This window comes from Diabrotica virgifera, chromosome 2 (assembly GCF_917563875.1).
Source record: "Diabrotica virgifera virgifera chromosome 2, PGI_DIABVI_V3a".
Taxonomy (NCBI): Eukaryota; Metazoa; Arthropoda; class Insecta; order Coleoptera; family Chrysomelidae; genus Diabrotica; species Diabrotica virgifera.
The window spans coordinates 238,420,185-238,524,718 of NC_065444.1; the positions used below are offsets into that span (position 1 = coordinate 238,420,185).

Genomic DNA, 104,534 nt, shown 5'->3' on the forward strand with positions numbered 1-104,534 from the left:
GGAACATGCATCATCATGAATAATGTTTGCAAGGCTATATCATGTATACTAGATATATAAATAATCATCAACATTTCAATACTTATTTCAGTACTCTTTATTTTGCCGCATACTGTATTAGTTAATTTATAAAATAAGAAAATCTACGGTTTCGTTCTCTTTCATTCAGTTAATTTATAGTCATCTACCCAAAAAAAAGTTACAGTAAGGAGACATCAATTAAATGAAAAGCACAAGGCTCACTCTGGTGACACAGAGACTGAAAATAAACACATCACAACTAATTATCTCTAAGACCACAGAGACTAGTAATCCAAAGATGTCATACATTTCTAGTAATATTATGATATACACAAGAGTATCTTATCGGTATTACAGAGTAATGGAGAAATAGATGGAGATGCATGCAGTAGAATTAGGGCTGGATGGATGAAGTGGAAAGAAGCGAGTGGTGTGTTGTGTGACAGAAAAATTACAATGAAGCTGAAGGGAAAATTCTATAAAACAGCCATAAGACCGGCTATGATGTACGGAACTGAATGTTGGGCAGTGAAAAAGAAAGAAGAACAACGAATGCATGTGGCAGAAATGAGAATGCTTAGATGGATGAGTGGAGTGACAAAGAAGGATAAAATTAGACATGAGTATATTGGGGGAAGTCTAGGTGTGGCACCAAATGATGTCACAATGAGAGAGCATAGGTTAAGATAGTTTGGTCATGTTCAACGTCGAGACATTAATTACCCAATACGAAGAATAGCTGAAGTGCAGATTACTGGAAGGAGTAGGAGAGGAAGACCTGGAGGGGAAACGATAAGGCAGGACATGTTGGTAAAGGGGATTAACATTGATATGACCCAAGATAGAATTGTGTGGAGAAATGCAATTAGGGAAGCCCACCTGCATAGGGATGAGGCAAAGAGAATGATGATGATTATGATATACACAACAGAGGAAATAAGATGTTGATTAGTTGGCTACCAATGTGAATTCATAATCCATAAATATTTGTAAATAATCTAATGTTTTTATAAATTGGTATCTAAGTACATAGTTCAGCTTAGGGTGTTTGATGTATTTTTCATAAATATTTTTTTACTGCAGGACTTACATATTTGAAAGAGTATTAATGCAAAACATATGTTAGGGCTATTTCATATCTATTTACCATATGGCAATGGCAACAATCAAACTATACTTAGAATGCCATTATTGTGTATGGCTTTTGATTAAAATTTTATATCCTAAATAATATTTGATTAAGCAAATGTTTTGCTCACCCGATTAGCACCCATTGTCTACCACCTATAATTTATAACTACATAAGTAAAAGGTAAATAAAACGTTGCCACTTTCAAATTTTAACCTTGACGTTCACTTTAAAAATTATTGCAAATTTCCATTTTTAAAAGTATGTTTTTGACAAAACTCTCAAAACTCTGGAAACTCTCAAAATTTGACATAAGGAATGCTGCTGGCTGCTGCTCGCTTGGTCATTGGCCTTGTGTTATTCAATTTGGCCAGGAGAAAATGGTTAAGAGAAAGAAGAATTAGTGTCAACCGTAATAGGTTGGCACCAATGACACAACTAGTATGATCTATGGTTGGCACAAATTATGCAACCAAAATTGCTTTTTTGGCTACTTTTTCATAATACAATTTTATTTTATATTTTTTACACTTTTTAAATAAGTTTGTAGTAGAAATTGAAATAGTAATACGCGCAGAAAGGAAATTTCGGTAATTTCTCATTCGTTTGGCGGTACTCAAATTTTTCAAACTTCCGAGAAATTAGTACTTTTCTGTATTTGTTGCACAATATATGGAAAAATTTCATCAAATTATATATCTTTAACGGAAGCAGATTGTACGATATATTATTTATAATAATTTTATGGGAAAATAGAAATTTAGCTTCCAAGTAAAAACGCATTTTTAAACTGCTGGGCATATGAATATTCGTAATAAAACGTGGAGTAGGCGGAGTAGGGCGTGTAAATTCGTTTGTTGACATTTCGTTGACACATTCTATGTTTTCATCGTATCCACCAATCGCGAGACGCCGACTGGAAAAATAAGTAACCTCTTGACTCTTGTGCCGAGGTTTTGGAGACTGTGTGCGTGTCATGACTTTGCTTGGTAGTTGATGGTTGTCAAAAATGGTTCAAGCCGGTCTGAAAAAGTCATCAGGATCAAAAATAAATAGCAAAGCTGGAATAAGTAGTTTAATAATTTTCGTAGTCCTACTTCTAGCATGGATCGCAGGGTTTTCTTCACGTCTATTTGCAGTAATCAGATTCGAAAGTATCATTCATGAATTTGATCCCTGGTATGAGATTTTAATCTGGAATTTTCTATTGTATAATGTGTACTTTATTTCAGGTTCAATTACAGAGCCACGGCGTATATGGTAAAACATGGATTTTATAATTTTTTAAATTGGTTTGATGAAAGAGCATGGTACCCTCTGGGAAGAATTGTTGGGGGTACTGTTTATCCAGGTTTGATGTTAACATCGGGGAGTATTCATTACATTCTTCATTTACTCCACATAAATGTACATATTCGTGATATATGTGTGTTTTTGGCTCCTGTTTTCAGGTAAATTATACAATTCAATTACATATGAAAATACATTTGCAGAATGTAATTAAATTTATCTATTAGTAATTAGCACTGTGGTATTGTTTTACTGTTAGTAATTAAAAATATACTTTACTTACTTAAGCCGTCCTCTTGTACCTTCGGTGTCGAGGTGTAATTAAAAATATATTTTTATTAAAACTAGGTTAGGTTAATAATGTTTGGATCTTACTTTCAAAATTCTTGTTCAGTTTACACTCTAAATTACTAACTCACTTATTTACACTTTGCAATAATTTGGTGATTTATCTGATCGCAAGACCTCAGTAATTTTGAAGTTTACTGCTGATCAGATTTAAATCAACCTCACTGTCTCTTTACCAGGACCGGACCTCAGTTGACTAGATATAAATGATTTAATAATGTAAATAATATTCTTAAGGCTATCGGTATATAATTCGCAAATATTTTACAAGTATCCCTACTTTTTCTGTCTTTACATGGCAAATTACGTGTAGTAAAATTCACACTGGTATGGCTATGTAAACATTACTAGAATGTCATTATACTTGAAAATGTCATCATTAATTTAAAGAGATGGCTTTTGAATGTTCTTGGATAACTGTTATTTTTATAATTGCAATGCAAATTATTAATTCACTTAATAAATGTGATCATTTTTTCACTAACTATGTATTCAGTGATTGTAATAATTTATATGTACAACAAAAACTAATACTCAATCGAGAAAAGAGGAAAAGTGTTATATTGATTTTTTAATAATATATTGTTATTATGGAACACTTACAATTTTGAACATCTTTAACAACAAAATACTTGGATCACAGAATATATTATCCTGATGTATTCTCTGCTTGGATCTTCCACAAATAATACACAATAAATAACTTTTTATTAAGTTCACGTCTTAAATCAATTATTTATCAAATACACTATATATCAATATTATTTAATCAACAACTCAAAATATTCCCGATGCCATGTCAAATATTTAAAATTGTCACTGTCCGACTGATAGTATGCTGACAATATTCTATTCGACTGAGTGTGTTGTATGACAAAGATAGATTTGGAAATATTACCACGGACATTGTGTTCATTTTTTCGAATCCTGAAAAAACCAATAAATATTTTTGAAAAATTTAAACGCAGAATGAAAGACTATATTATTACCGAGGCCCGAGAGTCCCTTAGAATAAATAAAAAGTTTATTTTAAATGAGATATTTTAAATTAAATATCACACTAAAATTTTCTCTTAGTTTTTCACCCCTGTAACTTATTAAAATAAACATTATAGAAGTTCTCAGGGAGTTTCGGCCCTCGCCAATAACGTAATCTTTCATTCTGCGTTTAAATTTTTCAAAAATACTTCATAGTTTTCTCAGGATTCGAAAAAAAATGAATCCCCATTTGAATAGCATTGCAGCCGAAAATACGTACCCATCCTCTTAAGCATTTTTAATTACATAAAATATACAAAGAATAGATTTAGAATAAAATATCAACAAATTTTCTGCTAGGCTAGGTTCATTCTTCTATTTTCTAAGATCTATTTTATCAACTAGCAAGGGTGGATCCAGGACACATTTTCGGGAGGGGTCATGAATTTTTTTTTTAGAGGGATACTGGGGACACAGATAATTGTGAAAGTATCCGAAGTAAGAAATTCATATTTTATCAATAGAACGTCAAAATGATTAGCAAAATCTTAAAAAAATCGATTACAATTTAATTACTCTTTTGCATTGTAAATATTAAGCGATAACAATTAAATAATAAATTTAAAAATTACCGGTGAAAGTTGAATTAGTAATCTGCTAGGAGCGCCACCAGCGAAGCTCAGAGTGTATAGACCAGCATTTCTGAATGTGATTGACTTAGGAAAGCATTTGACAGAGTAATCTTCTGTATAATAGAGAAGATCCTGTAAATATCATAAAAACTATTAAAAACATGTACCAAACCAACAAAATGGTAGGGATTGATGGAAAAGTCAGGATTGATGGACAACCTACACAACCTATAGACATAGGCTGTGGAATAAGACTCATTAAGCCCTATGCTCTTCAATTCAATCAAGGAGAAAATCATCAAAAGTTTTTGTTTTGTTTTTTTTTTATTTCCACGGGACAAGCCCAATACAGTTGCAATTTTTTACAAATTTTGGAACAATTTAGTATACTAAATATAAGTGGATTCAGATTAAGTCATATATAACACATAAAATATAATAGTTAAAATAGTTAAAAGAAATAAATTACATACAGGACAAATTAGAAACAGACTGGTAAAGGTGGTCATAACAAAACAATTAAGAGGCAATATTAATTTGTTGCAAGTCGCGTATAAATTGGAGAGGTGTGGAACTAAAATTAAGCCTCTCAGTATTTTGATTTGCTAGACGTAATATTCTAGTTATAGGTTCATTGAGGCCATAATTACATCAATGAAATGGTACATGAAAAGTGGTTTCAACTGCATTTCGAGTACTGTATGAAGGAACTTTAAAACCAACCTTAGACAATAAATAATTACTATTTGCTGTACCATTTAACAAAATATACAGAATTTTCAAATCATGGTGATAACGACGTTCTTCCAGAGTATTGATATTTATAAATGCTCTAATTTCGTCATAACTGTAAAACCTGTTACTCCCATTAATAGCTCTAATTTTAAATCCCAAAAACCTAAGGAATTTATTTTGAACTTTTTCAATTTTTTCTGCGTAAACATTATAGTAAGGTGACCAAATACTACAACAGTATTCCAAGTGAGGTCTAACAAGAGAACAATATAACAATTTTAGGGTATTGGGACTTTTAAAATCATAGCAGTTTCGTTTCATGAAGCCAAGCATCTGTAATGCCTTTGAAATAATAGAATCGATATATCTGCGAATTTTAGCGATTTGTCAAACATTATTCCAAGATCTCTTATTGTATTAACACAATCTAGTGGTGTGTTATCAAGTTTATATCCAAACGGAATATACGTTCTACCTTGATAAAAACTAATTTTACGACACTTTTTGACATTTAGCTCCATTTCATTTTCTTTACACCAATCCTGTATTTTATTTAATTGAAATTGCAGATTTTCGGAATCGTCAGGACTAGATATTTTTGAAAAGATTTTTAAATCATCCGCAAACAAAAGTTTATCAAAGTTTATATCTGCAATATCATTTATAAATATAATAAATAATAGCGGACCCAGATGTGAGCCCTGAGGGACGCCAGAACTGACAACTACATCCTGAGATAGACAATCCTGGATCCTTACTGCTTGGCGCCTTCCTATTAGGTAGCTTTCCAGCCATTCAAGCAGTTTCCCATTTACTCCAGCAGCTTCTAATTTAGACAATAGGATGTTATGATTTACCCTGTCAAATGCCTTGGAGAAGTCTGTATAAACAGAATCAATTTGATACCCACCCTCCAAAGCACTCGACAGCGCATCCAAATAGCAAAGAAGATTTAATTCCGATGATTTGTGTTTCTGAAAACTATATTGCTCATCTACTGGAAACAATTTGAAACATACTGAGAGGTAGTCAGACACTAAGCTTTCAAATAACTTAGGAATAATACTTAATATAGAAATTGGTCTGTAATTTGTAATGTCAGATCTACTACCAGCTTTATGTATTGGCGTTAAAAAACTTAATTTCCAAGGATCAGGAAAGTAACCAGTATACAAAGAAGAATTAAAAATTTTCCACAATGGTCTTGACAAAATAAAACTGCATTTCTTTAAAACTATAGGAGGTATTTTGTCAGGACCAGGACCTTTGTTCACATCTAACGTCATCATTCTTTCATATACTTGAGATATTGTAATATTACATGAATTAATCGTTATATTGGTGGTGGGAGGTAAAACACGTTTACTGATTGCTTTATCAGAATAAACTGATGAGAAATATAATGCAAAAGCATTTGCAATATCACTTGTAGTTGTATAAGTGATATTGTTCAAAGACATTTCATTTGGTAAACCTGTCCTGGTTCGTTTTGAATTTATGAATGACCAAAACGATTTAATGTTACAATGAATGGAATTCTCAGTTTTTTTTTATAAAGTTATTATAACAAGTTTTTGTTAGAGCTTTACATTTACTTCTAAGGATCGAGAATGCATTATAATAATTTAGAGAGGAACTAACTTTAAATTTTAAATGTGATAACTTTTTTTTCAATGACTAGTTTCTTTAGTTCTGGCGAGAACCATTTTGGAAACTTTTTAGTTGACATTATTTTTTTTTTGGCACAAAAATTTCAAAAGCACAGTACATGACTTCGTAGAATGTATTTAACATTTTATCTAGACTTTGATTTTCAAGAATTTGATCCCAGTTAATACAAGAAAGGTAATCATTCAAAGTATTAAAATCAGTGTTATTAAAGTCAAAATAGTAAGAGATGTTCTGGTTTGTTGAGCAGTTATTACTACAATGAAAATCTTTTATGGCAATGTTCAGGGCAGTATGATGCCTATCTAATGGAACTATTTCCTCATCAGAAGCTACAACTTGAATAGAACTGTCGTTAGCAAATATCAAGTCCAATAAAACCCCACGAGAATTGGATATTGTGTTGATTTGAAATAAATTGTGAAAATTACATAGATTTGACAATATCCAAGCAGATTGAGTTTCATTAGGAGTACAATATTGACTAAAAGTAACATTGGAAGACAGTTCATCATTAGACCACATAATGTTTGGCAGATTAAAGTCTCCGAACAAAAATAGTTTGGAAGCTGGATACTTCTCACTAACTTCATCAACACTTTCACTGAATTCGGTATATAGTGTCAACAAATGTATGAAGATAGTCTGCAAAGACTAGTCCATAGATTTAACATAAGAACAAAAGAATATAACTTGACAATCTCAACTCGGAAACCTAAAACAATAGTAATCAGTGAAGAACCAATCAGATGTAAAATAGAAATTGATGGCATTAGTATTGAACAAATAATGGAAATAAAATACCTTTGAATTACACTGTCCAGCTATGGATACCTGGACAAAGAAGTGAGAGATGAAGTACAAAAAGCAAATAGACTGGCAGGATGCCTTAATAACACTATGTGGAGAAACCAACCTATTGACAGTGAGATGTCAAGAATTTATAAAGCCAGTGCAAGACCAATAATGAGATATGCATCAGAAACAAGACCTGACTCAGCCCCATCACAAGGACTACTAGAAACGGCCAGGATGAGAGTCTGAGAAGAATTACAGGAAATACACTGAGAGATCAAAAGAGAAGTGAATACATTAGAGGAAAATGTAACATACAGTGTATTGGCCATGAGCCGATGGGTAGAGGGGATTTGACAGTTTTCGCCAGCGCTGTTAGTGGCAGTTTTGTGCATTTATCTGATAAATTTAAATGGCGCGCCATGGGTAGAGAAGAGGGGATTTGACAGCTTTCACCAGTGCTGTTAGTGGTAGTTTTGTGTTTTGTGCATTTATCTGATAAACTTAAATGGCGGATAATAAGGATTTTTTAAAAAGGAAAACAATATATTGCAGCTGTTGTATTGATTTATGTAAAAATACTGGATATAACAGTGATTGCAAAGTGTCCTGCATCAACTAAATCTTTTCCTTTTTTTGGTGTTGCTGGTTGAAATTGGATATCATGGGAAATACACTTGAATCCAGTATAATGTTTCATATCCATTTTGATGGAATTCAAACAAATTACAAAAAAAAAACAATTCAAACAAATTACAATTCTTACAAATTGTAAAAAGCGGTAAGCAGACAAAAATAATATACAAACAGAGGTACAGAGGTAACTTTTAATTTAAATACATAATTTAATAATTCATATAAACTTCTTCTTTTTCTCAATGGTCTCTTGCGTAAGCAGTCATCCAGTCGCACGAACTTATATATTAAATATTAAAATTATAATGAATAAAATAAAAAAACATAATTAATTTTACTATTAATTCTGTGTATTCTTTCAGTAATCAGGTTACAATAATAGGTCTGGATCTCGCGTATGAAAAAAAAGTTGATTAATAGCAAGCTGAAAATTTGTTAATAGCTTAAGGGTGTCTAGTCGGATAAACTTTGATATATGGGAACACTCTAACAGGGGCAGTTTTAATTGTGGAACAGGTTAAAAATTTGGAACGGTCAGAACACGAAAATGGCACATTTACTTTGTCCGACAGAACAGACATAAACTCTCCGAACAGAGATTAAACTCTCATGCAAAAATCAGACTGCTATTTATCACCTGTCATAATTCCTGTCATTTGACATATTCTACATGTTCCACTCATTAAAACGCCAATTTGGTGATAAATAGCAGTCTGATTTTTGCATGAGAGTTTAATCTCTGTTCGGAGAGTTTAAGTCTGTTCTGTCGGACAAAATACATGTGCCGTTTTCGTGGTCTGACCGTTCCAAATTTTTAACCTGTTCCACAGTTAAAACTTCCCCTATTCCAGTGTTCCCATATATTAATGTTTGTCCGACTAGACACCCTTAAGCTAATAACAAATTTTCAGCTTGCTATTAATCAACTTTTTTTCATACGCGGGATCCAGACCTATAAGATTTCAGTTCATAATTTGTGTCTTTCTAGATAAATATCTATTTTTCTCGTTTTGTATATTTCACATACACAAATTTTATCAGAAAAGTATAAGTTTCAATCCGCGAGATAGCGCTACCGTCGAAACTCACAGCCAATAACTAAGGACGCTAAATAGGAAAAAAGAATACCCACATAAACAGAATCGGAGTGACCCATGTGGTCAAAATATCAAGAAGTAAATCACCAATCAGTAGAAGTATCAGACCACCGCGAAAAAGATGGACTGATGACCTTCCATAGAAGTATCAATCCACCAATGAAAAAGCAGATATATCAGATATATAGAAACAGATAGATAAAGAGGAAGAAGAAGAACATACTAAACAATAGTGTACAAAACTACTTCAAAAATCTACTATAACTTATTTAATTACTTAACCTATCAACATGCTTATAACCCTGTGTGGTTGATGCGTTAGTGTAAAAAAGTGATGACCATTTTATATCTGTAATCTGTATCAGGTAAAAACAAAATCAGGCCACATCCGTGTTATCAATTTTAGATATGGTAAAAAAATGTATGTAAACAGATAAGCAAACTTAATGGCAACCAATGAGGCTCAATAAAATGTATATGTTTAAAATGTTATTTTCACTATTATAAAAAATAGTATTTAATATACACTCACTGGCAGAAAATTCCGCCACCCAAAATTTTAGATTCTTGCACCAGTTTGTAGGTATATGTATTGATATAATTTGGTATTATTCCGGTAACAAAAAAAATTTGCTTGCATGGCATTATACAGGGGTGAATGGAAACGTTGTACATATTTTCTCCTAACTTTAAAAAATTCTGTAGAAAAATGGAATAGCTGATTTTGTTTCATAGTCCTGTCATATCCTGGAGGCATCACCAAAATTTTGTTTTTTCAATTATCCGAATATTTTTCTTGTAAGAGCTGTGCCATTTTTGTCAATAAAAACACTGGTTGACTCATAAAATAGAGGTTGGATTGATAAGATTAGAATGGCCCGCATGCAGCCCAGATCTCAATTATATTGAGCATTCATGGGATGGATAAAAAAAGCTATTCGCCGTCATCCTAGGCCTCCCGAAAATTTGGTACAGTTATGGCCCTGGTAGAGGAATATCAGGCTATTCCCAGGCAAGGATAACACATCTTTCTTCGATACCAAACAGATTGTGAGCAGTCCTTCCTGCGAGAGGTGGACATACCCACTATTGAATATTTTTGTTTTGTTAATTTTAATGCGTTTGATATTTTTAATTAAATAAACCTTCAAAGCGGTGTTTTTATCTACAGCTCTTACAGGAAAAGAGATATTCGGATAATTCAAAAAACAAAACCTTAGTGATACCTTCAGGATAATATGACAGGACTATGAAACAAAATCAGTCCTCCAATTTTTCACAGAATTTTTTAAAGTTAGGAGAAAAAACAATACTTCCATTCACCCCCGTATAACGCCATCCAAGCAAAAAATTATGTTACCGAAATAATAACAAACGACATCAATACATGTGCCTACAAACTGATGCAATAATCTTGAAAACCGAAGTAGAAATAATAAAGTTACAGATTGTCAAACTTAATCAAAAATTTTGGGTGGCGGAATTTTGTGCCGGTGAGTGTATTTATTTTTCTGGTATTTCTTTGGATGAATCGATATTAGATGATTGTCATGATTTCTGCTTAAAGACAGTAAAAACTTTTCATGTAAAAACATGTCAATATTTCACGGAAGTCTTTAAAAGTCGAAATTAATATGCATGAATTTAAATATTCAGTATACTGCAATATTACATCATAGCTGTAATTATCATACACATGTATAAAGTTTGTGATAACGGGAATTATTGATAATAATTACATTAAAAAATAATACTTTAAAAATAAAGTGGGCATTAATAAATGTCTTGCTTTTGTTAATATATAAGTATTTTAGGGCATATGTGTAATCTTTATTTTATTATGAAAATTTTTGTATATAAACAATTATAAATTTACATAACATCTATATTTATGAGTTAATGCAGGTATATTTTTGGTGAAATAAACTTCTCCAATAAATTAACGCACCACATTAAAAATTGGTCATTTTTAATGTCTCTTAATGTCTTTCAATGTCTAATTGAGTCCACTTATTACAAAAAAATAAAGAAAAGTTTACATGTTTCAGATACCCTGTTTATCAGAGATCGTCCTGTCAAAAAATCAAATATTCCGTCTACTCACTCATTAAAAGAAATTAAAATATTTTCCCAATCACACCCACTTGGGCAACCATTAAAGTATTAATTTGACCAATCGAAAAAAAAAATAATCAGAAAGCTACTACTCTGATTCCCACAAGCATGCTAGGTAACATCCATAAACTACGTCGTTGAAAAGGGGGAGGGGGTCTTTGCTTATTACGACGGTATACGACAGGGGGAAGGTTTGATGTTCACGAATATAAAAAATTACCCTATTTTAGAATTAAAAAGGATTAGTAGGTATATTACTTTTATCGCATACTTTTCATTTCGTTTTTATCACTCACAGCCTTAATAATTATATTTAAATGATATAAATTTGTTTGTGGACTGTGAATTTATTAACCTTTTCGCTGATGATACCCTTTTGGCTTGTAGCGATAGTTCTATTGAAGGGGCGGTTGACAAAATGAATCACGTTTTATGTTCAGTGTCTAAATACTTAAAACTTAATAAACTTAAATTAAACGTAAGTAAGACAAAGGCCATGATAGTTACATCTAAATTTAAGTACAGGAGTCTTAATACTAACAATATAATGTTAAACATTGATGGGGAACCAATTGAACTAGTGACACAAATTAAATATCTTGGTTTTCAATTAGATAATACTCTATCATTCGACAAGCATCTCGAGTATACATGTAAAAAACTCGCAAAAAAATTGTATTTCTTTACAAGAATTTCTAAGAATTTGTCACTTCAGTCAAGGATCACTGTATATAAATCGATAATCCAACCTCATTTTGATTTTTGTGCATCCATCTTATATCTTTTAAATCTTAACCAACTAGCCAAATTACAAAAATTACAGAATCGTGGAATGAGGATCATTTTAGGTACAAGTAGATTAACACCTGTCACATTGATGTTGAATACTTTGCAGTGGTTTTCTGTATCGCAACGTCTTTTTTATTTGACCATGATATTGATTTTTAGAATTGTACATGGATTGGCACCTAAATATTTTCTCGATCTTGTTAGTTACAATTCAGATATTCACCCTTATTTTACGAGAAATTCTAATAATATTTACATCAGCAGAACCAATACTACAGGTGCTATGAACTCACTTCTCTATAAAGGTTTTGATAATTTCAATAAGTTGCCAACGGAACTCAAGTTGAAAACCTCAATTGACATGTATAGGAAAAATTTAAAGAATTATGTTGCAAATCGTATTTAATGTCTCATGTGGCTTCTAAATGGGTTTTTAACTGCGTGTAGTTTAATGTAATATTTTGAGTAATGTAGTATTGTTAATGCTTGTATTGTAATGGAATATTTTAAGTGTTTTTTTGTTTGTTGTTTTATTTTTATTATTATGATTTGGATATTGTATCTTAATAACAGTTTTCTATTGTCAAATAATTTAAATTGTATATACATATTATAAAATATCTCAATTGTAACTGTATATTAGGGTTACCTAATTTTTGAATAAATTCTTCTTCTTCTATAATATTGCTATCAGTTTTGTACAGAATAACAAACAATAAAACATTGTTCTATATATTTAAACAAACGCTTCTATACAGAACAACGTCTAAAAGCAATAAATATTAACTGTTCATTTATTTACTGAATACTCTGTGTGAAACAATTCTACAAAAATTAGTAGAAATAAAATATTCTATTTTATTTAGTTAGTACATTGTCTTTATACTTAATAAAAGAAATGGTATTCAAATCAAAACAAAATAAGTATCAAGATTTATATGATGCAGTTAAGAAAGCATATCGGAATTCCGATAAAAGTATTGTCTTTTGTCCCAATAAAGCTAATTAGTTGTACAGTAAATTGAGAGAAAAAAGTACGCGGATATTAATGAGCTACATAGTAAGTAAATAAACTTTGATAGCTAACTTTAAAAAATCCAAAAAATATCATGGAATTTGAAAATAAAATATCACTAAAAAGGGGATCATGAGTTGCAATTGCGACGTCGGTATGAGGGGGGGGGGGGGTCAACTGTAAACGACGCTTTACGACGGAAGGGGGGAGGCTATTAAAAAGTCCGAAATTTTTACGACGTAGTTTATGGATGTTCCCCAAGTCCACGAAATTGCACCTATGGTTTGTTGACTGCTAACTAAAAAGCATTCAAGGCTTATATAAATAATTCCAATTTTAAAATAACCACTTGTACATCTTTCTGACGCCTGTCTGTAATTAAGTTCTTTTGTGGCTCAATCTTATGTAAACACATGATGGAATTTTAACATTTCAACGACAAACACTTAACTAATAAATTACAACTGCTCATGACAAAAATAATCGCGCAATATCCCACAAGAAAAACAAGGCATGATATTTTTGCTTCTAAAATATCCTACACATCGAAATAAATTACATACTTCATTTCCAAAGCCACAAACTATGAGAGAAATTAACGGTTTTCGAACTAGGAACTTCAAAGGTAGAATATTTATACCGGGGGCGTTCAATAAATACGGTCTTATAATTAAAAAAAAAATGGGTAAAACGAATGATTTTGGCACCGTTTCAGGATTTCATTTGTAACTTGGAATAAGTAGTAGAGCTGTCAAGTTCTCGCGCGGACTCTGTCAAGGATGAGTGATGAAGGGAGAAGTTTGGAGCCCACTAGATTTTGAGATTAGAACTTCAAATTGGAGCGCGCTGACAAATTTGCAACATCTCCGGTTCTAAAAACGTAGAACTTTCATTCTTCTTTTAAATCGGATTCACTCGATGAAATATTAACAACTACTGGATAGTTTTTATTTCCCTGAAAAATAAATTGGATGAAGAAAATTAACATTTTTTTTTAATCTCTGAGTCTGGTATATTTTTTAAAAGCTTCTTGTATAGTAAATGTTTAAATTTATAATTATTATTTAAAATTTTTAGTGGCCTTACATCAATTTCCACATATTACCTGACGAAGGAATTGTGGTCAGCTGGAGCTGGATTGTTTGCAGCATGTTTTATTGCCATAGTGCCTGGTTATATAAGTCGTTCAGTGGCAGGTAGTTATGACAATGAAGGTATAGCCATTTTTGCCTTACAGTTTACATATTATCTCTGGATTAAATCTGTGAAAACTGGATCAGTGTTTTGGTCTGTTGCAGCTTCATTGTCATATTTCTACATGGTAAGTAGTAAATAAATAATATAATCTGCGTATATAAACAAAATAGTAATAGATTAAGATCATATATTATGAAAAGGGCGCCAGTGCGAGTCCATTATACTATTGGATATAACGCCGCCGCCTACGAAAGGTATAACTCCGAAAAATGCCGGTAAGAGTAAAACTTTCAATGAACGCCGCGAAAAATATTATTTTCGATTATATGGCTGTGAAAATTATGACCCCTAATAAAGTGTTAGCGAAAAAAATTATTTTTTGAGCAGTATCAGCAAAAAACATCATGTCTGTTTTTGGGTCCACGAAAATTATAATTACTAAAAAGTTCTCAGAAATAATTGTTTCGTCGGTAGAAACAGAAAGGGAAATAATTGTTTTTGTCGGCATCTATTATGAACTATATCTTTATGTTATAAATATTTTGGGAGTTATAATCTTCGCGGACACGCATATAAAAAAGAATTGTATCGCCAACACTTATCAAAGAGTTATTATTTTCACTGGAAATGTATTAGGAATCACATTAATCATACGTACCAGCGATAAATGAGATCAATACTCACAATATTTGAGTTTGTATTTTATTGGCGTTAAAATATGTGGGGCAACCGGTTTCGGGGCTTACATTATTTGCCTCATCATCAGGTCCCGTACATAGTCTTCCTGAATTACAAACTACAAACTAAAATTACAAAAATATATAATATAGAAACCAACTATGTCCGAATTTAAAATTTAACAGTAAAAATTAATCAGCAAGCAACTTTAAATTATTGAAGTGAATAATTAATTGACTAATCATTAAAGTATATTGAGACCTATGTCATTACCTGGTCAAATACCAGTCTGATAAGAATTGTGTAACATATAATACAATAAAATATACAGGGTGAGGCAGATAACTGGCCTATTAGAAATATCTCGAGAACTGAAAGCAACAGAATCATGAAAATTTGAATTAAGGGGTTTTGAAGAGTTATCTATTTAATGAAAATATTCTCATCTATTTGCTACTTCCGGTTATACCGGAAGTTGCTTATAATTTCGTTTTTTTTTTAATGGGACACCCTGTATATTTTTACATTTTTGGATTCTCTTCGATGTCTTCTTTTAAAAATATGAGGTTTTGTAATGTTATACAGGGTATTTTAAAAGATAATTACGTTTTTGTATTAATTTCGTAGCAACATTCACACCCTGTAGAATTGTAGTAGTTTGACGTATAAAACTCTACTTACGATCAAATGATTTTTAATATAGTCTACTATTGTTAAGAATCATTAGTATAGCTAAATTTTTAATTTTAGTATACAGGGTTGGTCGAAACTCGGAATGAGTATTTTCTGAGTTTTCTTAAATGTAACACCCTGTATTTTAGTATTGCAATGAAATGATATTTTTTGGTACTTCTTTATTTCTTAAGCATTTCCTATACCTTACTGCTTTAATTTGTGCTTAATTGTTAATCGCACCAACATACGTAGGTATTTTGATAGCTAAACCATTATTGGTAATTTTAAGGATCAGTCTGAATTAATATGTATTTATTTCTGAAAAATTATTTGTGATTGAATTTTTTCACGACCAACGTAATAAAATTTTACGTATTTTTTGTTGCAATTAATGTTTAGTTTGAATCACCAATAACTCACAAATTAAAGCAATTAGGTATAGGGAATACTTATAAAATAAAAAAGTACCATGAAATATTACAAAACCTCATATTTTAAGAAGATATTGAGGAGAATCCAAAAATGTAAAAATATACAGGGTGTCCCATTAAAAAAAACGAAGTTATAAGCAACTTCCGGTATAACCGGAAGTTGCAAAGAGATGAAAATATTTTCATTTAATAGATCATCCTTCAAAACCCCTACATTCCAATTTTCATGATTATGTTGCCTTTAGTTCTCGAGATTTTCTAATAGGCCAGTTATCTGCCTCTCCCTATATACTACCATCAATCCTTAGATGGTTAATAGTTGATGGAGTTTAAATTTAAGATTTTATTGGTCAAAGAACAATTAAATTTGGGTTTTTGGCCTTTTAAGGCCGGGACACACACATATCCGCACGGACGGATATGTGTGTCCCGACCTTTAAAAGGAAAAAGGCAATTTATAAACCACTGATGAAAATGGCTGTAAGGGGTATTAAAAAAATAAATTGCAAATCTACTTTTTTTGGCCTGGCTCGCTATCATTAACTATAGTAGGGGAGCGAAGAATGCTAACTGTGCAATCACTCGAGCGTTATGGGGAAATATTGGGTTGTGATTATTAGGTCCTAAAACCAAAAAAAGTTAAGTAAAATTTTCCATTTTAGTGGGGACTTTCCATTTTTAATTTAATTTTCCATTTCCAACAATCGTTTTTTTTTCGATTATAGCGCCATCTGTCCATAATTCGAAAAAATGTTTTGAATAAAAGTTACTTATTTTTACGTAAGGAATCCAAATTTGCAATAAAAAATGGGGGCTCCTATTTAAGATTTTAAAGTAACCCTCCACCTCACCTCCGTGGGGGGGGGGGGGTCGTTCTTTGGAGTCATTCGATAGATTTTTTAAAAATATTGAATAAGTGTATTTTACAGTTTTTCGATCTGATGTTCATTTCGCGAAATATCGCGGGATTCGTATTTAAAAATATTAAATTTACCCCCCACCCCTCTCTGTGGGAAGTCGTGTTTGGTATCATTCGATAGATTTTTAAAAAATATTGAGCACATATTTTTTAGTTTTTCGATCTGTCATTCATTTCGCGAAATATTCGCTTTTTTGAAGTTATACTTCTTTAGGCACGAGGGTGAATTTTTACATTCCCTGGCGCATGCGCCCACCGTCAGTATGCTGTTAGTTGCTAAATCATCCAAGTTATGTATGTATCAGCGCAACTAAGGTTTTGAAAATAATATATTAGTGTTTTTAGTAAATATATTTATTATAATTTTTGTGTCTTTGGATTTGTCTTCCTTGGGAGTAAGATAATAATTATTTTAAATATTTTTATATGTAATACTTCACTTGATTTATTTCTCACCGTCGTTTGAAATTACGTCCCAGAAGCCGTAAAAACAAAACCCTGATGGGTTATTGGTAGAGCAGTCGACTACATAACGCGAAGGTCCCGGGTTCAAATCCTGACACAGACGATTGTTATCCTTTTTTTTTAATTTTTGGTGTTGTTTTAATAAAAAAATTTGAAAGAGGTAATATCAAAATTAGTTTATTAATTAAATAAAATACAAATAAACTTTTAAGTATCTTTATTTCGTTGAAATCATATAATAGAAGTATAAGTTCTAACGTGCGTACAAAGTACACACACACACACACATTCTTTTCTTGTGAAAGTTTGGGACTCACCCATTTCCTTACGCCCGGTTCAAATCGTAAGATTTTTGAAATATACACTCTTTTACATGTACTTAACTTACCTTATCTTAATCTGACAATTTCTAGTTTTTTATGGATAGATTTTTTTTTCGGGCCCCCCTTAACGAACTCCCCTGTGTTAAGAGCCAATATATGGTAGAGGTACATCTGCAGGTTACCAGGTTTCTCCCCATATGCTAATCTGACGCGCTCCAGTAACTGCAAAAATCCCCGCTTGGGCTCCCCTACCACTATGTATATCAATAAATTTGTTTTCGTAGTAAATGGTCGTTATAAATAATAATTTATTTCAGACGAAAACTCCTACTTATACCAATAATTTTCAAACTCAAGGTTATGCTAGGTGTTAAATTCTAGTGGTAAATGTTTTAGTGTCATTTTATCAGTATTAAAATAAAATATTGTTTTCCAAAGTGTAGCCTAATCAAGTACTGAGTTCAATTTATTATAATTTATTTAACTTTGATAGTTATTTTTAGGAAAATAAATATCTACTTTTCTAGAGGCTATTCAAGATAGCGTACAATAAATTATTTGAACTATATAAAGTATTTCCGTTTGTTTAAGGTACTAGTACACTTTCGAAGACCAAAAATAATTTTTTTTTTCAAGAATTTTTTCTCAGAACCTTTATTAAAAATGAACATAACACTTTTTACATATTAATATCTAACTCTTCGAGAATACAAAAAATATATATCTTTTTTCATTTATGCACGTACACTAATTTTGTAAAAAGCGCAAAAGTCGAGGCCTCAAAAAATGATGGCGGACAGTTAATCTCAGGATTGGGATATCTGAAACAAAAAATCGTACTGCATTTGAAAAATGTAGGTTTCTTACGTGAGAATTTACCATAATTTGACCAAAAAATAAAAAATAAATATTTTTTAACCATGAAAAGTTGAAGAAAAATGGGCGATTTTTTCACAAAATTTTTTCATTTTCACTAACGGTGGTAAATAGTCCAGGAACCGAAGCATTTTACCTCGCAATTTTTACAAAATGGATCGATTTGCTTGAAAATTTGAGAATAAGTAGTGGATAGTTCAAGGATCAAAATCTATATGATGCCGAAAGGCGCTTTTACCATGGGGTCGGTTGCCACCCCATCTTAGGGGTGGAAATTTTTTATTATATTTTGACTGCAAAAGTTGATAAAAACATTCATTCTAAGCAAAAAATGTTCTATACATTTTTTTGATAAAATTAATACTTTTCGATTTATTCGCTATCGAAAGTGTTAGTTTTATATAGAAAAAATCAATGTTTTTCGATATATACTCATTTACCATTCACACAATTTTTGCCGTAGAAAAAATGTTTTCAAACCAAGTTCTTGGGAATTAAATAACCTACAATTTCATATAAAAACATTTTTTCGTATATCTGATGCTAATCTTTCTATTTTGAACAAAATGGCATTTTTTACCAAACTACAAAAAGTCGTTATTCGCTTTTAGCTGTAGTTTTTTAAAAACTAATCATTCTAAGCCAGTCAAACTTTTAAAATCTATTAATAATGCATAAATAAAGAAGAATTAATAAGGCCAATGACTAAAAGCAAAGCTAACTTACATTATTATGCTTCCAATTGGATTTCTTTTTTTTTTTTTTTGAAAAAAATATATTGATTTTTTAACCGTAACCTTTTTAATTTTTATCTTAGAAAGGTTGTTAAAAAATAATTTTGTAGGTTTTTACAAGATCTATAAGACTATTAATACCAAATCCTTTTAAAACCCTCAGTCGCAAAAAGTGGTGACTTTGAAAGGGTTGGTAAAGGTGATTTTTGCATGTCATTACAAGTTTTAATTGTCAATAGCTCACTCAATTTTTACCGTAGAGAAAATTTTTGCAAACCAAGTTCTTGGGAATTAAATAAGCTACAATTTTATATTTAATTATTTTTTTTGTATCTCTGATGATAATCTATCTATTCTGAAGAAGAGGGAATTTTTTACCAAACTTAAAAAATTCGATATTTGCTTTTGACTCCATTTTTTTTTTAAACTAATCATTCGAAACCAGTTAAACTTCTAGAACCGATTAATAATACATAAGTAAAGAAGACGAAATAAGGTCAATGACTAATTTTAATCAGGGTGGTGATTAGGGGTTTGCTTTCGATCACTTTTTCGCTAAAAAATATAGGGTCTGACATTCTTTTTATTATAAGCCACCTAATTTTTGAGCTAAAGACTTTTTTTTATTTCTGAAGATAGATATTTTTAAATACTTCAAATTAGTTTAAACAAGTGATCCTCGAAAAATGCATAGTTTTCCCGTCTTTTGACTTTGAAACTACAATATTTAGCATTTGCCGAAGAAGACCTAACATATAATATATAGCTCGATTACTATTGGTCTTAAAGAAAATTTAAAAAAACGGTTTTGTTGATTTTTTCAAAAGGTACATTTTTGTTAAGCAAAGTTGTTTTGAGAAAACAACAACTTTTTGAGTTATTTGCAGAAAACTGATTAAAAACATTAATTTTTTTAATATAAAATCAACACTTTCGATAGCGAATAAATAGAAAACTATTAATTTTATCAAAAAAATGTATAGAACATTTTTTGCTTAGAAGGAATGTTTTTACCAACTTCTGCGGTCAAAATATAATAAAAAATTTTCACCCCCGACATGGGGTGGCAACCACCCCCATGGTAAAAGCGCCTTTTGGCATCATATAGATTTTGATCCTTGGACTATCCACTACTTATTCTCAAATTTTCAAGCAAATCGATCCATTCTGTAAAAATTGCGAGGTTTTGTCCTATTTTAAGCTTAAGCTTCATTACTTGGACTAAAATTGTCACGTAAGAAACCTTCCTTTTTCAAATGCCGTACGATTTTTTTATTTCAGAAATCCCAATCCTGAGCTGTCCGCCATTGGAACTACTTTTTTTGAGGCCTCGACATTATCGCCCTCTACATTAATAGTGTACGTTCATAAATGAAAAAAGATATATTTTTTGTATTCTCTAAGAGTTAGATATTAATATGTAAAAAGTATTATGTTCATTTTTAATAAAGGTTCTGAGAAAAAAAACTTGAAAAATGCTTATTTTTGGTCTTCTAACGTGTACTAGTCCTTAAGTGTACAACAATAAATTGGTGATCTTTATTATAAACAACAATAAAACAATATGACCTCCATAGAACTATTCAGGGCGGCTGCAAATATGATTAAATGAGCAAATGTAATGGCCAACGTTCTTAAGGATAAGGCACCTTAAGAAGAAGAATATTCAAAACATGAATTTATCAACAAAATAATTAATTTAAATCATATAACTATTTAATTTGTTTGTGTTGTAAAATAAATAAATTTGAATATATTTTTTGTTGTGAATGATCATGGAAAAAATCATGTATGCAACTTGCATTTAATTGTCATTTGATACTCGTATTCTACACGACACTCGCCGCTTCGTGCCGTATCCGTCATACTCATATGACCATCATTAAATGCTGGTTGCATAATATACTATTTGTTTTAGGTGTCAGCATGGGGTGGTTACGTTTTTATCATCAACTTGATCCCCCTACATGTATTTGTTCTACTTTTAATGGGTAGATATTCTAACCGATTATTTACGAGTTACACCACATTTTATATACTAGGGTTAATTTTCTCGATGCAAATTCCTTTTGTTGGTTTCCAACCTATCAGAACCAGTGAACACATGGCAGCCGGAGGTAAGTGATTCGTAATTATCATAATTTTAATTATTTAACACTTTTAAAATCAGAACACCATGTAGCATTTTTAATTTATTTTTTATACAGGGTGTTTCTATATTCAACCTATAACGCTCTACCATAAATAGTTCTAGCTATTTCATGAATTTTGATATAGAAACATAAACCTCTAAAGAACTAATAATATTTTGGCGTCATATTTCTTCTTACGGTTGTAGACGTATTAAACTACTTTCTCATGTTTTGAAGCCAAGATATTATTTTCTTCCCTGGTCCTCTCTTTCCAAATACCTTGCCCTGAACAATTAGTTGATCTACCCATGAAACTCTTAAAATGCGTCTGTGCTCATCTACCGTTGAGAAACTTAACCAGGAGCACTCTTTCTGGATTAGTGTTTATATTTTCCCCTATTAGTTTTGCCACTAGAGAAAAAAAATTATATTTTTTATATTTCCTGTATATTGGTTAAAAAAGTAATATCTTTCTTTGCAAAGTTTTTTTTGTCTGATTACGAAACCAACAATTTGTGTTTTTAAAAAATTTTATTTTTCCTACTACAGTAGACTTTCTCTATAACGAGAACTGAAATGGCGGACTAATTACCTCGTTATAAGCGGATCTCGTTATATCAGACAACAATAATCAATAATGTGCATACATATGAATATATAGTTTTCTAAAACATTAACTTCATAGTGAAGCCATTCTTAGCAATATAAGATGCTAAACATTGTTTTCCACCTACCTCTACCGAAAGTATACTTTTCCGGACGTCATGGTATTTCATTCATGAAATATAACTTATTGACGCCCTGTACAATATCTATTTGTTATTACGTAAGTATCTATACATTTTAACGTTTATTTAAAAACACCCTGTATTTTGCAGAATGGTAAAAAACAGTAAATTGTTATTCTGATTTAAAAATGTTTACATTAATAATATAATTTGACTTATATTTGACAGTTGACAGTTATATTGTACCTCCTTGTTAGTTTTAGTTCTAATAAATTTTGTTGGTTAGTTACATAAATAAATTAAGTGAAAATGAAAAAATGACTTGTTATTTGAGGAAGGTGGAAAAACCATATTTATAACATGGGAGTAAAGTGCCTTTTCCTCCCTTGAATGATTACTGCCCTCCGCTACGCGTCGGGCAGTAACCTTCATTCTCGGTAAGAAAAGTAGCACTTTCCTCCCTTGTTATTCAAATAGCTATTCCTCAACAATAAGGCTTCGCCATCATAAATTGTAATTTTTCTAACAATATTCAATATTGGACGATAGATGAACAGAACAGGAAGAAGTTTATTATAGGCGGTGGATTTTATTACAGCATTATCCTCGATAACCACACATATGTTGGGGATTTCTGTATACACGCAGTTGGGGTATTTATTTATAGCCATTACAGCGCTAAAAACAGGTAAAGATACATATTTACGATTTCATTTTTCCTCGTTATAACTAAATATGCCTCGTTATAGAGGTGTTACAGTTCAATAGGAATTTCATGGGAGATCTAGTGTACCTCGTTATAACCGAAAACTCGTAATAACCGTGTTCGTTATAGAGAGAGTCTACTGTATACTATAACACACTACTTGTAACACAACCATGTTTACAAAAAATTAGATCCTAGCATAAGTAACACACAGTTTAGATTTCGCAAAGGGTGGGAACGAGACAGGCCGTATTCTGTTTAATGTAAAAGCAACTCTGTTTGGACGTAAATAAAGATGTGTCTGCCTACTTTATAAATTAGTAAAAGACGTTTGACAGACGACCAACTCTTGATCATTTAAAAATTCAACTACCATCTAATTGCATCTAATTGGATTTTTCGCAACGGTAATACATTTTGTTTTCTGCGAGGATATGTTCATGTTGAGTCGTCGACATGCTTTTGGTAGAATCGATAAAGTTGTCTTTGTAAATCATACTCATCCTCTGCAATCATCCGCATAGCACACTATACTGATTCTACTGTGACCAAGTCTGTATCCTAGTTGTAGCGATTGTAGTCGTAACGATATGATACCTCGGCAAGCGATGAGCTGCAATACCATAGACGACCGAAGGAGTGTCAGTGTTTGTGCATTCCTTCTTCATAGCACCGCTGGGGGAAATCGAAGGAGTAGTGGCAGCGAGAGCATATTTAAGGCGAACCAGGAGAATGAGAAGATGAGTCGTGGGTAGCGTATTGAACTAACCATGACTCAACAGTTGCTGCTCGCGTATTGAACGAGCTTTAGCTGGCTTGGCAAAGATGCACCGTTTGTGAGGTGGAACTATGCCTAGGTAGACACCACCGTAGTGACGTGGGGTCTTGCCACGATCGTTATCGCAGTAGGCGGTAGTAGCGAGTAATGATCTCCGGATCAGAATATAGGGCTATGTTGATTTGACGTAGAGAACTTGTTATTGTATATAAATAAACTGTTTATCCTATTATTTTAATGTTGCTATTATGATCGGATAACTGTAAGAAAGTTTAATATTGTTTTCCCTTTGCAGAAGATGGAATTATATTTTATTTTATTTGTTTTAAACTGTATATAGTTATCTTTAATATATTTACTTTATTTTTAACTTGTGTTTTACTGAGTCTGTCGTCCTAGAAGAACTACCCGTTACAACATCTTCTATTATTTCATCCATTAGCATGATTAATTATTTATATGGGAAATAAGCCACAATTAAAATGAAAAAAATAATTTTATTAACGTTTCGACGCCCAAATCGGGTGCCGTTGTCAAAATACAAAATATTACTAATAAACAAAAGTGTTGTTGCTAAGCAAAAAAATTCTTCTAATAATTTATTTAATCTCACTCATTTATATTGGCAATTCAGACATATATTATACATTTTAAAGTAGAAGACTTTAAAATGATATTGCCAATATTTATGAGTTGCGTTCCTGGGACGACTTACTGAAAGATAGTTCATTCGATTACATGAAATTAACCCCAACTCAAGAATATCCGTCATAAAAAATTATAGCATGATATATATATGACGGATATTTTTGAGTTGGGGTTAATTTCATGTAATCGAATGAACTATCTTGCAGTAAGTCGTCCCAGGAACGCAACTCATAAATATTGGCAATATCATTTTAAAGTCTTCTACTTTAAAATGTATAATATATGTCTGAATTGCCAATATAAATGAGTGAGATTAAATAAATTATTAGAAGAATTTTTTTGCTTAGCAACAACACTTTTGTTTATTAGTAATATTTTGTATTTTGACAACGGCACCCGATTTGGGCGTCGAAACGTTAATAAAATTATTTTTTTCATTTTAATTGTGGCTTATTTCCCATATAAATAATTAATCATAAAAAATGCCACAAGGAAATAGCTTCAGAACAACATCCATTAGCATATTGAATAAAATCGGTCTGAGGCTGTCTCCCTGTCTGATTCCGGCTGGTGTTGGTATGCCGGCCGTAGTGGTGTCGTTTGTTTGAATTTTGTCGTTTTGTTATTGTTCATCTGTTTTATGACTTCCACAATGTTTACCAGTATCCTTTTTTTGCTTCATTTTCTGTAATGTATCGCTAAGTCTGACTCTGTCAAATGCTTTCGTTAGGTCTACGAAGCAAATATATGTGGGTTTGTTACATTCTATCAATTTCTCTCTTTTTCACTTGTTTCATGACAAATATTGCGTCAGTCGTCGACCTGTCAGAGTACCTCTGTACTCTGTTGTACAATGCAGCCCCGTTCAATTATTTTAATCTGTTAATTATTTGTCCAGTGTGTCTTATTTGTATAATTATTTTTAAGGAAATGTCTACGACATTCTGAAATATCTTCCTTTTTTTTTGACGAAATGCCCCTGATGATGCTCTGAGAGGTAATTTGTTAGTTTTCCATATACTCCAGGCTGTGGGTGAAAAATAGGTCGATTTCAGGATATAATTCAGGAATTTTTAAAACCTATCAGGTGTTGTAAAGGACGATGCCAGGAATAACTTCTACTAAAATGTGACCAAAAATATTGTGAGCTTTTTTTTTAATTGCGATTTTCATTTGTTAAATTTGCAATTTTTAAAGATTTTGAATTTTGCAGCTTAGGATATTGATTCTAGGGAAAAACTTTTTAATAGAAAGTTGTAGTAAATTAAAAAACCTACAATTTGAGCTATGGTAAGTTTAATTTCGTTTATTGGTTATTGCAACACAGCCTGCGAAAGGTCCAAAATGGCCGTTTTTTACAATTGCGTTATTTATTGTACAAATAATTTTTTTCATTTTTTAAAGCTTTAAAATGAAGATCTTTCAATTTCAAACATAAAAAAATTATAAGGCCGGATTAACGAATTTGTTGCTTAGATATTATAAATTGTTTATCCCAAGAGGTCAAATGTCGAAGGCTATAACTTTTAAAAAAAATCGTAGAGTGTTGGTTAAACATCCAATCTCCTTCTAAAGAGTTATAATATTTTCATATTCTGATGTAAATAAATGCGTAAAACATTTTTAAACTTCTAATTTTTGGGTTTGAAAATAAGAGGGCAAATTTCGTTATAAACATTTAGAGCTGAAGCGGCCCTGTACATCCTATGAGTTTTTAACTTACAGATTATTGTTGCTAAAAAGGAAACGAAGATTTATAAAAAAATAAAAAATTTCTACGACCAACTGAAGCCGAGATAATTGTTTCTTTTTTCTTAAATCGTAGTGCCTTTATTTACAACAATTAAGAAATTATTTTACAGTCATTGACTAAAGAAAGACTTATATTATCTTAAATTAAAAATAATTATAAAATATAGTTACATTTAATTATTAAAAATTATTTTTAAAATCGGTGATTTTGCGAGCGTCCGAATTTTGCAAATCGCCCGGCTCGCTTCAAATCCGCGCGCTCGGAAAATGTTTACGTAACTTGTATTAAATTTTGACCGAAAACAATTTAATAATATTACCATTACAATATACAGTCTATTTACCACTGTATTTGTTTTTCTTGATAAACTTTTATATGTGAAATCTCATTTCTGAAGAAATAATATTACAAAAATGATACATATATATGAAATATATAACTATATTTTTAATTTTTTCATTGTTATATAAATATAATAATAATAATGTTACTTCTTATTATACAATATAAAACTTTTTCTTCTTGTAGTGACTATCCGTTTTGGATGTTGGCGACCATCATGGCAATCTGTACTTGCACACTAAATCGGTACTGCTGCTCTAAAAAGATTTGTAGTTGTTGTGTTGAACGACGTACGTAAATTTTCTAACAAGGTAATTCTTCGCCTTCCTGGTTCTCAGTTTCCAAATGGGGTTTGCCAAATTGCCATGATGGTCGCCAACATCCAAAACGGATAGTCACTACAAGAAGACAAAGTTTTATATTGTATAGTAAGAAGTAACATTATTATTATTATATTTATATAACAATGCAAAAATTAAAAATATAGTTATATGTATCATTTTTGTTAATATTATTTCTTCAGAAATGAGATTTCACATATAAAAGTTTATCAAGAAAAACAAATACAGTGGTAAATACACTGAATATTATAATGGTAATATTATTAAATTGTTTTCGGTCAAAATTTAATACAAGTTACGTAAAAATTTTCCGAGCGCGCGGATTTGAAGCGAGCCGGGCGATTTGCAAAATTCGGCCGCTCGCAAAAGCACCGATTTTAAAAATAATTTTTAATAATTAAATGTAATTATAGTTTATAATAATTTTTATTTTAGATAATATAAGTCTTTCTTTAGTCAATGACTGTAAAATAATTTCTTAATTGTTATAAATAAAGGCACTACAATTTAAGAAAAAATAAACAATTATCTCGGCTTCAGTTGGTTGTAAATTTTTTTAATTTTTTTATAAATCTTCGTTTAGTCTTTAGCAACAATAATCTGTATCGCAGTAGGTTGCATTAATTATCTCGGCTTCAGTTGGTTGTAAATTTTTTTAATTTTTTTATAAATCTTCATTTAGTCTTTAGCAACAATAATCTGTAATTTAGAAACTCATAGGATGTACAGGGCCGCTTCAGCTCTAAATGTTTATAACTAAATTTGCCCCCTTATTTTCAAACCCAAAAATTAGAGGTTTAAAAATGTTTTACGCATTTATTTACATCAGAATATGAAAATATAACTCTTTAGAAGGAGATTGGATGTTAGAACAACTCTCTACGATTTTTCTTCAAAAAGTTATAGCCTTCGACATTTGACCTCTTGGGATAAACAATTTATAATATCTAAGCAACAAATTCTTTAATCCGGCCTTGCAATTTTTTTTATGTTTGGAATTGAAAGATCTTCATTTCAAAGCTTTAAAAAATAAAAAAAATTATTTGTACAATAAATAACGCAATTGTAAAAAACGGCCATTTTGGACCTTTCGCATGCTGTTTTGCAATAACCAATAAACGAAATTAAACTTACCATAGCTCAAATTGTAGGTTTTTAAATTTACTACAACTTTCTATCAAAAAGTTTTTCTCTAAAATCAATATCCTAAGCTGCAAAATTAAAAAACCTTAAAAATTGCAAATTTAACAAATGAAAATCGCAATTAAAAAAAAAGCTCACAATATTTTTGGTCACATTTTAGTAGAAGTTATTACTGGCATCGTCATTTACAACACCTGATAGGTTTCAAAAATTCCTGAATTATATCACGTTTTTTCACCCACAGCCTGGGGTAATATACCTATTCTAATAATTTAACCCTCATTTGTATATTTACTAATATGATTTTACTGAGAAAATACAACTGCTGGAAAAGATTTGTATTGTTTTAGGTGTGTTTGCACTGATGTTTGCTGTTGGGGCTTTGAAGTACTTACAATCAATGATGTCAAAATCAGAATTTAAATCCTTCGTAATATTTGGTGGACTTATATCGGCAGCGGTAGTGTTCTTAGGTGTCGTTTTACTTACTTATGCAGGATATGTAGCTCCATGGAGTGGAAGGTAAGTTCAGTTAATATAGTTTTCATTTTAATTTTTTTCGTGCTGACATTAATAGAAGTGCTACTAACGTATGACGATAGTTAACAATATTTTTTTAAATGTCATTTAAAACTGCGAAAGTGTCACGAGGGCAAAACAAATCGATAATTTGTATAAAACTGTTTTTTAGATCATTTTGACTAATATTTTATTGATATCTTCACCTGAATATTTGCTAAACCTGTTCCTGGTGTTCTCTTTGACGAAGTTGTAAAACATGAATTGTCATTAATGTCACTGAATGTTCATTTTTTTCGTAGCAACGAAGGGCATCTGACGTAATACTTGACGACGGGAAATTATCAAAAATTATCGGGTATAATATCACAAGAGAGTGAGAATAAATTGAAAATAATGCGACAGTTTTTCGAAAATTTGTTGTCTGGCAATAGACACGAGAGCCCGCAGGGCTCGAGTGGCTATTGCCCAATGACAACAAATTTGAGAAAAAATGGAGCATTATTTTCTTATTTATTCTTACTGTCGTGTGATATTCGTAAGATTATTTTTTAATACATATATTATGGATATTTTCTTAAATGTGACAGTTGTCAAAACTAGGAAACTGGTTGCCATTAAACAGAAACAATCTACTTAAACAAATTATATCGGTAATTTTCTACAGTAGATAATTCTCAGTATAATTTTAATCTGATTGGACAGAATTAAACACGTGATCAAATATCTTACTATACGATTGGAAGTTAAAATCATCAAAAAATAATCGCTGTAATTTTTATTTCTGTAGCTTTCTATTGGTCAGAATCTCTATGAATGAAATAATCAGTAGTAATTGCACGAGAGCTCTAAAATTATCGATTTGTTTCTCGAGTGACACTTTGACAGTTTTAATTTCACGACCCCAAGGGGAGTGAAATTATGTCAAAGTGGCACGAGGGAACAAGTCGATAATAATTTTAGAGATCGAGTGTAATTCGCAGAGATTATTTCATGAATAAAACTGTCTTTTTAAATCATTTTAACTAATATTTTATTAAAAAACTCTAAACATGAAGTAAAACCACTTCTATGTAAAAGGTATATTTACTAAAATTTTAAAAATCCCAATGGATTAAATAAAATAGGTTCATTCAGAACGTTTTTGGACCTATCAGTCCATCATCAGTGAATTCATATATACTTGCTAACTAGCCCCAGAACCAAACAATGGTTGTACTTATAAATCAATCTACATTATAGTGTTATGTATTTGTAAAGGCTAAATTTGGTTTTGGGCCAAGGATGTCTGCCAAGTTGGTTGAGAGGGTTCTCGTTTAGAGTATCACCATGTTCCTGAAGGTATTCTTGTAACATCGGCGTTTAGCCTTTACAAATACATAACACTATAATGTAGATTGATTTATAAGTACAACCATTGTTTGGTTCTGAGGCTAATTAGCAAGTATATATATGAATTCACTGATGATGGACTGATAGGTCCGAAAACGTTCTGAATGAACCTATCTTATTTAATCCATTGGGATTTTTAAAATTTTAGTAAATATACCTTTTACATAGAAGTGGTTTTACTTCATGTTTAGAGTTTTTTAACTACATGGTATACAGCCAACCCAGGGTGCTACCCTCTTTTAGTTAATATTTTATTGATATCTTCACCTGAATATTTGCTAAACCTGTTTCTTGCTGTTCTCTGTGACAAGTTATAAAACATTAATTGTCATTAATGTCACTGAATGTTCATTTTTGTGTAGTAACGAAGGGCATCTGACGTAATGCTTGACGACGGGATTTTATCAAAAATTATCGCTGTAATTTTTATTTCTGTAGCTTTCTATTGGTCAGAATCTCTATGAATGAAATAATCATTAAAATTTACTTTCAAAGAGGCATTTGCCTTTTTGAAAGGAAAATATTTTTATATAAAATATAATATTAACTCGTATAATAAAAAACCAGATGGTTTATGATCCAAGAAAAAAATCATATGATCAATAATTTATAAATCAGTTGTTTTAGTTAATAAATTTGGAAATAAACTTTCTATTTTGGATTTTTTTTTAGATTCTATTCATTATGGGACACCGGCTATGCCAAAATACACATACCAATTATAGCTTCTGTATCAGAACATCAACCGACAACATGGTTTTCCTTCTTCTTTGACTTACATATTTTAGTTGTCACGTTTCCAGCTGGCCTCTGGTATACCATTAAAAATATCAATGACGAAAGAGTATTTGGTAAGTAATATAATCATAATGTTACACGAATTGGCTTTATTTTTAAATAAGAACGCTTGATTCATATTCTTTATTAGACAAACCTTTTAATTTATTGACAAAACTAACAAAACAATTAATATCTACTTTATTAAGAGGAAACAGTAGCGATCAACAGGTATCAAAAACGCGTTCCAAGATTGCGGCTGTAATTTTGAATATTTTTTCGAGATATTTGGCACACGTATTCGTAATATAATAAAGAATGGCAATACAGAGCCCAATTTGAAAAATATATTAATATGTGGAAATTACTCTGTAATTAAATACAATATTAAAAAAATGAGCCTGTACCGCCATTAAGAAGAACAAAAAAATACACTTTCTTCAAATAAACTTTTTTATCCGATGCCTAGATTTTGTGTCATTTTGGAACTACTAAAATTTTTTATTTCATTAGTAGTTCCAAAATGACACAAAATCTAGGCATCGGATAAAAAGTTTATTTGAAGAAAGTGTATTTTTTGTTCTTCTTAATGGCAGTACATGCTCGTTTTTGTAATATTGTATTTAATTACAGAGTAATTTCCACATATTAATATATTTTTCAAATTGGGCTCTGTACCGCCATTCTTTATTATATTACGAATACGTGTGCCAAATATCTCGAAAAAATATTCAAAATTACAGCCGCAATCTTGGAACGCGTTTTCGCTACCTGTTGATCGCTACTGTTTCCTCTTAAAATAGATACAAAAGACCACAACGCCTAATTGGTACAATATACGTATACAATTATCTATTCACAAATCATTTATAAGTCAACGATCCCGTGAAATGTACATTCAAAACTAACCCGACCACGGTTTTATTAATGACCAAAGAACTATTTCAAAATCGTTTCTATTTATAATTTATACCATATACAGATAGTCGAGGGTTCTCTAGAAAAATCGAAAGGTTTTATAATGTTTACAGAATAAATTAAATACAGGTAAACAAGTTTTTTGCCTTGCCTATGCAAAGCGTCGACTCGCTGTTGGCTAATTCGAAGTATTCAGAATGATAGGACCGGCTTGGGAGCGCCACAATATTTTACATTTTGGTTAAAATTCACAATCTACTCCTTATGCCAAAACAATATTAATAGGCATCTTTGTATGCTTACTACTGAGTGGAAAAAGTTAGGAGATGTAAATTAAATAAACATATTCAGTGCAATTCAAAGAATATTCAAAAAAAGATTAAAGGCAAAATATTGAAAAATAAGCCAAGAGTGGCAAATTTTTACAGACACCTCAAAAAAAATGGATTTTGCTGTAGACATCAGAACTCGCCATTAGATCATGTGAAACAAAAAAATCAAAAAGATTTTATGAGTTTCTCGAGGTAGGTAACGCTATGGGGTTTTTAGTTTAAACGATTTTTGAGTTTTTAATATCACTCACAAGTCAGAATAACGAAAATCAACATATTTATCATTGTTAAACAAAAATTAAGCATAAAACAAAAATATATCTCAACAACGTTACCTCACGAAATGTTTAAAAAAATCTATGCAAAATTTCAGGTGAATCAGTCAGTAGTTTTTGAGTTACAATGTCCACCGCCTTTGAAAAAAACAATTTAGAGAACTTTTACATATTTTCATTTCATTTTTGTCTGTCAAATCGTAAAGTGATGCACACCGAAATAAATTTTTGAATCTCGGAGTAATTTACAAAAGTGAAGGGGAACAGCTGTTGAACGTTTCTCACTACGCTCAAGCGAGTCGAAAGTAGGGATATTAAACATGCTGTATTTCCGGTAATTTTGCTCCGATCAATCTGAAATTTTCAGATAGTATTCTTGAAGTTACGTACTTTTTAAAATAATAAAACAAATTCGAATATTTCAAAATTTTCACCCCCCCCCCCTTTAAAAACATCAAAACTATCCGCTGTGTAGATTCAGACAGACCAAGTCATAGATTCTATTGAATTTTATACTACCGACGTTGGCCTTTTATTAATTTCAAATGACCTGGCTGGGGCTCGAACCGTCGATCGCAAATCCACTAAACTTGTCGATCGACTGCGCCTCTTCCAACTGAGCCGTCGTGACCGACGGCTAAAAAAAATATTAGTTGGCCAAAGTTGTGGTATATATTTTTACCTTAAAGGCACCCAAAGTCCCATTTAACGACAATGTTAACATTATGTCACATAGCTCTGTAACCAAAGTACTTATGCATGGTTGCACCAACAGATCTTAAGCTCCAGCTTAGCTAAGCTCTCCTTATAGATAGGGCCTCCTTGAGTATCACTTACGTTGCACCATAATTTTAGATTCTTACCTTATTACCAATTATATCTATTATTATATTATGGTATTCTTATTGTAATATATTATAATTATATTAATTCTTATGATATTCTCGACTTAAGCTTAAGATCTGTTGGTGCAACCGGGCATTAGAGACCTAATTTTTGTTTTATTTTGAAACTAGATGTATTGTTTAGTCCCGCGTAGATTTTTGTAAAGTTACAGTGAAGGTAACATTTATTTTAAAATTTTTGAAAATACTCTTACAAAAAAAAACCCAAAAATGTTTAGATTTTATTTTTTATTTTACTTGTTTTTATACATTTTTCAATAATACTTTACGCGGGACTTGATATTATCTATCTACAACTACTGTAAAAATTTGGACCTTCTATCATCTAAAGATCCAGAGGTATTTGACATCAATATTTAAAAAACCTAGTATTCGGGAAATTGCAAAAATATAAAACACTCTAATAGGCTATAAAGAAAGCTACCGGTACCACTGGCGTAACCAAGAAAGGTTTTGGGGGTTATAACCCCCATTGGGATGTACTTTGAGCTTAATCCATACCCCCAGAGACCCTCCAGGAGTTTTAACCCCCCTCCCCCACCCCTTTGGATCATCCTGGTTTTGCCGTTGACCGGTACACGCTAAGTTGAGTGCAGATGTTCAAAAACAAATAATTTTGTAGCCATTGATATTTTCTACTATAATGTGTTATATATCGTTGAAAAGAGAAGATTTCAGAGAATAACTTTCAATAATAACCCAAAAAAACTTAAAAAATTCAATTTTCGGACTTTGGCTGCCCTTAAATATACTTACGTTTTAAATACTGAAATTTGTTTTTTTTTATATTTCGTAATATGTAACTATAAATTGATCTATTAATCCAATCGCCATCTACACGATAATTGTGATATCCGAAGTAAGAAACTAATATTTCGTCAATAGAACGTCAAAATGATTAGCAAAATCTTTTATCGATTACAATTTAATTACTTTTTTGCATTGTAAATATTACGCGATAAGAATTAAATAATAAATTTAAAAATTTCCGGCGAAAGTTTCATTAGTAATCCGCTAGTTGGCGATACCAGCGAAGCTCGAGCGTATAGCAAACTATTACTTGGTAAATCTCAGTATTTTATTTGGAAATACTTTCGGAAATAATCATTTTTCAATAGTATTTGTTCATAACTTAATTTAAGAACAATTATACTGTTTTAACATTGTTTTGTATATTATAAACTATTTTGCAATAGTTTTTGTTCATAACTGCATTTAAAGTATGTATTTCTTTTTTAGTTGTTTTATATGCTCTAAGTGCAGTCTATTTCGCTGGCGTTATGGTTCGTCTCATGCTCACATTAACTCCAGTTGTCTGCATATTGAGTGGAATAGCTTTCTCCGGTCTATTAGAACTATTTTTGAGAGATGAAGATACCACTAGAAGTGAAGACAGTGAAGAAGAACTGCCATGCACGCCATGTAAAAGGTTGTATGATAAGGTAAATATTAATTTTCGCTAGGACCGAGTACTAATAAATGTTATGTTGTCTTGTTTTCATTTTCTTACATAGCCTTTCTATTTTACAGGCTGGAAAGGTGCCAAAGATGAAACATGAACAATCGAAAGAGCCTGACAGCATTGGACCAAATTTGAGAAGTATTGTAACTGTGGTAATCCTATTATTGTTAATGTTGTTTGCCGTCCATTGTACTTGGGTTACAAGTAATGCTTATTCGAGTCCAAGCATCGTGTTGGCTTCTTACGGAAGTGATGGATCTAGACAAATTCTTGATGACTTCAGAGAGGCCTACTTTTGGCTTTCTCAAAATACCGCCGACGATGCCAGAGTTATGAGTTGGTTAGTATGCTTTTCAATTTTATTTACCAATTCCAGATTAGTCACTGAAAGAACAAAACTTTAGTCACATACATTTTGTTTGTATGACCAATCCAACAATCGTCTATATGCAATTGAATCGGTCGTTTGAAAAACCCGACATGTCCAAAAAAATCGATTTTGATTTTTTTGCATTTTTACTAACCTTAGATATAGTCACAAGTTTCAAGAGAAACCCGACCCTGTTTAACATTCTAAAGGAACCAAGAGAGGTGTGAAATTTGTATGAATCAAAAGAAACTCGGCAACCCCGAAATGTTTTTTGTACTTTTCCACAACTTTGCTTTTGTGGACATGTGGGGTTTCTCAAAAGATTTTAAAGAAAAGTTCTATATATCAATATTTTTATTCTTTTTGCGTCTATGTTTGATGTTAAACGTTTGGACAGGTTGTATATTAGTGCACCCTATGTAACCTACATCTGAATCTTATTTTTGTGCTTCACAGTGTTGCCATACTTTTTTTTATTTCTTTCATAATTTCAATCAATGTTAAATGTACCTACAAGAATAATAGAATAATTTTATAAGAACGTTTAAATTGAACCCAATTTTGAAAAATTGTGAAAACTTTGAATTATCCACGTCCGTATGTCTGTCTGTCCGTAAACACAATTCCTCCGTCATTATACCAGGTAGAATGACAAATGAGGTGTCGAATGAAAGCTTTATTATCCAAATATTTGTTATTCTACCTGGCATAGTGACTTAATAGTTATACTCGCGGTAGGACGGACAGAAAGCCGAGGTCAAATTTCTCACCTTTAGTACCATCCTCGGATGATAAGCGTTCATTTGACACCTCATTTGTCATTCTACCTCGTATAATGGTAAATTGGTGAAAACAACAACATAAAAAACTTTACTTAATTGGTGTTTCAAAAAACTATTTTTTTTAATGCAACTTTATGTAATGTCATAGTATGAGAAAATAGAGGACATGGCAACGGTGTTACATGTCAAGCTCGGATCCCATGCCAAAATACGCATATAAATATTAGGGAGCACTAATATACAAGCTGTCCAAAAGTTTCTTTAATCCATAGTAACCTCTATTTGCTAGATATATAAATACGTCTGTTAATTTCTGCAGTTACTGTATTACTTTGGTTGATTTGTGAGCCTAGATATACGAACTCTCTTACTCGGCGAAAAAGCATTTCGCCTATCTAAAACAGTGAGGATTTGTGCAGTGCACCCAGAGACTAGTGGAGCGTTTCTGCGTTTCGGTTCACAGTTTGGTACAATATTTTCTGTTGGTGTTATCTTCATACTTTAATGCTCGTGTTATCGATGTTTTTGCAAAACACAAAAATCGAAGAATGGATTTTTTGTATAAATAAAATGAATAAATTCAATAAATTGAATACAAAAATTAGACATTTTTATATTATTTTTAAAGTTTACATTTTGTTTCTAATTCGCTTTGATTTATTAATGTATTGCATACGATAATAAAACGTATGTCATATTTCTTTTATGTTTTATAGGAACAACAGTAATAATTAATATCAAATTTAGACAAAAACGGGCGAGGCCCTCAAAAATTTTTTGCCTTTGCCACAATTGCCCGCGGCTCTTATCCACCATTTCTATAATTTCATTCCTTAATTGACCTTTGTAAATTCTGCTTTTCATTTTTTTTCCGACATCTTTATTTTCATATTGTTTCATTCAGGCAAACTGCGGCTCTGTTTGCTCTATTCACTTGATCTTCCACTTCTGTTTCGAGCTTTCTGTAGCTAGGTAGTGTAACGCGTAGATATATTTAAACTCTATCACTGATTCTATTATCTGACTCTCCAGCTCTAATTTACATCGTAGATTTTCTGTTATAACCATGCATTTTGTCTTGGTGGGGAAATTAACATGTTATTTTTTTCACTTTGATAGATTAGTATTGCATCGTCTAGACTATTTTAAGTTGTTTTTTCCCATTTGCTACCCTTTTTTCGTTTTTATCTTTTTTATTATTTCATCCATGATCAGGTTGAACAACAGAAGACTCGGAGAATCTTATCCCATTGCCAGCTTCAATTGGATCAGTTAGTTCTTCTTCTACTTTGACTTTTATTGTGTCGTTCTGATAGATATTTTCGATATTTTTAATTATTCCTAGAGGTACCTCTCTTGTGTACAATAAATGGATAACGTCCTTTAATTTGACCCCGTCAAATCCCTTGGTTTCAACCACAAAACATAAATATGCCAGTGTGTTGTATTTTAATGATTTCTTTTAAAGTCTATTCTCTTACCCATAAATTTATTAATGAGTTGTATGGTTCAGAAAAAAAATTTGTGTGACATAAAACATATGTTCCGATGGTGGGTGTGTTGACGGAATCATTTAAAATAAGTGTAAACAACGAACAGTAATATTTATTTTATTTTTGGTTAAAAGGCGTGCTTATTCGTCTCGTAAGAGGGTTGTTTATTGTTTGAGGGCAGCGAGGGTGCGCTGAACTGCGTGCCTGCCGTGACGATATTGCAGAGACCACAACACTATTATCATCATGTTTGCGGTTTTACAGTATGGCTAGAAATGGCAATAAATTACTACATCTGGCGTTTTAAAAGCTCAGAACCTTTCTGTAGTTTTAAGAAACGTCTTCGAATGCATTTCCAAAGTGCATTATTGACATAAGGTCTGATAAGGTAATTCATTTATGGGGAATTCAGTTTGTTAAACTGAACACACCAAAAACATATGGTTAGGGATACATTTTGTTTCGTAAAACTTAACGGGCCCTTCTTAGCATCTGGTTTGTATATTAAATGAGAATTTTATTTGACCCATATATGATTTCGTTTTGAGAAAAGTTATTAAAAATTAAAATTAGCAAAAATAGTAATTAAAGCGTGTCGCCACACATACTTATCATGGATTTATAAATAAATTTTCTTTAGGTGGGACTATGGTTATCAAATAGCTGGTATGGCGAATAGGACTACTCTGGTTGATAATAACACGTGGAATAACAGTCACATTGCTTTGGTGGGAAAAGCGATGTCATCCAACGAATCTGCTGCCTACGAAATTATGACAGCTTTAGACGTCGATTATGTATTAGTTATTTTTGGCGGTGTCATCGGATATTCAGGTGATGATATTAATAAATTTTTATGGATGGTCCGTATCGCTGAAGGAGAACATCCAAAGGATATCAGGGTAAGGTTTTAATGTGTACAATTTCTGATGCAACTTGTTAAGTAAAATTAAATTCAAAGTAACTAAACCCTGTTTTTAAATTAGGAGGCGTAAACTCAAAAGACAGATTCACACCCAATAATGTCACTAGAAAAATCACCAAATACGTCTTTTTTGTTTTATCATGTTGACCTTCGACGGTAATCCATAAAATATTAGAATAGAATAGAAATATGCTTTATTGCCATGAAAAATTTTACAATTTTATCAACAAAGCTTATAAATAGTCAAAAAAAAAACAAAACAGTAACAATCCAATTTACTAAAATTACACAAATCGTCAATATATTTAAATAATAATAATAATAATGAAGTTAAAGCAGAAATAATCAATTGCAAAAATTTAAATAAATTGCAAATGTGTAGTCTACCTAATAATTATTAAGGTGACACAGTAGCGATCAACAGGTAGCCAAAACGCGTTCCAAGATTGCGGCTGTAATTTTGAATATTTTTTCGAGATATTTGGCACACGTATTCGTAATATAACAAAGTATGGCGGTACATAGCCCAATTTGAAAAATATATTAATATGTGGAAATTACTCTGTAATTAAATACAATATTAAAAAAACGAGCCTGTACCGCCATTAAGAAGAACAAAAAAATACACTTTCTTCAAATAAACTTTTTTATCCGATGTCTAAATTTTGTGTCATTTTGGAACTACTAATGAAATAAAAAATTTTAGTAGTTCCAAAATGACACAAAATCTAGGCATCGGATAAAAAAGTTTATTTGAAGAAAGTGTATTTTTTTGTTCTTCTTAATGGCGGTACAGGCTCGTTTTTTTAATATTGTATTTAATTACAGAGTAATTTCCACATATTAATATATTTTTCAAATTGGGCTCTGTAGCGCCATTCTTTATTATATTACGAATACGTATGCCAAATATCTCGAAAAAATATTCAAAATTACAGTCGCAATCTTGGAACGCGTTTTCGCTACCTGTTGATCGCTACTGTTTCCTCTTAATAAAAAAGGTTTAAAAGTTAAATACTAATACGTCACTAAATAATTATTCTAAAATCAACTGTTTTTTATACAGTGATGAGCGCGCTAATAACCGGCAAAATTAACTATTTTTAATGGGAAATAAGCCACAATTTTACTAAAAAAATGATTTGGACGTCGAAACGTTAATAAAATCATTTTTTTAGTAAAATTGTGGCTTGTTTCCCATTAAAAACAGTTAATTACAAAAATACCACAAGAGAATAGCCTCAGAACAACCGGCAAAATAAAGCAAAAGATGGAAAACATATTAAGTTGTGAGGTAAAAAGAAATGAAACTAGTAGAGTTGGGAAATTTAGCGATAAAAACCTGTAAATTTACATTCTATGTATTTATTGTTTCCCACATTTAGACGTATCGGATGAGTTTGGCAACTGCCACTCTGGCAGTGACAATTTTAGTTGACATACTCCTATGATACGTCTAAAGGTAAGAAACAATAAAAATAATGTAAACTAATAGGTTTTTATCGCTAAATTTCCCACCTCTGGTAGTTTCATTTATTTTTATCTCACAACTTAATATATGTTTTCCATCTTTTGCGTTATTTTGCCGATTCTTAGCATGCTCATCACTGTATAAGAGAAGACTAATAATCTAAAAATTAAAGGAATAACGCAGAAAACACAAAAATCGCCACTATAACTTAATTTACCTATTAAGGCTATATTATAATATATTATTATTAGACCTGAATCCCGCGTCCCAAAAAAAGTTGATTATTAGCAAGCTGAAAATTTGTTAATAGCTTAACGGTGTCTAGTCGGACAAACTTTGATGTATGTGAACACTGGAACGGGGGAAGTTTTAATTGTGGAACGTGTCATCCTGACAAGTTTATGATTGTGAAAACTGGCAGGTTGTTCTTTAGTTTATTCAATAGCAAACTTTATATAATACATATATGAAAAAATGTCCGACAAATGTGTTGGACATTTTAATAAGTCCGACACGTAGAACATGTCAAATGACAGGAATTGTATTGGTGGTAAATAGCAGTCTGATTTTTTGCATGAGAGTTTAATGAAAGGGTAACAAATCAATTGGAGGTTCTGTCTTCTGTCCGACAAAATACATCGGACATTTTCGTAGTCTGACGTTCAAAACCTGGAAGCTGTTCACCAATAAAACTTCCCTTTTCCAGTGTTCCCGTACATCAAAGTTTGTCCTCCTAGACACTGTTCAGCTCTTAACAAGTTTTCACTTTGCTACTAATAAACTTTTTTTAGTACGCGGGATCCAGGCCTATATGAAATACCTAGGTTGGACGAATTACAAACAAGCATTACGGCGCGGTAAATTTTAATTACTCTTCCTAGTTTAAAAACTGTCGTCTAAAAAATTCTTTACCCGTCCGTGGTCATTTAAAGCATACGAAATAAATCGAAAATATATTCAACGCAACAGCAAGTGACAGAAAGTGGCTACTATTCCGATCACGGATTATATTAAAAAATTTGACGTTATCACATAAATAAAATGTTAGTTTTACTTTAAAATTTCGGTGCAGAACTACAGCTACATTTGAAGTAGCTTAATAAATTCTTTTAATATCATTAGTGTAGGTAATTAAATATTTGTTAAAATATAAATATTTGACAATAATAGCTATTTGTATAACAAGGGAGGAAAGTGCTACTTTTCCTCCCGAGAATGAAGTTTACTGCCCGACGCGTAGCGGAGGGCAGTAATCATTCAAGGGCGGAAAAGGCGCTTTACTCCCATGTTATACATATGATTTTTCCACCTTCCTCAAATTAATTACAAGTCATTTTTCATTTTTACTTAATTTATTTATGTAACTAACCAACAAAATTTATTTAAACTAAAACTAACAAGTAGGTATAATATATCTGTCAACTGTCAAATATAAGTCAAATTATTAATGTCAACATTGTTAAATCAAAATAACAATTTACTGTTTTTTACCATTCTGCAAAATACAGGGTGTTTTATAAATAAACGTTAAAATGTATAGATACTTACGTAATAGAAAATAGATATTGTACAGGGCGTCAGTAAGTTATATTTCATGAATGAAATACCATGACGTCACTTTTACAACTTTGCTCCCTACAATCAGGTCCGGAAAAGTATACTTTCGGTAGGGGTAGGTGAAAAAATGTTTTCTTTTTGTTATTTATTTCACTTTTACGGAATCTTAAACAAATTCGTTCCTTAACTGTGAGTGAGGTTAACTTTGTATGAAATAAACAGAAAATAGAACACACACCCATAAAATTTTAGACTCTAATATAAAATTAGTTGTGAAAACAACTGTTTATGTAATATAAATATCTTCTAAATGCAAAAACAGGACAAAAAACAGCAAAAATTCCAACAAACTGCCAGTGACAAGTAAACAAACCAAAACAAACCAAAAACGTCACAAACACAAATTGTAATTAAAATCTGAAAACGTCCCAACAGTCTTTTTGTATCTATCTCTTTTCGATGTACTGAGTCTAGAGCGTTCATAAAAATAACATGTGTCTATTTAAGGAGCTATCCTAGTGTAAAAATACGAAATTTATATACTTTTTTGAGAATTTCTAAAATAAAAAGTACCGTATGAATTGTTTTGAAAATTTGCATGATCTTATTATAAAAAGTACATGTAAAACAATTTTCATAAAATACAGTACAACCTGCCATATCTGGACCTGTCATATCCGGACCTCCCCATATCCGTACGGTTCTGCGCCGTCCGGATCTACCGAAATCTACCGAGAAAGGCAGTCCTGCTGTTGGACAACACACTAAAAGAGGAACTAAAAGATGGTGAAATAATGTATTATAGAATCTATAAAACGTGTTTATCGACGAAAGTTATTAACGGCGTTGATTACTGGAATGTACGAAGGAGAAAACGTTTCAGAGACTATAAAAGAAGTAGTGGTCTTGATATCCGGATTTTTTCATATCCGGATCGGTCTGTCGCCACATTGATCCGGATATGGCAGGTTTTACTGTAATATTGAAAATTAATCGAATTATACGCCATCTACTGGCACCGTGAAAATAAAAACATAGCTCCACTGCTGCAGTGATTGGGACTAATAGAGATCGTGAAACATAAAATTTCAAAGTTATTATTGAAATATAAGTTACTTTCTATATCATCAACTAGGGGTTTTTTGATCGGATAAAAAATGTCAAATTTTATGAAAATTTTTTTACATGTACTTGTTTTTATAATAAATGCTCATACAAATTTTTAAAACAATTGGTACAGTACTTTTTATTTTAGAAATTCCCAAAAAAAAGTATATGAATTTCGTAATTTTACACTAGGATAGCCCCTTAACAGGCGGCAGCTGGTTTGTCTTTAGTTTCATGCGTGGAAAACAATGATGCTAGATAAAAAGTATGTGTTTTATCTCGCCAGGTATTAATGACGCACGGGTAAAGAACCCTTGACTCAAGTGTACAGTATGTAATATGGGGATTTGCCCTCTGGACAAACAAACCTTTTGTGTGTGGAGTTCTGTGTTGCCTAATGTTAAATATAGGATTCTTTTAAACATCATATTCAATTTAATATAAACATGTATATTTTCTATAATTTTACGACATTTAAAGGGTTTTCGTCCATATATTTCGGTGGCTCAATCATGGGCGCCCATACCCATGGGCAGGGGGGCCGTGGCCCCCCTAGCTTTTCGGGTGCTGTAGACTATATATCCATCCATCCAATGGCACTACAGCCCAAATCGAGCCTTGGCCTCCTTCAACAAGCTTCTCCAATCATTTCGATTTACCGCTGTTCTTTTCCATGAACGCGTTCCCAGGAAGTTCCTGGCATCCTCATCGACTTCGTCTTCCCATCTCTTTTTAGGTCTTCCAACAGGTCTTTTTCCCTGCATTCTTGCATTTAGCAATTTTCTGGGGATTCTATTCTCATGCATGCGGACCACGTGCCCTGCCCACCGTAATCTCTGCAGTTTAGTGTATTGTGCTAGAGTTGGTTCGCTATATTGCTCGTATATTTGTTATTGGGCAGTTGTTATTTTCACTTATTGGGCCCAGTATCCTACGTAATATTTTTCTTTCAAACACATCTAATTTCTGTGTCACCACCCATGTTTCACAGCCATAACTTACTATGGGCATGATTATTGTTTTATAGACCCGGAGTTTTGTTTTCCGGTGTACGTCTCGCGATTTGAATATGTGGCCCATCGCGAAATAGGCTTTATTTGCCAGCACAAGCCTTCTATTTATTTCCGGTTCTTCTTCATTGCTTGCGACCAGATCCATTCCTAGGTACGTGAATCTATTCACATGTTCTATATCGTCAATAAAGTGTTGTTGCGCCGGTCTGTTTGATCTGGTTTGTATGAGTAGTTTTGTTTTATTTGTATTTATTGCTAGCCCTACTGCTTCTGCACTCTGTTTCAACTCAACGTAGGTTTCTTCCGCTGCATTCATTGCTCTGCTCATTATGTTTATATCATCTGCGTATGCTGCTAATTGGGTAGATTTGTTTGTAAGTATGTTATTTCCGCTCACCGTGAACCGTCTAATTACATATTCAAGAACAAGATTAAAAAGCATTGGAGCCAGTCCGTCGCCTTGTTTGTCCTTGCGTTATCGTAAACGCATCAGTGATCTGTCCTTGAATACATACCTGTGCTTCTGTTTCTGTCATTGTCATTTGCACTAATACTATATATGGTTATACAAAATATAATGTGCAACATCTTCACGTCTGCCCCCCCCCCTGAAAATTTTTATATGGGCGCCCGTGGGCTCAATCATGTTAAAAAACCTAGAAGAATAACAAGCTTGTATTTTTCAACCGTAGTCAAAATTTCAATCCAACATTTGTTCAGGTTAGCAACACTGATGATGAATTTTTTAGTTCGAAAACGTTCTGTGGTGTAGCCCTTTAAGGGATTTTAAATAAAATATACCTTTTATTAAGGATTTTACTAATACTGTTTATTGCGTATGATGCGATTGTAAACATTCATTTATTCATAAGTTCCAATTTTATTCTCTTCATCATTGTATTATATCTTTGAAGATTTTATAGCACTCGTCCAATGAATAAAAATAAAACATTCCCTAATCGGTCCTATTCTATAACTTTTTTTAACAAATCGAATAGAAATGACCAAGTCGAATCGTAATTACCGAAAATCGAAATGTTGGATATTTATCGCGTCGTTTTCCTGTTTGGATTGGCATTCCGTAACTCACATCGCAATCAGTGTAAATCGAAAACGCCAACCTGTATTTGACGCGCTCAGGAGGAGGTGGCAACACCGCACTGCAAAGTGAAATAAGTGTTCTGTGCGAAGAATTCATAAAAAAAAAGAAGAAATTGTGAAGAGAGAAAATATTTTAAAGTAAAAAATGGCAAGTGGAACATCGATTGGGAACACGAACACCAAAGAATGATACATCTGCTGAGCATTTAAATTACATAGTAGATTTTATCTCTGAATATACAATATTATTGCACGGTAAAAGTAAGTTTTTTCCCTAAGAAAAATTTTGAAACACTAAATACGTTCAAATCTACACATTCTACCAGTAAATTAATTGGAGTAGCAATTCTTAAAATGTTTTAATGATTTCTATTAACCTTGATGCTTAGTGTGACCAACTAGCCCGAAAAATCCGGGACATGGCCCGAATTATGAAGTCGTGTCCCGGCGTCCTTGACAAGGCTTCCGGGCCATGCGAATTTTCAACGTTTTGGTAAAATTCTATTTTGAATACGTTATTCTTCTAAGAATTCACATCAAATTGAATTGGTGGGACGAAAAAACGTCGACAACTTCTAGAGTGTAATACTAATACCACATCCAAAACGCATGCATTTTATTTCGTGGCACTATAGTTCTGCATAGTCGTCTCAAAACAAAAACGACGGCGATTAAGGCAAAGCATTACTATAAACGATCATAACTTCGAAGTGGTTACAGAATTTAAATATCTTGGAGCAACAATCATAAATAACAACAAAATAGAGCGAGAAGTTGAAACACGAATAATGGCAGGAAACAGATCTGTCTTTGCAATGCAACATCTAATGAAGTCAAAACTTCTTTCACGAGATACAAAAATTGCTGGTGTGGGAACGTAAAATTAATGGAGGCGCAGATACAATAACGAGCTAGAGTCTCTATTCGGAAAAGAAAATCTAGTCAGATATATAAAGGCCAATAGACTCAGATGGGCAGGGTATGTGATACGCAGTAACGACAATCGCCTTATAAACAATGTGTTCTGGGGAAGGCCAGATGGAAGAAGGTCTGTAGGACGACCTAGAAAAAGGTGGAAAGATGCAGTCAAAGAAGATCTGGAGAAAATAGGAGTGTGACAATGAGAATTAGTGGCATATGGTTGACAAACATGGAAGGTAATAGTAAACGCGGCAAAGACTCACGAAAAGTTGTAACGCCATTGATGATGATGATGTTGATGATTATAGTTCTACGAAAACTTTGCGTTTCTGTATTTTAATTATCTTCTTCTGAAAAAAAATGGCCTTATTTTGATTGAAAAGTCCCGGATTTCAGGTATTGTTTTTCAGCCTTGTCCCGGATTCAACTGAATTGTAGTTGGTCACACTATTGATGCTGTATAATTATTGGTATATAAGATTAAATATATATCTAAATAAATAACAACACAGACTAAAATCGCTAATTAATTTAACAAATTAACGTCAAAACAACAATAATAATGCCAATGCGAAAGCGTTAAGGCCAATTACGATGTCGAAAATATAGTCGAAATCAATTTCTACCCAGCGTTCCGATAGTAGAGGTTGACATGAGTTACAGAATACCAATTCCTACAAATTCCGATCTGACTTGCTGGCCTCTATTCGATTTGACTCATTTCTATTCGATTTGACGCATTTCTATTCGATTTGTTTATAGAATAGGCCTGATTGTGATTCGATTGTATTTTATTTGCAGGAAAGCGATTACTTCACGGAACATGGTGAATTTAGAATCGACGCCGAAGGTTCTCCCACATTGTTGAACTGTCTTATGTACAAATTGAGCTATTATCGATTTGGAGAATTGAAATTAGACTACAGAAGTCCCGCAGGATTTGACCGTACTAGAAACGCCGTCATTGGAAACAAAGATTTCCAGCTCAATTACTTAGAAGAGGCTTATACTACCGAACATTGGCTCGTAAGAGTATACAGGTAGGTGATCTATATAAATGTAAGAATCATTATACAAACTGTTTAGGTTTAAATTAGATATACACCCTTTAAATGGCAACATTGCGCGCTAGACGTAAACATTAGCAAATGTATTATAGTTGTATTAGTTGCCAACGGTGAAGTATCAATTTCATGAGCAAAATAGAGGTGGCTAATTCGTTTAGTTTTTTAATATTCCTGTATAATCGTTACTTGCATAATTGCTTAAATTATTTTTTAATTTAATTAATATGATTATTTTTCACTATGTATTCAGTGATTACAATAATTTATATACTATGCAATAAAAACTAATAATTGAGATAAGGGAAAAATTGATAAAGTGATTTTAATAGCATACTGATACTATCGGAACGAGTAGATAAATTTTGAACAACTTTAACAAATTAAAATACAATTTTATAGTATACAGCAATGTTGCCGATTGCAGCCATTAGCACTTCCATCAGTGTCTTATATCTAATCAAAAACTAAATGGTCTGTATAACTTCCATTGCATGCCGTACAGCATCACAGACAATTTTGACTAGTTTCCACATAACAAGTTTTTCGGATGTTTTATGAAAAAAGTTATGTATGCAACAAGTGCAAAAGTTTATGTTTATTGCGCGTCCAGTCCAATAAACACTTTTCCTATTGAATAGTTTTTAATTCTTCTTCATATTTGTGACTTATCTAAATCTACTATACTACTACGTAGTATTTATTTTTGATAATAATCTGGACAAACTCACAATAAAGAATGCAGCATTAGAGAAATACACAATAATATTATTATGTATATAAAATTACAAATAAAAATAAAATATACATACATGAATGCAATAAATAACTATATATGTACTAATAAGAATACAACCCAGTTCAATGATTACACTGGTCTGCAAAAACATATTTTTTCTCCTTATTGTTTTCATGCACATTATAACGTTATTTTTGGTGCTCTAAACGCGGAATTTAGCGTAGGGATAAATACAATACATAATCTTTTCACATATTGTTCATTTAATCAAAAAACGATATTATTAGAGTAAAAACTATGAAGAAAATTATAAAGTATATATATTTTACAGTAAAAAATACTATTTTGTCAGGTAGAGGTTATTAAAGTAAGTCTATCTCATGATGATAAAATCCAAGATATTTTGTAGTTTCCTTTCTGTTTATTACTTCATTTGGAGTTTCTCGGTAAATCGACCAAAAGAAATCGTCAAGTATTGCTGCTGACCATTTCCCACTGAAGCGTCCTTCAATGTGTCATATATCCTGGTGAAACCTTTCGCCATGCTCATCTCATATGGTACCAACATTTTTAGGGAAAAAGTCACTAGTCCGAAAATAAAAAATAAATTTTGAGTTACTTAATATTAATGTGAACAGACATGTGAAACATATATTAATGTTTCCTTTCGATTCAGAGGCGATACACAATCTCCAAGCAGCTGTTTCTGCCTTACGGCGTCCTCAGTGGAGCTGCGTGCACACCTCTGAATCAAAACGAAACCAAACGATCTAAGTGAAATTTCAAAAATATGTAGTTGAAAATCCACCATTAGGACGATGCAGCGACATCTCTTAAAGAAAAGAGAAAAGTCCCAGATACAAAATTCACCATTAAAATAAAAATTAAAATAGTAAATAATTACTTAAATCTGAAACTTTTCTTATTGAAACTCCTTTCTGGTAGATAACGTCCTTAATCTTTGACTTTTACAATTTATAAGACAAAAGACGACGAATAAAGAAAACGAAAAGAACTCTACTATGTGCAGTCACATATTGAAAGGTCCGAAAGAAAGTTCCTAACACTCAAAATCTGAATAAAGATAAAAGCGAAAAGACAGTTTATGTTTCCTTTCGATTCAGAGGCGATATACAATCTCCAGACAGCTGTTTCTATCTTACGACGTCCTCAGTGGAGCTGCGTGCACACCTCTGAATCAAAACGAAACCAAACTGTCTATTTAAGGCCATCGGTACATAATTCGCAAATATTTTACGGGTATCCCTACTTTTTCTGTCTTTGCACGGCAAATTATGTGTAGTAAAATTCACACTGGTATGGATATGTAAACATTACTAGAATGTCATTCTACTTGAAAATGTCATCATTAATTTAAAGAGATAGCTTTTGAATGTTCTTGGATAACTGTTATTTTTATAATTGCAAATTATTAATTCAGTTAATAAATGTGATAATTTTTTCACTAACTATGTATTCAGTGATTGTAATAATTTATATGTAGGTACAACAAAAACTAATACTCAATCGAGAAAAGAGGAAAAGTGTTAAAGTGATTTTTTAATAATATATTGTTACTATGGAACGCTTACAATTTTGAACATCTTTAACAACAAAATACTTGGATCACAAAATATATTATCCTGATGTATTCTCTGCTTGGATCGTCCACAAATAATACACTATATATCAATATTATTTAATCAACAACTCAAAATATTCCCGTTGCCATGTCAAATATTTAAAATTGTCACTGTCTAAATGACAGTATGTTGACAATATTCTATTCGATTGAGTGCGTTGTATGACAAAGATAGATTTGGAAATATTACCACGGACATTGTGTTCATTTTTTTCGAATCCTGAAAAAACCAATAAATATTTTTGAAAAATTTAAACGCAGAATGAAAGACTATGTTATTACCGAGGGCCGAAAGTCCCTTAGAATAAATAAAAAGTTTATTTTGAATGAGATATTTTAAATTAAATATCACACTAAATTTTCTCTTAGTTTTTCACCCCTGTAACTTATTAAAATAAACATTACAGAAGTTTTCAGGGACTTTCGGCCCTCGGTAAGAACGTAGTCTTTCATTCTGCGTTTAAATTTTTCAAAAATACTTATTAGTTTTCTCAGGATTCGAAAAAAATGAATCCCCATTTGAATAGCATTGCAGCCGAAAATACGTACCCATCCTCTTAAGTGAAATTTCAAAAATAGTTGAAAATAGTCAACAATGTATCAATATAATTACATTTACGTTTTTCTTTTTTTTTTAAATAATGTTTGTATGGCTGGTATTTACATGTTTTAGTTCTAAGTTCTTCTAGCGGCAGCATTTTGTAATAATTAATGACATTCAATGGAAAAACATTTATTTCGGTTTGTTAGACATTAATGCTGTTAATTATTGTATTTCTGTTTTAGGGTTAAAAAACCAGATGAATTCAACAGACCTAGAATCCCCGTTGCAAACAGAGTAGTTAAAACGAGTAACTACGTATCAAAAAAGGTAATTTTAGGCGTAATTTTATTGTTCTTTTACACTTCGGTAACGCTTACATTTGGAAATATTTTAAATTTGGAAATAAGGTTCTTGAACCCGTAAGTGGAGCATAGAGCTTCAGTGAAAATGCGCCATCTAGTTCTATTTTGCGCTAAGATACTAAGATCCCCACCTCATTCCAAGACTTTCCTTGACCTCTTATCTCATCCATGATTGATCTTCTACAAGTTTGTGCTGGGCGACCTCTTTTTCTTTCTCCTTGAGTATTCCACTCTTTTCCAATACTGAAGCTATTTTTTCGAAGTGTGTGACAGATCCAACCCACTTTCTGGACTTTATTTCAGTTTCTATCCTTATTTGTTTACAAAGACCTGCAGTTTTTCTGTAAGGGTTTTTGTCACTTTCCGGGTTTCACATCCGTAGAATAGGACATGACGTTTGACTGGAATATTTGGATTTTGGTCTTTGTAGTAATTGGCCAGACTACCAAACAGGGTTGAGCATGCTGAATGCTTGTTGACCCTTTCTTATCCTCATACGAATATCGTCTTCTGTACCTCTACTTTCTGGTATGACACTTCCTAGATAGATAATATATGAGGCCCTCAGAGCAACAACAGTGACGTAAGCCACAAATTGAGCATTTTTAGATTAATATTGATTAATAATGGAAATACGACTGCAAAGTTTGCATTTATCTCAAAACTTCGTTTTTGCGCTTAAGGCGGAGACAGATATCCGCGCCGCGAACTCCGCGCCGTGTGTGCGCCGCGCGTTCGTGGCGCGGTTCGTTCGAACGTTTAGTAATTGTAGATAATCATGTCTCTGTCCTGTACTTCTACTACATCTTATTTTGGTATTGTTCTGAAACTATTTTCTTGTGTCATCTTATGCAATTTACTATTTTATGTGGAATAAGCCACAGTTTGTGAACATTTCGGGAACTACCTTTTTCGCTTCCCGGCAACACAAATATAATGGTAGGGGAGCCCAAGCGGGGATTTTTGCAGTTACTCGAGCGCGTCAGATTATCATATGGGGAGAAACGTGGTACCCTGCAGATGTACCTCCACCATATATTGGCTCTTAACACAGGGGAGTTCGTTCAGGGGGCCCGAAAAAAAATCTATCCTTAAAAATACTCGAAATTGTCAGATTAAGATAATGCAAGTTAAGTACATGCAAAAGAGTATATATTTCAAAAATATGACGATTTGAGCGGGGCGTACGGAAATGGGTGAGTCAAAAAGTTTCACAAAAAAAAAGCGAATATTTCGCGAAATGAACGTCAGATTGAAAAACTAAAAACTACGTGTTCAATATTTTTCAAAAATTTATCGAAAAATAGCAAACTTGACCCCCCACGGAGAGGGGTGGGGGTAAATTTAAAAATTTTAAATACAAATCCCGCGGTCTTTCGCAAAATAAACATCATATCGAAAAACTGCAAAATACACTTTATCAATATTTTTGAAAAATCTATCGAATGGTTCCAAACACGACCCCCCACGGAGGTGAGGTGGGGGGTTACTTTAAAATCTTAAATGGTAGACCCCGTTTCTTATTGCAGATTTGGATTGTTTGTATAAAAATAAACAACTTTTATTAGAAACATTTTTTTGAATTATGGATAGATGGCGCTATAATCGGAAAAAAGATTGTTGAAAATGGAAAATTAAATTAAAAAATGGGAAGTCCCCACTAAAATGGAAAATTTTACTTAACTTTTTTGGTTTTAGGACCTAATAATCACAACCCAATAGGTCCCCAAAGCGCTTGAGTGACTGCACATTTAGCATACTTTGCTCCCCTACCATAATATATCTGCTTGTTCCTACAACCAGAAACAAAATTAGAGAACTATAGGTACTTCCAAGTCATGCGATACCTTTTTCGTTTTCCGGTGACACAATTGTAATGTATCTGCTTGTTTCAACTGCGTAGCTTCACTAGAAACGAAATTAGAGAACTATAGGTTCTTCCAAGCCCTGTGTTAACTTTTTCGCTTTCCGATGACCCAATTATAATATATCTGCTTGTTCCAACTCAGTTGCTTCACCAGAAGCGAAGTTAGGAAACTATAGGCTCTTCCAAGATGTGCGTTACCTTTTTCGCTTTCCGACGACACAATTATAATATATCTACTTGTTCCAACTCCGTTGCTTCACCAGAAGCGAAGTTAGGAAACTATAGGCTCTTCCAAGTTGTGCGTTACCTTTTTGCCTTTCCGGTGACCCAATTATAATATATCTGCTTTTTCCAACTCCGTTGCTTCACCAGAAGCGAAGTTAGAAAACTATTGGGTCTTCCAAGTTGTGCGTTACCTTTTTGGCTTTCCAGTGACCCAATTATAATATATCTGCTTGTTCCAACTCCGTTGCTTCACCAGAAGCGAAGTTAGAAAACTATTGGGTCTTCCAAGTTGTGCGTTACCTTTTTGGCTTTCCGGTGACCCAATTATAATATATCTGCTTGTTCCAACTCAGTCGCTTCACCAGAAGCGAAGTTAGGAAACTATAGGCTCTTCCAAGATGTGCGTTACCTTTTTCGCTTTCCGACGATACAATTATAACATATCTACTTGTTCCAACTCTGTTGCTTCACCAGAAGCGAAGTTAGAAAACTATTGGGTCTTCCAAGTTGTGCCTTACCTTTTTCGCTTTCCGGTGACACAATTATAATATATCCGCTTGTTTCAACTGCGTTGCTTCACCAGATACGAAGTTAGAAAACTATAGGTTCTCCAAGTCGTGCGTTACCTATTTCGCTTTCCGGTGACACATAATATATATCTGCTTATGAATGTTTTTTTGATATTGATAACTATTTCCGAAGTGAAAGTCGAAAGGTCAAGTAAACTTGATTTCAAACTCGAATTGTGGCTTATGCCCAAATAAAATAGTAAATATTATTTTTAATACATGTTATTTTTAGTACAACAATGAACTAACATTTTTTAAAAAGGTCCGCATGTACATTTTTTTATTTCAGCGTCTATTTCCGTTCAGATCGGATTTAAGTTGTTTCTTTAAATTAAATGGTTCTTTATTGAGGATTCCACAATAATGATTTTCCACGGTAAACATCAATAAGTTACATATTTCCTTCCGACAGTTCCGACCATTCCATTACTAACAAATATTCAACTCGTGCGCGCCAAAACCAACAAACCACTCGCAAACACGTCCAAATACGTATTGCGAACCATCAAAGCGTTTGTTGAAAAACCGACAGAATTTAGATCGTGGTGCGTCGTGTGCGTGCCGTTTGTGCGTCACTTGAAAACACGTACTAATCTGACGAATACGCTGCGCGCGAGCGGCTCGCACACCGAGCAGAGCGCATATGTATATCCGTCTTTAGGCCACTGTTGCTCTGATAGCCTCATATAAATTTGGGAAATAATTAATAAGAATAATCCGATATTTGACACTATGAGATGCAAAGAGGCCTAACCCACAATTTTAACAAAACGCTTTTATTACATGAAAGTTATCCCTTATTTAAGTATTTTCAGATGCAGAGTGGCTCAAGCATTGGTTGGTTGAGCCACTCTGCATCTGAAAATCCTTCAATAAGAGATAACTTTAATGTAATAAAAGCGTTTTGTTATGTTGTGGGTTGTAACCTGGGTATATGGGAAGAAAAATTAATAGGAACAATGGTTAAAACAAAAATATAAATATGAATTACAAAAATGCATAATAGTCTTAATATAACATAATAATTTTATTAACTGAAATTGTATGTTGTAAATATAATATATAGCATGAACTTAATGATATAAACATAATTTTGTTTTCCCTCATATAAATTGTATTATACGGTATGTACCTGGTCGATGTTTGAAAGACTGTATATGGGTATTATACTACCACATCCAGTTCTTCAATGAACTTATCAATGAATATTTAATATAGCCATATATTTAACCAAAAAAAATATGTTTTTTTATGTAATGATATATTAATATCATATATTTATCAAGAATGCCACTAATTTACCTTTTTTATTTCAGAATACTAAACGTAAGAAGGGTAGCATTAAAAACAAGCCCATTATAGTTAAAGGAAAGAGACTGTCTACAAAACAATAGATTAAAATCTATAAAATAGTTATATAAATTAATATTTTGTTGTTCTCGTTATTGTTTTCTTTTTTTATTAGATTTTTCATTTACATTACAAAAGATTTTTATTCAGAAGAGGGAGTTACATATGTTTCACATTTTTAAATGTTTTTTCAGAAAACTTAAAAAAATTCTTTGTTCACTATGTGATAAACTGTAAAAAATGCAAATACAATTCTAAACCTTTATCTTATTTGTTTTTTGTAAACCCTTATGTATTTACCGTTTCTCTACATTAAGCAAAAATATTATTTGCGTGTGTTGGACTGTCTGAGCTGAAACAATAAGAAATTGAAGTTGTACAATTTATACCAATGTGTGAAAGGACGTGGCTAATAGCGACAAGGGGATCAGGAACGCTAAAAGGAACAACTTCAGAAAATTCTGCTAAAAAATCGATTCGAAGACGGTTGGGGCAAAATTACACAAAGTTCTGTCAAATAGTAAAGTTGACAATGTCATGACCTTACGCAATTCGAGAATCATAGAAATGCATTTTCCAGAAAGTGAAGTTGTTCTTGGAAAAAAACTGAATTATTGAATACCATAGAAATCCAATCAGGGGCTTCCTCAATGGTCTGGCACATAAGCAGCAGTAGATAGCTGATGTGGGTGACAAATTCCCGTTGTGACTTTCTAGATTATATACAGAGAGGCCAGTGTTAAACTCAAAAATATACGAACAATACAATTTGTAGATGATATTGTTTTTTATTGTACCAGGAAAAACTTTGAAACATGTGAATATGAACTGAACAAAACCTATGACATCTTTAATGAGTGGCTGAATGAAAATAATTTTACACTCTCTGAACAAAAAACAGAGGTGTGTGTATTTAGCCGAAAACGAAACATTGAGCAGGATCATGTAAAACTGGGACCTTATAATTTCCAAATAAAAAATGTAGTGAAATACTTAGGATTATATCTAGATCGGAAACTGCTATGGAAAGACTGTATACATCAAATAACTAAAAAGTCTGAGAATGCTATTAACATACTGAGAGCTTTCTGTTATACCAAATGGGGAGCTGACCCAAATATTGCCTTGTTGTTTTATAGAACTATGATAAGATCAATCCTGGATTATGGTAGCCATTTGTATGGATCAGCGGCACAAACGCATTTAGATAAAATAGAAAACCAAAAAAACAAAAGCTTGAGAATATGTCTTGGATATCTCAAGTCAACTCCAATAAATATTATGGAAGCAGAAGCCGTAGAACCACCATTACAACTGAGAAGGCAACTAATTAGTAACAAGTTCATCACGAAAGCATTTTCCAAATCCGCAAGTTATATAACACTTATCCATGAACTTTCAGTTTCAGTACTCACTCAGTCGTATTGGCTAAAAAAGAAAACTCCACTTATCTGTGAAAGTTACACCACTCTTTCTCAATACAGGTTGTCACTATACACATCAAAAATCCAACCAATATTTTCAGAACGTCCACATATTCTGTTTTCTAAACAAATCAAGACATTTCAGATCGACAAACACCACTTTCTCGAAACGGTTAATCAACGATGGCCCGACTACAACCAGATTTACACCGATGGATCAAAACAAATTCGTACAGGCGCCACTTTTTACGATCACACCACAAAATATCACGAAGAGATCAGATTACCAGATGAGGCAACGATATATACAGCAGAAATGTTTGCAATAAGTGAAGCTCTAAAGTATATACTTAGGACTGATAGATCGAAAAGTATTATATTTACAGATAGCAAAAGTGTCGTGGAGAGACTAAAGAATATAGGTGCGTCGAAGAACTTAAATCATCTAGAAGTAGAAATATTACAGACCAATTACGAAATACGTAGCTCACAACGAAAGGTGATAATAGTTTGGATAAAAGGACATTCGGGTATTCAAGGAAATGAAATTGCCGATAAGTTTGCAAAGGCTGCGTCAGACTTAGACAGAGAGTGTATTAATCAGCGTATTCCTTATACCGATTTGAATTCCATACTTAAAATTCAGCTCAAAACCAAATGGCAAGAATTGTATAACAGCAAACAAACAGGACTAAATTACAAATCATGTCAAGTCCAGATCCCGAGGCTAAGATGGTTCCACAACCAAAACAACAGAAACTTTATTATTACCATTAACCGAATAAGAGCAAATCATGCAATGTCACCAACTTATAAATTTAAAATTGGTTTAATTGATGATTCTTCATGTTTATGTGGTGAACTGGGAGACTTAACTCATATTATACTCGGGTGTTCATTAAATAGTGCAAGCACTGATAAATTCTATAATGAAATAGTTAATAACAACATTTTTTTACCCATAAATTTAAATTGTATAATTTTCAATACGAATAATAATATATTGTATTTCTTATATAATCACACCAAGAGGTGCAAAATGAAATTGTAAATTACTAACCACATCTTTGTTAGCAATTCTGCAACTAATTATATTTTGTACGTGTGCACCGAAAAAATATAAAAAAAAAATATAAAAAAAAAATTAAAAAAAAAAATTTAAAAAAAATTAAAAAAAAATAATAATAAAAAAAACAAAAAAAAAACAATAGTAAAAAAGAATATAAAGAAAAAAAAAGCAAAATAAATTATACATATAAAAAGATAAGTAAAAATTAAATTATAAAGAAAACAAAAGAAAAATTTGCACACATTAATCTTACCTTACTAATATTTTGAGCATTGTAATCGTGAGGAAGGATGAGTTTTAAATTAAAAAAAAATAAAAAACAAAAAGAATTGTTATAGTTAAAGAAAAAATTGTCTGGCTAATTGGTCCCTACCAAAGCCATCAAATTAATTAAAAAAAAATGACTTTCTAGATATAAACTGCGCGTCATAGAAAACGGGCACCCTAAAAAATTGGTCATTTTTGATGTCGCGTATCTCCTAAACCTGTTGTCCGATTTAAATGATTTTTTGAATATCTTATAGCACTATTCTTTGCCAATATCCATGTAATAATATTTTTGCTAATCAGGTAAATTTTCATTGTATACCGGGTGTACGAATGAAACTGTGTTTTTTTCTCAAAGTTCGCAACACCCTGTGGAATATTCTAGCATTTGTAAAATACTGAAATTAAAACCCGACTATAGCCTCAGGTTTTCTTAACATTCTGTTTTTTGATTCATTCGCTTATGTTGGATAATACAAAAGTTATGTACTCTAACATCTAGCCATGTTCTTCATCAGTACAGGGTGTTATTAGTCTAAGGGGTTTTAGGGACTAAATAAGTTCGACAAACTTTAAGGGGTAATTCTGCATTAAAAATAATGACAGTTTGATTTATAATCATATTTCCGCAAAAGCTTCGTTTCCGAGATACGGGATGTTCAATTTTTTCTCACAAACTGATGATTTATTTATTGCTTTAAAACCGGTTGAGATATGCAAATGAAATTTGGTAGGTTTTAAGAGATGGTTATTGCGCATTTTTTGACATTCAACTAAGAATTTTATATTCACTATTGGAGCGCATACGGGTAATATGACCGATCATATTATTCGTATGCACGCCAATGGTGAATAAAAAATTCTTAATTGTATGTCAAAATATGTTAAAAAATTACGTCTTAAAATCCACCAAATTTCATTTGCATATCTCAACCGGTTTTAGGGCAATAAATAAGTCGTCAGTTTGTAAGAAAAAAATCAACATCCTGTATGTCGGAAACGAAGTATTTGCGGACATATGTTTATAAAGCAACCGGTCATTATGTTTTAATGCAGAATTACCCCTTAAAGTTTGTCGTACTTCTTTAGAAACACCATGTACTGATAAAGAGCATGCCTAGTTGTTAAAGTACATAACTTTTGTATTATCCAACATAAGCGAATGAATCAAAAAACAGAATGTTAAGAAAACCTGAGGCTATAGTTGGGTTTTAATTTCAGTATTTTATAAATGCTAGAATATTCCACAGGGTGTTGCGAACTTTGAGAAAAAAACACAGTTTGATTCGTACACCCGGTATACAATGAAAATTTACCTGTTATGCAAAAATATTATTATAGGGATATTGACAAAGAATATGGCTATAACATATTCAAAAACTTAAATCGGACAACAGGTTAAGGAGATACGCGTCATCAAAAATGACCCATTTTTTAGGGTGCCCGTTTTCTATGACGCGCAGTGTAGGAACATTTGACAGCACTCCACATGAAATAGTCTTAATAAAACTAAATGAAATAGGGATAAATATGAAAATCGGGCAAGACTCAACGAACTGTCAACACTGATGGAATAGCCCCATCCTATTCAAACAGTGAAGTGAGATTGCCTGCAACATAGAAGAGAGAGGTCCTAGAGAGACAGCATTTTTCAGGTAAAATTTGCTATAACTACCAGCAGAGTTGCCAGATGTGATTTCATAAATCCCCCACTTAGAAACTGAAATTCCCTCAAATTGAAGCTCAAATCACCCAAATTAAATAATGTTTGCCGCATTTTAATAAATTAGTAGTCAAATGTAGAAAACAGTAAACAAAAATTATACTACTTATCAACAGAGGGCCCTGGAAATAATTCATAGGTTCTATCTTCTTCGATTATATGAGAGTATAATATACAGTTCTATGTGTATATTCGCAAATTTAATTTCCCACGACCCCTTAAAATCTTTTATAATTTTCACCCTAAAAAATCTCCCAACCATTTCTTCTTAGAGAAGTTCTCCTATACGATTTCAAATTACCCCAAAATTGTGGGAAAATACCCCCCTCTGGCAACCCTGTCGTACACTGTCAATTTGTTTGTTTACGAAAGATGGCGATTATCTTCCCTCCTTTACCTGATTATCTTCTATCTCGTCCTGAAGGCATTAAATTCGCTTCATGGCGATTCCATCAGTGTTGACATTTCGTTGGCAAAACTCCTCCGTCAACGACTAGAGGCTGACTACAAGAGATAGCTGCGTCCCTATTCATGTAGAGTCTATAAGTAGATTTACTTTTATGCAATTTGACAAGCTTCCGGGTATCCTTGGTAGTAATAATTGGAATCGTTGTCATAATAATTGCGAAGGGCAATTTGACAGAACGCTAATCTAAGAACATCTTGGAACACGACTCTTCCTCAGCGACTACAGTTAGGTCGATAGTACGGGAACTAAGACTTATGTATCTGTTGCGGAGTACCTATGGTGCACCGGTATGGCTCAACAGTCCGCACACCAAAGGTTTTAGACGCCAACTAAACCCGGTTTTGTGTATTATATCAGGCACAATCAAGGCCACGACAATGTACTGGCTACCAGCGATAAGCCACATAGCCCCTCACACGCCAGCCGAGAACATGCCATTGTCAGGGTGTATAGAAAAATTAACTCGGACTTGTGCTCCGCTCTCACGTTGGTATTACCGACAGAGATATAAGTAGGCTTCGTTTGAGTTAAAATCCTCTAGATTGTGCAAAAATTCGAATTGAAACGAATTTCAAGATAACTGACCGTTGGCAAGAAAAACACCACCTGACACCCGGAATAGCACAACACAAGCAAGCCAGAGGGTTTCGGCCAACCAAGAAGAATCTAGAACACACTAACACTAAACAGAATACGAACAAGCTGGTAGGCGCTCCGAATATAGACATAATAAAAATAGACTAGGTAAGGTATGGGCCACTCTGTGCATCGAGGTGTAACGCCGATATCAAGGGCGGCATTGGTTAATATTCACTTTGAGTGGTCTAGGCATCTTTGTCTGTCACATGCGCAGTATCGCTTAGTTAAAAGAGATAGATAAACCACCGATCGACTGCCCGCGCGTTACGTAATTTTGCTCAGTATGCCTTGTCTATCCTTATTATGTCTATGGCTCCGACTCACTTTTCAGATGGGGAAAATACTTATGATTTCTTAATGGCGACCACAGATCACCTACCTCCTCGTGGCGACCAAAGAGTCAATTGAATATATTTGTCAACTAAATGCTAAATGTTCTTTTATAAAAATTAGTTAATGTTATTTACTGTTTGTAATGTATTGTCCTACTGTGATGTAGCCATACGCTAAATAAATAAATGCGAAGGGTAAGTTCGACAATATTCTTTGACATAATTAAGAGAGGAATGAATTATAAAAATGCATTGTACAAAAATCTGAATCGAGGATGTAAATTAGATGATTAGTAAGGCTACAAAAGTCCTAATGGTGTATAGAAAAATTGGGGATATAACCCAAAAATCTTGAGGTGGATTTACTTGACAATAATGAGATCAATCACTTACGGGAAAGTAGAGCAAGCAATACGAGTAATGACATTTCAAATACTAAATAAAGGCGAAGAAATTAGAAAAAAAAGTGAGAAGAAAATTAAATCGAAATTATTATTTACAAAGCTCAACAGGCCTAGGGATTAAATGCATTACGTATTATAAAATACATAGTGGGCCAAAGAAAAGAGTCCACCTCGATATTTTTCAGTATTTATTAGGTTTTAAGGAAATGAAGAAACAGGTCCACTTTTGATCTAAGGGGGACACATTTTTACGGTACATATATCTGTTATTTGTCAACCCCCTCCCTTCCACTTCTTCCTCCCCTTATTTTTAAATAGGGAATAGGGGTCGTGTGCTAGCTCATTTAAAAGGTTATTCAATTATCTATTCAGTAATATAAACATTAGCATAATTATTTACACGGTGTTCAAGAAAAAATATCTTAATTAAATTAATTGTGAAAAAAGAAGAATGTATGTAATTTATTTAATTCAAAATACACTCTACTGCTGTCACAAAACAGAAAAAAAAATATTTTTGATAAATAAACATTGCTTTTCGCTTAATTTCAATGTTCAAGCTGCCACCCATCTGCCTCTTGGTAGGTTGAATATTCAATTTAAGCGAAAAATAATATTTATTTGTCAAATAAACATTTTTCTCTGTTTTCTGCCAGTAGTAGAATGTATTTTGAGTTAAGTAAATTGCATACATTATTCTTTTTGTGTCAATTAATTTAATTCAAAAGAATTTTTCTTGGACACCCTGTATAAATAATTTTGTCAATGTTGAGAATTGAATAACCTTTCAAATGAGGTAGCACACGACCCCTATTTCCTATTTAAAAATAAGCGGTAGAGGAAATGGAAGAGAGGGGGTTGACAAATGACAGATGTATGTACCGTAAAAATATGTCACCCTTAGATCAAAAATCGACCTGTTTCTTCATTTCCTTAAAATCTAATAAATACTGCCAAATATTGAGGTGGACTCTTTTCTTTGGCCCACTTTGTACAATTCCTAAGTATACAGGGTGTCCAGAAACTCTCCAGACAAACGAAGACCGGAAAGTTTTCAGATAATTTTAAGACAATTTAACCCAATTCATTCAGTTCGAAAATGCTTCCTAAGGGAACTAGAGCTCTTTGAAGATATGGAGTCTTCGAATTAGTTTTTCTTAGATATCTCCAGAACGCTTACATTTAGAAAAACAAAAACTGGTAAGCTTATTTAGTTCCAAAGACAAATCGATTCCATCAATTACGAATGTCTAGTACCGGTCATAGTCGCCCGTTTTGGGTAGGGCAACGGTTATTTTATCGCATAACTTTTTTTCTTTACCTTCTAAGCATTTCTGATACTGGATTATTAAATTGTGAAGTACTCTAGTACTAAAAGGTACTCTTGCGTTAAGCCAGTAGGATGCACCGTTTTCTAAAAAAATCGATTTGAAAATTTTTCGTTTGTTGAATTTGAAAAAATATTTTCAAAAAAAAAACTATTTAGAAAAACGAAAACTGGTACATTTATTTGTCTTCCAGAGATAAACCGATTTCCTTAATTGCAAAATTCTAGTACCGGTCATATCCGTCCGTTTTGGATAGGTCAACGGTTATTTTATCGCATAACTTTTTTGTCATTAATTTTTAAGCATTTTTGACAGCTCTTGCTTTAAGTCGGTAGAATACACCGTGTTTTTTCCAATTTTTTTCAAATTCAAAAAACGAAACATTTTCAAATCGACTTTTCTAGAAAATGGTGCATTCTGCCGACTTAAACAAGACTACCTTTTAGTAGTAGGATACCTTGCAATTTAATAATCCACTGTCAGAAATGCTTAGAAGGTAAAGACAAAAAAGTTATGCGATAAAGTTTGCGACCCTACCCAAAACGGTTGCCTATAACCGGTACTAGAAGCTCATAATTGATGAAATCGATTTATCACTGGAGATTAAATGAGCGTAGCAGTTTTCGTTTTTCTAAGTAGAAGCGTTTTGCAGATATTTAAGAAAAACTAATTCCAAGACGCCATCTTCAAAGAGCTCTAGCTCCCTTTGGAAGCATTTTCGGACTAAATGAATTGGCTTAAATTATCTTAAAATTATCCGAAGAATCTCTGGTCTTCGTTTGTCGGGAGAGTTTCTGCACTGTATATTACAAACTTATATCAAATGGGGTGGCTTATTGTTCAATAATGTTGCTTCCTTCTAAATTGGCATATTTTCCTCCATTCATCCCTGTTTGTCGCTCTTTCTTCCCAATCATCAAGATCTTTAAGTTCTTTTCTTAGATCTTCATGTACACTATCAAACCATCTTTGTCTGTGTCGTCGTTTCCTTCTATTCCTGATTGGGCCGTTTTAGAATCATCTTTGGCATCCTCTTCCTTTCCATTCTCATCACGTGCTCCATCTATCTTACTCTCTGTGCCTTTACGAAGCAAATTCTTGGTTAGTTATACAGTTCCTCCAGCTCCCTGTTTGTTCATCGCACACCCATCCTTTTTGCCTTCATATACATATAGCTCTGGGCTCTGAGCATTTTTCGTTCCAATTTCTCCACATTTGCTTTTTTCATTGTCCATACTTCGCGACCCTACGGCATTTTGGGCCTTATTACAGTTTTATATATCCTTGTTTTTCGCGATACATATTTGGATTTCATCAGTATTCTTAGCATCTTTTTATTTCCCTTTGCCAATGTGGCATTCAGTTCCCATCTACCTGACCTGTTTCTTCTATAATAAACCTATGATACGTAAAATTGACCACTCTTTTGGAATTATATTCCCTTGATTATTAGATATAAAAGTAAACTTTCCCTCATCTTTTTGCTCTGTATTTCCGAGTATCATGTAGGTACTTTGACTTTTCCTGGTTTATTTCTTTGTATTTTCTTCTAAAATATTTTGCCTCTTTTTCCAATCTTCTTATCTTCTTCTCCTTCTTCTTCTAATGGCGCTACAACCCTTTGTGAGTCTTGGCCTGCTTAACAATGTTTTTCCATTCTGCCCTGTCGGATACTTTCCTTCGCCACTGCCTGATATTCATGGTTTTAAGAGCCCTCTCTACGTCGTCTATCCATCTTTTACGGGGCCTTCATCTTGATCTGTTTCCTTGGGGCTTCCATCTCTGGATTACTTTTACAGCTCGATTATCTGGCATTCTTTCTGGGTGACCAAGTCAGTTTAGTCTTTGTGACTTTACAAATCTAACAATATCTGCGCTCTGCATTAGTTCATCCAGATCGTGGTTCATTTTAATTCTCCACGAACCATCGCCGCATTTGGTTGGCCCAAATATCTTTCTTAGTATTTTGCCAATCTTCTTATAATATGTCTTAATTCTTTTCAGGTTTTCGTTAGAATAGTATTAAGATCATCATCAGCGAAGGCCAGACATTGATGTTCATTGTTGAAGATGGTGCCGGTCGTTTTATCTCGGTTATTTCTAATTTTCGTTTCCAATACCAAATTAAAAAACACCGTGGATAATGAAGCTCCTTGTCTAAGACCTCTGTTCACTTCAAATTCGTCCGATGAGAATCCTCTCTATATACATGATTTCGTGTGCTATCCAGAGTCATTCTTACTAACCTAATCAGTTTTGCGGGTATGCCCAAGAAGCTCAGTGCTTTCATACATTTTATTCTTTCTTGTCCTTTTAGAACTCCTCCACCTGCATAAATTACAACGAGAGGACTTCAAGTGATGTATGTACAAGCTATTTTTGGTAGAATGTAATACAATACCAGAACTTCTTTGGTCTATTTCCTATGTATTGATTTTTGAATGCAACGTGGGTTATTTATTTTAGTTATTATATTGTTAACATTTTGGGAAACTATGTAGATTATTTACCTTAATCTCATGTGGCACTTAACGTGTTAAATACGTTAAAACGTTGCAAACTTCATGTGCGTCCTCGTTATTAAAGGTTATGTCGAGTCGGTGTTTGTCAGTGTCAGATTTGCCATAAATGTAAATAGGAAAAATGGGAGTTTTCAAATATAGTCTTTTCTTAATAATTATAGGATTTATTGAAGCAGAGGTAACGTATTTAATAGCATTAAAAATAATAATTATGTTTTGGTCTTAACATTTTGAAAATTTGTAATGTTTTAGTGTTTCTTAAATAAAAACCACACAAATAATTGGGCTGTTCTAGTAGACACTAGTAGATTTTGGTTTAACTATAGACATGTAGCCAATGTATTGTCCATATACAGAAGTGTTAAACGTCTAGGAATACCAGATAGTCAAATTATTCTAATGATTGCGGATGATATGGCCTGTAATCCCAGAAATCCAAGACCTGCCACTGTTTTCAATAATGCTGATCAGCATATAAATGTTTATGGAGATGATGTAGAAGTAGACTATAGAGGATATGAGGTAAAGTGTTAATTAATGATCATTCTCTTATAGTCGGAAAAATTAAAGAATACCCATGAACGAACATATAAAACACGCTGTATTTTCCTGTCACCATGTCACAACGAAAATTTGCCCAGCGCAAGTACATGTAATAATAATTATTACATGTACTTGCCAATTTTTTGTGTGACAGGGTGACAGGGAAATACAGCGTGTTTTTATATGTTCATTCATGGGTATTCTTTCATTTTTCCTACTGTATTTCTTTATAAAACTTTTAATACCAATCATTCATTAAAAGTAAAGAGATAATCTTCGGTTAGACAGCATTTCAGTTTTCACCTTACTTAATCTTTGACCGGATGGCAACTTCACTGCCCAAACGTTTTTCGCGTCTATTCAAAAAATCATGCTAGAGTGCTGAGGGATGGTTATTTTGAGCTCATCATATTTTCAAATTGGGATGAAACAAATTTTTGTATAAGATTTTGACGAGCACTTATTCACACGCTAAATATATTCTTTTTTAAATTCGATATATTTTCAATAAATAAGTGTAATTTTACAGGTTACAGTAGAGAATTTTGTAAGGCTTTTAACCGGACGCCTTCATCCTGGCACACCAAGATCAAAACAGCTATTGACAGATGAAGGAAGCAACGTTTTGGTATACTTAACTGGGCATGGAGGCGACGGTTTTCTTAAATTTCAAGATTCAGAAGAAATTACCAGTCAAGAAATGGCTGATGCTTTAGAACAAATGTGGCAGAAGCAAAGGTATATTTTGATATAATTAGGTAATTTAGGGGAAAAAGACACCATTATGTATGACTTTGTTATATCAATGTGTCCTTACAGGTTTTTGTACATTTACAGACATACATACTTTAAAAGCTAGATTCGGTTAAGGCAAAAAGCCTTCTTGGATTGACCAATGATCTTACTAAATGACCAGTTTTTTTATAAGCAGTCTGTAATAAATCAGTTGTGCTTCAATTAGCCAATTGGTTTATTGTACATCTTCTATTTGGGAAGTCATGGGCAGCCTTCGGCAAGCTAAACCGTATTTTCAAATCGTCAGACATACCAATATGCCTTAAAAGAAAAAACTTAAATCAGTGTGTTTTGCCAGTGTTGACTTATGGAGCGGAAACGTTGACATTGACAAGGAGAACAGTGTAAATGATCCGTGTGTTTCAAAGGGCGATGGAGTGTGATATGTTGGGCGCTTCACTACGAGCCAAGATCCCAAACCACCAGCTACGACAAAGATCAAGAGTGGCTGATGCAGCAGATAGAATAGCAACACTGAAATGGAACTAGGCCGATCACGTGGCTCGAATGACAGATAACAGATGGACAAAGCAGATACTGGAATGGAGACCAAGAGATAATCATCTCTTGGTCTCACCGAAGCATCTTACCGAAGTAGAGGTTGTCCACCAAAACGTTGGACTGATGATCTAAAACGTTGTCATAGAAATTTAATGCAAGAGACACAAGATTGAAATAGATGGAAAATTATGAGGGAGATCTATGTCCAGCAGTGGACAAGCGAAGAATGAATGATGACATCTTCGATTCATTCATTATACCTATTCAAGGATTTGGGAACCCTGTACCAGTTTATACAAGTATAGTAGATAGGTAACATGTATGTGTTTGGCCTAGTATACTTTCCCAGTGGCAGTTATTATTAGTGGAACCTTCGGGTTCCAACCTTTTTTCTAGTAACTGGTTCTGGACCATTTTGTGGCTGATTCTGTTCTAGCAGTTTCATCAGCTCTTTCGTTGCAGTCTGTTCCTGGCTGATTCTATATCAGTGTAATACTGTTATGATGCCCCTCCAGTCTTTCAAGTTCTCAGTATCACAATACTATGGTTTATTTTTTAACCAAGAGGAGTAAACTAAAAAGACAGATTCACACCCAAGAAAGTCACTAGAAAAGTCACCAAATACTTCTTATTTGGTTGATCATGTCGGCCCTCAATGGTAATCCATAAGTACATATTATATTATATTAATATGTCGCTAAAGAGTTCTAAAAACAACTGCTTTTTATATAAAAGCAATGTACAGTATTTCTCATGATCATCTTTCAGTGCGTCAGTTTTTCAATTTCTTTCTAACGCATTAAATTGTATGTGACAGAAAAAAGGCACGTCTGTGATTACATTTCGTCGGTGACATTTTTATAACATTTATTCTAGTTATTCTAGTTGTCGATAGATGGCGCCATAATAAAAAAATATTTTTTTTAATTAGATAATAATATTACAAATATAATTGTATAATTTATAAGACTATACAAATCAAAGAAAATACCTTTTTGTAAATGCAAGAAACACATTTGATTTGTTTTTATTCCAAATTGAAAATAAAATGTGACAACTGTCAGATTTAACTAAAATGTCATGTTAGAATAAATGTCATAAATGTGTATTATCACGGACTTACCCTTTTTCCTATCATTTGTTACGCACTGAAAAATGATCATGAAAAGGACAATAAAAATCTAAAAATTAAAGGAATAACACAGAAAACACAAAAACCGCCGATATAACTTAATTAACCTATGAAATGTCAAAATTTGATAAATGTCATTAATGTCAACATTGTTATAACAGTGGAGTAAACTTGCCTGCGGTTGGACCAATTACAAACAAGCATTACAGCACGGTAAATTTGAATCACTCCTCTTGGTTTAAAAACAAACTTTAGCTACTAAAGAGACTACTTGTCTTGTATTACATAGTATCAAGTTTGTTTAAAATGTTTTTGTTTTAATAGTCTAAAATTAGTGTATTTATAATAGTCTATAGTCTATGTACTAGTTAGCTCAATGATCTAAGCTTCATTAAGTCCGATAGAATTAGAATTTCTTTTGAGTTTATTTACATTTGGATATGATATACCTAGTTATAAGATCTAACCTGTTTGAGAATTTAACTATTGTTTTTGTACCAGTTAATGGGGTTTTCCCATAAATAAATAAATAAAAACGAGTGTAGGTGCAAATTATTTACGGCTGTCCCTACTTTTTCTTTATTTGTGCTTCAAATTACGTGTAGTAAAATTCTCACTGGTATGCAGATGTAAACGTTATTGACAATGACATTGTCATCATTAACTTCAGGGTTGTTTCGTTTTAAACATTTTGTTTTAAACAACCGTTTTAAATATGTTTTAAACATGTGTATATGTTTAAACCATTTTAGTTTAAAACAGTTTAAAACACTTAAATTAAACAAGCGTTTTTTATTGTCTTGATTAAAATAAATAAATAGGAAAAAAATTATCAAATACATTATAAAAACTTTTCAACATGCATATTATTTATTTATTAATAACCGGAACTTAACAAAAATTGGAAAACTTAAAACATTTTGCATAAAAGAGTTAATAAATTTCTCAAAAAAATTGGAAAACTTAAAACATTTTGCATAAAAGAGTTAATAAATTTCTCAAAACTGTTCCAGTCTCACAATAATCTTGTAATCTAAAATTATCAATCTGATATCTGATCAGTCACGTCATCACTGATGCAATTAAGCTCTTTAAAAATTGAAACCAACTTAGTAGCTTTGACATTGCCTAGCCGATTACGTAGTTTGGAATGACAAACCTGGGGTCAAAGCCATTTCCATATGCTCCTTTGTATCATGTATAAAAAATCGTCATTTGCATGTTTCAAAAAAATAGTAAACACCACAAAATATCTTACAGTTTACAGTAGGCGTTCTTGCAATAATAGCTAACTTGCAATGCGAATTTATAAATAGTAAGTCTGAGGTTCCCCAGGCGATAGCCTTACGATAGGTTAATAATATATTGTTACTATGTAACGCTTCGATACGTTTGGAACATCTTTAACAACAAAATACTTGGATCACAGAATATATCCTGGTGCATTTATTCTCTGCTTGGATCTTCCATAAATATTAAACAATAAATAACTTTTTATTAATTTCACGTTTTACATCAATTATTTATCAAATACACTATCAATATTATTTAATAGACAACTCAAAATATTCCTGAAGCCTTGTCAAATATTTGGTAGCCTTGTTTGTCACTGTCTTGTCACAACATTCTGTTCGACTGAGTGCGTCGTATGACAAAAATAGCGAATGTTTGATTTGGAAAATATCACCAGGGACATGGTGTTCATTTTTTTCGAATCCTGAAAAAACTGATAGATATTTTAAAAAAATTAAACGGATAATGAAAGATTACATTACAACCGATTGCCGAAAGTCCCTTAAAATAAACAAAAAGTTTCTTTTGAATCACATAGTTGAATTTAAAAATCACACTCAATTTTTTCTTCTTTTTCACCCCTGTAACTTATTAAAATTAACATTATAGAAGTTCTCAGGGATTTTCGGCCCTCGGTATTAATGTAATCTTTCATTATGCGTTTAAATTTTTCAAAAATACTTTTAGCTTTCTTGGAATTCGGAAAAAAAGAATGCGTGTGAATAGCATTTTGCGCCTATCCCCTTAATTAGGGCTCCTGAGAACTTCCATAGTCGCTTGACTATCTGTACTCATATTGATTTCTCTTACATGATGCAATTACACCATATAAAAAATGTTTTAGTGATGGTGAATGTGGTGATTTTTAGATAACAGTGATTTTTATCTATTATTTATTGATATTATATTATTTTTCTTTTATGCACAGTAACCAGAGCTGGGCCGGGTACTGATAAATTGTACTCGGGTACAGAGGGTCACTACTTTTCATATTTGAGGAACGAGTACGAAGTACCGAGTACATTGCTCAAAAGAAGTACTCAGAGTACAATACTCAAGTACAATTACCCGAATTTCTCGGGTACTTATTTCGAGCACATTTGAATATCGAACCCGAAAAAAGGTAAGAGGGTAATAATTATCTCTGCCTCTCTAAGCATATTTATTTATGAGTCATGAAAACATAAAATAACGTACAACTCCAACTTAAATAAAAAAATAAGAATTTTAAAAATTGATCATTGATTTATACAGTAAAACCTGTCAGTAACGGCCACTAAAAATTAAGGAACTATTTGCCGATATAGAAAGGTGGCCGGTATTTCCAGTTTTTGTAGTTCACAAATATATAAAAGATAATTGGAACTTTGTTTATTTTGTTAATAAAAGCAAATATAATTCTATAGGTACATACACGGAAACTACTAATAAAACTACTTTAATATCCTAATATAAAACAAAACTATACTACGGAAAAAACAGATTGATGTTAAGCTTTTTTAAAGAATTTTTCAACCCACTTTTATTTTTTTTATATCCTTTGATAATTTGAGTTTTTACACCATATTTTTCGGCTAACTTTTGTGAATTGTAGTCATACTTATAAATAGTGACAAACGTTTCTCTTTTACAACACTTTTACGACATTTTATTATAGGATTTTAAGAACCTATTGTGACCACCGACCCGATGCGGGATATTTAATCTCCTATTTAGGTAGATACAATAGGTCCTAATACTTAAGTAGTACTGGGAATTTCCATCAACAAATAGAAAATTATTTTGGCCAATGTTCACATTCAATTTCTATAAAATGGACTTTAAAAATATGTGATTATTTGGCCGCGTCCGTATTATAAAGGTGGTCGTAAATAGCAGGTCATAAATAAGGGAATATACATATGTATAATTAGTTTGGGGAATTTTGAAACCGGCCGTAAGGACAGGACTTCCTCTTTAAATAAAACTAAAAATAACTCTAAAATATCAAGTAATTTTTTTATATGCTTTTACAAATGTTTTTATGAAAGAAAAAATATTCAATACGTCTGCAATAACATAAAATACATTATATTTCACAGTTCCTAAAATTCACTGTTGGTAAATCCCCATGTTAATAATCGCTCTTCTTCAAATCGCGATCACCGAAAATATCGTAATATTTATTGTAAGTATTTACTACATCGTTGTTTAAAATTCACGGTTCCTAATAATCGCCAGATGTTACGTCACGTTCGCCGTGAACATCAATATGTTTTTTACTCTATAAATAAACACGTTTTGCGAGACAGTGAATGCGAAGTTGATATCTGATATCTGGTCACTAGTCACCGTGAATAAATTACCATTAGTGAAATCACGTACCATTACTAAAATATTTCTATTGCTACCACCACTATACATTTCTACACCAGACCCTTTTCGTAGTTTTAGACTCTTTTACCATCATGTTATAAATCTAATGTAACATGTTTGGTTTTAGTCCCACATTTTTCCATGAGTGCGTCTGGCGACTATTAAGATAGTCTCTTTTTGTTGTTCATTATATTTGCTTCTGACTCTAAGTAAGCCTTTAGCCTAGTATCTATTACCCCAAAGTTTAGGGGTACTAACCAGATTTAGATTTCTTACATCAGGGCACATTAAGTGTCCATGTTTTGATATTATATAATAGCAGAAACCATGTAACGCTAGAAACATACAGTACGGAATGTTCCAGTTACTGAACAAACTAAGCATTGATATGGAGTAAAATAGCATCCATCCGACTCATGCTGTTTTTAGTATTTCTATGCACATCTTGTTTGCTTATTTTCATTTAGATATTTTGAAATGAGTTATAATAATGTTGCATATAGCATTGATAGTTCAATTTATCCATCATACATTCAGGTAAGCAAATTTTGTAATATTGTTTATTTTTTCAGATATCATGAAATATTTTTCATGATTGATACCTGTCAAGCAGCTTCAATGTATGAACGCTTTTATTCACCAAATATTTTAGCTGTAGGAAGTAGTTTAGTAGGAGAAGATTCACTATCAGTAAGTTTGTTTAATTTGATTTATTTTGTTTTAATGCAATAGGTGCAATAGTAATAATGAACATTTAATATCCGTCAATGATGAAATACTTAAACTAATTTTTTAACAGATCAACAGGGAGAAGTGTACTTTTGAAGTGTGTAAAATATATTATTCCTAGCCGAGGGCTTTCGGCTTATAAATGTCTAAAAAAACCCTACCATCTGAAGTTTACGGTGTCAGCATGCAGAATGGTGGCATATGGAGGATTTTAATGACAGCCGACACAGACAGGGTGTGCTCGTTAAGGTGCTTTCACTTTTTCTCATATCAAAAACCACCTTAACGCAGCGGCGGCCGGCCAGGTGAAGTAGGTGAAGGTGAGCTTCATCAAAAAATATAATTATATTGAGACAAAAAAATAAAAAAATATAAGTAGCATTATAATATCTAAATACTGAAATTAATTAAAAACCTACTACTAATTTTTAGATTAAGTAAAAAAGAATTTTAATATGTAATCCAAAAATTAAAAAAGAATTTCAATATGTAATCCAAAAATTAAAACTGTAGGTCCTTGACGGTCAGATACTGACCTGTGTCATTTGACTTCTATGATTCGAGCAGAGTTAGATGAAGATGTGGATGAAATTTCGGTTCCCGGCTGCACAAGCATCAACGGTTGTCATGGCAACGTGACGTCATCATATCGGCACTGGTAGTACCCAAATTAGCAAGTGCAGATGAATTTAAAAATAAATCCGCCGTATTCACCTTCTAAAATTTTAGTTGGATGCGTGCTATGATGGGCAGTATTCGTTTTTTTTTTTCGGAAGATAAAAGACCGCAAATCAGTTCAGCTGGCTAAAGGCTTTTTATGAGATTTAAATGATTTTGAGTTTACATTTGTAGCAACAGTTTTTAGCGACATTTTTCGTATTATAACAGATATTTTATATGACGTTCTTCAAAAAAAAACGTCCCTAGATATTCATTTTTGTTTAAACTAGATAAAAAGGACTCGTCAATTAATACGTGATAAAATAAGCGAATAATTTTTTAATTCTGTTTTTGACAAAGCAAGCACAATGACCGTAATTAATAATTTGAAAAGATCTATAGGTGTGATGATGGTATGAGCACGAATGCAAATTCTACCCAAATTTTTATTTAATATATATATTTTAATGGAAATGAATGTACATTTTCAGGATTGTGATGAATTAAAATTCGTAAGCTTAGCAGATACAACAAAATTTGGGTCATACAGTTTGATCATTCCTTCCGACGCTTTTCAAAATTTATTTTGAGTTTTTGGCAAAAAATTTACTAAAATTCAAAGACTTAAAAGAGAGCTCTGCCTTTTTTATGCTGACAGAAATTTAAAAAATGGTAATTTGCAAGAAATGGTTATAAAATTACAACCAATTAAAGACATTGTTACAGAAGCCTATAATTTGTTTTGTTTAATTCTGACAATTCCATCGAATACCGTATCTGTAGAAAGAGAAGTTTTTCGTGCTTAAAAAGGCTAAAAACTTTTAGTTTGACTGTTATCGCACTCATAGAGAACTATTATATAAACTTATGCACAAGCATCCTTTCTACGAAGATATCATTGATAGATTTGCTTCCATAAAGACTCGACTTGATTTATAGAAATTAATTAAGTCAGTTTTATTAATCTATCTAATACATACTGCTTTTTTGCTTAAGTATCTCTTCATCCTCGTGTCTAATAAAAGTGTCATAAAAAACTTTTCAAGTTGATAGGGCCCTAAACTCTTAACATTTTTTAAAGAATTTTTAATGAGATTTGGGCGCGTCATAGGTATAAGTATACCGAAACTTCTTTTGGGTCCGGCAGACTTTCCTCATCTTCACCACTTTTTTAGGCCACGAGCCGCCGCTGCCTTAACGAGCACACTCTGTTTGTGTCGGCCGTCATTAAAATCCTCCATGCCACTATTCTGCATGCTGACATCGTACACTTCAGATGGTAGGGTTTTTTTAGACCTTACCATGATCAAATATTCGTTATCTGTAACGTAATTTTTTGTGTGGAAGTCCTTTGTGCTCGTATTTGATGTTTTTAACTTTTCCGGCTACAAACCAACAGCAACATTGAACAATTTTTTTCAACAGACAGACAAGGTTATAACCCCCCCCCCCCCATTGGGATGAACTTTAAGCTCTATACGCTCAATACCATACCCCTAGAGCAGCGGTGCTCAAACGGTCGATCGCCAAAGTTTTTGAAGTCGATCGCGATTCTCGGAAATTTACACATGGAAAAGGTGGAGACTGCGCTAACTTGTGGATGACATGAAGTGCGATGAAGTGCGTTAACATCCAAATAAAATTAAGATGAGAACATCTTTAATTACAACTCTCTGTAGTTACAACGTTCTATCAAATAGAAATGTGAAATAAAGCTTTATATTTTCTAATTTTTTTATTAGCAGTCGATCGCTGGACGCTTGCATTTTATGTGGTAGATCCCATGCAGTATAAGTCTGAGCACCACTGCCCTAGAGAATCTTCAGTAGTTGTAACCCCCCCTTAGGATCATCCTGGTTACCACTGACGAAGCGTCCATGTAACCACTGTTACCATTGGTAACAGTTAAAAATCTTGCAAATAAATATGTATTTTATGACGATGAATAATTTTATTATTTTATTTTATTTTTACCAATAGAAATATATTATTATATTATGTGTTAATAGTACCTAATTCAGTAAATAGCCAACAGTTGCACTTTATTATATTCTGTTACCAGTCTCATTTGTGGTGACAATGAATGGTTATCTCGCTGTCGCTCGGGCGGCTCGGGACCGGCTAGTACTGAAAATTTTGAAGGAGCGATGGGCGTAAGCGCGCTGTGTATATCAGTAGGGCTGTTACCAGATTTAAATTTGCTAACAGTACCTATAATAAAAAGTGTGGGTGCAGTTCACCATGGATGAGTGTCGCTGCTTAATCGATCAACTACTTGAAAAGTAATTCTGATTGAAAAATAAAATGAGATTATTGAAAATGAAAGACCTATTTTAAACAATTTAAAAAAGGAATTTAAAAAATTACCTCGATATTTTAAATTTAGTTGGTACAGTGAAAATCCTTGGTTATGTGGTTGCAAGAAAAATAGACTGTATTGTTGGCCATGTCTTCTGGTTTTTACAGAAAAATGGGTGGACCAGGTTCAGGATTTAAATAGTTTTAGAGTTTTAAAAAAGAGACATGAAATTTCTCCGTTACCTACATGTAAGATATATACCCAATTTGATTCAGTTTGGCAAAACAAGGATCAAAAGTTCTCTTAACCAAGCATTTAAAGCAAATATTGCTAAACATATAATGAGTTTGTTAAAAAAATAGATAGGTACTCGTATATCCTTAGCTCACTTATAATATATATGTACCGTATGTTTTTTGGCCGAACAAGAATTAGCGTTTCGTGGTCATTTTGAGGGCGACGGCTCTGACATTCGAGGCAATTACAGGGAATTGTTAACATTAATTGCCAAAAAAGATCAAAAATTTTGCCAACATCTAGAAACATCAACTGTTTTTTCGAGAGTTTCAAGTGATATACAAAATGATATTATTGAAGCTATATGTATATTCATTTAGCCATATCTTCATTTTTTTAAATAAGATTTTTTGCATCTGGTTTTGGTAACACTTTAGAAAAAGTCACGCGTCGCCACTGCTGGTTACGCCGTTGAAGGTTTTTTTCTATCATTAAAAACTGCATAAGAAATAGAAGTCTTTATATCGTACATGGGATCCATCTCTCTTCATAGTGGTATTTTGAACTTTTTGACGTAAGTTAAACTTTTGAATTCTAAGATCAATTATTCATTAGAGACCTTTTTATTGTAGCATAGCTCTGAAGATGGCTTTATAAGCCGAAAGCGCTCAGCTAGGAATTATATATTTTACACACTTCAAAAGTACACTTCTCCCTGTTTATCTGTAGTCATAAGTGTGTACAAAACTATTTCAGTCTTAACATTTTTAATTTTTTAACGATTTGCCGAGCCTAAAGGCGAGAAAATGGGCACATTTGATAGAATTGTATGCCAGGAATAAAATGAGGACATATAATACTTATTTTGAGTATAAAGAACAGCACAAATACACTTACCCGAGCACTAGATTTTTTCTGTGAAAAACACTCTCTGTACATCATAATACGTATGTATTTACAAAAAAAAATTCTTGGCTGTAAAAAAACATACAGAGAATATTTGGATTTCAATATAGTCCTGTCGCCAGTGGGGGTACAACGGCCTCCTTAATTCAGATGGACTTACTTAAGTTCTTTTTATGTATTTTGACCCGTAGAACACGAATTTTTTGGGTAACAGTCGATCCAGATGTCGATAAGATTGTTATAAACAAAGAACTTGAGGAATCACACACCAGCGATTTTTCGCAAAACAAAACATTTTTTTGTATTTTTTTGGTCATTCTAAGCAAAAAATGTTTATACAAGTTTTTTCGTAGGATGCATAGTTTTCGACATAAACGCGGTTGAATTTTTGAACCCGAATAACTTTTGATTGAAAAATAAAATGGCAATTCTACTTACCGCATTTAAAAGTTCAAGTCAAATTCTATCGGTTTTGATTACTTTCATTGCTAAAAATTAATTTGTTTATTGTTAAACAAAGCTATAAACACAGAGTGATTGAATGATGTTTTCAATGCATTTCTCATTTGAAATCGAACGAGTAGGCGCACATACAGACAATTTTTACGTAGATTACGTACATTAAAACGCATGTATTGGACACGGGAAACACTATGTGTTTATGGCTTTGTTTAACAAATAAAAACTTAATTTTTAGCAATGCAAATAATCAAAACCGTTAGAATTTTACTTGAACTTTCAAATGCGGTAAGCAGAATTGCTATTTTATTTTCTAATCAAAAGTTATTCGGGTTCAAAAACTGCACTTTTTCGATTTTTTGAAAGTTCAACCGCGTTTATCTCGAAAACTATGCATCCTACGAAAAAACTTGTGGGACCATTTTTTGCTGAGAATCACCCAAAAAATACAAAAAAATGTCTTGTTTTGCGAAAAATCGCTGTTATGTAATTCCTCAAGTTCTTTGTTTATAACAATCTTATCGACATCCGGATCAACTGTTACCCAAAAAATTCGTGTTCTACGGGTCAAAATACATAAAAAAAACTTGGGTAAGTCCATCTGAATTAAGGAGGCCGTTTTACCCCCCCTGGCGACAGGACTAATACTTGCGAACGTGAAAATAAGGAAGCTGTTGTGAATGAAAGGCTATTTAAAATTCAAACTAATAGTCATTTTATTATTTACAATTAGACATTTTTTAATTTGTGAAAAATTGTATAAATTGTTGTTTTATTATAAAATATAAAGTTATTAAATTATATAAACTTTTTTTAAAATTTTTGTAGCATCATGTTGATCCAGCTATTGGAGTATACATAATTGACCGATACACTTATTATGCCCTATATTTCCTAGAAAATGTTACTCCACAGAGTAATAGAACTATGGGAGAATTTGTAAGTATTAGTTTATAATTAATTATTAACAGTGTTCAATTTTTTTTTGTAAGTTTTCCAAACATAGATGATTTTTTGCGCACTCTTATAAATTGGTTTTAGATTTTCCCCGAAATTTAAATACATATTTTATTTGAAAATGACCTCAATAATTGTAATAGTCACGTTTTGATAAATTAAAAATGCGTTCAAAAATTATTTAGTGCTGATGGCAACTGACTAATAGTACAATAAATCACGGTTTTTGCTCCAAATTTTAAAGAACCGCTTGGATTGACATGCAATTGGCATACACATAGGTAACACGTCAAAGAAGAAAAGTGTGTGCCGATGTGTGCTTTTGTGCGGGGGTGAAAAGGGTCACCCCTTGGCATTGTGTGAAAAAATATACGATAAACTAACTAATTCTAAGCAACTTTTGTTCTATAGCATTTTGTCACTAAGATACTTTTTGAGTTATATGCGAGTAAATATGTTCAATTTTCAACAAAAAAAACTTTTTTAGGCGGGTTTTTGTAAATAACTGAAAAAGTAAGTAGTTTATCAAAAAAAAACATTCTTAGCAAACGAAAAGAAAAAGTAAGTAGTTTATCAAAAAAAAAACATTCTTAGCAAACATATGGCTTCTAAAACAGTGAAAATAATGCTGTATGTATGAACTCTGTAGACTCTGGACCCAGCAGAAGCAAAGTTGTAGCTAATGAAATATAGGTTGAAATCCATCAAATTTCAAAGCGAATATTTCAACGTGAAATATCCAAAAAGTGATGCATTTTTGGGGAAATCTCATTACAACTTTTTTAAAGTGAAAAATATTTATTTTTGTTTTTAAAAAAGTTTCTAACATCAAAAGTAAGCAAGTTACGCTCAAAATAAAGTTGTTCCCTTTTTTTTGTAAAAAAAACTCGGGAAAATCACCCCCTAATTAGCATATTAAATCAAATTAATCGTTACCGCTTTACAAAGTTACTTTGTTTATATATTATTTATATGATATGAAGTTTAATCGGTTCAAAGGGCTTAAACTTTAAAAAATTTGGTTTTAAAGTAATTTTTTGTAATTTTGAAAAAAATGCTTTTTTTTTCAAAATAACTTAAAATTTACTAGTGATACCAAAAATTATAAACAGTAAAAAAATGTAGGTTTTGCTTTTCTGAATACATATTTTTAATTTTTTGTTTTTCTGGATATGGCTGTTCAAAATTGGCATACACTCGTAATAATGATTGATTAGTTGAAGTCCTTTCAACTACAGCCCCTTTGAAAATAAGCACTTTGTACCGATGAAACTTACAGATCATATAAACAATACATAAAAGAGTAAAGCAACATGTGATGTGGTAACGATTAATTTCATTTGCAATGCTAATTAGGGTGTGATTTTCACGATTTTTTTGCCAAAAAAAAGGGACCAACTTTACTTTGAGCGTAACTTCCTTACTTTTAATGCTAGAAACTTAAAAAAAACAAAAATAAATCTTTTTTAAACACTTTAAAAAAGTTAAAATGAGTTTTCCCCAAAAAGTGCTTAATTTTTTGGTTATTTCACGTTGAAATAATGATTCGATTTGGAGAGTATGAACCTATTTTTCATTAGGTATAACTCTTCTTTTACTGGGTCTAGGCATCTCATACATACACCATTTTTTCACTTTTTTATGGGCTATATTTCTGTTAAGAATGTTTTTTTTCGATAAAATACTTACTTTTGAGTTATTTGCAAAAAACCGTCTAAAAACGTGTTTTTTTTTGTTGAAAAATGAACATATTTACTCGCAAACGACTCGAAAAGTATTGACTAAGCGAAAAAATGCTATAGAACAAAAGTTGCGTAGAATTAGTCAGTTTATCCATTTCCAGACTTATTTTGAGCGTATATTTTTTCACCCCTCAAAAGGGTGTGAAAGTCACCCCCATGACAAAAGCACACATCGGCACAATATCACTTTTCTTCTTTGACATGTTACCTTTGTATATGCCAAGTTTCATGCCAATCTAAGTGGTTCTGGACATCGCACACATCTTATGGAAAATATAATGTCACTCAAATTCAATAAAATTTATATGAATAGATTCGTTTTAAATTAACTGTCAATTCTTATCATTGCGCCAACTCTTAATTATGATTAATTACGGCGCAAATTGCAATTAAAGTTTATCGAAATCACATTTTTGGAGTCAGTTAAACTGTCAGTTATAATCACTATTGCTCTGGGTGCTATTCAAAACAGCTTAAACCCCGCTGGGCCTAAGCGGATTAGTGAAACTATTATAATAAGATGCTTAAGAGCTCGAGAAGATTTATGAACTAACTATAATTTGGGTATTTTAAAATATTTTTTCTCTCTCGAACTTATGTACCTAGCCATTTGATTTCAGATTGAATATCAATTTCTGCTCTTATTATTGAAAATTAAGAGTTGGCGCAATGATAAGAATTGATCGTTAAATTGAAACGAATATATTCATATAAATTTTATTGAATTTGAGTGACATTATATTTTCCATAAGATGTGTGCGATGTCCTTTATAGGTTTTGCAATATTTTACCGTCAGTGAACGGACTGTAAGCGAATTTTTTGTGATCGTTTGCTTCCATCAAACTTCATCAATGAGAGTTCTAAATATACAATGTTGTCAATTTTGAAATGTTTGAGGAGCTGTTATGTACAGCCATATATAGTCCAATCAATTGAAGAGCATGACTCATTGTCAAAAACGAAATCTAATACCGTGAAATTCCGGATTGAAAATCGAAACGTCAAAATACATACATACATTCACAATCGGAAACCTCTTATACCCGTAGGTGTCGAGGTGTACAAGCTCTCTTAAATTTTGTCTACAAATTTACGTCACTCTTTTCTGTCCCTAGCTAATTCCTTTGCCTCACTCCAGGTCTTCCCTCTTTCTTCGAGAATCTCGTTTATGCTTTTGTTCCATGTTTTTCTTGGTCGTCCTCTACGGGTTTTCCCTGTTTTTCTCGCTTCCCATATCTTCTTCACCTGTCTAGTTTCGTTCATTCTGATCATGTGTCCCCACCATTTCAGTTTCTTTTCTTCTGCTTTAACCTTTAGTGATTTTGTTCCTAGTTCTTGTCTAATGTCTTCGTTTTTTCTTCTGTCTGTTCTTCTAATACCCAGCACTTTCCTCAAGTATTTCATTTCACTTGCTTGCAGTCGCTTTGTTTGTCTTTCGTCAAGTACCCAGTTTTCTGCCCCATAGGTTAATACAGGTTGGTACACCGTTTGGTATACGATCATTTTAGTTTTTGTTGTTATTTCTTTTCTGTTTAAGAAGTTTTTGTATAGTGCATGATATATTCTAGTTGCTGAGTTTATCCTGGCACCAATCTCGTCTTCTTGTGTCCCTTTATTATTCAAACTTATCCCTAAGCACTTGAATACTTCTATCTGTTCGATTACATTTCCTTCAATGTTAATGTTTATTTTTGTGTTGTTTTTCTGCTACTACCATCACTTTAGTTTTCTCTTAAGTTGTATGATTTTAATTCTTCTGTCCACATTGTCATGTTCTTTTGAAGGTCTTTTTCTGTTTTTGCTATAAGCACTATATTATCTGCAAATACGCATGCTTCTACTTTGACTACTTGCACGTTTCTGGATCCTGCAATATTTTTTTTGTTTTTGGCCAGCAAGCTTTTACTTTGTCCATAACGCTTATAAACAATAATGGACTCAATACACCACCCTGTCGACTCCATCGTTATTTTTGAAGTAATGTTTCTTGTTCTTACTTGGTTATTAGTATTTTCATACAGACTACATACCACCTTCAATCAGTGGCGGCTCGTGGTCTTGGAGACAGGGTCGGTAAGTTTTTTTTTGTCTTCTCGTATAGGTATACCATCAAACTAAAAGGCTTAAATCATCATAGGAGATTTTGTTTTTTGTTTTTTTTTTATTTGATGTACTTGACATTCTCTCTTGTTTCATGGTGTTTCGACAATACGTGTTGATTCTTTTGAGACAAGATAAATCCCGTTTATTTGAGGCAGAAATTGGTGGTAATAAGAAAATTGATGAACAGTTTGTTGCAATGAATTGCAGTACTTACTACATAGAATTATACATAACTTATCTTTTGTAACTTATCTCACTTTCTGAAAATATTTGGATCGGCATAATTTTTAAGTACCTAACTTGTAATAATAAATATCTTGGAAATTCTTTGGCAAAGGGTACTTTTAAATTTTGAATCGTAAAAGAGGTCAAAAATTTGCAAATCTTCAAAATTCGAAAAACGACTATCTATTTGCATATAATAGTAGGTATCCAAAATTTCAAGATATACCTACTCGTTTTTCGAGATATGTATCATGTCAGTGTCTTTTTTGGGATGGTTCGGAAATATCAAGCGAATCCAAAACGGAAACTACTATCATTACGGAAATATCTGAGATTTTGCACCAGCTTTCGTATTCTATTTTTGGAATTAATAATGTCAGTTGACTGATTTTGAACAACAATGAATATCTTGGGCCAACTCTGTCTTAAAAATATTTAAAAGAATATTACAAGAGTAATCATTTAATAAAGTTCTCAAACCGATTGCTTCACGGATCGAGGTATCGCCGCTTTCAAAATCGTCGCCTTCGATAATAAAATCAGAAACTTTCAAAAGCTGTTACGAAAATCTGCTACAGATACTAAAACTACTAGAGATAATCTGCTTAGATAAAACTAACCGAGATTTAAAATTTCATCGCTTCTGACAAACTGTTCGCTGTTTTTTCGAAACAATTTTGTTCTAAAGCAGTAACCCGTTTAGGTGAGCTAAACTGGCAAGAAAAGACGATATTCTTTATTTTTTTACACGTATCATGCAAAAATAAATTCATATATGCGCATCATAGTTCATAGTGAGTAAATAAAGCTTGTGATGCAATAGTTTTAACTTTTACCTGGAGACCATTCAATTCACCACACATCACAGCAACGCCGTCATAAGATTGCCCCAGTTTGCCCTACCAATTTATTTTTGATATCAAAAAATTTTAATCTGTTCTTTAAAACACCAAAAATATATTCTGCCTTATTGCTTTTACTCACGTTTCTAAAACCTAAAAACCTCTCATAAATATTACCACGTAACGCGTATCGAACAACAATATAATTGTTAATTGTGAACGACATGATAATCAGAAGTTTCATCTACTTCCAGCGAAAATCAAATGGTTTTCTAAATCTCAGATTCAATAACGTTATTCAAAATGTAACTATTTGATTATATTATGTATTAATTCATTCTGTATTACGAATACACTTCGAATCAGAAAGTAAATATTTCTAAAACAATTTTATTAATTCTCTATAATTACTTTGATTTTTAACAACTGCTTCGATCCATCATGTCCACTAAATAATAATTCCTGACAACTTAAAAAAATTACAATATCAAACGACGTAAAGCCGCGTGATTATTTTTGACAATTTCTGCCTATGCGATGCTCCAAATGAAACACCGACCGGCAGATTTAAATGTGCCGTACTTGGCCGCTTAAACCCCAGTCGTCCCCAGTCCAATGCCCACGGAGAGAATGTATGTATGTTCGCTTTCGCTTGCTCATCGACTTATGTGTTGAGTTTTACGTGTCGTCAAGCCTTGGGTACGGCTAGCCGAAAAGTCGGATGAATGGCTCGGATCATTCATTTTTTGAGAAGTCGTGTTATGCGCAGGGATCACTTTTAACGTTCGGATTGATCAAATCCTTTTAAAACCCATGAATAAAATTTAGTCTGTATTATCTGACATATTTTTTTTACTTCACAGATACAAATACTAAAAAAAATTATATCTATAAATGTGTGGGTCGGCACTGCCGACCCTGACCGGCCGCCACTGCCTTCAATAGTTCTTCATCTACATTCTTGTTCTCTAGGCTCTGCCAGATTCCTGTCCTGTCCACCATATCAAACGCCTTTTTCATATCTAAGAATGCTAAATAGATTTCTTCATTTTTGATTAGGTATAGCTTTTTCAATTATTTGTTGCAAAGTAAAATTGTGGTCTTCACTGTGTGCTGGTCTAAATCCACTTTGTGCATCTGCTAGTCATGGTTCTATCATCTTACGTAATTTACTTTCTAATATTATTTCGTATATTTTTAGTCCTGCGCATAAGAGAGATATTCCTCTATAATTTTCGCAAACCCTAGTACAGTGGAACCTCGATAAGTCGGCCCCCGATAACCCGGAAGTCTGGCTAACCCGGACTGATTTTCATCAGACAAACATTTGAACAATAAAAATGTATGTATTATGTTAAAACATTTTATCTGTAGCCTCTTCTGGAATGTCTTAAAAATATCGAGTTTCATTGATAAAACTTCGCTTCGACCATAATATAATACCTATTTGAGAGATAATGGGTATTTGTGTAATTTGAACTATACGATAGTAAAAATGACTCATGATACACGGCGGCGGCGGCAGAGCGATGTTAATTATCTGGGGCTATCGCAAACAACAGGCACCTGTTATTCTTTTATTTATTTCCAACTGTCTTTTAAAAAATTATTTTTTAAACAATGGTCTTTTAAACAATGAAAGAGCCACTGTTCTTAAATAACATAACATTGTCCGATGGCAGACGAAATTGACACAACCGAAACTGACTGAGTTTTTTTACCTAGAAATGAACAATACTCTATACTGTCTATACTCTATACTATACTCATACTCTATACAACTATAGGTAAGTTAGATGTGTACTGTGCATATATATTTCATGTTATTTTAATTATAGCGGACTTTATAAGTATACCGTATTTTATTAATTTTTACTGAAATTGCATGAAAATTTGGATTTAGGTTCTACTTACGCTCCACTTCAAAGTTGAATTTGTGCCGTTGGTTGCTTTTATTTGGGGGGGGTGACATTTACCCCTTCTCGGGGGGTGAAAAACGCGTGTTTAAAATAAGGCCGGAAATAGATAAATTGACTTATTTTAAGCACCTTTTGTTTTATAAAGTTTTTTACGTAAGTCAATACTTTTCGAGTTATTCGCGATTTAAAATGTTGATTTTTCGACAAAAAAACTACGTTTTCAGACCGTTTTTCCCAAATAACTCAAAAAATAAATATTTTATCGAAAAAAATATTTTTAGCAAAAGTGTAGCCTATAAAAAAACGAAAAAAATGGTGTACCAGTAAAGTCTACAAATTGAGTAGAAGCAAAGTTGTAGCTCATGAAAAATACGTTCTTATTCGTCTAATTCCAAATCGAATAATTCAACGCGAAATCACCGAAGAAAGAAGCGTTTTTCGGGAAAACCTTATTAACATTTTTAAAATACCGAAAAAAAGCTGATTATTTGTTTTTTACAAAAGTTTACAGCATCAAAAATAAACGAGTTACACTGAAAAAAAAAGTTGGCCCCTTTTTTTTGGTAAAAAAAATCGTGAAAACCTCCCTCTATTTAGCACCCTAAATGAAATTAATCGTTTGGCTTAACCATCTATTTTAACTGTATGTGTATTCTTTATATGATCTGTAAGTTTGATTGGTTTGAAGTGCTTATTTTTGAAAACATTTGGTTTTATAGTAAAAAAAAATGTTCTTAAAATTTTTGAGAAATTTCATTTTTTCAAAATAACTTAAAAAGTATTAGCGATAAGAAAAATCTTAAAGAGTAAAAAAATGTAGGTTTTGCTATTATAAATATGCTAGTTTCATTTTGTTTCTCCGTAAGACAAAAATTGGTTAAGATATGGCTGTTCAAAATTTGCATACACTCGTGATTAGTGACCCATTCAAGCTTTCTCAATTATAACCCTTTCAAAAATAAACACTTTAAACCGGTGAGACTGACAGATCATATAAAAAATAGATAGGTAAGTAAATTGTTTGTAAAGCGGTAGCGATTAATTTCATTTGGGGAGTTAAACACAGCGAGATTTTCATGATTTTTTACAAAAAAAAGGGGGCCAACTTTATTTTGAGCGTAACTCGCTTATTTTTAATGCTAAAACTTTTGTTAACAATTAAAACAAAGCTTTTTATAAACACTTTAAAAGAAGTTTAAATGGGTTTTTCCCGAAAAGTGCTTAATTTTTCGGTGATTTCACCTTGAAATATTTGATTTGGAATTAGACGAATAAGAACGTATTTTTCATGAGCTACAACTATGTTTTTATTTGATTGATAGACTTCACTGATACACCATTTATAGGGTTTTTTATAAGCTACACTTTTGCTAAGGATATTTTTTCGATAAAATATTTACTTTTTGAGTTATTTGCGAAAAACCGTCTGAAAACGTGTTTTTTTGCCGAAAAATCAACATTTTCAATGGCAAATAACTCGAAAAGTATTGACTTAAGTAAAAAACTATAGAACAAAAGTTACTTAAAATCAGTCAATTTTATCCATTTCCGGTCTTATCTTGAACGTATGTTATTTCACCCCCGAGAAGGGGTGACTGTCACCCCCCAAGTAAAAGCAACCAACGGCACAATTTCAACTTTGAAGTGGAGGGTAAGTAGAACCTAAATCCAAATTTTCATGCAATTCCGAGTTGCCCCTGAAAATTACACGGTATCGCCGAATTTCCCGTTCATTTACTGGGCTATTAGTATTTAGTGGGGAATCTTGTCAACCTCCTCTTTCTTAAAATTGTAAATTATTACTTAATAATTTTGCTAGTTAAATTAGCTTTCAAATACTTATCGCTTATAAAATCTCATTTGTTAAAATCATAGGCACAGTAGAACCACTCTCCGAAAAATTAGAAGTAAAATCTGTAGTCGCGCATGGCGACCGCGCAATGTTCGTAGTCGCTTTTGCCCCACTATCGCATTGCTAGTCGCATAGAAACGTACGGATTTTAACATGGAAAACCCCGATCCACCACTGGTGAATTACCAATTGCGTACTGCCGGTATTACTTCTTGAAATCAAAGCGCCGACAGAGGAGTGGTTTTACTGTGGAACCTCTATATACTGTGTCGTAGGTGTGCAGAAAGTTTATTACCATGACTTGACAACTATAAAATAGCGTGGACCATGACCAAAATTATTTTGTTTCTATTTTAACTGGAACAGCAATATGTATAATATCTTTCATCAACTATATTAATAGTCCATATAAACTTTCGATAGTCGATAGCGCCCAGCTGCAGCTTTTGAACTGAGTAGAGAGCTGTGGAAGAGTTTGCTATGGAACTCATCTTAAGGACCTCATTGCCTTCTTTATGTATGAATAGAAAACAAAAAAGTTGTGACTGGCTAATTGACACCCAAATCTATGCCATAAAAAACTATATTAATCTTTATTTCGTCCGAATACGATTTTGGAAGCTCTGTAAAATAGGCGTGTTTTGTCAATTATTTCTTCGTTTAAGCTGAATTTATTTACGAGCCATCCCTTTAGATTTGGGAGCACATAATAATCGGAGGGGCAAATCAGGAGAATAAGCCGGACGAAAAAGCAGTTCGATGCCCAATCCATGAATTTGTATTATCATAACGCTATTGAGCCGGTGTGAACCTGAAGAAACAAGTTTTTTTCTTCTGCATATGGGGTCGTTTCCCAAGTAGTTCCCGCTTTAGTTTGTCCAATAATACACAATGATATTGGCTATTGATATTTTTAACTTTTTCAAGGTATTAAATTAAAATTATGCCTTTACGACCCATTAAGCTATTTTTGCCGGCTTCAGTCTTATCGCGCGTTCATTCTAGTCTTCAGTGTGTATTAGTGGACCCAGGTTTTAACAAAGGTTGCCAATCGATGTCATAAATGCAACATATTGCGCTTAATTAAGGTCCGAACAGTACTGAGATGAAGTGACCCGATCATGCTTTTGATTGGTCAGCTTACGCGTCATATTTTTTTTTTCATATTCAAAACTTCGTTCAAAATATGACTAGTGGGCTCTTTACTAATTTTTGTGCTTGTGTACTTTCACTTTACGATCAGCTAAAACCATTTAATTTACTTCCACACATTTTCTGTACCTGAATCGGAGGACCTTTTAGTACGTGGTTCATCCAATGTAGCCTAGATATTAGTAATGTAACGAATGTCATTTTTTGAACATTCGCGAATATCTGCTATCGACATACGAATATTCAGTTTTTGAAGTTATACTTCTTTAGGCACAAGGGTGAATTTTTACATTCCCTGGCGCATGCGCACACCGACAGTATGGTATTAGTCGTTACATCTTTTAAGTTATGTAGCGCAAATAAGGTGTGCGTGAAAAGAATATATTATTAGTGTTTTTAGTAAGTATATTTATTATAATTTTTGTTTGTGGATTTGTCTTCCTCCTAATAAGTATTATTGAAAATGTTTATTTTCAATTAATGTATCTGTCACCGTGATTGTAATTATGTCCGAGAAATGATCGGCTGAATACAAAAACGCTGGTAGCTGATCGGTAGAGCATTCGCCTAGGGATCGAAAGGTTCCCTGTTCAAATCCGGACAGTCATATCCTTTTTTTTGGTATTCTTTTTGTTCTTTCTAAAATTAGTTTAATATTTAAATACAATACAAAAAAACTGTTTAAAGTAGATAGGTATATTGATTTCGTTGAAATCATAATATGAAGTTAGATTATATTATAATAGAAGTGTAACTTTTTACGTGCGTACAAAGTACACACATTCCTTTTTTAATTTGTTTCTATTTTTGTAATGTTTTCTAAATTTATAATGAGAAGTTAATTGATATTTAATGTAACCCAATTAGAATATCTATTACGTAATACCAAATAATAAAATAAGGTGAAGGCAGATAATGTGATACTTAGTTAAGTTACCTTTTCTTAATAAAAAAGATGAGAAGTGAATAGATTTTAATTTTATTTACCTATACCAAAATTACAATAAAGATGCACTAGAAATAAACAAACCAAGACACTTGAATGTTACGAGAAGCACTCCCAAATCATGATTTAAATGTGTATACACAAACCAAGACACTTGAATGTTACGAGGAGCACTTCCAAATCATGATTTACAATGTGTATACATATTTATTACAACTGGTTACAATGTGTATACATTGTAAATCCCAAATCATGATTTACAAAGTTTATACATCGTAAATCATGATTCTAGAGTGCTCCTCATAATATTCAACTTGTCTTGGTTTGTTTATTTGTATTAATCTTTATTGTGGTTTTAGTATATTATCTTCAAATTATTATTTTTTCTGATACCCATACCCTATTCCACGAACATACGCCTGTTTTGGATTACTTCGACAACGAATATTTTACTGTGCAAAATAAGAACGAAAGTAAATTGCAAATTACATTGTTGTTTATTGGAATAATTATTAGTGCCATTTACTTTCGTACTTCTTCATGTTGCACAGTGAAATATTCGTTGTCGAAGTAATCCAAAACAGGCGTATGTTCGTGGAATGGCCCATTAAAACATTATTCGCACAAATTTCGCGAATGCGAATATTCGCTACATCCCTAGTAAATATAGGTACGGCCATTACAAAATTCACATAATGAAAATTTGACAGAAAGATTAGTCAAACTTTTTTTGTTTTTTTCGCCGTTTGAGACATAGAATCGTTTTTCTCCAAGAGATATCTGTTGAGAATTGTTGCTCTTTCAAGTGAAGGTTTAAGTTTTGTGAATATTCTCGTCGTATTACTTTGGTGGCAATTTTTAATAGCATAAAAATATCAGAATAAAATCAATCATCTGTTGACCTGAAAAAAGTAATGAATAAAACAAGTGTTCATTGTTTAAAAATTGTTTATTAATAAAAAATTTAACACGCAGATTATCTCAACCCATTTCTTTTTTATTTTTAGTTGAAGGTATGTCCCAAAAGTGTCTGTATTTCTACTGTTGGAGTTCGTAAAGATCTTTTTAAAAGAAATCCAGACGAGGTGCCCATTACAGACTTTTTTGGATCTATCAGACCCGTGGATATAATCCAAGATCTTGTGACAGTATCGGCCGTTTCAAGTAGTACACCGACCATACTCAAGGAACCAGTAAAACCAAAGAAATATAAGTATATAGAACCTCTTGTTAATTTTAATAAATTTATAGGTTAATAAAGTTTTTTTATATTACATGCATTTTGAATATGTGCAAAAAAGTTTATCTAATCTAGAGCAAGATTGGTCAGATTTGATGCCAAAATCATCTTCCTGGAGTGCAAAATGGGATGCAAGAGTGCAAACTGACAATGGGTTTTGTTCAAAAACCTGTAGTTCTACAAGTAAAGATCACTTTAGAAGTATAAGAATATTTGGACTAGGAAAACGTAAGACTTTGTTTTTCATAAACAATACAAACCATCCGAGATAAAGAAATGGGAAATACTTATTCACTCTCTTCACTGTCACTTTAGTCTTTCAAGCGAAGAAACGCGAAAAGAAAATAAGATTTCTTCTTTTGCCCAAATCAAACACTTTTCATTTGTATCGTTGACTGTAATACCGATATTTGACCCTATGAAAGTGGCGTAACTCACAATTTTACAAAAACGCTTTTATTACATTAAAGTTAACGCTTATTTGTATTTTCAGATGCAGAGAGCCCGCGGGTTGACTTTTGCCCACCCCTGCTTTACAGTAATAACGTTTTAACATCGCGCCAATGTTTGTTGGCGTTACTAACAGCAATTGAGAGCTCCGGGAACTGCGGACACTGTTTATTTTCAACAAGATGAAGGTTCTCCAAAATGTCCAGTACCAATACCTTGGCCTCCAAGGTATTTGAGTACCGTAACCATCGAGGTTACAAAAAGCAGATATGTCTGGAATGAGAACTTGCGAAACGGAGTTCGCCAAGCTTTTACGTCAGTGCCTCCGGACGAACATGGCGTCGTATCGTTAATGGGCAACGGTATGCATACCAATATTTTAGATTAATAAATAACTCACAAACAAAACTGTGTTTTTCCCTGTGTAATGTAATCCCAATTCATTACTGTAAAGGGACTTTCCGGTCACTCAGTAGGAAACATCCTATGGATATACAGGAAAAATGTTAATAACGTATACATACCCAAATAAATACCCGCAGACAACAATAGGTTTGTTCGTAGAACGATCAGCAACCGTTGCCAACCATCAGACGCACGCGTGTTCGTAGTCTACGATCTCTAACTGTTAACTGCGCTGCGCGAACTGTTAACTGCGCATGCGTCTGATGGTTAGAAACGGTTGCTGATCGTTTGGATCGTACTACGAACAAACCTAATAATATTGTGCATACCACCACCACTTAAATGTTTTGATGCCTCTTACGTAGTTTATTAGGTGTCGATGGTCTACCCCAACAATGAAATTTGGCCATCGTAAATTTCCTAAAATATTCAATATCGGTCGATAGATAAACAAGAAGGAAGAAGTTTATTACCTGCGGTGGAATTTATTACAGCACTGGTCTCAATAAGCACACAGATGTTGGGCATTCCTGTATATAATACAGGCAGTTATGGTATTTATTTATGGCCACCACGCCAAAAACAGGTAAAGAAACATATTCTTCGATTTAATTTTTCCTCGTTATAACCAAATATGCCTCGTTGTTAATAGGTGTTATACTTTAATATTCATGGGACATCTAGTGTACCTCGTTATAAGCGAAACCTCGTAATACTCATGTTCGTTATAGAGCGAGTCTACTGTAGTGATAACTCATAATCGGCAAATTACCAGAGAGCCGCACCACAACTGACTCTTCATGATGAGACTTCTGCTGTGACTAAGTAAACTCCTCGATCCTGAGGTGTAACACCTTGTACTTGGGAGATCCATGTACAGGAGGAAGTGTTACTACAGTGAGCGACAGAAACGACTATCGCCTATACGCTTTTGATATCTCCTGCTGTAGAATAAACAACTCCACACCATCACCGATAATCCCCAAAAGCGATGTACAGTTACAAAACATCCGCTACGAATGTTATTACTGCGGCTATACTTACGCCTTGTTTTTGGGTACAAAAGATTAAAAAATGGCAACATCTTTATGGCTATTACGAAAAGTAAAACAGATAATTTATTAAAGTGTAACAAAAAGCATTACATGACAATCAAGGAGAGACGGTAAAAGATTAACTCCTAAAAGTTAAAAAAAAAGACCAGTTTAACTTTAAAAAAAAAAAGTTTAACTTAATTCTGTTACATCCATCATGCGGAATAATTCAAAATATTGAAAAAGGGCAGATGATCATAACACAATAATTAATTCAAAAAATGAAACCAATTAGATTACGTGAAAAATTGTATGAAAATAGGAATTGAAATCAACATTAACTGAAAACCATAATAGCAAACTCAAATAGACTAAGTAGCGGGAAAATCTGCAAAAGGAAGAACAAATAAAGAGTTAGAATTATATATTGAACCTAATATAATTTCGGTAGTAACAGCACAGACTAAACGGTTCGAACATGTCCAAAGAATTACCCAAGCTAGAATGCCAAAAATATTGTTAAACGCTACAATAGGTGGAAGTCATGGACTTCCTAGGACCAGATGGAGTCATGAAGTTAATAACGACCTGAGGTATCTCAACGTAACAATTGAAAAGAAACAGCGAAGAACAAATAGGAATGGAGGAAAATTGTAAACCAACCATGAACCTGCTTGGCTCGAAGTGCTAATACGTGGATGGTCCTATAAGTACGTGGCCTCTCCGCCTATGGCGCCGCTATCGCAAGATCCTACTATCGTGCAATACAATCTTGTAGACGGCCTATGCCAAAATCTCAGCCGAATCGGACTCGTAGTTTTGTTTTGACCGCGTTTGTAAGCGGGCGTTTAGGGATTTTAGAAAAATGAAAAAAAGAGTAATATCGGTTGATGATTTGACTCTCGTTTTTGGAACGGAAACCCCGCAGCGAACTCAAAGAGCGCTTGGATGCTGAGTATGGTGAATCTTCTTCTTCGATGGCGACCATCAAAAATTGGTTTAATGAGTTTCAACGTGGTCGCATGTCGGTATTGGATAAGTCACGCCCAGGTGCATGGAAAACGGCTACCACGGAGGATTACGTGAAAAAAATCCATGTTCTCGTATTGGCAGACCGCTGACTGAAGGTGCGCAAGATAGCTGAGACAGTAAGCATCTCAAAAGATCGCGCGAGTCATATCCTGCATGAAATTTTGACAATAAGAAAGCTATCGGTGCCGCATTTGCTCACAACAATAAGCGCAACCATGATGAGTCTCTTTAAGCGTAATCCAAAGGAGTTTCTACCTAGTTTCATAAACCATCGACAAAACATGGTTCCACTGGTACACACCAGAGACCAAGGAACAGTCGGTACAGTGGACGTCATCCCGCGAACGTGCTCCAAAGAGGTCGAAGACTGTCGAATCGGCCGGAAAGGTGATGACCACCATTTTCTGGGATTCATAAGGTGTGATCTATATCAACTTGCTGGAAAAGGGAAAAATGGTTATAGGGCTTTACTACACCGAATCTAGGCAAATTACAGATAAAAAAAGCCCCAATTTGGGAAGACAAAGTACTATTCCACCATGATAACGCACCGGCTCACACCTCCACCGTCGCCATGGTCAAATTGGGCTAGGAACAGCTGTCCTATTCACCGTATTCTCCAGATTTGGCCCTGTATGATTTCCTTTTGTTTCCAAACTTAAAAAAGTCACAAGCAGTACAGAAATGCAAGTAGAATGATGAGTTTATCACCGCCACGGAAGCCTACTTAGCAAACCTCGAGAAAACATGTTTTTCAGACTGGTTAAAGAAGGTCGTTGGGTCAAGTTTATCGAGCTAAAAGAAGAGTATGTTTAGAAATAAATTACCACTCTTCCAAAATTTTCGTTTTTCTTTTGAAGGCGTACTTATCGGAGCACCCTAGTATATTATTAACGTGGAAATCATACGCAAAATACAAAAACTATAGTGAGTATACAAATGTCTACGAAGACGTGTGACGGAAAATATAAAGTGTTTACTCACATATTACACATTATGACTACGTGTTTACAGATTTCAATAAAAACTAATTTGCCTTGTTTTGATCAGATTAACCATTGCAGACTTATAGCCAAAATTCCCATGCGATGCTTTCTTCTTTATGCCTGAAAAATCTAAATAGTTTTATCAATATGAAACAAATCACCAGTTTGTTTATGTTAGGATTGGAAAGTTATATAATTGATTATTTTTAACATTTAAAGGAAAAAATCTGTTAAAAGTTTGTTTTAAGACGTAATTTTTTGTGGCAGATCAGCCAATTTTTGAGATTTTTTCTACATATAATTTCTAGCGTTTCAGTGCGTTCCGCTATTCGTTTGCATCTCTAACTTTTTTGTTTTTCTCTTTGTTTAACAAGAAATGGTGACATGCTGAGATAATTTAGAACAAAATGTTCATTAATACTTTTTGTGTAGAATGGACTCTCTCAGAGACAACGCTTCAAGCGACCGGCGATTTTGAATGTCAGTTACGCGCGAAATCAACTTTTTAAATAAAATTTGTATCAACTCGACGAGAAAAATTCGGTGTTTTGATCAGAGTGTCCTATCGAAACGAGTTTTAAAGGTATGAGTGCAGTTTTCATATGCAATTTTTGCATTTTGCCACAAATAAAGTCAATTTCTATAACGCTGTTAAATAAATAAACATTGCGCGATTTTTGTCATTATTTATGATTCTCATGATATCAATAAAATTTTATTTATTACTTCCATTGACAGGTTACTATGGAATTTCAATTGTTAGAGCCTAATCTTCAAAAGTTAGAACATGAAATGTCGATTTTGAGTTTTACAAATATAAGACATTTGAAATATGCCTAAAAAATCCCTGAATATAAACTTTCACATTAAAAAATGTGTAATATAGTTGTGTCATTTCGAAAAACGTACTTGCCAATCGAACAGAAGCAGTTTTGGTTGTAGATCGGTTGTAATGTGAAAGTTACTAAATTTTATTTATCTCACGAGAATCGTAAAAAATAGCAAAAATCGCCCAACGTTTATTTATTTAATAAGTTATAACAACGTTTATAACAGCTTTATAAAAACTGACTTAATTTACGACAAAATGCAAGAATTGCATACCAAAGTTGCACTATTCACCTTTAAAACGAATTTTGATTTTTGACAATGGGACACTGATCAAACATATCGAATGTTTACGTTTACCGTCGAGTCGATACAAATTTTATTTGAAAACGCCGTTGAAAACCGTCCCTAGCTCAAGCGGTATTTCTGAGAGAACAGTTCATTATATACAAAAAGTGCTAATAAACGTTTTTGTTCAAAATTATCTCGAAACTAAAATCACAATAAAGATGCACTAGACACAAACAAACCAAGAAACTTGAATGTTACAAGGAGAACTCCCAAATCATGATTTACAATGTATATACATTGTAAATCATGATTTGGGAGTGCTCCTAGTAACATTCAACGTGTCTTGGTTTATTTCTAGTTCATCTTTATTGTGATTTTAGTATAGTGCATTTCTTGTTTGAAACATGATTTCTACCAGATTCTTTGATAAATCGATGTTTTCCTCCCATTCGAGGGGGTTTTAGGGTGAAGCCTAGGGGTAGGAGTGGTAAACTATTTGGGATCTTTTTTGGGGTCCTAAAATTGATATTCTCATCAAAATTAGCTTATTGTTCGTACGATTTTTAGAGGTTAATTCTCTGACGAGTGGACTAAAGGTAGAACTATAATTTTCTTTACCGCTCGGCGACACTATAGTCCTCCCCTACCGTGCCTTTACCCCCACTTAGTTTGATGTTAGTTTCTCGATACAATGTGCTAGAAAGAGCATTAGAGCATCAAACCAGTTCAAGAGATGTTGTCAGGAAGCGAGGAAGGTATGATCGAAGCGAAGATCGGCGTGATATGCGCATTTTATCAATGCAATTCGATATTTTTAAGACATTCCAGAAGCCGCTACAGATAAAATGTTTTACCAACCCATTAATCATTCAGAATTAGTCGACGAATATTAGTACAGTTAAAATAATTAAGACGATAATGATTTACTTAATGAGTGAAATTTAAAGTTTTTTCTACTTTAATGACAAAAAAAGCAAGCTCATTAACAGAACCCTATTAAAAATTATTTTGCACATCATATTTGAAACATTATTTGGTTGAAAAATGGTTGGCAAAAAAATATATTAATTTGTCTGGACTAAATTAAAGTTCTGTTTACCTTAAAAGGGATATGTTACTATCAACATTTACACAGTGTTACCAAACTGAATTTTGATATTTTGAGTGTAAATTTTCCAGCGATCTCCGAGGGTACAATTCGCGGTGTGCAAGTACTTGGAAGGGAAACGAGAAACGACCCTGCGCGAGTCGCGGAGAAATATTGCAACTATATTAAATAATTCATATTGTCAATTGAAATTGTCAAACTGACGTATATTTCATACCTTCTGTCATTGAAGCAGAAAAATTATATATTGCTCCACAATATTAATATATGCAATTATTATATAAAGGTAAATTTAATTAATTGTATTTTGCGTGCGGTACTGCATTTTAATAACTAATTTTATTTACTACATACAATTGTTTACGTTTGCATAACATAACCTGCATCTTATTTTTTCCTCTTATTATTTTTTTGGACTATGGCCTTGACAATTATCCAGCAACCAGGACTAATATAATTGGCCAATATAATTAAAAGTGCGAATAAAAGTACAGAGCGTAGAAATAGAGGTCGCTTTGCTGAACTTGCACGGTCCCAATACGCGCAGTCTATGTTAATATATAAGTCTATGGTCTTTGTCATAACCGGTGTTACCACTTGTTGTTTGTCTTGTTTCTTTAATTATTATTTTGTCGTCTACAAACAGTAGGGCGCTTAGATGAGTATGTCAATCGAGTCATCGAGTAGTATACCGTGATATTCCCATAGACATAATAATAGACAAGGCATACTGAGCAAAATAGCGTAACGCGCGGGCAGTCGATCGGTGGTCTGGTCTGATATCTCTTTTTACCAAGCGATCCCACATACGCGAAAAGACAAAGATGACTAGACCACTCAAAGTGAATATTGACCAATGACGTCCTTGTTAATGGCGTTGCCGGCGTTACGCCTCGATGTACAGAGCGGCCCATACCTTACCTAGACTATTCTTATTATCTCTATGGATATTCCACTGATTTCCAGTTGAGGAGGACGTCGTTAATGTATTTAAAAAGAGTAGGGAAAGGCTGCACAACTGTCTTACTCATTGGTTGATTTCTATTTCTTCTGTCCTTTTCTCACCAGTGTTCACCACTATTTTTATCTGGTAGTAAGTACAAAAGTTGGGCACAACTTTTATTGCATAATATGTGGAGGCATGATACTATAAATAACAAGATACCTAGATACCTAATATATTGCGCATCCTGAAGAGAGGGGAGTTGTGACGTAGGTGGAGACCTGCAAGTTTGTAATGTACGATTAGTTTGAATTGTTCACGGTTGTAAGCGAACAAAAATTCAAATTCAGGTCTCCAGTTACGTCATGCGATGCGCGATCTCGGACGTATTTGCGCTACGGGAAGATCCTATCTTGTTATTTATAGTATCATGTGTGGAGGGTAGCCGTTGTCATTCATAATTTCCCAAATCTTATTTCGGTCCACTCGTTCAAAAGCATTTTCGAATTCAATGAAAGCTATACATGTTTCCACAGGTTAAATTCTTTGCATTTCTCCATTAGTTATTTCATTGTAAATACATTCTCACTGCTTGAACATCGTCTTCGGATTTCTTTTTGTGTTTGTAAACTACGTCAGTTGGCATATTTAGGTAGTTTGTTTTTTAGCACCTTTGCGTCGATTTTATATACAGGATTTAGTAAAATAAAAGGCCATAACGGTCTATGATAGGGTCCTAAGAAATAAATTGTATGAAGCATTGGATGAATTCTACATCCCCGATAAACTGATAAAGATTGGTTGGCTACAATGCGTAAAGTTGTTTGCAAAGTCGAAATACAGGGCGAACAATCACAGGCGTTTGAAACGCATGTTGTGCTGCGACAGGGAGATGCGCTGGCGTGTCTCCTTTTCAACATAGCTCTGGAAAAGGCAGTCAGAGATACCCGAATAGACAACAGAGGAAATATTTTTAATAAACCATCCCAAATTTTGGCATATGCAGATGATGTAGACCTAGTTGCCCGCACAACACGAAAGCTAGAAGAAATGTATACCACCTTCTCAAATGCCTCAGGAAATATGGGCCTGCAAGAAAATGAGGAGAAAACTAAGACGATGGCATCAACACCCAACAATAGAGCCAGAAACATCGGTTACCAATTCACGGTTGATAACTCTACCTTTGAAGTGGTGGACAAATTCATATACTTAACCCGGGAGCAGTCGCGCCGTGAGAAAAAATCTCACATTTTATCCTTTTCCGTGATAACTTGATGAAAAATTTTGCAACATTGCTTTCCACTGTAAGTGCCTCGAGGAGGATCGTAGTAATGCGTGGAAATTTTTGTTTTAATTTTTTTTTTTGGAATTTATGGCTTTGGTGAGAACTAATTAGCTTTAAAATTGTTAGAAATAGATATTTTTAACATAAGTAAATAAAAATATTATAAAATAGAAATTTGTTTTAAATTCGTATTTAAATTTGTATTGTGAGATTTTTTCTCTACGCGCGATTAACGACATAACTGAAGTGAGCGCGACTGCTCCCGGATTAATCTCCCTGATCACCAAGGAGAACGTCATGAAGGAAGAAATCAAGCGAAGGATAATCCTAACAAACAAATGCTGTTTTGGACTGAGTAGACATATGAAAAGCAGAAACTTAGCCAAAAAAAAATGACCAGATACAAAACCCTTATACAACCAGTGTTGACATATGGATCGGAGACATGGACCATCTCCAAGGCAGATGAAAACCTGCTTATATTTGAACGAAGGATCCTGAGAGCAATATTCCGTGGCATCTGTGAAAATGGTGTTTGGAGGAGGAGGTACAACTACGAGATATACCACAGATGAAGAGTACAGGGGAAAAACAAGAAATGTCAATTTTTTTATGAATTTTGGCTTTTCTCGCCATTTGGTAGCAAAAACTGACTACTATCGACTAGCCTATCGATTCAGGACAAAAACCAGAAATATCAGTCTATATAAATTTTCTAAGAATTTATATCCAGTCGAAGAACCAGGATTGTCCGCACGCCACTGAACAAAAATAAGGAATGTTAGCAATTTTTTAGTGCATTATTAAATTATTCAGGTTATAGATTAATATTAAATTAAGCTAATAGAATAATAATTGCTAGAATTCTGCTAAGAATCTCCCAAGTACTTTTTAGATATCACAAGAATGCCCAGAATGCCAAGAATGCAGAATAGCCTTTATTGGTGTTTATCTCAATATGTATAAAATGTGACATTCCTAGTTTTTCCCCTGTACTCTTCAGATATAAACATATATTTGGTGGTAAAGACGTAGTACCTCTTATAAAACTAGGAAGACTAAGATAGGCAGGACATCTAGCAAGATCATAGCAGAACAACCCTCGTAGAAGAATCCTTACGTCAAAACCTGTGGAAAGTAGAAATAGGGGTAGGCCAAAACTCGGATGGAAAGATGATGTAGATGAGGATGGTAGACAAATAGGCGCAGCAAACTGGCAACAGTTGGCAAGGGATAGAACTGACTGGCGTAATAGACTTAAGAAGGTCGAGGCTCTTTTATAGGGCAGGAGCACCACTGATGATGATGATTTAGTAAAATAATTCCTCTTTAGTAAGCAAAATTCCATTTGACTTCCGTTGATCATTTAACCCATTAACGCAGAGAAAAAAAAAGAATGTGTGTGTACTTTGTACGCACGTAAGAAGTTATACTTCTATTATATGATTATATGATTATAAACGAAATTAATATACTTTTTATTTATATTTTATTTAAATATTAAATTAATTTATACTTACTACTTCTCACACATTTTTATTAAAACAGTGCCAAAAATTGAAATAATAAAAAAATAAAACACACACAAACACATTAAAAATGCCACAAATGATTTCTGAACATTAATTGTCGGAAAAATTTTTAACTAAATACGTATTTTCTGAAAATAAAATTATATAATAAATATACTTACAATCATAAAATGTATAAAAAAAAAATAAAAAAATAAAAGTTTCTATTGGGATTCGAGCCAACTTACCACGCGGCTGGTATTTGCGTTGTATTGGGTTTCACCCGCATTAAAACTTCGCCATAGAGACAGCTTGTCATTACGTGCGAAGATCGTCTAACTAAACAGATTAATCTTTTGACATTTTTAACTTATGTAAATCAAATTATTTTGATTTTGAATTGAAATGATTTAGAATTGAAAAAATACAACAAAACATAGAGTAAGAAGAATCAAATTATGTAAATAAAAGTATTACATACTACTTATGTATTTTGGTAGGTTCAAGGAAGGTATCGGAGCCCGTATAACGACTAATAAATTTCGCAATCACTTGCGTCGTGCAAAGTGGCTATGTTCAAATATCATAACAAAATTTGATCAACTATTTATAAAACACTTACCAGTGAAAGATTCTTTAGCTTTGAATAAGCGAGATCTGCGGCACTCATACTAGGCACAGTTTGATGAGCTTTCACATTGGCATGCAACAATCATCTCTTCTATGTAAATAAGTCCAAAAATATAATATGAAAACTATTTAAAAAGGCAGTATAACCATTAACTAACTTTTTGTTTGTTGTTTCTCTTCCTACAAATTTTAAAACGCAACAAGCATACATTATAACCAAACACAGTCCCACAGCTGTGCCACAGCTGCCATATTGGATAATTTTTGTCATGTCATTTGAACATCCAATCAGAACAAAGTTATAATGCGCATGCGCCCGGTCGCTAGGTTTTCCCGTATAAATTTTCACCGTCATTACGCCCGTAAAGAAGTATAACTTCAAAAATTTTTGTTTTCGACAAAATTTATTAAAAATCGTTAAATGTAACAATATTCTGTACATAACGTAACAAGAAAATTTTTTGTAAATGAAAATTATTGAGAAAAAAACTGTTCCCATATGGGACCACTAGGCGCAAACCCGGTAGATGTTCGTTAAGGGTTACTTGGTATGAAAATTGCGAAACAATCAATACAAAGGACCACATCATATTTGCAGCACATTGTTTTCCCTCGGCTTAAAAATTCAGTGCGTGCGCATCTTCATCTTTTGTTTTCTGGTACAGAAACCACAAAATGAGTTAATCCTCGTACCGAATATCTCCAATTCGAGTCACTTCTTGCAGCTGCGGACACTCTTCCTGGTGCTTTCGGTGGGATTTTATATATTATTGGATACATTTGGATAATATCCCGTGTAAATTCCAATTGGCTGTTACTACCAGATTTTCTTTACAACTTGCATGCATTTTAATGTTCGCGTCCACTACGTATGTAAAAATAGGCCAATACCATTTTTTTGGAACTGATTCCAATTCGATAACAAGATACATCGCTATCCATCAAATCAGTACCACCTATATTATTATTGTATTTTGAAAACAATATTTTTGGCCTCGGAACAACAATGTTTTTCTCCTGTCTAGAAAACCTTTGAACAGGTCTAGTTGCTGTAATCTAAAAAGTTCTGAAGGGCTTGAACCAGCATACTTTGAGTAATCAGACTTTAGAAAATCATACACTGTAGAAACCAAATCCCTTTCTTTGCAAAAATCTGCATTTTGCTGCAGCGTGAACATATTTAGACCTCCATCAGTTGGCGCATATGGAATTGCTCTGCTAGTACGGGGTGGATCTAAGTGGTTTCCTCTACGATCGTGTCTTCAGCAGTGCCTTCGATTCTAGTATCATTCGAAAATCCAATTTCCGCGCCAGGAAGACAGCTGGTTCCGATTTTGATTGTCAATAAAACCCGCGTCATTGTCATCTGCCGAATCTTCGTCTGTCAAAATGTTAGTATCTGAAGATTCTATGTAAACGACAGAAACATCATTATTACTTTTGTTTTCCTCAAAAGCTTATCTTTTTTCAAAGAAATTCCTCTAAAAATAAGAAAAGTAAAACAAGAATAGTGAAAACAACATATCCAGCAAACCGCCACAGAGGTGTGGGGGTGTGCTGTGCAAACCGCCTAGCGGTTCCATTTGGGAACACCCATATTTTTGGCCTATTTACGAAAAAACCAAAAGATGAAGTATTATGAAAACCTGTACAAGTTATTTATTAAAGTTTGTAGAACATCTTTTGAAAACAAAACGGGGATATTACTGCAAAAAATAATAAATAAAACACTTACACGAAACGAATGTCCATATTTTGTCACAAACAAAACCAACCGTAAATTCAAAAATTTATTACACTGGAAAATAGGTATAAAACTAAATTTGGGTTGTTCATTCAAGAGGTAACCTTGAACTACGAATAGGCCAAATCTCTCTGCTAAATTTTACCTAAAAATATGGTAAATAGACTCCGATGCGTACGCAATTTGTTGGCTCCATATGGTACCCGTCTTAGAGTATGGAAAATTTTTTACCCTCTCGAAAAAATTTTCCATGCTCTAAGGTACCCGTCGTAGGCGTTAATGGGTTAAATTTGACTCGTGAAAACGAGCGTGAAAGTGTATAAGATACATGAATGTTTTCACTTACTCAACGTTAAGATACGGTGGTGCGAGCAAGTATACAATTTTACTTTGTTTCGTTCATAATTTTTGACAAATCAAAATTATATCGAAATAAATCAAAGTTTTGTTTGGTCTTCAAAAAGTTATATTCGTCATAATGTTGATGCAGCAGATTTTTTTAGTGCATCTGGTAATGCTGTCTTTGGCCATTTATTAAAGATTTAATTGGTGTTTTAAAGATATGATCCTGAGATGACATAGCGATAACATTAATGAATATATTTCACTTAAATACATCATTATTTTTCAAATCAATGAATATTTTTAAATGACCGATAAAATAATCACTATTTAACAACTTGTGTGATAAGATAAAGCATCATGTCTATCAATTTATAGTTATTATGAGTTCTTAGAAACAAATAAACTATTACGAGTATAACAAATGTTAAGTTAATATGAAACTATTCAGAGTATAACAAATCGCATCCAATATTTAGAAAAAAAGTTGACATCTAGTCTAATGACTATTTGAGAAAATGACAAGTTCGAAATCAGTAAGTAGGTATACAAAAAAAGCAGATGCAGCGATGTAATATCCTTCATAAAAATAGGTCTACGCTAGGATGGGCTACCTCTCTAGAGAGAATGAAAACTATCCCCCCAGAAGAACTCTACATCGTTATCCGTGGAAAATATGAGTCGTGGTACGCAAATGCTAATATCAAGACACATGTGGATGAGGACTGGGGGGGAGGTGGTCGAGACTCACCTAGGGTTGTATGACCACTGATGATGATGAACAAACTATAATAAAACCCTTTCTAAAAGTGACTACAACTACAAGTATCCAGTGGCGGATCTACGGAGGGGGGAAAATTCCCCTCACAAGGTCCAAAAGGATTTTGTCAAGGTGAAACAGTAGCGATCAACAGGTAGCGAAAACGCGTTCCAAGATTGCGGCTGTAATTTTGAATATTTTTTCGAGATATTTGGCACACTTATTCGTAATATAATAAAGAATGGCGGTACAGAGCCTAATTTGAAAAATATATTAATATGTGAAAATTACTCTGTAATTAAATACAATATTAAAAAAACGAGCCTGTACCGCCATTAAGAAGAACAAAAAAATACATTTTCTTCAAATAAACTTTTTTAGCCGATGCCTAGATTTTGTGTCATTTTGGAACTACTAATGAAATAAAAAATTTTAGTAGTTCCAAAATGACACAAAATCTAGGCATCGGATAAAAAAATGTATTTGAAGAAAGTGTATTTTTTTGTTCTTCTTAATGGCGGTACAGGCTCGTTTTTTTAATATTGTATTTAATTACAGAGTAATTTCCACATATTAATATATTTTTCAAATTGGGCTCTGTACCGCCATTCTTTATTATATTACGAATAGGTGTGCCAAATATCTCGAAAAAATATTCAAAATTACAGCCGCAATCTTGGAACGCGTTTTTGCTACCTGTTGATCGCTACTGTTTCCTCTTAACCCTTTTGCTGCGCATGGCACGGATACATGCCAGGCCGAGTCTTCAGACAGTGCGCGTGGCACGGATCACATGCACATTCTCACTTTCATTGCCAGTAAGAACTGCCGCTTCTGGGCATGCCTTATTTCAAAAGTTAGAAGTGAAAGGGTTAAGTAGTTTGGGCTTATCTCTTTTATGTCTTTTGGTTGGTGTTTCATTGGAAGTAACCCCCCAGGCTAATGTCAAGATCCGCCACTGGCTGTATCCTCCAACTCCTACTCCAACAGAATTATCCTCTTACAATTAAATCAGAATAAACCCAAATTAAACATAATACAAGTTTATGCTCCGACTGCGGACAAACCAGAGAGCGATATTGAAACTTTCTACGAAGACCTACACAATATTTTAAAATACATTAAAACGCAGGATGTTACAATTATAATGGGAGATTTTAACGCAAAGGTTGGAGACGAAACAGTAGAAGAATGTACAGGAGGATATGGTCTGGGCAACAGAAACGAAAGAGGTGACAGGCTTATCGAATTTTGCCAAAACAATAATTTTGTCATAACTAATACATTGTTTAAAATGCCAAAGAGAAGACTATATACCTGGAAGTCACCAGCAGATCAAGAAGGGAGAATTGTAAGAAACCAAATAGATTATGTATTGACTAGACAAAGATACAAGAACGCAATTATATCTTCAAAAACCTATCCAGGTGCCGACATAGGATCAGATCACAACCCAGTAGTGACCAAAATTAGGCTCAAAATGAAAATAATAAAACGCAGAACAACAGATGTAAAAATCGATACAAGTAAACTAAGAAACCCACTCATAAAACAACGCCCGACAGATGAAATTAATAACCGTTTAATGAATGTTAAAGAACAAATCCAGCAAAATACTGAAACACAAAATGGTTATTAATAAAGACAGAAATAGATAAATGTCAAAAAGAAATTCTTACACCAACCAGATACAAAAAGAAAAAATGGATGACGGAGGAAATCTTAGATTTAATGGAAGAAAGACGTCAGCATAAAAACAAAGATAATCAGATGTACAAAAGTGTGAATAAACAAATAAAATCCAAAATTAAGTAGGCTAAAGAACAATGGTTAAAAGAACAATGCGCACAAATAGAAGAACACCAGAAAAGACATGATAATTCACACACACATAAAAAAATTAAGGAATTAACTCGGAACAGAAAAAGAAAACTGGGAATACTAAAAGATACAGATGGGAAACTTGTGTTGAGTACTAACGAAAAATTAAAGAGATGAACAGAATACATAAATGAATTGTTCAAAGACAATAGAACAGAGCAGATGGAAGTCGAAGTAGAAGATGACACGGTTTTGAAAATATTAAAAGAAATTAAATCGGCATTAAAAAACAGCAAAAATGGTAAATCAGTAGGCCCAGACCAAACCCCAGTAGAAAGCTTAAAATGCATAAATGATGAAACCTTGTATCGACATAAGACATTATCGTAGACTTGTTTAACACAGTGTACAAAACAGGAAACATACTAAAACAATGGTTACTATAAACCTTTTGTGTTATCCCTAAAAATACAAACGCTAAAGATTGCAGTGAATAC

The 104,534-nt window shown here is 32.9% G+C and overlaps 2 protein-coding genes across 2 annotated transcripts; both read left to right on the forward strand.

Annotated features, from left to right (window-relative positions):
* The first annotated feature begins 1,937 nt into the window (after positions 1-1,937).
* LOC114330878 (dolichyl-diphosphooligosaccharide--protein glycosyltransferase subunit STT3B) lies at positions 1,938-54,064 on the forward strand. Its single transcript, XM_028280300.2, has 12 exons — positions 1,938-2,329; positions 2,383-2,601; positions 14,326-14,569; positions 21,465-21,663; positions 28,468-28,639; positions 30,701-30,879; positions 34,475-34,677; positions 34,766-35,037; positions 37,983-38,244; positions 46,239-46,477; positions 49,669-49,753; positions 53,766-54,064. The coding sequence occupies exons 1-12, from the start codon at positions 2,160-2,162 to the stop codon at positions 53,841-53,843; spliced, it is 2,322 nt and encodes a 773-aa protein (XP_028136101.1). The 5' UTR covers positions 1,938-2,159; the 3' UTR covers positions 53,844-54,064.
* Positions 54,065-64,025: 9,961 nt separating this feature from the next.
* Positions 64,026-88,898, forward strand: LOC114330879 (putative GPI-anchor transamidase). Its single transcript, XM_050644405.1, has 6 exons — positions 64,026-64,154; positions 64,229-64,498; positions 65,049-65,257; positions 71,168-71,285; positions 76,714-76,824; positions 88,632-88,898. Exons 1-6 carry the CDS (start codon positions 64,098-64,100, stop codon positions 88,878-88,880), a joined length of 1,014 nt encoding a protein of 337 aa, XP_050500362.1. The 5' UTR covers positions 64,026-64,097; the 3' UTR covers positions 88,881-88,898.
* Positions 88,899-104,534: the final 15,636 nt, after the last annotated feature.

Excerpts from the sequence above, each read along its gene's own strand:
- LOC114330878 (XM_028280300.2), top strand. The coding sequence starts at position 2,160 with ATGGTTCAAGCCGGTCTGAAAAAGTCATCAGGATCAAAAATAAATAGC. Across the intron at positions 14,570-21,464 it reads CATTGTCATATTTCTACATG|GTGTCAGCATGGGGTGGTTA; the intron begins GTAAGTAGTAAA and ends TATTTGTTTTAG. Across the intron at positions 49,754-53,765 it reads GTAACTACGTATCAAAAAAG|AATACTAAACGTAAGAAGGG; the intron begins GTAATTTTAGGC and ends TTTTTATTTCAG.
- LOC114330879 (XM_050644405.1), top strand. The coding sequence starts at position 64,098 with ATGGGAGTTTTCAAATATAGTCTTTTCTTAATAATTATAGGATTTATT. Across the intron at positions 64,155-64,228 it reads TAGGATTTATTGAAGCAGAG|TGTTTCTTAAATAAAAACCA; the intron begins GTAACGTATTTA and ends GTAATGTTTTAG. Across the intron at positions 64,499-65,048 it reads TAGACTATAGAGGATATGAG|GTTACAGTAGAGAATTTTGT; the intron begins GTAAAGTGTTAA and ends GTAATTTTACAG.